The sequence below is a fragment of the Canis lupus genome, chromosome 6 (genome assembly GCF_048164855.1).
Source record: "Canis lupus baileyi chromosome 6, mCanLup2.hap1, whole genome shotgun sequence".
NCBI lineage: Eukaryota > Metazoa > Chordata > Mammalia > Carnivora > Canidae > Canis > Canis lupus.
This window is the reverse complement of record NC_132843.1, coordinates 7,624,862-7,769,040: the sequence shown is the minus strand read 5'-3', so window position 1 is coordinate 7,769,040 and position 144,179 is coordinate 7,624,862. Positions and strand designations below refer to the sequence as shown.

Here is a 144,179-nt window from a genome sequence, read left to right as displayed (position 1 = left end):
GCCTGCCTGCTTTGTGTTTGCTTTGTTCCACTTTCAAAGTGGGAATACTCTTTGAAGAAAGAACAGGTTAAGTCACTAACATCATAGTCTGAATGAGCTTGTCACAGTGGTTCTCAAACAGGGGAGACTTTGCTCCTAGGGACAACTGGCAATGTCCGGAGATGTTTTTGTTTGGCACAGCCTGGGGAGAGGGCTTGCTTTCTATCGGTATATAGTGGGAAGAGAAGAGGGAGGCTGCTGATCGTGAGTCAGTGCACAAGCAAGACCCCTACGACAAAGAATTATCTGCCCCCAAATGTCAATACTGCTGAGGCTTGGAAGCTCTTAATTTCTCTTCCGAATCAAAAGATAGGCTCATCATAAAATGACTGAAGTCCTCAGGGGGGAAGGTAGTGCTGATGGAAAGAAGATATAAATCCAAAAAGAGAGAGAAAATAAATTCTAGCCTACTCAAGATTTTGATGTGCTAGCAGTTTCAGCACAGTAACTTCTTATATCTAACACTGAGGAAACCAAGAGATTCGTGGCTAATTGCATCCTACTCTCAAGAGTACACAAAACAAATGCTCAAAATACCAATGGGCACATGATACAACAGACGCAGGAAGAGCTCATTTCATCCCCACCTGGCACACATAACGAGTGTCTTGTCTCCAGTTGGGCGAGTCAGGCCTAGTTAGGCTTATGGATTAGTGAAGGTCTATCCTTGGAGGTTAGGGAATTTCCTCCAATAGCAAGAGGTAGGTAAACCTCACAGCTCTTTCTCATTTACTTCTACCTCCACTTAGATTCTGAACACTTTTCTTTTCTTTTCTTTTTTTTAAGAATTTATTTATTTATTTGAGAGAGAGAGAGCGCACAAGGCAGAGGGAGAGTGAGAAGCAGACTCCCTACTGAGCAGGGAGTCCAATTCCAGGCTCAATCCCAGAACTCTGGGATCATGACCTGGAGCTGAAGGCAGATGCTTCACAGGCTGAGCCACCCTGAACGCTTTTCTTTTAAAAAGGCTGGTTTCGCGATAGCTCTAGGCAGAAATGACTCGCCCCCACAGACAAGGGAGCTTGCCCCTCAGGCCTGGCAGGCTCTCTCCTCGGGCCACAGGCCTGAGCATGCATAGTCGGCAACTTCCCCTCCACCCCCTCTTCTTCAGCTTCTCACTGCAGATGACACAATGGTCATTAGGTTGCCTGGGTTCAAATCCCAGCTCCCCTCTTACCAGCTGCCTGACTTTGGTCAAGTATTTAATCTCTTCCAACCAGGAGGTCGTGGAGGTGTGTGAGGTTGAAGTGAGCCCTGGAGCTAAAGCACCCTGCTCTGTACCCAACCTGGGATAAGCAACATCCCCACTGTGTTTGTGACCCAGGGAAGTGACCAGCCAGCCAGTCAGGCAAGTGCCAGGTGGCCTCTGTCTTCTCAGACCAACTGTGCCATGTACAGCTGTGCATGGAAAATAGGTATTCATTTACAGAGACTATACAGTTTCCAAATGTTTTCTTTCTGCTTCACATCGTTACAAAGCAGTGACTCATCTCTTTTACTTGAATGTTTGTCTTTAAAGTTACAAACAACTGAGGGTTGGAGATAGGGGTTCTGATGGTCACATGTTTTCTGTGACCCCGGGGGAGTCACCTCGCCTATTGGTGTCATCTGGGCTCCCTCTGAGGGAAAAGGGAGAGGAAGAAGAGGAAACCTTTCAGAGCTTTGCAGTAACTGGATATGGTCGGGGCTGCCGTGCAAAGCCATGAGAACTGAGCCTCAGTTTGCCTATCTGCAGACCGAACTATCACTGCCTCAAGACAATTTACTTTATATAAATATCAATGAGCTGCACAGTCCCCCACTGGGGTGCATTGAGGTGCAGGCACATTTCTTCCAGAAGCTTCTTTTATGCTTGCCATGTGTCATCTTGGTCCACAGGTGAAGATAAGCAGGAGCAGCCACTTGTAAAACCGAGACGCTCCTCAGATTGTTTCCAGCCTTGCTTTTCTCTCAATAAATAACATCATCTTCTAACCAATACCAGGTGACCATTGTTTTTCTATATTTTAAAGTCTCTCCTGTCACAGCTATTAAGACTTGATATCATTTTATACTGTTTGCCTGAAATTTATTCACACTTTCGTGTGGCCTCTCCTGGGGATTTTGCATATTTGAGCTTTCTTGCTATCCCAGCGGAATGACTGGCATAACTTCCCTGAAATGAGTTCTAGGTAACATTCAGGCCTTAGGGAAGATATTTGGGAGGTCATTGAGCCCTCCAGTTATCCCTAAAATTATTCTCTGCCTAAGGCTTGCCCTGAAGGCAAACCCACTCTCCTTACTGGTGTACCCTGGGCTAGGGCTGGGGCCTAAGAACCCTGGAGCCTGGGCTGCCTCTCAGCGCTATTAAAGCTGGGCAGTCATGGATCCTTCCAGTGCAGGGGAAAATGCAGAGCAAAAGCAAATGTTTGCTTTCACTTCCCCTGTTGCTACCCTGAACAGTCGTAGCAGTAATAATAGACTAAGAAGTCCGTTCACCAAGTACCCACTATATGCCAGGCACTGTCCTCAGTCTGTTACATATCTTATCTCTAAAGCCGTAGTGATTGAGTGTTTGTACTTGGATATCAGCCTATCTCAGTTTGTGACTTTAAATATTTGCTGTGAGAGTAAGTGAAAAAATATGTGTAAATACTTAGCACAGGGACTAGCGAATAAGAAGTGTTCTATAAGAATTAGTCTTTAAGGGTAGTTGCTAATATCTCCATGTTACGGGTTTGGAACCCAAAGCTCAGAGAAGTCAAGTAAAGTGTCCAAGATTTATAGAGTCAGAAAGTAGAGAATTTTAACCCAGATCTGTCTGATTTTCTCTACTACTGATATCGTTCGTCCATGGCTATTTGGGTGATGCCGAAAGTATCAGGTATGCTGTATGAGTGGCTCATTGGTTTGGGGAAGTATAACATTCCTGATTTGGTACATTAGACTTGTCCCCATTCATATGACTAAATAGATGTCACATATGATCTCAGGTGAAGAAGTTTCTCTTTTGTTCTGATAAGACAATATGGTAGTTGTTTTGCAATAAGCAACTTCTATTTTCAGAATAGCAATTTTACTTTTCCTTTTTTTTTTTAATTTTACTTTTCAAAACCTTCAGATCATATTTCAGAGACTACTTATGCACAAAAACTGAACCACAAGCTCTCTTCACTCCCAAGTCAAGGCTCTTGTGAGGAGTCATCCCGTGTGGTCTATATGTGCATATACAGTAACCTATGAAAGGCCAAGACAGGCCCAACTTGAATCCCATCGAAGAAACTACAAAAGCTATTATAGTCATGTTAGGACAAAAAAGGCTTTAGGCATATTTGCTAGAAAGTATTCTAATTCCTATGACCCAAGGATAACTGAGTCAGGCTCAGCCAGTTTCCATTGCATTTCAAGTAAGTGGTGGTACTTGCTCTATTTTTATTAGTAAAGTCTTCATAAGGCTAACTATATCTTTTCTAACCTGTTCATCAACTTCCTACTATCCAAGAGGATGACTCTTAGGTGTCTTTTCTGTTGTTGGGTTACTAAAAGTTATGGCAAGATATAGATCCGTAGTTGCTGCCACTTTTGTTATGGGAGTTGGGCCATTAATTCATTGTGGTATACTCTAATGCCCAGCTGTGGCTGGAGATTGTACAATATTACTTTTCACGGTTTAATTCATGACCCTCTCTCAGTAGGCACATGCTCAAAATAAGTGTCAGTGAAGCTATATTATTTACAGCTTACATGGCTTTGATACATCTTTGTTCATCTTGCTCTCTAGATAGCACTGACTCTGCAGAGCACAGGAGTTCCTCCAGAGGCGATTGCAAGGCACTCAAATCCTGTTTTCCAACTCAGTTGCAAAGGGATATTAGAGCTCATGTTATCTCCCTGAGAACATGTTCAGGCCAGACAGTATTTTGCAAGATTTGGGTTTAAGAATTTCTAGAATGATCCAAGGCAGTGCTTCTAGAAATATACGTGGAAAGGACCACAGTTTAGTTTGGTTTTGCTTTTTACAATTCATAATCTATTGCATACTGATATTTATTTCAAATGCAATAAAAACTAACCACTAGAATAATTAAATGAAAAAGGATATAAAAATACAAGCCCCAAATTTAAAATATTAGATTGAACAGACATAAAATTACTCTGGAAAATTCCTATAAATGTTTCTGTATGCTTACTCTCAATTTCTGGACTCGTCTCCTCATGGACTAGAAACAATTCACAGACAAGCACCTTCCTTACACTGTAGTCGACTACATTGGTACATGTTGGGCAAGGGACACGATGCTTCCCAAGAACCATCCCCTACCCTGCCTCAATCTGACATCCAATCATGCTGTGTCTATCTTAAGACTCAGCCCAGGTATAGACTATCACTTCATGTTGAGCACAGTAGTGGAGGCCAAGTGTTCCTTCTGTGGGTTGAACAGCCTTCAGCTCTTAAATTATGACCCTGATCGTATCAGTATCTGGTTCAAGAGCACAGCTGACTGTATCTACTCTGTTCATGAACATACAAATCACGGTTTTCCTATCTGGTCCCTTAAGAAGGAATGCCTTGCTGCTTGATTAATTATGCATCAGTTAATTAATTTGTTGGCTTTAGTGAATTGAATCAATTATTTAAAATGGCTTTTAATTGTTAATATATGCATTTTAACAAAAGACAAAAGCTGTTAATAGAATCCAACATGAAAACCTCCCAGGACAGGGGATGGCCTTGTAAAATAAATTACAATTTCCCAGATGTTTTTGTGACTTCCAAAAAACCAATGGTGTCTGAAGCCAAATGGGATTCTGTTTAAGGGTCCTTTTAGAAGTAATCAACCAGTGTGAGAGTTATTGAAAGATCATTGTCATTCATACAACTACTTCTAAGCTCCTGCACATAGGTGTCTTGGGGAAACCAGAAGGTTCCACGAGAGCAGCATTCCCTCCATATAATGGCTTAAATCTCATATAGAGCTCAGTGTCGAGTAGCTAAGGTGGGCACTGAATGTCTGCTAATGACCAGAGGGGCCTGGAAGAATCTAGATTCTCCCTTACTTCAGGAAAGAAGGACAAGTGAGAGGGTGGAATCTGGGAAAAACTAGGCTGAGGGTGGGGACAAAAGGGACTCTTAACATGATACCATGTCTTCTCATCCAGTTTAGAAGTCTGAAACCAAGAAGCCAATGGTAGATGACATCCATACAGCTCTGTAAATTCCTGGGGAGGGAGATTAACACATGTCTCGCTCCTATTTCTGCTCCCGGGTTTTCTCCAGAGCAATGAGAGGGAGAGGGCATGGGGAAAGTTGGAAAAGGGGCTCAGAGCAGTCAGCAGTCCCCTCCCTGCAGTATCTCCATCTGCAGCCACAGAGAAGATCTTCAGTAATGAGCCAAAGTAGCTCCTTGACTAAAGTTCATAGATGGCAATTTTTTTTTTTACTGGAAATTCAGAGCTGATCCATAAATAAGCCTCATTTGATAGACTGCCTTTGAAAAACTCTGTTCCAGATGTCCAAAGGAGGATGCTTGGTAATCAGGAGAATAAAATTACACAAGTGTATTTTTTAAAACTATTTTATTTGATTAATTCATTTACTGTCCAAATGTTTAGGAGCACCCTCCCATGGGTGAAGGGTTATGCACTAGATGCTGGGTTAAAAAGAGAGAACTGTCTGAAATAGATATTGGTAAATTTATTGTTCTAGCCCATTCAGTTTGATTCCACTCAAGAGATCATGCCTGAGGTCCTGCTACAACCCAGGCATGATACAAGGAGCTTGGGGGAACCAAGATGAATAAGACATAATCTCTCCTTTAAACAAATTTTCAGATTAGTAGAAGAGACTGGCACTTAAATAATAGTGAAACAGTGTGATGAAAGCTCAATTGAGACGGAGGTGTTTACAGAATACAAAATAAAAAGGAATTATTTCTTTCAAAATTCTTTCTGGAGTGCTATCATCTGGCTCTACCGTGCCCATCCAACCTAATTTTCCTGCTCCCTAAGTTAGTGTATTCACTCACTTCTTGTGGGTGGTGACCAACTCCAGTGATCCTTGACTTCAGGATCATTCATGGCCTGTGGTATCTCTTCGCATCCCCCTTCGCCCCCTGCTTTCCCAGCACACACATGTTGGAGAGGGTAACTTTCTCACTAGCAGGATGTTATAGAAATGGTGAAGTATAATTTCTGAAGTAGGGATGGCTGAGTGGTTGAGCATCTGCCTTTGGCCTAGGGCATGATCCTGGGGTCGTAGGATTGAGTCCCACATCCAGCTCCCCATAGGGAGCCTGCTTCTCCCTCTGCCTATGTCTCTGCCTCTCTCTGTGTGTCTCTCATGAATAGATAAATAAAATCTTTAAAAAATAACTTCTGAACTAAGTCACAAGACACCATGCTTTTTTTGTACGAATGAAATATACAATGCACTAGCTTAAATAAAATCTTTAAAAAATAACTTCTGAACTAAGTCACAAGACACCATACTTTTTTTTGTACAAATGAAATATACAATGCACTAGTCACGAAGGATGTGCTTGCTGAGAGATGGGAAGCAAATGATGTGAGCCTTGCAACCATCAGAGTTTACCTCCTTGAGAGAGTTTCCAAGGCAAGCATATGAGGGAGGGAGACCAGGAGAAGCAGATTCACCAAGTTGAGGAGATAAGGAGAAAATTCAGGAGAAGAAGGTGGTTAGATTTTGTAGAACAGAGAGGAGACAGCTGTATGGAGAGAAAATTTCAGAGATCTTCAGAAGGTTCCCTTGAATATTCAACTGGGTATTCATTAGGACATGGATGAGGAAAACAACCCAATGATGAGAAAAGAATCACATTTTCTCATCTTAAAGGATAAGAAGGAATAGTACTTAACACTCACACAGAGCCAGAAATAGTATCTATTCCCACCAGTCAGACTGAAAAGCCTCATAATCCATAGAACACGGGGTGAAGCATTCAGAGGAATATTGCCTCAATAGTGGATGATAATCAACCTTGCTCTTGTCCCACCTAATAGATCTTAAATGCTAGCCTGAAAGTATCAAACTGTTTCCAAGTAACTTAATTACATTCCGGAACAAAGCTCATGAAACTACTTATAGAAATGAAAAACTGGGGTGCCTGGGTGGCTCAGTGGTTGAACATCTGCCTTTGGCTCAGGGTGTGATCCTGGGATTCTGTGATGGAGTCCTCCATCAGGCTCCCCCTAGGGAGCCTGCTTCTCCCTCTACCTATGTCTCTGCCTCTCTCTCTCTCTCTCTGTGTGTCTTTCATGAATAAATAAATAAAATCTTAAAGAAAAAAAGAAATGCAAAAGTATCCAGTACCCAAAGGGGCAAAATTGACAATTTCTGTTATCCAATAAAAAATTTCAGTACAAAAAAGCAGAAGATGATTCATAATGAAGAGAATAATTGTGCAATCAAAACTGACTCAGAAGTGACACAGATATTAGAATTAGCAGACAAGGGCAATCAGTTGCTATAAATGTATTTCATATGTTGAAAACTTAGGTAGAGATTTATAAGACTAAAAAAGTGACCAAATCCAGGGCACCTAGCTGGCTCAGTTGGTGGGCCATGTGATTCTTATCTGGAGGTGGTGAGTTCGAGCCCCACACTGAGGGTAGAGTTTCCTTAAAAAAATGACCAAGTCCAACTTCTGGAGATGAAAACTAAACTGTCTGTGATGAAAGCACATTGGATATAATTAATGGCAGTTTAGCTATTGTAGGAGACAAGATTAATGACCTTGAAGACATAGCAATAAAACCTATCCACACAGAACAATTATTTTTAAAAATGGAAAAGAACATTAGTGAGCTGTGAGACAACTTCAGGCACCTTAATATACACAGCATTAGATGAACCAAAGGAAAGCAAGGGGAAAAGTGCTTAAATAAATAATGGCCAACAATTTCCCAAACTTGATAAACGCAATAAATTTGAGTCCCAAGAAATTCAATGAACTCCAAACATGATAAACATGAATAAAACTACACCAAGGCAAATCAAACTAGAATTGCTCAAAACCAGTAACAAGGAAACTTTTAAAGTCAGTAGGAAAGACAGGAGGTGTGCACAGAGGTGCATATTTAAAGATGACAGCAAACTGCTTGTCAGTGGCAGTGTAAGAAAGGAGGCAGTGGAGAAACGTCTTTAAGAAAAAAAAAGTCAACCTAAATTCTATACCTAGTGAAAATATCTTTCAAAAAAATTAAGGAGAAATAAAGAAATTTTTATTTTTTAAAGAAGATTTTATTTATTTATTCATGAGAGAGAGAGAGAGAGGCAGAGACATAGGCAAAGGGAGAAGCAGGCTCCCTGTGGGGAGCCTGATGCCAGACCTTGGGATCATGACCCGAGCCAAAGGCAGACACTCAACCACTGAGCCACTCAGATGGTCCAAAATATAGAAATTTTTAAACACACAGAAGCTGAAAATATTCATCATCCCAGGAGACCCAAACTATAAGAAATAAGGAAGTCCTTTAGACAGAAGGAAAATAATGCCAGATGGAAATCTGGATCTAGTCAAAGGATTGAGGAGCATTAGAAGTGGTAATTAGTGATTAAATATATGGTCATTTTTTCCTTATTATTTAAATATGTTTAAAAGATGATTGTTTAAACAAACATAGTAACAATGCATTGTGGTTTTGTACACACAATGGAATATACTCTTTATGGCTTATTTAACACATATTTACAGACTGAATACTTGGTTCCCCTGAAATTCATATGTTGAAACCCTAAACCCTAGTGTGATGATATTAGGAGACAGGGCCTTTGGGAAATAATTAGATCCTGTGGGTCTGTCCTCTTTAATAAGATTTGTGGCCTTATAAGAACAGACACGTGAGCTTGTTTTCTCTCTCCTTCCCTTCCATCATGTGGGAGCACAATAAGAAGGCCATTTTCAAATCAGGAAGAGTGTCTTTACTAGACACTGGCTATATCAGCATCTTGATCTTGGGCTTCTCAGACTCCAGAACTGTGAGAAACAAATGTTTGTTGCTTCAGCATACCTGTCTATATGGAATTCTGTTACAGAAGCCCAAACGGTCTAAGACAAAATGTGAAGTAATGTAATGTCACCTGAAGGTCAATTAGGATAGGTTAATGATGTATACCTTCAGCCCTAAAGCAATAAAACAAATGGTTAAGCCTAGCAAGCCAACAAAGGACATAAATAAAGTACCAAAAATATTTTTATTTTTACATATTTTAACACAAAAGAAGAGGAAGAAGAAAAAAAGAAAAGACAAATAGAAGAAAGAAGAGACAAATAGAAAATAAACAGCAAGATGATGGATATAGACCATAATCATTGTAAACATTAATGCTCTAAATGCCTCAATCAAAAGGCCAGAATTGCCAGATTGGATTAAAAAGCAAAGCACAACTATATGCTGCCTACAAAGAACACAATTTAAATACAAAGATATAGATTAAATGAAAGAAAAAATATATTCCATGCTTATATTAATCAAAAGATAGTTGTAATGCCTATATTAATTTCAGACTAACTAGATTTCAGAACAGAGACCACTACCAGGTGTAAAGAAGGTCATTTAATAATGATAAAGGGGTCAATTCATCAATGAGACATGCAATCTTCAATATGCACCTAATAATAGAGCTTCAAAGTATGGAAGCAACAACTGATGGATGTACAGGGAAAGGTAAACAAATCCATAATTACAGTCAAAGATTTTGGTATCTCTCGGTAACTGATAGAACAATTAAATACAAAAATCAGTAAGAAAATAAAAGTCTTGAATACAATCATTAACCAGCTTGACCTAATTGATGTTAATTCAAAATAGACTGTATATCTAAATGTAAAACCTAAAGCTATTGGAATACTAGAAAAGAGGGGGGAAGTCTGTTACTTGAGTAAGGCAAATATTTCCCGGATATGACACCTAAAGCATGAGCCATAAAAGAACAAATTGATTAATTAGACTTTATTACAGTTGAAATCTGCTCTTCAAATGACATGGTTTAGAGAATGAAAAACTAAGCCGCAAACAGAGAGAAAATATTTGCAAAGCATATGTCTGATAAAAGACTTGAATCCAGAATATAGAAGAAACTCTCCAAGCAATAATAAGAAAGCCAATAACCCACAAAAAAAAAATCAGCAAAAGATCTGAAGGGACATTTTATCATTAGTCATTAGAGAAATGCAAATGAGAACTACAATGATATGCCTCTGTATGACTACTGAATGACAAAAATGAGAAGAGATTGGACAAATTGAGGAGGTACAGAGAAACTGGAAATCTCATTCACTGCTGGTAAGAATGTAAAATGATACAAGCACTTTGCACTTTGGAAAACAGTTTCAGTTCCTTAAAAAGGTAGCCATATACCTGGTGTAGGATCTAGCCATTCTATGCCTAGGTGTTTACCCAAGAGAAAAGAAAGCATATGTCCGTTCAAAGAGCTGTACACAAATGTTCATGGTAGCTTTATTTGCAAAAGCCCAAACCAGGGAACGACCCCATGTGTCCATCAACAGGTGAATGGATAAACAAAACTGCAGCATATTCCAACAAAGGATTACTATTCAGCAACAAAAAAGGAAGGAACTATTGGTACACACTAACAACATGGGTGAATCTCATAATAATTATATTGAATTAAAAAAAAACAGATAAAGGGATCCTTGGGTGACTCAGCAGTTTGGCGCCTGCCTTTGGCCCAGGGCGCGTTCCTGGAGTCCTGGGATCGAGTCCTGCGTGGGGCTCCCGGCATGGAGCCTGCTTCTCCCTCTTCCTGTGTCTCTGCCTCTCTCTCTCTCTGTGTCTATCATAAATAATAAATAAATAAATAAATAAATAAATAAATAAATAAATAAATCTTTAAAAAAACAGACAAAAGAGCACATACTATTCAATTCTATTTATAAAAAATTATAGGAAATGCCAACTAATTTATAGACAGAAAACAGATCAGCGGTTTCATGTAGGCAGTGGTGGGAGAGGCAGGCTCACTGAGGCCCAAGGAGACTTTGGGGCATGAGGGATACGTTTACTATCTTTGTCATGGCACATGTTTCACTGATGAATACATGTACTGAAATATCAAATATTATACTTTAAATATGTGTATTTTGTTGTATATGAATTATACCCAAATAAAGTGGTTTGGGAAAATCAAAAAATTATGAAACACATTAATGACATTATAATTTTAAAGAAATCTGACCCAGCTATGTAAGTAGCCTCCCTAAAGAACACCTCAGTGACTACTCTAGTCTTTCTCTGCCAGAGCGTGTGGCAGAGTAGAGGGGCTGGTGTCAGCATCTTTTCCCCATTAGAGTACACAGCCATCTTTCTCTGGATGTTTCAGGTCTGCACCCAGTGACTGCACAATTTCCCTAGAAAGCCCACATCATTGTAACAGCTGGGCTGAGTTTCCATAGATCCATAAGCCTGTCTTTTGCCTGTCCTGCAGACACACAGTTGTTCTCCTTTATTGCTATGTTCAAGCCTACTGGCCTCCTGCCATCACTCTGTCATTCTAATGATGCCAAGTGCCATGTTGGACCATTTCCAGATAACACAAGCTCTTCAAGGAAGGGTTATAAGCTGTGTCCTACCCATCTTGTACTCCTAGCGTCAAACTTTGCCGGCTTAAGTTTATCTTAGTGATAAGTTTATTTTAGGAATGAACAAACAGATGAATGTTTAACATAAAAGAGACAATTTTCAAGGTAATTCTAATATAATGGTATCCACAATATGAACAGGTTGTGATCTTAATCTTAATTCTTCAAAAAGTTATTTAGAATTTGTGACGTTTGCCTACATAATAATGAAAGCTGACATTTATCACATGCCTGCTTTCATATGCACCTTTCTAAGCATTTGACTCATGTTGTTTCACAGAACCTTCTAAAGTACCAGCATTCATTTGCTAGGGCTGCCATAACAAAGTACCACATGCTGGTTGGCTTATACACTAGACATTCATTTTTGCGTCATCCTGGAGGCTACAGTCCAAGATAAGGTATCAGCAGGGTCCATTTCTTCTGAGGCTTCTCTCCTTGGCTTACAGATGCCTGTCTGCTCCCCTGTGTCTTAATAATTATGCTGTATGGACTCACAATTGATCCAAATGTTCTCACTGGTGAGCAGATTCATAGGTTAGCCTCAAGAGCCTAATGCATCGACACCATTGGGATACTACTCTGGGTATTCCAAAGACCTGAGTGCTGGGGGTCTTAAGGCATAAAAAAGGAGAAGTGAAAATTGGAAAACAGCCCTGGGGGCTCCTCAAGCCATAGCTCTGTGGTGTTGGGAGAGTAAGCAATAGCCAGGACCTTGGGTGGCCACAGCCCTATAACAGAGAATTAATGGCTGTTTCTATGCAAAGGTCCTTATTAGGCAAGTGGTTTAATTCTGAGACTGACTATATTTACCAAAGAGACAAAATGAATAGAATAGAAGGCATAATTAATATGCCACTGGGATCTTGAAATAATATGTAGATTGTTTTAGGGTTTTTAATTTATTTTAACTTTCCTAGTGTACTGTATGTAATATACTACATAGATATATGCAATATAATTTTAAATCACTGGAGGCTTTCTTTTCTGATAGGAATTAATTTCACAGAGCAGCAATATTTCTTAGACTAAATCTCTCAGACAGCAGACAGCATGGATTCTTTTTCTCTGCCACTTAAAATGCACTCAGGGGAGAAAAAAAATACACCCAGAAACCTGTCTAATTCTCAAACCCATTTTTTACTGGCTTGTTTGAGCCTTATGCGATATTTAGGTTTGTCAACCCCAACTTTTATTTCGTCTCTATGAGGTAATGCATGTTCTGTAAGAGTTTTCATAAAAGAATACTCATAAAAGAGCCTATGCAAAAGCTGGTATGTCAAAGCATATCCTCCATCCATGTGGTTTCACTTAACAAATATTTCCACATGATTCTAGGCTTCAAACGTAGTCTCAAGCCTTCTTCTTGTAGGGACTGACTTTTAGTGCCATGTGACAGGTAAGGACAGGCCTCTGACCCAACCCTCTAGCACGCTACACTCTTGGCCACTGAGGAATGTGGTCCCCATGGAGGAAACGCCTGGTGCCAGGACTACTGAGGAGAGAAGTCTAGAATATGAGACATTGTGGGACACTGGGAAAGCTCTCTGGTCAGGGTTGGCCCAGCTTCTGGCCCTCCAAGCCCAAGGTCCTAGGATGGTGGACTTTTAGCCTAGATGCATGGGCAGGCTGAAACTGAGAGGCAGGAAGATCAACGGGCTTATTTCTCTGATAGAAGTGTTAAATGTTATGTATAGAATCCGAATAAAGCGAGACTTTCAAGTTCTCAGTATAGTTTTGCATTCCAAAGAAACACTGGTCGTACAGCAAAAAAAAAAAATAATAATAATAATAAAATAAAATAAATAAATAAAAATTAAAAGCAATTTTAACATCTTAATGAATTTTCAAAGAGGATGAAGAAGGGATTTCATTCATAAAATTTGAGTAAACTTGTTAAAAATCCTCGTTCATATGTATTGCCCCAAAGCCCCACTCATAGCACAGCAGTCGCCTCAGTTGGCTTCTCAATTTCCTAACAGAGGTGGGGTGGGGGCACAGAGCTGCACTTGCACTTCTCACCTAGCCTTGAGGGTGCCCTCGATTGCAGGCTGGCTTGATTCCAAACAGGAACCTCTGACCTCAGTGCCATCCTCTTGCTCTGGGAAATTTCTGCAGGACTCCCAGCCTGGGTTCCTTGAAGGTGTGGGTCCCACCTGCACCCCCAGGCTCCCCTTTCTACAGAGCCCTCCTCTTGCTGCCCTTCTCTCCTGGTCAAAGACAGAAAAAGCACCGGGGGCTATCTTTCCTGAACATAATTCGTTGCAATATTTCTTAGGCTAAATCTCTCGGGCCACACACAACATGGATTCCTATATGGTCTGAAACTCTCCATCTCCATGGGTCCTCTGGCCCCCACACCCCACAGACCCCAGGGATGGAGGTACAGGTGACAGAACTCAGCTCCCTCCTCATTTCCAATCACATCTCTTCAAGAGCACCTCATTTATCTGCTTTCTGAGAACTCTAAGGGACAGCAGGATGAACTCCCTCCCTGCCCCCTGTTTTTCTTCTTTCACCCCTTCCTGCCTCCCTTCCTTCCTTACACAGTAATGAAGTCTGCTTAATTGGAAGTTGCTTTTTACTTTCATTTACCACATCTCTGATGTCTAATATCATCCCAGCAGGCCATGTCACATGCTGAGTGTTTTCTGGGATTTTGGCATTGTCAACATGAGAGTTTGGTCTTTGTTGCATTATCTATAGTGACCAATGCTGTGCTGATCTCGCTGCTTCCTTCTAGATTTATTTCTTTTTGAAGATGCACATCCTTTGTCTGTAGCTTAGAAATTATTTAACCTTGTTCTTGAGTGATAATTTAGTTGTGTGTGGAACTCCAGGTTGACCATGTCTTACTTTAGCTTATGGATGACATTACTCCATTGTCTTCTGGTCCCTACTATTTCTGACAGAAAAAGGATGTTCTCAATCTGTTAGCCCTTTGTGGGTTTAGGTTTTCTCCCTCTCTTGGTATCTTTTAATAATTTCTCTTTTTCTTGATGATCTGCAGTTATTTGATTATCTGTTACCTTAGGCAGTACTCTGTGTTATTTTTATCTGAAGACTTATATATTTCTTTATTCAGAAAATCCTCAGGCATCAGCTCTGAGTATTGCCCCCCACCACTCCTCTCTCCCCTGCTTCTGGAATCACTGATCCATATATGGTGAGGCGTTTTTGTTTTTGTTTGTTTGTTTGTTTGTTTTGCTCACATGTTTCAGCATTTTTCATTTTCCTTTCATTTCTTATTGTCTTTGTGTTGTTTTCTAGGTGGATTCCTTAATATTTAATTCATTGTATTACATCTTCTTTTGGGTTGTGTCTTATGTAGATTTGATAACTTGTTGAGTTTTTCCTTTCTTTCCTTTTCTTTTTTTTTCTTTTTTTATTTTGAGAGCGAGAGAGAATGAGAGAGAGAAAGAACAGCAGGGAGGGGGTAGAAGGAGAAGGAGAAGATCTTAAGCAGAATCCCTGCTGAGCATGGAGCCCAAATTGGGGCTCAGTCTCACAACCCTGAGATCATAACCTGGGCTGAAACCAAGAGTCAGCCACTTAACCAACTGAGGCACCAGGTTTTTCTTTTTCATTTCAATTCCTGGCTTCTAATTGGTGTTTTTTCATCTCCACCTACTAATGATTAATATCTGTCAGTTTTTGTATTTTTTTTAAATAAAGCTTCTCCTTTTCTTTTTATATCCTCTTTGAAGATACTGCCACACTTATTTTAAATTCTTTCAGATTTCTCTATTATTTTCATTTCTTCAGAAAAGAATTCTCCAGTTGTTGAGTTTTTGGGTACCTTTTATAACTTTCATTTTCCTTATCTGTTTTGAAATGTTGAGTATGAATCCTTGTCTTCCATCCCCTCTCCTCATGGCCAGTCTTGAGGTTGCTACTTCCCAGCACCCACCCCACTAAGCTAGATCCTGTCCTCCCCTCCAGTAAGACATATTACAATGAATGAATTGGAGTTTAACTCTGCATCATTCTCATAGAGTGTATATTCTTCCATTTATTTGAATATTTAATCCTCATCATTTGGCTTTGCTTGAAACTAAAGGAAAGTTGGCCCATGGGGAGAAGATAGGAACAGGAGCAGTGAAGAGGCAACAGGACCAGGCTTTGGCTTGCCCTGATACCAAGTAACATCTAAGCTCAGACTTCCATATAAACATGTTATAGGCTTTCTAGGGTGGCCTCCAATGCTGAATCAGTATTAATGGGAAGGTATTTCTGTGGGTCCATCTTCTTCCCTTTCTTGGTTTGTCCATTCCCATCTTTCATACCTATCAAAATGCATTGTCTTGGAGGATTCAGCCTCTTTTCTTCCGATGGTCCTTCTCTTCCTCCATGACACCAACCCATATTTAGATATTTCCTCTCACCCCCTAAGTCTACCATCCATAACTTTTTAAGCCAAGATTACTTTTCCATCAAACTCCTCCACACCAAGACACCTGATAATGTTGAATACCTGCTTTCAGGCCTTTGCCAAAAGCTGGGGAACACGTAGGGTTAGGAAGCCTCATAGAAAACCTTTGTTTCTTAAAAAGAATCAATGACATTATGTGTATGAGGGTCAAAGGTCAAATATTCTTTGATTAATTGTATTAAAATGTTAATTTGATACTGATTATAGATACTTGAAACAATAAGGTAAGAAAGGAGAAGATTAAATTTTTGATTCATTTTTTTTTTTATGGACTTCCTACCACTTGTAACTAACTACTGCATAGCACAAAAATAGCCATGTATCTCACTGAATGTGCCAAATTAACTTGATCACAAGTTTCATTTCATTCCTAAGATTTAAGGAGTATTTATTATGGAGAGGGACCTAAAGTTAATAATTTCTACAATGCTGCACTATATGTGCATGTGTATATATTATATATATATATATATAGTTTGTCATAGTTTATTATATATCTGTCTGGTGGTCTGGGATTACAGCTGTATTTTCTGCTCAAAACTATAAACATTTAGAAGAAAAAGGGTTTGTTGGTGGCTCATTAGCAGCTAATCTGATAAATTAATTTTCGCAATGTATCAAATAGTTGATAATGGCTAGGGGCTTGCCACACCCAGATAATATGCTGCATTTTAATAAAACCCTCGAACATCTTTTCTAAAGATTGAGCAGAAGAAGAAATTTAATCGTCTGTGTTAATCTAGTTTGAAGAAATTTTGTAGGGTTTTTCAGTACACTTCAAGTCATTCTGCAAAGACAATTCAGACTTATTTCCCACTCCATATGGAACTTGTGTTTGTCCTAAGGAAAACAATATACTACAGCTTAACACTGAAACTCCTGATAAAAAAATGGCCTTTTCAATTTGTAATCTTTCACAATTTGATGCGTGAAAAATGGAAATGAGGCCTCAATGTTTTTACCTTGTATATCTCTAATGGAATTTAACATTTTAAGATGTCTTTGGTCATCTATGTTTCTTTTTGTAAATTCTCTTCGCATATTACTTGTCTGTTTTTTTTAAATTTCGGTTGTCTGTATCCTTTTGGATTTATAAAAGCTCTTGTATAGTAAAGGTTATTATGATATTTTAATCAATAGATATAAATCATATAGATATGATATAAATATAAATCAAACCATAGATATAAATAAAAGGAGTTTTGTTTTCTTAGGTTATAATAATGCAAGTTTCTACTTTTGTCAGTTTGCAAGGATGGCTACAACTGAATGCAATACTCTCTTCATCCTGAATACTGTCTTCTATTGTTGAATTAGCTATCTCCCCTAAAGGACTGCACATGGCATTGTTCTTCTTCTTCTTTGATATTTAAAATATTTATAATTTGGCCAAGATAAAAAGACTTAGAAAAGAAAACAGATCAAGTTCCCCTAATGAGTCAGCCACAAGGGATCTTTCTGCTGTGTGACTGGCATATTTGCATCAAGTGAGAGGTTAAGACATGTGAAGTATTTGATTCATCAGCGAAAACAATTTCCAAATGGCATATTTACACCGTCTTTAACTCTTAGCCAAATATGTAGTACAGCAGAACCCCACACTTTAGACAGACCATTCTAAGGGAATCTTAGAGTCCTTCCTCAGCCCCACCCATCCCTTGCCCTTTACTCTCCTATGCTAAAATAATCTTTGTTATCCACCTTTGTCTTATTTGTTAGGGAATATTCCAGACATCAAAAACATGCAGAGACAAGTTCAGCAAATATCAATTTGTCCCCTCTTCAGTTAACCAATGAACATAACAAACACAGCGGGAACTCCCTGTATTGTTCATCATCCCAAATATCTGGTCCCTTCCCCACCCAGAGGTAACAGCAATCCTGGATTTGGTATCGATCCCATGTTTGACATGTGCACGTACCTTTAAAAAGCATATAAAACTAACTTGTTTGCTTATTTTTATTTTTTAAGTTTATGTAAACACTATAATACAATGTGTAACCTTTATACTCAACATTATGTTTTTGAGATTCATCCATGTAGCTACTTGCAACTCCAGTTCATTATTTTCACTGTTGTGTAGTACTCCATTGTATATGACTTCCCACTCAACTTGCTGTCCTTGAAACTTATCTACCACATTAATTTTTTTTTATAAATTTATAAAGCCAGTAGGCCTAGTTCAGTGCCCACCCTTCATTTCCACCCCCTTGATTCCAGAGCATTTCAAGAGAGGAAACACCTTCTCCAATGTTAGCTTTCCAAAATATTGTTCTGTGCCTGTGGGTTTTGTTGCTATTATATTACCCTTTTGCTTTATCTGCTATTATCTCCTCCTCATTCTCTATTACAGAGGTAAAAATGAAATGGAAACTGTTTTTTTCTGGAAGCACAGAGCCTTATCACTGTTCCCTCGTTTGTATACAGCTGAGTGTTTACCTACCAGCAGGGCTGCGGCGGAGTTCCCAGGCTGATTCATACTTTACTCCTACTTCAGGGACGCTGGCATCTGGCCCTCGACCTCATGACTTGACACCACCAGACACAAAGTTACGAAATATATGAAGTCTGTCACCAAGAACACAAACCTTTCTGATTTTTGGACTCTTTCTCTCATTCAAAATCTAAAGGAGTTTTGTTTTTTATGACAAATTAAAGGCTTTATTTCATGTTTCAGTTTGTATAACAGAACTGTGTAAACAAGAGTGTGGGTCAGAGTGGGGAAAGGGAGGGTGTCTTTACCCCAACCATCATTGTTCTCTGAAAAGTCCAAGGGTGTTGGAATCAGAGAAAGTCTGCTCCCATCACACTTTGCGGCATGCTAGCTCTCTTAGACTACATCTCCTCATTTTAAAAGTAAACTTCCTTTCGGGATCTTACAGGATTAAACATATTACATATGCAGAAAGCAGAGACCTAGAGCAGGATAAATACCAAAGATCTGTTCATTTTCTCATTTCCTTTCTGCTGGGCTTATTCTCCTTAAGAGTTCTGTTCACATACAGATAAGACCTGACTACTTCTCTGCCCAAGCATCCAGAAGGTCTGGAAGCTGAGTATGCTTGCAATCTTAACACTCACCTTCAGAAAGGACCTCTTTTGTTTCTTAAACTTTAACTAGGAAATTTATAATAAAAACTAAAGGACGGATAATGTGCGGTTTAGACTCAGTTCCATGAGAAATATCCCATATTATGCCTCATGCCAGAGATGACACAGAAAATCATTGTTCCGATTCCAAGTTTCTGAAGTTGTCTATAACTGCTCAGACTTCAGACGTCGGGTGCATCCTGCCAGCCTTCTCTCCCTAAATGGCTTCAGGCTCTCTGGCAAACCATGACATCTAGTCTTCCTACTCCTAACCCTATCCCAGCCCTTAGCCAAAGATCTGGACATGGTGTCCATTCTTACATGTCTCTCTTCATCTGGAGAAGGGCCAAGCTTCTCTCTCATAGTTACAACTGTGCACCTGCTTGCTCCTCCAGCCAGGTTTCAGGGATGCAGTTCTCCAGAAGACTATTTGGAAAAATTTGTATATCTGAAGACATGATGAGGATTTGTTTGTTTGTGTGTGAAGGAAATTCAACTCATACCCAGACCCAGGGAAACCAGTATGGACTGGGGCTTTATTTGGTTTGTAACTCTGAAGGCCAAGGGTAGGTGGCATCAGATGTATTTGGATCCAGGGTCCCAACTATATCAGCAAAGTACACCCTCCACACCCACTGTGCATGCGTCTGTGCATGTGTGTGTGTGAGTCTAATTTAACATTGCTTCCTGTCACCTGTTGTCTTCATGCTTCCTTACCTCAGAGGGGAATTGAGAAAGTGGCTCTTGTCAGCTGAAGCCCTTTCCTTTCAGGTCCTAATCCTATAGAAACTGAACCTATCCTGATTTAAATAAGGCAAAGGCAAGGACTCATGACACACAATCCCACCAGAGCCATCAGGAGTTGAAATAAGAGGGTCTAATATAGAAAGAAGGTACTGGGTGGATAGAAAGCAACAGGGATCTTAGGGTCCAAGACACTCAAGTTTCTACACTTTGAAAAACTAATGAGAGAAATAAGAAGCAGTGGGATACCTTGGTGGTTGAGTGTCTGCTTTTTGGGTCAGGTTGTGATCCCCAGGTCCCAGGATGGAGTCCCACATCAGACTCCCCAGAGGGAGTCTGCTTCTCCCTCAGCCTGTGTCTCTGCCTTTTTCTGTGTCTCTCATGAATAAATAAATAAAATATTTTTTAAAAAGAAATAAGGAGCAGCATAAGTGACCATTTGAAATTGGGCTGAGTGAGCTTTTCTGAGCCTCTTTCTTCAGTACCTACAGGGGTGGATGAGGTTATTAGTGCTCACTGAGGTTTTCTCTTCTCTTCCCTTCCTGGACTTTTGTGAAGATCCCACTTCCTGCCTCCTTGACTGAGGTAGGGCCACGTGGTTTTGCTTGGAGCACTGAAATGGGAGAAGTGGTGTGGGTCACTCATGAGTAGAGGTGCGCAGGACTCAATGTGCGATGTCCCACATTTTCTTCCTGTGCAGCCAGAATCATGACGAAATTCCTATGGTGAGAAGAAGGAAATAAAAGATCAAAACAGCTCAACATGAGAAGCTGCTGTAAAAAGGGTGGTGTCTTGGATCATTTTCCAGATCACCACAGGATCTGGAGGGAGAAATGGACCTTTGAGTCTCAAGCTGCTAAGACATGGAGGTTATTGCTATAACGTTGCCTCTGTATCTCGACTGGTTCAATTGAGTGTTGAAAAACTAGGAAGGTTTACCTTTTAAAAATTAATTATATGAAACTGAATGCTTCACTTAGCTCTTAAAAAAAAAGATTTTATTTATTTATTCAGAGAGGCAGGGACACAGGCAGAGGGAGAAGCAGGCTCCCTGTGGGGACCCCAAGGTGAAACTCAATCCCAGGATCTTTGGATCATGCCCTGAACCAAAGGCAGATGCTCAACCACTGAGCCACCCAGACATCCCTCTCTTCTGAATACAAATTCATAATTTGCAAACTACCCAAGATCTTTGCAGAGCAGAGCATTAGCTAACTCTTTGGGAGAGTGATGGCCTGAAGACATGTCCAGAGTGTCAGAGCCTAGCTGGATGCTCACCCCTGCCGTGTCCTTGTCCTGGCACTCAAGCACTGAGTGCTGGCATTTCCTAGCCTACCTCGCAGTGGGATTGGGAGGATGTGACTGAGTTCTGGCTGATGGAATGTGAGAACGGTATCTTTGCCTTCCAGGGTAGCCAAAAACATCCCATGAATGATCTTCCTTGCTTTCTTCTCCCTTTCCTATGTGTGAGTCCCATAATGATGGAGTGTACAGTGACAGGAACCCAATCCCTGGTCATCATTTAAGGAGAAACTGGGACTATTGCTGTCCTTGAAAACTACCTGCCCCCACAATTTACCTCACCTGCCCTAATAATACATCAAGAACTGGATCCTGAGTGTGGAGAAGGTAGGCTGCAAGGCTCCATGATTAAATGGAGGTATGCAGCTGCCACCACAGGCTGAGCGCCTAACAGAGGACCAATATTCCAGACATCTGGCTTTTAGTCGATGACAAATGACCTCGTCGGAGTGGATACCAACTTTGAGCACACCCCTCCAAAATGGAGCATATTCACAAACTAGTACTTACAAATGTGGTGTTTGCTAGCCCGTTTTGCTTTTGTTTTTGAGGAGCACCTCTGTTTATCTGGTCTGTGCTCAGAGGACCATCCGGAGCATTTACTTTAATGTTGTCCCTATTTTCTATCCCTCAGAGAGTTGATGAAAGCCACCAAGACCAGGGAAGGTTTCTTCCCACAAATGAGCCCAGGCACAACAGGATGGACCACAGGATGGGGGAGTGCCAGTGACGAGGGTAACAAAAGATGTGGCAGGGAGGGAGAGAGTTAGAGGATGAATGAAACATTGAGACAGCCCAAATGTGCTTGGATCTGCGATTATTATACTTTTGCCAGGGCACAAGTCAAGAATAATGAAGCATGCCTCTCATCGGGTTTATTGTAGAATAAGTAATTTAGTAAACACAAAACAAAGCTGCTGAAAAATGACTTTAAAGCATTTTGTTTCATGGAGCATAAAGGGTGATTTGGGGGCAAGCACTAAAACAGTTATCCTGAAGCAATTATAGATGTAAGCGACCTCAGAAAGGCTCCAAGTTAGCAACAGACCTTGCCCAGGAAGCAGGAGGTGTGGAGGGCACAGTCTATTCTTTACAACAATGCTCCTTTTGCCCTTTTACACCCTGGAAGATAAGGAAATACTTCAAGGGCTACTTCTTATGTCTGCATTCCTGTGCTTGCTATGGCAGGGGTTATTATAAGGACAATGGAGTAAATACCCACAGCTGTGCTTGGTTGAGCACTCAGTGTTCAGACTCCCACGACAAGAAAGACACTCAGTTAAAGATCTCATCACACTAATGGCCAACAAGTCCTGGCCTCAGTCTCCCTGTGCGGCCTGTTGCAAAGTGCTTTCCCGCCTGATGTCGTGGGCACCTCATGACCAACTTCTGGGGTGGGCACTTTGACGATCCACATTCCACAGATAGAGAAATGGCATGTTAGCTCCTAAATGGTGAAGCTAGGACCCAGGCCACATCATTTGGCTCCTAAGCCCGAGCAAAGAGCCGCAGCCCTGGGACTGTGTGCCAGGCTGTCAGGTCAGGGCAAGGCACTACTGCCCTCCCTATGCTGTGTCTGAACAGCCTCTCCACAGCCCAGCTTGGCCTCAGTCTTCCATCTGTGGACCCCCTGGGGAGATCAGGGTAGTCCCCAAGCAGGGAATGGTAGCAGCCCAAGACTGGGGCAGGAGTGAACAGGCTGCATGCAGTCTGTTCCACTGGGCCACATGCCACCCTGCTCTTGGCCCCATCTCTTTCAACTACTGCCGTGGGCAACAGTCTTCTTGATGCTGTTGGTGGGGCCATTTCAAGTGCCCACTGCATCTCTCTCTTCCCCCATTCTCAGGTCTTTCTCCGAAAACAAGGCAGCCCAGCAGCAGCGTGGAGGGAGGTGGAAGGGGGAGGCAACCTTTATCTGACAAGGTTGGGAGTCAGTGAGTAGAAAGAAGGAAATAGAAGGAGAATCTTTGTAGCATGCTCTGTATGTTCCTTAGTGGATCTCTGGGAGACCAAGCCCTTACCCGCAGGGTTGGGCAGCTCAACAGCAGCCACCATGTGGCTTTCTTTCATCAGCACTTTACTCTCCCCACCTCCTACTCCTGCTCATTGTATATCACCTGACAAAGCCCCTGCACCCCAACTAAGACCAAAGGTGCTCAGGATGTAACCCTTCCATGTCCATGACCTCAGTGGAGAAATAAGAAAAGGGCCCCACTTGCTTCTTGCCTAGTTGCCTCCAGGACCTCACACGAGCTCTCCAGCTGCACTGTGGTTGGGTCTCTGGGGCCTGCAGACTATGATGGAGTTTGGAGGACAAGATGTGGATTGCGGACAGGCATCTGTGCCAGGAAGGGCAGAGCAGGACTGGGGACGGGGAGAGGTCCAGTGTAACTCAGCACCTGCAAAGCCTCAGCCCAGCCCATGAGCTCTGCAGCAAACAGGGCCCTGAGTCCTCCCGCCTTGGCCTTTATCCCCAGGCCTCGCTGAGTCACTGTAAGGGCACGACCTGCCCAGAGCGGGGAGCTGGTGGCAATCTCCCCTTCTGCTGTGCTGGGGGATGGAGCTGTTTGCTCGTGGCCTGACCTGTACCCAGACATGCAGGGAGAGGGGTGAGGACAGCGGTTTAATATTCTTCAACAACCAGCACATTGCCTAGCTCAGGTGGACAACCAATAACTCTTACATGATTTAATATTAAATATCAAGGACTAAAAAAGCTTCTGGTACATTCTTCATTTCGTAGGAAGAAAGAGCTGGAGCCCAGAATGATGAAGTGACCTGCCCAAGGTCACACAGCAGGGGAGGGGCTGATGGCCTCTGATGCACATATTTGATTCCAAGTCCCTTGATCCCTTCCAGTGCTCCCAGACACCTGGACCAATAATATAATATGTTTTCTCATTTTGATTCTCTGCTGGACACTTACAGCCAGGCAGATTTACAGCCATACTAAAAATAATAATGAAGAAGAAATCCAGAACTATTAACACCTATGAGCCCCAGGGCTGTGAGGCACAATGACCAATGCCCCATACCCAGGGAGGAGAGCAGAGGCTGAGCTGTTGCCATGTGCATCGGATGGAGTCAATTGCTATATTTCTTGAAAGGTCAAGAAATACTACTTGTACTTTTAATAAAGACTATTCTAGACTGAGTCTACACACTTATATACAACTTTGCCTCTTCCCTGATGAAATGATGCACTTTCTATGCCACCCTCCCAACTCTGGGGAGGCACATTAAAAGAAGGACAGGTCCTTTGGGACAAAATCTAGCAGAGCTAGGGATGCCCAGGGGTCAGAAAGGGTGGCCTGTTTATCCACCTGGAGTGCTCTGCTCTGGGGCTCCATGCTGGGGCCCAGGGATGTGCTTCCACAGCATCCTGACCCTTTAGAGATAGAACCTATGCTATGATAGACTCTGTCTCACAGAATCTGCCACAGACCAAACCCCAAACACTGCCTTATCAAGCCACCAGCTGCCATTCCAGGGGAATCTGGTGATTAGTTCCTAAGTTTGGCCATCTGCAGGATGTAAGAAGAATAGAAGGAAGCTGGGGTCTTGGCAGGCACATTTATAATTAGCAATGTGACGATTTTCAGGGTGCTCTCTGAATGGAACTTGAATATTCGTGCTGCACCACTATATTGTGATCAGCACTTGATAATTACAGCCATTTGTATAGAGCCAAGCACCTATTCCTACAAAATAGCTGCTTTGTATGGCTTGCTCATCAAGTGTAGCTGAGTTACCATGACAGGCAGACAGGAAAGCCCGTAAGTCAGCAGCGTGAAAGGGCACTTGGCGTATTTACAGCCCTGACATCTTAGGTCCCTTATATTTATGCACTTGTTCTGCTCTGCCACCAGTCAAACTCCGTTTCCCTGAAATATTTCTGAATCTGGGGGGGAAAAAAGATGAAGAAGTGGACTATAGCTGGGTCCTTTTATCTCTCTGGGAAACAACCCCCAGAGAAGTTTGCAAGCCTCAGACACCCTGCTGAGGGGAGGCCATGGGCTGCCTGTCAGGATTCTTCACACACCAGTCCTACAGAGAAGATGGGATTTGGAAACAAGTCCATGAGCGGCAGGTGAGAAAGGAGGCCTGTGAGGCCATCGTATCACCCTGCGGGCCGGCCTCGTCCCTGGTTGTGCAGGGCTCCTGGCCCTGTTGTGGAGTCTTCGGACAGCCTTTGGGCAAGGCTTCCACTGGGGGGGGGGGGGGGGGGAGTGCAGGACGGCTGCGAGCACAGCTCTGTAGAGAGGTGGTGATCTAGGAGTCTACAGCGAGCCGGTGAAGATGACAGGTTGTGGCACACAGACACCCCAGTGCAGGCACACCTTCTCCTTTTATGCAGAGACACAAGGGAGCACTAGGTGGGAGGAGAACCCTGGGACTGTCTTGGTGTGGAGGGAGGGGAGGAGAGTGGAGGGGCGCAGGGAATCTCACACCCTCAGAGAGCACTCCTCCTCCTTCTCAGGGGTCCTCCAGCCTGCTTCAGACAGAAACTTGAGCGTCAAGTGTGCATCTGCCCAGGGCTGTGCTCCCAGCCCCCGTCCGTGCATCGGGCCTCCCTTTTCTAAGCTTCCCCTTCTAGGGCTTTCCACCTGGCTCCCTCATGTGCCTCATTAGTGACTTGTAAATATCACACCCACCACTTTCTCCCTGTAATTTGCTCCCTGGCCAACTCTGCAAAGGATTCCATTAAAGCTGAACAGATATCTGAGATCAGGAAGGCCTGGAAAGACAGGGCCAAGCCACAGATCCTCGTGACTGGGGGCAGGGGGTGAAGCCGGGTACCCCACACTGTGCCACCCCGGAAATGCCTGCTAGCTACTGGCAGGGCAGCCTTGAGTGGGGCGCAGCAGAGACCCCCAGAATGCCAACCCAGCGCCGCCTCTGGGGGAGAATAGCGTCCTGACAACAAGGAACAGTCATAGACTTTTAGGGAAAAAAACATCATTTTCTCCCAGCAGCGGGGGTGGTGGTGGTGTGGGGTGGGGGTTGGGGGGAGGATTCGTAAAGACAGGCGCAGCCAGATAGGGCCAGCATTTAGAACAAACATCTTATGGGTTGTTTAAATTAGAGACAGTCACAGATAAAGACATATTTCATCCAGCTGTTTGCTCAGGACTTAGCCCTAATTCTATCTCAAACGCTGTTCATTGTTTAAAGTCTTTATATTCAGAAGTTGTTCCCAGCCTATCTGCAGGGGCAGAAGCAGAATGCTGATAGCACCGGGGAGCTGTGCCGGCAGGGCCTGCTCTCGGGGGTGGGGGAGAAGGAGATAAACGCCCGAGTGGGAGGCCTCCCTCTCAGTGACCGGATTCTGTGCAGAGGCAAGACCTCAAGCGACACGGCAGCTCCAGGCTCACCCCTGGGCCTGCCGAGCAAAGGGGCCAGAGCAGCTAGGGCCACCGGGGCCTTTTCCGGAGCCAGGTCCTGGCCCCAAGGCCAGGTGGAGGAAGAGGAAGAGGAGTGGCTTCCCGTCTGTGTGTGTCTCTCCCAAAGTCGGGCCCGCTGGCCCCGGGCAGGAAAAAGATGGCCTTCTCTGATAGGAATGCTGTTTAATTGTTTGGAACAATGGATTCAAGGCTTGGTAAAGGCATTATTTGAACTCAACTATTTTGTCGCGTTATGAGAAAGGTTATTATGTGATCCTGATCTGATTAGTGTGGAACTGAGCTAAGTGATAGATGAAGCAATTGCTTTCCTGAAATAACAAAATTGCAACCAGCTTGGGTTTCATCTTTGCAGACATTCACTGGGATTTCTGAAACAGTTAAGGTCAAAGTGCAACATAATATGTTGAGAAGAGAGGGATAAAATATATTCGTGGCCCAGCCTCATCCTGATACATCGGCAAAACAGCCCGCCTGGCCTAGGAAGGGCTGGAGCAGCCCTCAGGCGTGTGAGAGGAGCGCAGAGCCTGTGGAGCCAGGCCAAGAAAGCAGAATGAGGGAGACAAATGTGGGAGTGAGAATGTGGCATGAGAAGCAGTCCAGGAATGAGAGCAGTCCTTCATTTCTCCAAATGAGAAGGAGGTGAAATGTCTGGGTCCGAGGCCACCCAGCTTATCCTGATCCCAGGCCCAGTCCTGACTCACAGCACTGTGCCCATGGAAAAGTCGATCAACGGGGGCTCTTGGAAGCTGTTTCCAGGGTGGTCCCTGGTCGGTGTGGGCGAGCTGTTGAAGGGAGGGGGAGAGAGATGGAATTGGCAGTCAGATTGGAAAGGAACCATTGGAGGTGAAGACAAGGAGGTCAAATGCAAGAGCACAGAGTAAGGGAAAGGAACAAAGTCAGGAGAGGTGAGAGAGGATGCAGGGCTGTTAGGAGGCTGGCATGTTAGCTCCTAGTGGGGCCCCTGAGGTCATTGCCTGAGTGACAGGCCTAGATTCCATCCCACCATGTATAGCCACAGAGAGGCCGCTGTGGCCCATCATGAAACAGCATCATTTAACCTCTTGAAGCCAATCCAGTTGTTACAGTAAAAAATGGATTAACCACTATTCCCATATCAATTGCATTCCTGTCATTAGGGGCACCTGAAGGGCCCAGGAACCTATCTGTCAGCTGGAGAATGATCAGGAGATTATTCTTCTTCCCCTAGGAAAAACAAAAACAAAAACAGAAACATTTGCTCAACAGAAGCCAGCTGAATATGTGTTTTTGCATCATGAATATTCGTGATAGATGATGCTAGTTGAGACAGGTATGGGAAATCATTGTCCGACCATGACAAAACTCTAAAGTGAAAGGTCTCAAACTCCCTTGCCTATCTAGTCCCAGGCAGAAATGTAATAATAAGCAGAAAATAAGCTTTATTTCATAAGGAGTCTATTTTGGTTATCAATTACCATATAACAAACCACACCCCAGGCTTAAGGGCTTAAGGCAACAGTTTATTATTCTCTCCTCTGTTTCCATGGGTTGACCTGAATCAAAGTCCCAGAATGTGACTTCCACATTTTGTTAGTCAGGCAAATCACCAAGATCAACTCAGATACCTTTGTTTCTTAGTGCCTGCATTCTTGTAACTGAACTTTTTTTTTTTAATTTTTATTTATTTATGATAGAGAGAGAGAGAGAGAGAGAGAGAGGCAGAGACACAGGCAGAGGGAGAAGCAGGCTCCATGCACCGGGAGCCCGACGTGGGATTCGATCCCGGGTCTCCAGGATCACGCCCTGGGCCAAAGGCAGGCGCTAAACCGCTGCGCCACCCAGGGATCCCTGAACTTCTGGTCTTTACGTCCAATGTCTTCCATGAAGACAACTACCTTCCAAGACCCCTTTTCCTCAGCTTGCTTTGACTTTTCTGTGAACATTGTACTGGGATCAGAAAAACCGAGTCTAGGACAAGATTGTGCTGTAGATAATCTGGGTGGCCTCACAGCAAGATTTTTCACCTGGATTTCCTCATCTGTAAACCTCACTTGTTGTTGAGGGGTGACTGGTCACGTTACAGAAAAACATATGGGGAGACAAGGCCATCGCAGCCATCTTTGGAAAAACAATCCACCACAGTGTCTAAACTTGTGTCTTTCCAAACGCATTCACTTTGCTTTGCACATTAACTGCATTGACATATTTTGTACAAATAACAACTATACTCTCTCCAACTTTTCTTGAAATAGAGGTTTATTTTTCATTTTCCTTCTTTTGATGGAGAGGTAGTACAACATATATCCCACTTTCCTTTTTTAACACATCTAGGGAAGAGATGACAGCGCAAACATGCTGACAAATGGCAATGGCAACTATTGCGGGGAGATTCTAGGGGGTGGCAGGGACTGTGGTGAAGTGGAGCCACATATCCCACCTACCAGAGTGGTAGGCACTCAGCCGCAGTGATTGTGATCATGTGAGAAAGGGTGTTGGTTATATTGCTTATAATTTACTCCGAAATACTTCAACACATTCTTTGTGATACGTATGTGTATACAATTCAATTTTAATCTATGCCTAGGTGCAGTTAGTTAACATTTGCAGCATCCTTCAAATTAGAAATCCATACTCCAGGGGTGGTTAGTTACCATTTGAAAGGCCCTAACCAAAGGTCTACATTCCAGACATGCTCTCTGAATCTGCACTACACGGTTCATTAATAGGGTGACTCTACCTCCTGGTGTTGCTGGTTTACATCTGATGTTCTCATAACTGCACACAGTGCATCTAAATAGTGCACGTTCCTTGCCACTTCAGGATCCCATGGGCACCGTGGAAATCGGAGAGCCCATTTGCATGACTGAATCCCCTAGGGTCATATCTGGCCTGTAAAAGAGAATAACCCCAGAGCTTTGGGTAGACGCACTCGCCTCATCCTTCTCAATACCTTTGGGAAGGCATTATCTTCCTGGCCTTCTGATGGTAGTTGTGGGGCTAGGCCCCTGTGCAGGTCACACATGATAAATCCAGCTCCCTAAGTCCTTGGATTCTCTCCTCTATCTTATGCCAGGGAGCGTCTGGCCTCTCAACTTCATGAAATATAGGCCACTATCAAGTCCCAAGTTCAGTTAACCAAGCAAGTTCATTGTTACAGCCACCTCCAAAGGCAGGAGCCGACATGTGAAATCCAAAAACCAGTAAGTGTACCAATAGCAATGAACTTTTCTATTATATGCCTCCCTGTCTAGTCTAACACCCTTGGAATGCAGCCCCACATGTGTTTCCCTGTTAGAAAAGTCTTGCAATCTTCTTGGCATATCAGCTATTTCTCCCCAGGCCACAGAGTGTGCCTATACCCCTGCAGGATGCTGAGATATGGGTCCAGTGGCACCATGCGGTGGTTATGGAGGGTCTTGCAGAGAACAGGCATCACTTTTCAGGACATCTGTCCCATGGGTGAGGTTATTACAGAGTTTTCAAGCAAAAAATCTAGTATCCCTGGAAACTGGAGGGCAAAGCCCCACTTCTACTGGTAAGACTTCGATGCCAGTGTCAGGGGACAAACCTTCCCACCAGGTGTTCCCCTTCTGTCTCGGGAATGTAGCCCTCCCTCATCCAATGCTCTGGCTTTCACATGAGAAACTTGATGAGATTGTGAATAGAACTGTTGTAATTCAGCAACCAATGCAATTAAATTTTGTGTTTAATTTTTAGCAACGTGAGCCCTATTACAACCAGAAATCAGATTCTTTTAGGGCTCTCATAGAAGCTCCCATCTCTCAGACCATGTGACTTGTGCTGAAAGCCAAGGGCCCTGAGCTTGTCATTTTCTTTCTTTCCATGCTCAAGTGCACTCAGAAGGATCCATCCATCTCACACCACAGATCTTACAGTCATCACTCTTACTATAAGGGCCAAGTATAGCAGCCACTTGGGCTCCCAAGGCACATGCTTAATTGGCACTTCATCATAATCTACCACAGGTACTAGCTTGACTAATTGTGATTGCACTGCACCATGGCTTACTAGCATCTCATCTCCCACTGCTAAGGAGCTCGGCAGCACGCTCAAATCAAAGGGTACCACCAAACCAATCCCCACGTCCCATCTGTGCCACTCTATCTCCTGAGACCACTCTAAGTTCCAACTGTTTATCAGTCAGGATCCCATCAAAACAGAAAGCACACAGTAATTTGTACAGTGAAACTTTAATATAAACAACTCGTCACAGGAGACTGGCACAATGGGAAATTGATGAGAGTTAAGGGAAATTCCAGAAAAATACAAAATTGCAGATGTAAGGTACAGCCCTGACCCTAAGGCTGAAATATACCATCCAGGTGAGAGACACAGCCCCTCACCTCCCAGGCTTGGGTTCCAGGCCTCGGTGGAGGAGAGGATGTGCCTGTGGTTTACTGGCTGTCTGAGAAATCAATCACTATAGTACCAGGTCAGTGGAACTTGCTGGAATTCCACCTTCTAAAGTGCTGGGGGAAATTGTCCTTCAGGAGGTGCTGTGCCTCAAAACTTTGCTACAAGCTGGGAAGGGATTCTTTAGGGAAGTCATGTTATAGAGGTTATAACAGTTATAGAGGTAACTCCCTGATGGCACTCAGCTGCAAAGCTGCTCACGGGGCTCCTTGCAGGAAGTTGCTGTCCACTGGGCATCACTGGCCACACCATGTGCCACCAGACTCAGCTTCTAGAGAAACTCTACATGCAAAATCATGGAGAGGAGTGCATCTTCCTCCTCTAGTGTTCCTCCAGTGTTCTATATTGACAAAGCATCACCACATTCCAGTTGACGAAGGAGAAATATTCAGAATATAGGTTCACCTATATTATAGCAGAGCTAGCAGTGAAGGATGGATTTGAAGACAAGTTTCAATAAACTGAGAAACAGACAACCACTTAAACAACTGCAAGAGTCCTAATTTAGACAATAAGTTATACAGTTACCCTGATCTTTAGACATAATTTCTTATAGATGCAACGAGTAAATTTTATGCATGCTCTTCTGTCCTTGCATGAATGGGATTTGAGAATCTTACAAGCCCAGAAGCCCAAAAACTTGAGAGGAATATCTTTGGTCTGGAGCTCCATTTGATTCTTTGGCTCATAATTTATGGAATTCTAATCTTGCCTAATCTCACCAGAAAGAGAGTTGAATCTGTGGTTAGGACACTGTGTCATTTTTGTCTTCCTGGCGTCTGCTGAGAAAAGAGTGGGAACTTTGCAGAATTTGCAAAACAGGTATGAGTTTTTATGCATGCTCACTAATAAATGTTTACATTTTACAGCTTAGTTTTGCTTACCATAGCACCCAGTATTATCAGATCTTCCAGTTTTTAAAGAAACACCATAATCTGGACTTTTGTGTAAATCTCCAAATTTGTAAATATTGGCAAGTGAATTCGGCCCATATCATTAGCTGAATAAAATTCACATTGGCATCACCTTGGGTTGCTTACTTAACCTCTCTAACCTTTCTACAGCCATCAAATGGGGACAATAATAATAATACTTCAAAGGGCTGTTATGGACAAACGTGGGTATATACTTAACATTGACCAGCGACTAGGCAATGTGTGTTGCCAATTAAAAAATAAAAAAGTCTCTGCCAGCCCTATGTCCAGGGGCTGCCTAATTTTGATCTCTCCTTTCTAGGGTTCCATGATGCCCATTTGCATTGTTCTGTTAGCCTCACCTAGGGCAGGAGTAAGACTTGCAATAAATAATATATTGAAGGAAGCAACTTTGCCAATGAGCTGGAAGAGTGTACACACCAGAAGAACTCTTTCAAACTCTGTCTCCACAACATAACTGCCTTCTCTTGCCTTCTGTTGTTCTGCCGTCATAAGGCAAAAGCAAATATATGCAGGGCTGCTGCCAGACGCTCAGAGTTGACTCCGTCCAGTTCTGGGCACAGGGTAGGTGCTCAGTCAAAGTGTTGACTTATCTGGACACAGTAAACACATATGCTCCTATGGGCTCAACTGCCAGATGCCTCATCTGGAAGCCATTTTTTCCTGGTAGAAATGTTGGCCCAACATTTTGGCATTAAAGCATCAGAGATCAGCCTAGTGTTTCTATTTGAGCCTGGCCCACTGGTTAAAATCTTAAAGCTTTAATCAAGGCTTTTAATCCTTCCTCCATTGAGTCAGAGTGGTTACTTACCTTGGGAGCAGATAGAGCTGAACCTTGAAAACAGGCAGAAGACTGTGGCTTCTGTAGAAGCCTTATTGCTTCTCCCTTTTCTTACATCTTTTGTCTCTGAGAACCTAAGAAAGGTAGGAAGAGGGGTAAGAGAGAGAAGCAGATTTGCTCCTAGGAGGCCTGGTATTAGTGAAGGGATTGTCAGAGGAGGCAGGATATCTCTGAGCAAGGCTTCTGGCATTTAGTAAGATGGGCAGGGAACAGGCCTAGTCAACTCCTTGGGGAAAGCCATGCATGGGGATGCCTGGGTGGCTCAGCAGCTGAGCGTCTGCCTTTGGCTCAGGAGTTCTGGGATCAAGTCCCACATCGGGCTCCCTGCATGGAGACTGCTTCTCTCTCTGCCTGTGTCTCTACCTCTCATTCTCTGTGTCTCTCATGAATAAATAAAATCTTAAAAAAAAAAAAAAAGCCACACATGGAATGGCTCCATCCTCTCAAAGCCTTTCTATACTCAAATGGATATAGTTGAGATGTGGACAATGGTAGCCAGAAGACTGGACTCCCTGTAGCATCTTCTCCAGCTTCCCATGGGGATCACTGCACCCACCCTCTGTGCAGCCTGGTCCCTGAGGATTTCAGGCAGTTTTCCTCTGGGCATCATCTCAGGCCCCAACGTATGCACAACTCTTCGAGCCAAGGATTTTCCCTGCCAACACATTTGGTGGTAAACAGAAGTTAAGTTCTCACTTTTAATCTTCACACTCAATAGTCAATGCTTGCAGTGCTCGCATTGCACTCCTGAACTAGTGGTAAAGTCCATCAAAAGGGTTTTTGGCTAGAAACAGGGAGGGACATCCTAAAAAAAGGAAGATGTCTCTCAAAAACCTTTTCACCACAGCCAACCCCCCCTAGTCCTGAAAGGACCCAGAAAGCCTTTATTCAGAACATGTAACTGGCCTCTTCATTCCAGATTCTCAGAGGAAAGTGATCATTTCCCCTGAAAGGAAGGGATCCTTGAAATTCAGTCACTCCTATGCCTTGTTAATAATACAAATTTAGTGGGACTATTTCATCCACACTGGAGAAAATTCTCAGGAGAAAGCATTCATAGTATCATATTTCAATTCTTCAACACTACAAAACATGTTGATTCAAAGGCTGGATTTTAAAGTCAGTCTTCCCGGGGATCCCTGCGTGGTTCAGCAGTTTAGCGCCCGCCTTCGGCCCAGGGTGTGACTCTGGAGTCCTGGATCCAGTCTTGCATCAGGCTCCCTGCAGGGAGACCTGCTTCTCCCTCTGCCAGTGTCTCTGCCTCTCTCTGTGTGTCTCTCATGAATAAATAATCTTTTAAAAAAAATAAAAATGAAGTCAGTCTTCCCTGGGGTTGCATGCTGGCTCTATCACTTTCTAATATTGAAGAAACACCCCTCCTCTGTACCTCGGTTACCTTATTTTTGGAATGTGGACATGAACAGTGCCTCCTCCACAGGACTGTGGTGAGAATTAAATGAAATAGCACATGTAAGCTTAGGACAGTGCCTGGCATACAGCAGGTGCTCCCTAAGTGGTGCCAATCACCATTGTTGCTGCTGCCTAGCTCCTATTTTCTTTTTTTTTTTAGTTGAGTAAGATGAACCAAGATTTGCATAGGGTATAAAGCTGTGAGCCTATGTAGATGAATCGGCTTGAGCAGCAAAGTATAGAGTTGAAAGGCAAGTAGGAAAAATGGAGGAAGGGAAAGCATAGTACAGTTGAAAACCATTGACCTGGGATCCCTGGGTGGCACAGCGGTTTGGCGCCCGCCTTTGACCCAGGGCGCGATCCTGGAGACCCGGGATCGAATCCCACGTCGGGCTCCCTGCATGGAGCCTGCTTCTCTCTCTGCCTGTGTCTCTGCCTCTCTTTCTCTCTCTGTGACTATCATAAATAAATAAAAATTTTAAAAAATATATATATTAAAAAAAAAAAAAAAAGAAAACCATTGACCTGGGTTCAGAACAAATATCGAAATGCTGCTAGGCGATTGAAATTGTACTCTATGCTGGGAATGAAATAAATGAACAAAATGCAGTGTCTGCTTCCCTCAAGAAGCACATCACCCGGGCCGGGACGGGGATTTGCGGGTAAATGGGCCAGGACAGCGCAGCACAATAGGAGTTTGCTTTTCTGTGCTGTAAAATGGGAGGTGCTGACTTACGAACAAGGACTACTCAGGTCCTTTCAGGAAGGGGGAGGGGGCCGGCTGTGGGAAGGCTGGAGGGAAAGTTCCCATGGCAGGACGTCCCTCCGTCTCTCTACAATCCCTGGACTGATTGTACCTCTGGCTCAGGATTGCTGGCTAAGCACTGTACCAGCAGTAGAGTGCAAAGGTATCCTGCGCGATCTCTGTGCAGAAAGAACTTGAAAGAAGGGGCATCTGGGCCACAAGTTGAAGGCTGAATTCGAAGTAGGCGTAGAGCGGGGAAGATTGTTCTGGAAAGGAAAATTAGTATCTGCAGATGCCCCGTAAGGGACAGGGGTGGTTTCAGGAACTGCAAGCGATTCGACAGAGCCAGGTGTCTGGAGCTCCAAGGGTGAGCGAGCGCAATCGGCCCACCAGGGTCTTCCGCCGAGTCAACGTCACACAGCCTGACACTTGTTTGAAAGCAGCAGAGCCCCGGGGAAGGTGGTGCGACGTTACATGTCACTGTGCTCGGTGAGAACGGAGGCGAGGCGCCAGGCGAGGCCTGCAGCAGCGATCCCGATCCCGGTAGCCGAGCACGGCGGCCTGCGGCGCGGCGGCGGCAGTCGGAGCGGAGAACGGCGCGGGTGCACAGACCCAGACGACCCGGCCATTTCCTGGACGGGCCGGAGCCAAGGGAACGGAAGGGCTCCGCTGGCGGCGCTTCTCTGGTCTGGCCGCTGGCACGTGAGCCGCGGGCCTTCTCCAGGCGGAAAAGGGCAGAACCGACCTGCGGGGAAACGGCCCGGCTGGCTTCGAGGACGTCGCACCACGGGGCAAGGACGGACGAACCACCGCATCTGAGGCTCCGGAGGGCCGGCAAGAGAGCGGCCGAAACATCCCCCCGCACGCACGGGCGCCCGCACGCACACGCACGTACACGCACGCACACGCACGCTCTAAAGGGCGGGGTAAGAATTCTGAAAAAGTCCCCCGCACGCACGCATGCGCACGCACGCACGCGCTCTGAAGGGCGGGGAAAGAGTTCTGAAAAAGTCCCCCGCACGCACGCATGCGCACGCACACGCACGCACGCACGCATGCGCACGCACGCGCACACGCACGCACGCACGCATGGGCGTCCTTGGCTGTTCTCGTGGCCGCGTGAACCGTTGTTACCGAGGCCGCTGGGAGCGGCCGGTGGGGCTTCTGAGCGCTGGGTGAGCGCCTCTTCCTGCCACACCACCCAACGGAGGGACCGCCGTGGCCCAGAGGGTGGCTCAGCGGCCTCAGGATCCGGCGCCGCAGCCCCCGCCCGTGTGACCGAGAGCCCCACGGTGAGTGCAGCTGCCGCCCACCGCTAGTCACCATTGGAAGCAGAGACCCGCCGGTCCGGGCCCGCGTGGGCACACAGCTGGTGCTCCGTGGTGGCCCCACGCGCACAGGCCCCCTCTCAGTTTTGTCTCAGCCGCTCTCCCCTTGTTTTTGCGGGCTGAATCAGCTCCAGTAGGGCTCCCCGTACTTTGCCCCGAAACGGCAGCCTGGGATGATGAGCCTCCTGGGCCAGCCTTAACGGGCGTGCAGTGTTTGAGGGAGCGCGGTCCGGCACGCTCCAGGAGTCCAGGGGAAAGGGAAGTCCCTTGCCATCCACCAGATGTCTTTCTTGCAGAGAGAAGAGAAGCCTAAGCAGTTCTCCCCAAGTGGTCAGGATCTTAACAAGGATAGGAATCCCCTTCACATTCAGATACAGCGTTAACCGCATCCGTAAACTAGGTCTTTTTTTTTTTTTTAATTTTTATTTGTTTATGATAGTTACAGAGAGAGACAGAGAGGCAGAGACACAGGCAGAGGGAGAAGCAGGCTCCATGCACCGGGAGCCCGACGTGGGATTCGATCCCGGGTCTCCAGGATCACGCTCTGGGCCAAAGGCAGGCGCCAAACCGCTGCGCCACCCAGGGATCCCTGTAAACTAGGTCTAAAAACAGCGGAAGCAATAATAAGATATTCGGGGAGGCAGTGCATGCGAGGTAATAGTAAAGAGACTATTACTGACTTTCCCTTTGTCAGCCTCCGGGCTCTGTGGTCCCGAATAACTGGCAACCTCCCATCCTCCCAAACTCCAAGCGCTGCTGACACCCCAGCACACGGCGTCCTACCCGTCCGGCCCTGGGTTCCTCACAAAGGTGAAAGGACCAGCAGGCCTACGTTGCTGTTGGGTTGAAACAAAATGCAAGAGGTCTTTTGCATTCATTCTAAAGCGGAAAGTTTCCCAGTGTTTTTGGGAAATCGCTGCTGTGGTGTGTGTTTTAAAGTTTTCATTGAAGTGATGAGCAAAAAATACCACTAATGAGCAAAAAAATAGCACTAATACCATGCCATTCGGACAGCCACCCATTGCACGGCATGGGAAGCCAGAGGCTCGGTGGTGAGGGTGTTATCTGGGGAGCAGCAACAGTTTCTGAACAAAATCCTAGAGAATAGTCTATGGCGAGGAAGAACAGAGTGCCGGCAGCAGTGGGGGAGAAATAGGTACATGCGTTATGTTCAGATTATACCTTTTGTTCTAGAATTCAAAGCTCTGCACGTACCAGTTAAACCTGGATCATCATCTGAGGTCAGCATCCTCGCCCCATTTCGCAGATGGGAACGGAGTTGCTGTGAGTGACAGGGGCAGCCACACCAGCAGTAGAGCTATGAATAGAACCATTTCTCCTCGCCCCCCCCCACCCCCACCTCACTCCACCCCACCCCCACCCCCAAGGCTGCTTCCTTCCCTTCTGAGTGAGTTGGAGCCAAAACCTCAGACTGGAACAGAAGCAAAGTCAACTTGGCCTTTCCTGCCTTCCCTGCTTCAGAGCTCACCCTGCTGCTGCTGCTGGTGCATGGGGACAGGTCTTTGGAACCAGACCTCAGAGAGGCAGGGCTCCCATCTGCTCTTTGAGGACATTTAATATCCCGGGGTGATTTCCACAGAACAAAATTTATTCCAGGCCCTGGGCTGGATGCTCCTTTTACAGAAGTGCAGAGGCTGTGTGCACTTTATGTTCCCGGCCATTACTCTCCCACCCTTGAAGAGACTCAGATGAGAAGCAAATCAGGCCGCCTCTGTGTGTCGGTGGCTTAGAAATGATGAGGGGGTGGCAGAAACACAAGATAGGATCCTCATCTTTAATCCAGCAGCAGCACCAGCACAGCTGATAATTTGCTTCTGTGGAACTTTGGTTTCAGAGAGGACGATTCCATTTCAAAAGGACGCGGTGTTTTCCCATCAGGCTGATGAAATTGACTTCCCTGGATGGTAGGATGCCTGCAAATTTGAAAACAAGAAAGCATTTTACTTTGCTGCAATTCACTTTTTTGGTTAAATAGTATTCAAAGAGGTAGGGAGATAAAACTCATTTTGTCATTTTCCAGCCCTGAGGGAAAAAAGAAAAGAAAGAAAGTGTAGGAAAATATGTAAAATAATGCAATTGTAAGATAGAGCCCAAATGCCAGTCTTGGCTACCTCCCATTTTTTAAGAAAACCTCAAGCAGCCACTTAATAAACCCAGAGTCTAAAACAGACTGATTTTGACACTGTCAGTTTGTGTGGAATGTGATGAGAATCAAAAATCATAGGAAAACTATTAGGGCAGTAATTATTGGAGCAGTTGAAGTTCTGTAAGAACGACTCAGAAGCCCTGTATGGAGTATTGGGCATGCTGTCTACTGTAGCGTTGGAGGCTGTTGGATCATCAATGTTTTTTCCTCTTTTTCTTTTGTTTTCGAAGCACAGACATCAAATGCAGAGCAGTAAAGCCAGCAAAAAACATGTTTGAATTTTTCTTCTTTTGGTCTTACCCCTTGCTTGTCTCTCTCCTTCCCTGCCCCTCTTTGTCAATTTCCCTCTTATTCTGTGTAAACTTTACCTCCACCTGCCACCTTTCAGACATTCCTATCTTCAGATATTTGCCTTCTTTCTTGATTTACTAGCACAGTACATCTCATCTCTTTGCCAGACTGATGATGTTCTGGCTAATATATATATATATATTAGCTATATATATGGCTATATATATATATATATATATCAATGTGTGCTGGAATGTTATGATGTCTCTCTCTAAACCCAGCACAATTTTTCCCCATCATAGAAGATATGGAGACATATAGGAGAAATACATCTGCAGACTGCTGGCATGTCGGAGAAAGTAACTTTAAGGAGAGATTCCTATTGTGATAAAAAAAAATCCTTGCCCCACAAGATGTTTTAACCAGAGGTGCTGAAAGCAAATCTGCTGGGCTCCTTCATGACCCAGCATGAAGGACACACAATGGACTCTCAAAACAATGCATCTGGAATAAAATGAATTAACAAATGGGAAGGCCAAGTAGTGGTGGGAGTAATTGAGAATGAAAGATTCTAAAAGGAATATCTGCACATTTGGGCTTCTTGGTCACTGCTCTAGAAAGGACATGATGCTTTCTGCATGAAGATCTTCTGTAAACAGCTATGTCTGTGATGCACATGTGGATGAGAAGGACCTGATGGGTACAGTACCCAGACTCCTTCAAGCCTCTGTGAGAGCATTCTCAGACTTTGCCTTTCGTTTGAGCACCCCAGAATAATCTTCAGGACAAAGATTCAAGTGCAATAAGCTTTTTTGGGATGGTACCCAGGAAGCACCTATAAGAGCTCTAAGTAAGCAAGCAAGCCAGAAAGCAAAGGTGGCTGACAAAGGACAAAGTAGTTCCCACAGTGGTGCCTTGGACTGTATTTTGCTGTGGAAATGTGGGAACCTGTGTAGAAAATGCACTTATGGATGTCCCCTGTATCCAGTAGGATACAAGCGCTGCTCTCAGGACTGGATCCCGTGGCACTTTGACTTCTTCTCTGAGTGAACAGGGTTCATTCTGGAGGCCAGTGAATGCCTTCAGGAAAAGAACTGTAGGTGCTGGCTGCTGAAAACCCCACCCCACAAGGTTGTGAGGGCAGTGGATATGGGTAGGGTACCATAGCCCGAGATGATCTTTCATAACTTCTAATTTCTATATCACAACAACTTTTTAAATGAAATTTAGAGTCACATGGCTCTTTGCTTAGCTATGCTTGTAAATGGTCATCCCAAGTTATGTGGATGAGGAGTACAGAGTGATTAGAAAATATAATAGCTAAATGGTCTGTACAGGGGAGAGCCACACCTGAGAGGGGCTTTGAGTAAAAGTTTCCTAGGCATTATTCTGTGGGTCCTACAGAAAAAGAAAAAAGTGATACACCAATTGTTTATATATTCCTCTACAGATGGACAGCAAAGGAGGATGAGGAGCCTTTCCTCACAGCATCCCTCCTCCTTAACCCACCCCAGCTGGAGTATTCTCTATGCTCCCCAAACACCCTGCCCGTCCTTAGCACATGGGTACATTCTTGTGCATCCCTTTTCTCTCAACATACTTCGAACCAGCATTTGGTGAATAATAAGTGTACCCCCAGTAAATGAGTAAATCAATGAATGAGTATTGAATCTTATCTTTCTAATGAAAAGCCTAGTCCTTGACAATTTGGCAGCGACTTACCTGGAGGTTTATGATAATTTGGTATGACCAGAGTGATGTAGGACAGCAACAACCATTAGCATTTGGCTATTATATGCATCAGTCATGAGGACAAACCTGTAAGGGCAGGGATAGTGTTTACCTTGCTCACCATTGAGTTTCTAGCACCTTGCAAACAACACGTGTTGGATGAAATGAATGAACCACCAATGTGAAGTCATACGATGGTGTAGTTGCTAAGAGTGCAGACTTGGGAGTTAGGTTAGCCTAAATTCAGAACTAGGTTAGCCTAGGTTCAGATCCCACCTGTGTCCTTTTGTAGCTGGATGATTCTGAGCAAAGTATTTAAACTCTTAGTGCCTTGGATTTTTCTTCTATAAATGAAGATTACAGTAGTATCTATCCCATAGGACTACAGAAACAGTTATAGATTTGTGAGGATCAAATTATGTAATGTATGTAAAGCATTTAGAATGGTGCCTAGAGAATAGTAAGCCTTATATAAAAGTTTACAGTTATTATGGAAGGTTAGAGTCTCCTGGACATCAAGAATTCTTTTCCAAAAAAATGGAAATATGGCCAATATGGGCATTGCCTTTAAATAAGTTCCAAGTCCTACTTTTATCATCTGTAGAACTTTGAGATTTCATAGCATACTACTAAGCAAATGAGTTTTCACAACCTCAAAACATTTGAAAAATGCAATCTCTATCAAAATCCCAATGATTTTTTTTTCAGAAATTTAAAAAAAAAATCTACCCTAAAATTCATAAGAATTTTAAGGGACTCTGAATAGGCAAAACATTTTTGAAAAAGAATAAAGTTGGGGGGCCTCACATTTCCTGATTTTAAAACTTACTACAAAGCTACAGAAATCAACAAAACAGTGTGGTACTAGTCTAGAGACAGTCCAATGGAATAAAACAGCCTAGAAATGAACCCTTTAATAAATGTGCAAATTATTTTTGAGGAAGGTATCATTCAATGGGGAAAGGACAATCCTTTCAAGAACTATTATTGGGAAAGCTGGATAGCCACATGTAAAAGAATGAAGTTGATTCCTTATCTTATGACATATACCAAATTAACTTAAAATTGGTCAAATACCTAAATATGAGAGCTAAAATTATAAGTCTTAGAAGAAAATGTAGAAGAAAAGCTTCACTATATTGGTTTTCACAATGATGGTCAACAAAAGAAAAATGTAATATATTGGATTATATCTAAATTAAAAACTTTTATGCATCAAAGGAAATGATCAACAGTGAAAATGCAACCCATGAAAAGGGAGGAACTATTTGCAAACCATACATCTCTTCTCTGAGAAGAGACTAACATACCAAATATAAAAAGAACTCCTACAACCAACAGCAACAGCCAAACCACAAACAACTTGATTTAAAAATGGACAAGGAACTTGAACAGAATGAATAAGTACATGAAAAGATGCTTGACATTACTAGTAATTAGGGGAAATGCAAACCTGAACCACAATGAGATGCCACCTTACACCTGCTAAGATGACTACTATAAAAAAAAAAAAAAGGCAGAAAATAACAAGTTTTGGGGAGAATGTGGAGAAATTGAAATCCTTACGCACTGCTGGTGAGAATGTAAGATGGTATAGCCCCTATGGAAAACAGTATGGCCATTTCTCCAAAAATTAAACATAGACTTTTCATATGATCCATAAATTCTAGTTATGAGTATATACCCAAAATAATTGAAAACACTTTTGAAGAGATATTTTTGTATATCTACATTCATAGTATCATTCGCAATACTGAAAAAGTGGAGGTGACCCAAGTGTCCATTGACTGGTGAATGGATTAACAAATGTCGTCTATACATACAACGGAATATTATTCAGCTTTAAAAAGGAAGGAAATTCTAACACACACTACAACATGAATGAGCTTGGAGGACATTATACTAAGTGAAATAAGCCAGTCACAAAAAGACAAATACTGTATGATTCCACTTACATGAGGTACCTAGAGAAGTCAAATTCATAGAGACAAAAGGTAAAGTGGTGGGGTCAGGGGCTGAAGGGAAAGGCAAATTGAGAGTTGTTATTTAATGGGTATAGAGTTTCAGTTTGGTAAGATGAAAGTTCTAGATATTAGTTTTACAATGAGGTGAATGTACTTAACACTAATGAATTGTATGGTTAAAAAGTGAAGATGATAAACATTTGTTATGTGTATTTTGTCAATTTAAAAACTTTAAAACACACACAAAAGTGAAAAATACAAGGTGAGTAGTGGAAAGCTAGACCAAGTTTCAGGAGACTTGAATTCCTGTCCTGACTTTGGTTTTAGTGCATAACTTAGTTAAAACACATGTGAGAAGCAGTACTAGAAAAGTATTTTGAACATTTTTTTAAAGGATGGCATTGTTATTAATGATCATCAGCATAATTACATTATTAAAACACTGTACTATGGAAACAAATTTTTTTCCCCTGACAAATTTTAGGCAAAAGCAGATGACAGAGAAGCTATCCTGCTGGTTCAGATTAACACCTGAATAGAAGAAAGAGGGCAAACCTGAAAAATGCAGTAATTTACTTAAAAGCAATTTTAAAAGAAAAAAAAAAGAATAATAATAGCAGTAAATCTGTGACACAGACTTCATTTGCTATTAGGAGTGAATTTGGATGGGTCTTAGAGCCTTATACTATAAATCAAAACTAATTTGAGTTTGGGTGATTTTCTTTTTCATATGGTATATTTAACTCTTATCAGATGGATATATGGCCAAATAAGTAATGACATGTGCACAGTAAATTAAGCTAAAGTCATTTTCTTCCTTTAGGGATTTAATGTGGGTAAAGCATCATACAAGGATGATTTCTTCAGACACTCAACCCCTGTCAGAGACTGCCGGAGACCTGAGTTATTAACATAGTATAAAAGAAGAAATTTGGTCCTCTTACCCACGTGCTCCTCCTGAGCCCTGTTAACTGGACTTCAGTGTGCCCCTGTGTAATGGGCTTGTTGCTAGGTAACAGACACAGGGACCCCAGAAAGCCTTTCCTCAGGGCTGCCTATAATTCCTACTAAAGCCCTGGCTTCTGCAGTCTGGAAACTGTTTCCATTACTCATTGTCTCTGCTGTTCTTCTTCCCATTTGTTTTTGTTTACAGATCCCAATTTAACAAATGAGTTCATACATCTTATGCCATTAAACAGCTGTGTAAAATAGAGACCCCACTTTAATAGTATTGGTTTACTCCAACAGGTAATTTAATAAAGAGCAAATTTGGCTACTGGTATTTGCCTCCACTTTGTACAAAGAAAAGCGTTAGGAAAAGCGTGCAACCATATTAAAATGTTTCATTACAATGGAATGTTGTTTTAAATACAGGTTTAACTGACCAAAGAAATACATAAATAAAAGTGTGATTTCATAGCACAGATGTTTGGGGGCAAGTGGAAATATTTGAAAATGAACCCAGCATTAAATGGTATCCAGGAATACTGTTCATATGTTAGATGTGGAAATTGCACTGTGGTTATGTAGTAGAATGTCATTTTTTGAAGATGCCGCTAAAGGTGCAGAATGCCATAATATCTGAAAATTGCTTTAAAATGGTTCAGCAAAGGGCACCTGGGTGGCTCAGTGGTTGAGCATCTGCTTTCAGCCCAGGTCATGATCCCGGGGTTCTGGGATGGAGTCCAGCATCAGGCTCCCTGTGGGGAGCCCGCTTCTCCCTCTGCCTATGTCTCTCCCTCTCTCTCTGTGTCTCTCATGAATAAATAAAATCTTTTTTAAAAATGACTCAGCAAAAAAATATAAATGAAGCAAGTATGACAAAATATTAGCAATTATTAGACTGGATGGTGTGATATATGGATGTTCATTGACCTAATCTTTATATTTTTATGTTTTGAAATTTCTTATAATAAAGAGTAATTCATAATAAAAACAAACCCACAACTACCATCTTAGGTGGAAGATCGTGTAACAGGATAACAGGGAATATCCAATTTTTTTTTTCTGTTCCTGAAAAGAATGAGAAGAATTTTAAAGGGAAGTAGATTAACAACCTAGAAGGAGGGGATGGAGGAGGCAGGGAAAGAAAAGGTACATGGAGCTGAGGACCATATAGAGTGAAGTGGGCATTAAAAAATCCTGTGTTGAGCAAACAATGACTTTGGTATTCCATTTGAAACCATTTATGTTTCTGAAATATAATTCCCTCCTCTATGCAGCACAATTATTCAGCAAGTTGTGCTATACTCAAAATAATTTGTGAAAGTGAAAAATGAGTCCAGTGTCAACTTCCATGTCGTAGAAAGAGTCAAAGGGGGTATAGGACAGCAAGGCCACCCATAGACTTGCCCGTTTCCATGGAAGCTGGCATCAGATGTGATTGTGAGAATCAAAGTCCCTTGAAGATTCATGGAAATCTTTGAAAGAGATTCCAACTTCTACAGAGAATGGAATTGGACTTGAAGCCATCTCATCAGGGATTCAGCTTACATTGGGACAATAAAATTTAATCTTTCCTCAAGCCTAAGAAAATTGAAATAAAACATTGTATTATCCTCTTTTGTAGCAATGTAGGATGTACATTAATTTATCAATCAGACCATAAAATAAGTAGAATACACTTACTGTGACAGTCATTCAGTAGATATTTATTGAGCATGACTGTGTTCTGGCTATGTTTTCATGAGCTGATGGGGAGCCTGATGTGAGACTCGATCCTGGAACTCTGGGATTACGACCTGAGCTAAAGACAGACGCTCAACAAAACCCAGGTGCCCCTGTAGGGGTTGTGTTTTAGCATGTGTTGTAAAAGAAAGATAGGTTCTGGATATCACTTGAAGGTAGAGCCAAGAAAATTTGCTGTTGGACTTGATATAAGAAACAAGAAAAAGACAGGTGTATGTGATGACATTGCCATTGTTGGCCTGAGCAATAGGAAGGAAGTTATTAGCTGATGTGGGGAAGACTGTGGGAGGAGTGGGTTTGGGAGGTAGAAGGTTGGGCTCTGGGTATGTTAAGTGTGAGGTACTATTTGACGTCTAGGGAAGATGTTCACAAGGCAAATAGACATATGAGGTGTTTACAGAAGTCTGGGGTAGAGACATAAATTATGAACGTGTGTGTGATTATGACTATTTTACAGGTACCCAGGGATTATTTAAATCAGGTATGGTAAGGGATGCCTGCCTGGCTCAGTGGTTAAGCATTTGCTTTCGGCTCAGGTCATGATCCCTGGGTCCTGGGATTGAGTCCTATATCGGACTCCCTGCTCAGTGGCCAGGAGTCTGTTTCTCCTCCCTCTGACCCTGACCCTGCTCAGGCACTCTCTCTTACTGTCTCTCTCAAATAAATAAATAAAATATTTTTTAAAAAAAATAGGTATGGTAAGACATGCAGATACGGAAATTGACTATCATGAAGGAAGAAGTTTGTCATCCTCACAATTCTCTAGTAACAGGAGGCACAGCACACAGTGCCGCATAAGGAAGCATCACATTGAGGTGGAGGTACAGAGAGGGAAATTGCAAGCAAGAGCCTTTATTGTGATATTCATGGAAAGGGATGGATAAGATAAGGTAAGCGGGGTAAGAAAGGACCAGCTATTTGGAATAATTTCAGCAGGGCCCGTAGCTGCATCTCTAGGTCTGGCACCTGGCCCCGGGGGAAGATCAGGGTAGCGGGAGAGTGGCTCTGGATTGGTTGGTTTGCATTGAAAGGCAAGTTCATGGGCATGCAAGTTGTTTACTGTCTCCAGGAATTGGCTAGCTCTGAGAGCAGCAGACCTACCAGGGTCAGCAAGGCCCTAGAGGTCAAAGTATCAGCATGCAGAAAATAAAAGTTCTGATTATTATAACAGTATTTAAAGTCATGAGAGTGGAAAAGATCACAAAGTTTGGAGCCCTGGGCTTTTGAAGCAAGATGTCAGCAAGATGAAAAGGGTCCAACCAAGAACACTGATAAAAGGTCGGGGGGAGTCAGCAGAGAGTTTGAAGAGAAACCAGCAGAATGTGGTATCCAAAAGTCAAGTGAAGAGTTTCTAAGAAGAGGGAGTAAGAAACTGTGCCAAACACTACTGATAGTCCAAGTAAACAACAGGGGGGGTCACTGGTGACATTTGCAAGAGCAGTTGTGGGGTAGCAGTGAGACAAAAGCTCAAATGAATCAGATTTAAGAGAATAGGAGAGGGAGAGAGACAGAATCAGTCATTCTTTTGTGATGTTTTTCTGTAAAGGGAACATGAAAATGAGACAGAACCTGGAATAAGGTCCATAGAGATGATGATGATTCTTCTTCTTCTTCTTCTTCTTCTTCTTCTTCTTCTTCTTCTTCTTCTTCTTCCTTCTTCCTTCTTCCTTCTTCCTTCTTCCTTCTTCCTTCTTCCTTCTTCCTTCTTCCTTCTTCCTCTTCTTTCTTCTTTCTTCTTTCTTCTTTCTTCTTCTTTCGTCTTCTACATGGGAGGGAAAATTGTTTGTGATCAAAGGAACAGGGGAAGAAAGAATGTGGAGAGCTGCCCCTGAGTAGACAAGAGGGGCCCAAGAGGAGAGTCCAGCCTGGGATAGGAGTGAGGACAGTTGAGCTGTAGTGATGGCAGAAGAAGGAACTCATCGGGCCAGCAGGGGGCCTCTGTGAAGATGCGATGTCCCTCCACTGGCTTGTTTTCTCAGTGCAACTGTGATTAGCTTGAAGCTTGTTCTTTTCATTGATGCTGATTTGATGGTCTTAGTTAACCAGATGGATGGGAGACGATCTGATTCATTGGGAGTGAGAGAGACTAGTCTGTCTCCTTTTTTTTTTTTTTTTTTTTTGACACAGCATTGTAAAAGAAGGAAAATGAAAGACAGAAATGCAAACCTAGAAATAGAATTAACAAACTAGATGAGTATGATCCTGATTAAACTGCGCAGACATCTTGCGAACAAATGTATGTGGAAAGAGGAGCTGAAAGCGATAGCCATAAACATTTTAATGCTTCTTGCAATAAACAAAAAGTTAGTTACTTCCCAGAATATTATAAAGGTAAAAGGAGAAAACAAAACAAAACAAAACAAACCGTGGATTCAGCACTTGACTACATCAGGAAAAGCTTAACAGCCTCCCAGGGAGTTCCAAAGAAGTGGTTTAGGAGAAAGACGTGCATGCACACATACCCTCTGTACTAACATGCTTAACCTCTCAAATCCCTGACAGATCACAGCCTTGGGAACTATGTTCCTGGGACGGGGATGCCTTTATTCAGGCAGCTTATTCTTTTGACCTTGCAGTTGTTATGTGCCACTCACAATGACATGTTCCCTGCTTTCTGCTTTAAGTAAAGGCACTTTACTCGACAGCTGTCAAACAGTGCCCAAAGACACCTATTTTTTTTCTTTTTTTTCATGTGCATAACTGAATCCTCTTTAGTGGGTGGGGTAGAGTTCCTGGAGATGATGGGACTCGAGCCTATGAGAAATCATAATGTGCTCACACCGCAGGTAAAGATCACATCTGAGAGTTGCCTGTCCAGTGCTGCAGGTATGGCTGTGTGCCCTGGGCCACAGCGCTGCCCACTGATTCTCTGGAGATCTGGGAGGCTGGGCCTCATCAGCGCTATGGTCCATCCAACCCACCCAACCAAGGGTCTGCCAGGAACAGGTGATGACGGCTTTCCCCATCCAGTGAATTCCACACATTCCCCCTGCCCCCAATTTCCAAGAACCTGCGTGCTTTTCAGAGGCCCTGTGAGCATTTATTTACTTCCCTTGTGCGAATATTTGACATCCAAAGTCTGATTGACTCAACTGGGCCTTACAAGTCATTTAACATTTTCTTAACCCATTTGCTGCCCAGGAGGCAGCCATTTGCAAGCCCACGTTTCTCACCTGGATCATGCCTGTCTCTTGCAGAGACAAATCACACTTAGCTCTATTCCCAGCAAAGATCTGGCAGACAGAGGTTTTATTCGTGCAGAAGGCTTCCCTGTTATCTTTCTGCTGGTCGCAAACTCTGTTTTTCCAGGTGTCCTTCATGAAGATATATCAGAGTTAAGAAAAAGAAAGCTCTCACATCTGGTGTCCTCCGAGGTCCTAACTGATTTAAACCATGGGCAGATTTTACTGTTTGCCTTTTCTTCCTGTGGAAACAGAATCCACACTGTGCAGCAGGGAAGGGAGTTGTTTGTGTTTACTGTGGGGATAACCAACACTGCTTTCCCCATTCTCCTTTTCTGGGTGCAGATTACAGATTAATCTTTATTCAGGCACAGAAACTCTTGATTTATGTCACTAATAAGTATGTGCTTTGTGTTGCAGCCAGTGTGAACTGCTCAGAATACACGATGTGCTGGTTGTAAATTGATGACCATATATTGTAGACCCCGGGATGCTCAGAAGGAGGAGAGGACAATGTGAATCAAATTCGTATTATGAAGCCTGGCCCCAGTATGCAAATCCCAGCCTGAGTGGTCAGGGCCTCTTAGTGTACTCCAAGTTACCTGGCACATCATTTACATCCATTTTTTTTATTTCACTAAGAACACACAGACCCTCTTTCACTTTGCCACAATTCTTGCTTCTGAATCAAACTACACACGAAGAACCCTGATCTCACAAATGAGCAATTGCTCTATTATCTGCCTGCCTTATGGGAAACGGAGGTCCCAATGCATTAAGAAGGAAACTTCAAGCCACATGAATGAACTTTGCCTTTGTATAGAAGGGTACAATGCCTCTTCCCACGTGTCCACAGAAAAGCGTGTCATTTCCACATGAGAAGCAACAAAGGCCCCCGGAAGTCCAGCAAAGCCCAGGCACCCCAGCAGCATCTTCTTTGTCCAGGCTTCTTTTGTCATTTACTTGCTTTCACTAATCAAGATCGCACAGGAATGTGTTGAGTTAATGGTTCAGTTTTGTTAATTGCTTCATTGGACTGCTTTTCAGAAAGCACTTGCCCCAGTCCTTGAAATGGAACACGATTAATCGGAAGTCACAAGAAATAATAATGAGGTTGAGGCGCCTCTGCATCCACCCTGAAATTCTGAGACCCCCTGGAACTGCATTTTAGGCCAGGCAGCAAGGTAATTGAGATTTGCACAAAGAATGGCATGAGATGGGGGCTTGCGGGCTCTGATAAAGTGTAGGAGGGGTGCTCCTTGAAGTGATTACACCCTAATATTTGCATGATTGCTAGAGTCATCTGGGAATGATTTTTAAAGTTTGCATCAATCATAGTTTTCTCCAGAAAACGGGGAGCAACACAAGCCTGGTTGTCCTTTCACATTGTGCGCCAAGTAGAGACAATCCCACCTTTTCTCAAGTTCTGAATCGTGACATTAAATAGCACAAGAAAATAAAAGCATGGCAGTCCACCAGGACTGTCAGCTGAGATAGAAAACCTGATTAGTAGCAAATTTGGCACCTGAGACTTCTGCAAATGGGATGAATTGCCAAAGGCGTGTCTTGCTGCGAGAACATTGCCTTTCCATTCGGTTATAGCAAAAGTATGTGTTGCTAGATATGGTGCATTAATTGTTTTCTTAGGAAGCTGCAGTCTAAATATAATTTTTAGTACGTGCCTTTGTAAGAGGCATTTTTTATAGCTAGATCTATATATCATAGTTGCCTATTTTATTAAATGCTCAAACTTCTAAAGAAATTGTGCCATATTTACAAATTATCTATATTAGCAAAAACCATATAGGGCATGCTTAGGTTAATTACTACCAGAAAGATTGTGGAGGTCTTGACATATTTTCAATTTCAATAAGAAAAACTCTGCATTGCTAGGAGTGTTATGCCAATAACTAATTTCTTTAGATGAAAATATATTGCTGTGTAACACTCAGTTGTCAAGATGGACGGCTTGAGTCTATAGCGACACAGTTTAGGAAAGTAGGAATTTTAAATGCAAAGTTCTGGGAGACACAAACAAGGTCAACTAACTAATTCCCCCAACTCTTTATCACCATAGCGACTGCATCTCAAACATTTATGTTTCTCGTTTCCTTATAAAGTGAAATATGAGGCCAAGGTGACTACCACATCTGGGAAAGGGTAAGGATAAAGTTCACAATTAAAAATGTAGCACTAAGTGTATCTAATACATCATTTTTGTCATTCTTCTTTTAAAATGACACACTTTTTCACCTGCATTCTCAGAGCCTTAAGGTCTGCTAGAGATGTGTCAGGGGCCATTATAGGACACAACTGAAAAGACCATACAGATTATTCCTGGGTCTTCTGTCCACCACTCGGAAAAGAGCAGCTCTACATTTATCTCCCTCTAATCCTGGGGTTTAAGAAGTCTTCTGCTATTTGAAAGAGTTTGAAAAACAACTAGGTTGTTTTCATCTATTTAATACCAATTAGACATTTTAAGATAATACAGGGAAAAAATTTTTATTTTTATTTTTTTTTTTTATTTTTTTTTTTTTAATTTTTTTTAATTTTTATTTATTTATGATAGTCACACAGAAAGAGAGAGAGGCAGAGACATAGGCAGAGGGAGAAGCAGGCTCCATGCACTGGGAGTCCGACGTGGGATTCGATCCCGGGGCTCCAGGATCGCGCCCTGGGCCAAAGGCAGGCGCCAAACCGCTGCGCCACCCAGGGATCCCCGGGAAAAAATTTTTAAACAAGGAAACCTACTCATGACATATTGTTAAATTAAAAAATGGTAAAAAAAAATGTGTGAACATGGTAAACCCTTTTTGCAGATATGTTCATATTTATTTATTTATTTTTGATATGTTCATATTTACACAAAAAAAGATGATAAAAAACCTAAATCATATTGAAGCTGAGTATTAGGGAGGGAGGAAGATAATTTTTATTATGTTTGCTGTTCAGTGTTTCTGTAACTTTGTTTTGAAATAATTCTAGGTTCACAGGAAGTTGCAAAAATAGCACAGAAAGGTCCTTTACCCCAATGTTAACATCAACAGAAACATAGTTCTAAGCACACTATCAAAACCAGGAAATTGACATTGGTATGACCCACAGACCCAATTCAGATTTCTCCACCTTTACGTGCCAATGCATGAGTGTACTCTTTGACCCTTAAAGGTTTCTTTGTTCTAAAGTCTGCTTTATCAGATGTTAATTCTCTCCCCTTCATAGTGTAATTAACTATAACATGTTCTTATAATTGTTGCTTCAATCACCTAATATAGCTTTAAAAATTCAAGAGGATAGTCTGTAATATTTACCCTCAACTTTTATGTTTTCTGCTGTTTTTTCTTCATCCCTCACATTCCACGTTCCTATCTTTTATTTCCTTTCTGTTCAAAGAAACTTTTTTTCTGTGTCTTTAGTTTTGCCAGTGATCTGCTCTCCTCAGCCATGATTTCAGTGCTTGGAACAATTTGTACTCTGCCCTCCTTGGCAATGTTTTGGCTACCATCTTGAAGAGCAGCCTAGGGTTAGCCAAGGTCTGCAGAGGGAATATGAATAGACCTCCAATGCACTCCACTGCTTCCTGACCTACACCAGATTAGGACCAAGAACAAAGGGCTTTCTCTTCAGGGTGGTGTCAGTATTAATGCCAGAGATAACCCTCTGTATAAAAACGACAGCTCAGAAAGCCACCAACTACTCGGTCTAGGAAGCAGTCGATAGTGACACGAGGAAATTAGGTATTTATTAGGTATCAGAAGATCCAAGTTCAAGTCCTGTTCTGACACAGTGAATGATTTTGTGTAAAGCACTTAAGCACTTTGAGTCTATCTTTCCATCTTTAAAATTAAAACAATGAATATCTATTTATATGGTTGTTTTGAGCTTAATTTGCTAATCTCTGGTCTAGAGGAATTCCCCCATTACTGACCAGATCTCTGGAATAGCAAACTTCCAGGAAGTTCATTAAAGATAGGGAACAGCATAAGACGTGAAAATTGGGAATTCCACTGACTTCATTGGAAGAATACTTTTAGAGCTTATCCAAGAGGGCCATTTGGGGCAAGGGGGAATATTGAACAATCGTTGATTACACATTTGAAGGTACTGACCAGATAGCGTCCCTAGATCCAAGCATAAAGAATAAAGGAAGGATGTTCACTGAAATCCCATCTGCCTAAAAATGGGAGAAACAGGATCTCATCAGTTGCTTTTAGGAAAAAAATATCTTTGGGCAGGAATCACAAGTCACTAAGAACATGCTTTTATGCACTATTTAAAATAACACTGCTATTGAATTGTTTGATATCAACCTAGATTATTTTGGCTGAAAACACTAATTGACAAGAATCTTTTCTAAGCCTGCACACTTGAAAATATCTTCTGTTTTTTATTTATTTTTGTTTGGTTGATTGGCTGGTTGTTTTATAGCCACTACTGAATGTATTCTGCTGCAGTTTTCAACAAGACCCTTGGCTATTTTCGGCTTCTTAAAAAAAGATAGCATATTAATACAAAACTAAAATACAAAATAGGAAAACACATGTCTGCAGTTGTATCTTCTCAGATTTCAATCATTCCAATGTATTATTTATCATTTTTGATTTATTTTGTTTTGTTTCAAGAAGTCATTATAAAATAAACCATCCCTGTTAATAAGTTACTTTAAGTTTTTGCATTTCTACTTAGGACCTGCTTTTCTCAGTGGCCCATGGAGCAATGTGTGCTTTTATGCTTTTGGGTAAGCTGAAGGTTACAAAGTTTACCAAAGTCCTCGGTGACCTCCATGTTCATAATTCCACCAGATGTTTTCAGTCCTCACTTTTCATGGCCTGTCACCTGTATTTTCCAGTATGGGCCACTTCCTCCTTCCTCTGGCTTCCATGATGCCACACCTTTTCCTCTGTCGTCTTTGTGCACTCACCACGCATCACCCAGTGATTAATGTAGGACTTCCTCAGGACTGGGCTCCTCTGCCTCACTCTGTAGGCCATCTCTCCTCTTGGGCAATCTGATCAATACCTTTGACTTCAGTAGCAGCTATGCTGTACCAGTGACCCCAAGCTGTAGATCTACAGGCCAGACCTCTTCTCTGCCCCAGAACTAGTGATCCAATCTTCTATTCTATGTCTCTCTTTTTATTCTCAAAAGTATCTCAAATTCATTATGTCCAAAACTGGATGAATGACAAGTTCTACCATCACCAACACCACCACCACCTCTGTGTTCTTACACTTGCCTCTTGCAGTGAATAGCATAAGCAACCATCCATTGGTGCAGGCCAGAAAGGCAGGAGTCCTCTTTAGACAGCTCCTTTTCTTGTTCCTCCATATCTAACCTTTGGCAGAGAACTATAGACTTTGCATTCTGTCAAATCCAGCATTTTCTCTCCATTTCTACTGCTTCTCAGTGTGGGTCAAATCCCTGGAGATCCTACTGTGAACCCCAAGCTGGCCTTTCATAGCATGCTTGCTCTTCCCTAATTCATTCCCCAAACAGCAACAAAATGATCTTCAGGAATGCAAACCTGAGGGGCACCTAGGTGGCTTAGTCAGTTAAGCATCTGACTTCAGCTCAGGTCATGATCTCAGGGTCCCAGGATCAAGCCCCATATATGGCTACCTGCTCAGCACAGTCTGTTTCTCCTTCTGCTCCCCTGCTTTTCTCTCTCTTTCTCTCTCTCTCTCTCTCAAATAAATTCTTAAAAAAAGAGAAAAGAATGCAGACCTGACCCCTTCAGCACCCCAACCCTCACACACACACACCACCAAGAACTTTTCAGTGGTTTCTTGTTGCCCCTTGCTCTGAACTAAAATCCTCACTTTGATCTCATGGCCCAGCACAATCTGGCCCCTGCATACCTCACCAGGCTCTTCTAAGCTAAGGTTACTCTCACCTCTGTCCTTCATACATGCAGGGCCCTCAGGGTAGAAGGGCTGCCCTACTCCCTTCTTTACCTACTTATCTCCTCATTTTCATGATCTTAGTTCAAATGATCTTAGTTCAGCCATTGCAGGGGACTCTCCCCTGATTTCCTAGTGTGGGTCTTACACAACTCTCTCTTTTTTCTCAGTAGTTATTATGTTTGTAATTACATACTGATTTATGTAATCATTTGATTAATTTCTATTCCCTCACTAGGCTGTGAGCTCCAAGATATATGGTGGTTCCATTCACCATTGCATCCACAGAGCCTAGCATAGCATATGAGAGGCACTAGGGAAGTATCCCATGAAGAGAAGAAGGAAGAAGGGACAGCAGGGGTAAAGGAAGTGATGCAGGGAAGGAGAGAAAGAGGGAGTAGAATAAAATGAAGAACAAATTATCCCTAGATATGGTGCCCAGGAAATCACACCATCTTGTAAACATATAGAATCCCTTTTTATATTACAAAGAGGAGGTTCACCCACCTGCATGCCCACTGTGGAAATATTCTCCACTTGAGCCCATAAGCTTAGAGAGGTTTGTATCTTTCACTGTGAAAAACTCCGAGATCCAACTACTAGAATTGTGCTCATGGCATTTCTGAGCCCTTTTTCATTGTGTCACTGTGGTTGAGACAGAAAGTACAAGACTTGTACCTCTTTACAACAAACCAGGTGTCCCTGAGACTCTGGAAAGACAGAAGATGAATAGACATGTCATGACTTCTCACCAGGAGAGTCATCTTGAGGCCTAGGGGAAGTTCTTATTAGAAAATGTCAGGCAGCATAGAGACAGAATGATTCACTGTACGTGAAAAATGCTGAGGAAATCCTCCCAACAAGAGCCTTCGCAAGAATTATTCAGAATTGGAAGATAAAAAATACATATTCTGGAGGGAAAATAATTTTTTTAGGATCTGGGAAACAAAATTTGCTAGTAGGATAGGTAGGCCTCTTTGCAGGAAGATTTGCTATAAACTGTGGGCCTGCATGTATGCATGAGGTTAGAGACCTCGAGATGGCAGATGCAACATCTCCTCTTTGTCTTGATCAGGGTTTAGGACTCAGGGTTGAAAAATTGAATTCATTTTCTGGCCTTATAAATATTAAAATGCAGTTTTTAATAGAACCTGAGATCTCCTTCATCTTCATCCCTGTCCAATTGGTCTGTGGGTTTCTACATCGTGTCTATTGTCCCTGGTTTCCTTCTCTGAAAACCAGAGAGGCAGTCCCAAAGGCAAGACATAAATTCACATAAAATAAGGCCTTCCAGAAAGAGGTTTAAAGGTAGAGAATCTTACAAAAGCAGGCTAGAGACCCAAGTGTATAGATTTGAGATGCTTGGGGAGAAATTGTGGCCAAAAGAAGCTAAAACCAAGACTGAGGAGGCCAAAATAGGACTCCCCACCAGCCCTGCTTGTTTCAGTTTGTTTTATTAAGACATTAAAAAAATAGTTTTAATGACAGGGATGCCCACTTTCACCACTGTTGATCAGCATAGTACTAAGACCTAACCGCAGCAATCAGACAAAAAAAGAAGTAAAAGTCATTCAGATTGGCAGAGAAAAAATTAAACTCTCACTCTTCACAGATGACATGATTGTATATGGGGAATTCAAAAGACTTCACCCCAAAACTGCTAGAACTCAAACAGCAATTCAGCAATGTGTCAGGATACAAAGTCAATGCACAGGAATCAGTTGCATTTCTATATACAAACGATGAGACTGAAGAAAGAGAAACTAAGGAATCAATCCCATTTACAGTTGCACCCCAAACCATAAGATACCTAGGAATAAAACTAACCAAAGAGGTAAAGGATCTGTACTCTATAGAACACTTCTGAAAGAAATTGAGGAAGACACAAAGAGATAGGAAAACATTCCATGCTCATGGATTGGAAGAATAAATACTGTGAAAATGTCTATGCTACCCAGGGCAATTTACATGTTCAGTGCAATTCCTATCAAAATACCATGGACTTTCTTCACAGAGTTGGAACAAATAATCCTAAGATTTGTGTGGACCTCGAATAGCCAGAGGAATGTTGAAAAAGAAAACCAAACCTGGGGGTATCACAATGCCTGACTTCAAGCTGTATTACAAAGCTGTGATCATCAAGACAGTATGGTACTGGCACAAAAACACATAGATCAATGGAACAGAATAGAGAACCCAGGAATGTACTCTCAACTCTATAGTCAACTCATCTTCAACAAAGCAGGAAAGAATATCCACTGGAAAAAAAGTGTCTTCAATAAATGGCATTGGGAAAATTGGAGAGCAACTATGTAGAAGAATGAACCTGGACCATTCTCTTACACTACATACAAAGATAAACTCAAAATGGATGAAAGGCTTAAATGTGAGACAGGAATCCATCAAAATCCTAGAGGAGAACTCAGGCAGCAACCTTTTTGACCTCGGCCACAGCAACTTCTTGCAAGACATGTCTATAAAAACAAGGGAAACAAAACCAATAATGAACTATTGGGACTTCATCAAGATAAAAAGCTTCTGCACAGCAAGGGAAGCAGTCAACAAAATTAAATGGGAAACTACAGAATGGGGAGAAGATATTGCCAATGGCATATCAGATAAAGGGCTAGTATCCAAGATTTATAAAGAATTTATCAAGTTCAACAATCCAATCAAGAAATGGACAGAAGACGTGAGCAGACATTTCTCCAAAGAAGAACTACACATGGCCAAAAAGCACATGAGAAAATGCTTTATATCACTTGCCATCAGGGAAATACAAATCAAAACCACAATGAGATACCACCTCACACCTTACACCAGTGAGACTGGCTAAAATTAACAAGACAGGAAACAACAAATGTTGATGAGGAAGTGGAGAAAAGGGAACCCTCTGGCACTGTTGGTGGGAATGCAAACTGGTGCAGCCACTCTGGAAAACAGTATGGAGGGTCCTCACAAAGTTAAAAATAGAGCTACCCTATGGCCACACAGTTGCACTACTGCGTACTTACCCCAAAGATACAGAAGTAGTGAAATGCTGGGACATCTGCACCCCGATGTTCAAAGCAGCAATGTCTACAATATCCATATTGTGGTAGGAGCCAAGATGTCCTGTGACAGATGAATGGATAAAGAAAATGTGGTTTATATATACAATGGAGTATTACTCAACCATCAGAAAGGATAAATACCTACCATTTACATCAACATGGATGGAACTGGAAGATATTATGCTGAGTGAAATAATAAATCAATCGGAGAAAGACAATTATTATATAGTATCACTCAGGTGGAATATAAGAAATAGTAAAAGGGACCATAAGGGAAAGAAGGGAAACTGAATGGGGAAAAATTAGAGAGGAAGACAAACCATGAGAGTCTCTAGCTCTGAGAAACAAAGGGTTGCAGAAGAAGTGGGTGGGCAGATGGGGTAACTGGGTGATGGGCATTAAAAAGGGCACATGATGAGATGAGCACTGGGTGTTACACTATATGTTGACAAATAGAATTTAAATAAAATAAAACAGTTTTAGGACTGCAGCAAAACTGGGCCAAATGTATAGGAATTTCTCATATACTTTCTACCTCCCAACATGCACAGCCTCCGCTACTATTACCATCCCCCACCGAAGGGGTGCAGGTTTTACATGGACCCATCATCACCAGAAGTCCCTGCATGGCATTAGGGCTCAGTCTTCATGTTGCTCACATCCACTCTATAGGTTTGGACAAAAATGTACAACACTATAGTACACATATTCACCATCCAGAGTGTTTATGCTGACCTAAAAATCTCCGTGCCCCACTATACATCCCTTTTCCCAGACCTTGTCTTTTTTTTCTTTAATCAAAACTAGATCCTTGACATTGATCTAATTATCATACATGAGGGAAAGTAAATGTGATTTGGCCCCTACAAATATATGTCCCCTAGAGGTTTTCTTTCTTCTTTTGAGGTTGAAAGATAAAGCAACTAATGCCAAGTAACGTACCATTTGATATGTTGAATTTTCCACTTAAACATATCTATTTGGGAAAGGAAGGCATGCCAAGTAGCTCCTGGTTGCTGGCCTTTTTCAATGGGAGTTAAGGATGTGACATGCTTTTGCTTTAATCATTCTAACAGAAACTTTGTAATTATTCCCTACTATTTCTTTTTTTTAAAATTTTTATTTATTTATGATAGTCACACAGGGAGAGAGAGAGAGAGGCAGAGACATAGGCAGAGGGAGAAGCAGGCTCCATGCACCGGGAGCCTGACGTGGGATTCGATCCTGGGTCTCCAGGAGCACGCCCTGGGCCAAAGGCGGGTGCCAAACCACTGCGCCACCCAGGGATCCCTATTCCCTACTATTTCTAAAGCCTCAAGTGGATTTCATCTCATTTTTTAGTTCATGCCAAAAAGTTGAAGTGTTAAGATTTTGCTGCCAATCATGTTTTCAAAATTATCCAAAATGTAAGAGTAAACTTTGTCCATGATATTATGAACTTCCTTACATAGTGTTTTATTTGTAGATAGTTTTCATTATTAATTTAACAAATGGGAGCCACTGGAAGCAAAGCCAAAATCATATGTTGTTGCCCTGATTTGCTAAGTGACTATTCTTTATAGCATTAACTGAAAGATATTAATTATATTTTAAAAGTAATAATCAAATGGGATTCATCCCTAAGTGCCAAAATGCAAAGATGTTCAACCATGGTAGTTAGACAAAAGAGAAAAATGACCATTTTAATTGATGTCAAGAAACCATTTTCTAAATTCTTTATTTTTTCTGAAACATTGTTGTTAAATGTATTTATATATAAATTAGAAACACCAAGCATAATGGTAAAAACAAAAAACAGTATCCTTTGAATTACAATGAGAATCAGTTTAGGATTCACGAATTTCTTTTATCATTAATTTAAACATGCTGACAAGTGCAATTAGACAAAAAGAATGAAATAAGAGCTATTAACAATGGAAAAAAGGAAGCAAAAGTATGGTTATTTTTTATGGACACACTTTTACATATTGAAAACCTAGGGTTAACATATGAACAAAAATTAGGAAGAATAAGGAAGCTTATGAGGTGATCATTTACAAAACAAATACTGAAAAATAAATTATTAAAAGGAAAGATGTCAAATCTCCGTAATTATCTATAAATTAAATATGTATAATTTCTGTATAATTCCCAACAGGATGACATCACTGAACAAAACAATTCCATATTTTATCTGAAAAAAATAAACACATGGAAATAATCATAAAATGGCTGAAAATAATAGGTAGTGGTCAGCCCAGGATATGTGGGAATATAGTATATTGCCTAGTTAACATTTGTATCAATGGGAAAACATCTGAGTATACAATAAAGAAAAACAACAAATATCCAATAAATACATGAAAAAAGATCAAACTCAGTACTGATTAAACAAATCCAAATTAAAACAGTTGGTGGGAAGGTCAATTGGTAAAATTTTCTAAAGGGCACTTTAACAAAATAACCTAAAGATGTTTCAGTAACTCTGCATCATAGTTCCCAAGAAGCTGCCTGTAGGAAACATAACTGGCATATCAGCTGGGAGTGGCCCCTGCCTACTGCCCATCCAACATGCCACATCGCATCTGAAGGGAAGTCCTGTTAGTTCTACCTTCCAATTATATCCAGAATCGTACCACTGCTCACTACTTCCTCCTCCACCACACTAGGCCAGATACTATGATATATTGCCTGGATTGTTAGAATACCCTTCTGGCTGGTCTCTGTGTTTCTAAAATTACACACTACCATATTTATTTTCAGCACTATGACCAGGAGGATTCTTTCAAAGGACAAATCAGATCATAATGTTCCTTTCCTCTATACTCTGAAGTATCCCAGCTCACTAAGAGGAAAAATAAAAAAGTGAGTCCTCTTGGCCTAGAAGGCCCTCAAGATCTGGTAACTACTCCTAGTTAATCCACCTCAGTCTTTGTGATTTATATCTCCCTGTACTCACCTCTTACTCATTTTGTTCCAGCCAAATCGGCCTTGTCACTGCTCCTCAAGCAAGCTGTGCAGGCTCTCCCCTCAGGCCCTTTGCACTGGTTATTCCTTTGCCTGGAAACTGCTCGGTTCTCCTTCAACTCCTTCTGGTGGTTGCTTAAATGTCACCAGCTCAGTGAAGCTTGTCTTGGTCACTCCCCACTCTCCCAGACCTCCTCAACCTGTTCTGTGTTTTCTATTTTTTAGACCTATGTATCATTTTCTAACTGACTCATCCACCTGGTTTCAATCTATGTTGATTATAGTCTGTCCCCTGTAGTTTACAAATTTCATAATGGCAGAGATTTTTGTTTTGTTCACATAGATCTGGCCCTAGCACACAAGCAGCTACCCAGAGATGTTTGGTGAATGAATTGCTGAATAATATTGCAAGGAGCCTTCCTACCTGGTGAGATTTAAAGAAAGCAGTACAATAATCAAATGGAACTCACAGAAGCGGAATACTATCTGACAGTCTTCAGGAATGCGAGGGAAGGCACGAAGGAAACGGTTGGTGTTTTCCTGTGCAATTCTAGATAGTCATCTGTTACTTCTTCCAAAAGATTCTCTGGCTGGTTACAGGCCCACACCAAACTCCTAGCCACAGTAAGAATAATAATAAAAAAATCAGAACCATAACATGAAATTAGTCCCTTATGTTTATATACCATTTCACAATGTACTAGTATTTATCTCGGTAAATTAGGTAGGCAAGGTAGATGTCAACTATTTGATGGATTAAAAATACTACTTTTACCTTGAGGCTACTTCTCCTTCTTTGATTACTATTATAATCTTTGTTTTGGATTCACTATTAAGAGAGGTTAAATTATACTGAAAGGATATTACATAAGGGAAAAATGGTTGATGATGCTTCAGAAATTATCCAGAACAATTGGATAAGGATGGAATGTTTTATATTTGTCATTTTTGTCACAGATAATTCGTTCAGAGCTGAGAATTTATATTTTATTTCAAAGCTACTTAAAGGCTCCAAAGAAGCCTTTTTTGGCTTCTTTTAAAAGTCCATTTTCTGGGATGCCTGGGTGGCTCAGCGGTTGAGTGTCTACCTTCGGCTCAGGGTGTGATCCCAAGGTCCTGGGATCAAGTCCCGCATCAGGATCCCTGCAGGGAGCCTATTTCTCCCTCTGCCTGTGTGTCTACCTCTCTCTCTGTGTCTCTCCTGAATAAAATCTTAAATAAATAAATGTCCATTTTCTGAAACCTGCCACAAGCTGATGGAAGTTTTATAGGAACCTTAAAGCCAATTAGAAGTCTGGGAACACTTGGTTTGTAAATGGCCCATAAGTTGGAGAGGCTACATTAGGGGCCAGGCTGAGAGCAGAAGCAGAGAGGGAGAGTGGGGAGCTTTTTGTTCTGCTGCTGTGAGACAACCACTGCCAGATGCCAACTCCCCCTCCTTGCCCCTAGTTCTGAGGTTGTCCCTATGGGTTTCAAAATAGGCATAGGCTTTGCCATTTTGTTTTATTCTATAGATGTCCTCCTACAACAAGGGAGAAGATAACCTTTGCTAAAATTTATGAGGCTACTTCTTAAAAAGAGCTTTCATTTAGGCTTTCTGAATTTTCCTCAACATGGAAGATTAAAGTTAAAGGACCAATTTACTCATTTTTCTCTCTGTATCTAATGCATTAGCAAAATAATCTCAGGATTGTGAGTTTACAGTTGTGAGTTTATGGAATGGCAAAAACAATTGGCTTAAAATGGATCCTATTATTTTAAATTCAACCATTTGAATCCAGTTGATGCATTTAATCCCCTAGATCACCACCCAGCCTGCCTTCAGACTGGACAAGAGCACTGTGTGTCCTAGCCAAATATTTCTACATCAAGGTCTGGTATATTGACATATATTGATATATATTACACTTACATCTTGTAAATGAAAGCTACTTCTGATGCAAAAATGTGTTTTCAGGTCATTTTGTATTTGATATTTGATAAGAGGAGAGATGGGGAATTTGGTCATGGGGCATGGAAAAAGAATGAATTATGATTTCAAGAAACATTTGCAGTGGCAAACTTGGGAGGAAATAATTTTGGTTAGGGCCAAATATGTGAAATGCCAGTGTGTGCACATGAGTATGTGTGTATATGTATGTATTGAGAGTGTTGTCAATGAAAAAGTGGTTATTTTATTTGATTAACCTTCAGAGGCAACTGATTAATCACAAATGATCTGTTGAGAGTCTCTGAGCAAAATATTTGCCATTAATTACACATACTTAAAAGTTTTATTTACTAAAACTCTCAACCTAACTATATTTAATCATAGAAAAATAAATGTAGTCAATTTCTTACTTAATAAATTAAATAATGGCCAAGTGTCTTCCTGTGGCTTCCTGGACACAGGACATGGCATGGTTTAACTGAACCTACCCTCACACTGATCCATCACAGATGGAGATGTGCCTACACCCATGCCCTGGTCATTTTCAATTTAGATTCTAGTTCAGCATAAATGGAGTTCCAGAGGTTCCCCAAGCCTCCAGAATGTTGATCTAGTTGAGACCATCCTTCCTAAAACAAGGACACAAAGGGACCTGCTGGAGAGGGCCAGGCAGAGAATGAAGGATATAGATAGGGGTAACAAGGAAACAATCAACATTTTGCAGTGCATATTCAGGCCAGACCTTCAAGTATATTCATTGGAATGACAAGGAACGCATAGACATACATGAATAATGAGGGCTTTAAGACAAGAAGAGGCCATTCCCAAGATAGTCTGTTAATGGAACCTGAGGTACTGGTGGCACATAGAAGGATGGAAAAACGTAGATGGGATCATGGAAATGACACTGTAGTCACAAACACCATGTGACCTCTGGGTTATGGCCACAGAACCAGGGTTCCAAGGAACCCAGTTTGAAATCCCCTTCTCAGACCCTCTCTGATGTTCCTCTGCCTATCTCAGCACTGTGAGACTTTATTTTTAAGAGATTTTATTTATTTATCTGAGAGACAGAGAGACAGAGAGAGAGAGCAAGTGGTAGGAGGAGCAGAAGGGGAGGGATATGAAGAGGTAAAGAATGTCCAGCAGGTTCTATGCTGAGTGCAGAGCGTGGTGTAGGGCTCAGTCTCACGACCCTGAGATCATGACCTGAGCCAAAACCAAAAGTTGAACACTCAACTGACTGAGCCACCCAGGTGCCCCACTTGTGAGACTTTAAATAGTACTTTCTGGGTATGAAATACAGTTCTTAAATTTATGTTACAATTTATAAAGGAACAGCATCTAAGTGAATGACTGGCCCTGTCCACCTCTAATGTTTTCCCATAAAACATAGAACCTAGGCTTCATTGATATACCAACTTATTTGTTTAATGGCTATCAAAATTCAGGCCATATGATATAAACCAAATACTTATTAGGGTCTGTAGTAAAACAAAAGAGTTGAGGGGCTCGTGGCTTTTGAGAAAACATATTTCCACAGCCTTTGTAATATTACTTCCATACATAATAAATACCACCATGATAAACAACAACTACATGGGTAGCCTCCCGTAATCCCCAGACAGAGAGATAGGTAGGTGATATGTTTCCACTGTTATAGATGCTGAGTATGAGGCACCAGGGAGTGGAGTTGCTTGCCTGAGGCCCACAGCTGGAAAGGATATGAGCTGGACAATGGGCCAAGACTGTGTGATGGCATGTCAAGTGGTCTTCTTCCTGCACCATTCACCCCCTTGACTTCTAGTCTGATTTTCCAAACTCAGGCATGTTTCCTGAGTCTTGAAATTGTTAATACAGACAAGTGAACATTCATTAAAACAAATGTCACATCTAAGCCAACTTCTACCCGAGATGTATGTTCTTCCTGTGCTTGTGTGTTTCAACAACTGAGAGAGTAACTTTCTAGCATCCTCAGACCATTTGGGTAAATAAATTACGAATATCCAAGAACAGTTGCCCTGTGCCTTCTTATATACCACATGCTAGCCCAGAGGCTGGACCTGCGAGGGTAATTTGGCCCCTGACTTTGAAGAATGGAGTTGGAGAGGCCATTCAGGTGGCTGAATGGGCAAAATAATCTCAGGATTGTGAGTTTACAGTTGTGAGTTTATGGAATGGCAAAAACAATTGGCTTAAAATGGATCCTGTTATTTTAAATTCAACCATTTGAATGCAATTGATGCATTTAATCCCCTAGATCACCACCCAGCCTGCCTTCAGACTGGACAAGAGCACTGTGTGTCCTAGCCAAACATTTCTATATCAAGGTCTGGTATATTGACATATGTATATATATAATACACTTACATCTTGTAAATGAAAGCTACTTCTGATGCAAAAATGTGTTTTCAGGTCATTTTGTATTTGATATTTGATAAGAGGAGAGATGGGGAATTTGGTCATGGGGCATGGAAAAAGAATGAATTATCTTGAAGGGGACGCCATAAACAGAAGGTCCCAAACTGGAAACGCCAAGATTTTTGCTGAAAATGATGAACATGTGGATATCACAGAGGCTTAAAATATTTTTGGGTGTCATCCTGAGTGTTAACCTGCTCAGAGGCACCTTCCATGCCATTTACCATCACTGCCCCTCCTCTTCCATGTCAGAACAATCCGTTTCAGTTATTTGTGATGTAGGATTTCTGTATGTGCATCTGCTCTATTTCCCTTCCACTGGACTGTGAAACCCCGACGCCAGAGACCAGGATGTTTTGGGGCTCTGCTGGAAGCCAATGCCTTACCCACCTCGGCACCTGTAAACAGCAGTCATCTGCTAACTACCGGGCAGTTCTGCAGCTGGAGAGGCATTTGGAGAGGTTGGCAGGTAGAGATGCTACCAGCCTGAGACATCAGCAAGAACACAGAGAATAGATGCTACAACATACCTAAGCATACCTAAGTTATACCTTCAGTATAACTGCTGAAGAACATGCCTGGAAGGTCTCTCTCAGTCCATTTGTGAGATCCTCAGCAGCCAGCTTAGCAGAGGGTGGTTTCCCCTGAGATGATGGGACATCCAAAAGTTCAGTCATCTGTAAAGTCGCACAAAGCTAAGCTCCAAGTAAGGTATGGCCCTGAGGTTAAGACCCAGCTGCACAGAATGAAGAGCACACTTACAGTCTCTGCCCGTGGTGAGCTAATGACCACTGATAATAAACCAAAGTCATGTACCAATGTGATGCTGGTGCACTGAGGGTCAAATTCCCCAATGTAACAATCTCTTTACCTTGAGCTGAATATTAGTAAAATGGCTGTCTTTATGGGAAGCAAACCATGAACACATGTAACTTTATTCAAAAATGCCAACACTTCATCTGAAGAGAGAATTTATAAAACTGCAAAGTGAGTGATGGAGTGGCATGGGGGATAGCCCTGTTGTCCCAGAAGAGAAGCCCTGAAGACTTGGTTCCCCACACTGTCTGTGACTCCAGACAAGTTATGTCACCTGCTGGCCTCATTGTCTCGTCTATACATCAAGTGATGGGTTCAGCTGAACTCTCTGGCCTTTGGAGATGTAATAAGCCTTACATGGACTCAAGCTTTTCTAGCATTGCACTTCTGAGCTCTCGATATTTTTGTTAAACATTATAATCTGCAATTACATCATTCGGTAATATCGTATGAAATTTATTTTTCACAATTCTGCTGAAGTGCAGGGTGATCACATAAGCAGCATTCTTGTATTGGAGTTTGTCCTTTATTAAACACTAAATTCTACATCCTTATGTTTTCAGCTGTCTCTTAAAATCACTGGTAAAATGCAGTTAACACTCAGAAACATGAGTCTGGGCTTATAAAAGAACTCATGAAAAACACCCTGATATAATTTCAAAATGAAACACAAAATTGCTCTTAAATATTGAGAAAAGAGAGGCCCAAGGCCCAAGCTTTCTAGACATCCCTTCTCTCCCCTGCCTACACATGTCTGCATGCCCCACCGTACATTTCCTGAGGATGGAGACTTTCCTCTGTGTCCTTGAGCCGCCTCCCCCTGCTTCTGTGGGGACCTTGCTTGATTATTTATCCCACTTTCCCTCCTGATGTATCTTCATCTTCTGTCTGTCGAACAGTTCCCTCCACTCAATCTATAAACATCCCAGGTCTCACTTTCTGAATATGCTGTATTTCATCAATTCTAAGATATACATTTTTCACACTTAACATCTCTGAAATCAGGATGTTTCTTACAACTTGCTATTCTTAAGGAAGATTTTTTTTTCTTTCTTGGAACATAAAATGGGGGTGTGCCTTACAAATGATGGTATTTTAGATTGGATGTAACACAATGCAAATCCCTCCTCTGTCCCCCCATAACACCTGCCATGGGTTAGGCTCTTCAAGATGGTCAGAAATGGAACCTATCCTTTGGATATCTTAGTTAATGAGGATTTAGTATAAGGCACCACAGACCAAGGGAGGAAACAGTCCTAGCAGTGCCCCACCAGGAGCAGTGGAAAGTTGTGGCTCATTGGTGAACAGCAGGTGCTCTAATGATTCAAGACAGTGCAGATGGTCTAGAAGCAACTCTGGTGCCAACTCATGACTCAGCTGTCCCATCTCTGCTCTACAAAGTCAGACTCACATTCAAGATCCCCAAAAGTAAAGGTAAGATTAGTTTGGTCAGTCACCATTTATGCCATCAGCAAGACTCGTTTGCCAGACTAATGGCAACCTATATAGATTAGACACCCAACCATCCCAGATTGAATTAGATGTGGCCAGAGCAGGAACAAGACATGGCAACCTGCAGGTATGTAACCGCTCAGAAGAAGCTATGGCCTAGGACGTATTCAGAACTTAATGTTTATCTCCACATGTTCCTCTAGCTGGTACTTTATTTTCAGATTTCCTTTGCAATCCAAGTTTTTTAAAATGTGGTCTAAACTTCTTGTCCCCACCTCCAGTCTTCCACCTGATTCAATCAGATTTCCTTCCCAATGCCTCTACACACACTGCTCTAGCTGTACTTGTCCTCAGCATGACCTTGTGTTTGATTTCTCCAAGGAACATGTTTAGTCTCTATCTTACCAGCCACTGGGGCTGCAGCAGATGCCAAGGGAATGCCATGGATGGCCCACCTAGGGGCCCTTCCTCAGGCTATACACTCTTCCTCTGGGTGCTCCCCACATTGCTGAGGGCTCACAGCAAAGTGCCTCTCCAGAGAATAGCTCTGAGCTGATGGGAATGCACATATGACTCCTGACTGAAAAGGCTGCCTTGGTGCTGTGGGGGCTGGTCATGCTCCAGAGGGTCCCATGGGGTTGGTTTGAGGCCAGATGGTAACTAACTCCCATCTTCACTTCGCTTCTTTCCCTGTTGATCCTTTGCCCCTCACCTCCTTATAGATTTTCTCTACAAGCACTCCTTTAACAAATCACCTGCCCCAGAATCTCCACTTCAGGCTGTTTCTAAGAAACCAAGACACCTCATACCTTGCACATCTCTCCTGCACTGACTTCCTTGTTACCATGTTCCCCTCCTGCCCCCATGGCCCTTAATCCTATGTCTCCTACAGTGGCAAGCTCAACCCTTCCCTTCCTCCCCTCCATGGCAGTGGTTCCCAAAGCAGCAGACCTTACATCCATTTTAAATAACAACCATTTCACAGCACTCCCTTTACTGTCCTGAGTCAGAGATGACATCACTGCCTGGTACAAGTCTCATTTGCTGAAAGATGCAGCTATACATATGTGTGTATGTGCGTGTGTGTGAGTATATGTCAAGTAAAATTCAAATGAAACCATATGACTAACTGAATGGTAATTTTATTAGTTCATTATTAAGATTCAGAAAATCGTTTCTTCAGAAAATGCTATGAAATATGAGAAATCAAAATATAAATTAGGAATAAAGAGGAGGATAACAGCAAAGAACAAGGGTTCTGGAACCAGACTGCCACTAAATTTTAAAAGCTATGTGGTCTTGTGCAAGTTGCTTAACTTCTCTGTACCTCAATTTCCAGTTTACCTACTTGAAAGAGCTTTACAAGAAGTAAATTGCAAAAAAAAATTTATGTATGCCTGGCATACCACGGGTTTTCATTTATATTTTAAGACAATAAGTCATGTTTTCTTTTAGTTTTAGCACGGTGTTGACAACCTCCTCTTTTCCCCCAGAAGGCCAGATGGTAAATATTTGAGGCTTTGTGGGCCGTACACAGTCTCTGTCATACACTTTTCTTCTTCTTGATTACAATCCTTTAGAAATGGAAAAGTAAGGCTTGTGGGCTTTCGCTGGCCAGCTCTGTGTCAGTTAGAGACCACACACAGGTAACATGCAAAGAAAAGATTCCATTTGCACCCTTTTTGTTCTTCTCAAAACTGTGAAACATTTAAACATAAAGAGAAGGATGAAGAATAATACGATACTCAGGTACCCTTCACCCAGTAATTACAATGTTAAATTTTGGATATTTGCTTTACCTTTCTTCTTTTCCTGACTCCACATAGCAACTATTCACAAGTTACTGTGTACCCTTCCCATCTGTGGCAAATCACCAAAATCAGCTACATTTTCTTCTTGGGCCAGATGTTAACCTGCAGTTCCCAGACTCCCATACAGTTAGATGTGAGCCTGTGACTGAGTGGTGGCCCCTGGACAGTGGGCATCAGTGATCGTGTCACTTCTCTGCCCAGATAAGGACCTGAAGATTTGCCTTGCACCTGGTCCTTCTCTCCATCTGCCACCTGAAGATGGACCACAAGGTGGAAATAGCCAGGATTCTTGAATGGCCATGAGGAATGAGGAGCACCAACATTAGATTGTGATATAAATGAAAATAAATAAGCATTTATTGAATTAAAGCCATTAAAATTTCAGGGCTTATCTGTTAGAGCAGTAGCTGGTATTATATGAATTTAATTCAACATGATCCATGGTTTCATAATTTTACTAAATGTGTATTTATCCACATATAATATATGGTACCACTTTGGGTTTTTTTATTTTTATTTATTTATGAGTCACAGAGACAGAGAGAGAGAGAGAGAGAGAGAGAGAGGCAGAGACACAGGCAGAGGGAGAAGCAGGCCCCATGCACCAGGAGCCTGATGTGGGACTCGATCCCGGGTCTCCAGGATCACACCCTGGGCCCAAGGCAGGCACTAAACCGCTGCGCCACCCAGGGATCCCCCACTTTGTATTTTAAAAAAAAAATGGTACATAGCATTCCACAACTTACTTTCTTTTTTTTCTCTTTGCTCAACAGTATGTCCTTGAGATGCATCCACATTGGTAAAGACTCACACTTTCTCAATGGTAGTTATTTGCTTGATTTAAATAAGCTCTCTTAGGTCTATAAAAATGAATTAAAATATCTTAATATTGAAAATTATAATGCGTTCAAATCTCTAAAATGTTCTAAATTGTTTTCAGCTGGCATGTGATCGGTATCCAGTCAGCTTGGGAAGTGTACTGGCAAGCTAGCTTGTTTTCATTGCATTCCCACATATGTCCTTCTACATGCTTCCCCCCAAATCCTGTCAGAGAAGACAAGACAAATCCAGACAATGAGGAACTGGACAGGTAGATATTAAGAACCAGCCCTGGGTATGTGGAGGCACGGGTTCATACCCCAAACACCTGCTAGTTCTGTGACCTGGGATACACAGCTGGACCACTTAGTCATTCAATTATATTCCTCCCGGAAGTGGGAAACAAACTTGTAACCATATCTTGGGTTCTCATGAGGATTAGATAAGCTTTTACAAAGAAAACACTTAGCCCAATGCAGGCCACATAGTAAGCATTCAATAAATGCCACCACCATGGTCCCCTTAGCAGAAAAATGTGCTTCTATTATATGTAGTTAATATAAAACTACCACCCTCAGCACACAAGCTTACTGAAGGCAAGCATGCTGGTTGGCATGACTGGCTATTTTCTGAGACTTTCTACCATCTCTCCATTATTCATTTGTTTTGTGTTCACTGGGATCTATTCGCAGCTACTAAATATTGTTGAGTTTGGTCTTTCAATTATGAAGCAAAAATTTAAAATTTCAATATTCTGCCAATTTACTTTCTCTCTAGTGAATATTTTAAAAATGTCTGACATCAGTGAATTTTCGGGGTAGTGCATTGGACCCCACTCTCCAGACCTCACCCCTGTCCTGCATCAGGGACACAACTTAATCTTTCCTCTGGAGAATCCCTGTTCACTTAAACCTAAACTCTTATTACAAATGCCTCACATGTAGCTTCTTTTCTTTGTCAATGATGAGCATTTTTTTCTACTTCTTTCCTTCTCCTCCAAGTTAAATCTCTAAGTTCCTCCTATAACATTTCATCCCTCTTTACACTTCCATATTGTGAGCTTTTGATCCTAATTTGCTGTCAACTGAGATGTTGCTGAATTGTTAACAGCTGTTCTTGTTTAGTTCGATATTAGTGGTTCCTTAAAACCAAATCTGTACATCAAAATTCTGGGTTTTGTTTGTTTTGTTTTGTTTTTTGTTGGTTTTTTTTTGTTTTTGTTTTTGTTTTTTTTTTACAGAGAGCCTTAGGGACACGTAATCTTATTATTGAAAACAAAATAAGACAAAACATCTTTACATAGTCATACTGCTAATATGGCACTGATCTGGGCCATGACCAGGTCTTTTGACTGTAAGTCCAAACTGTTTTCCTCCAAGCTCCACTGCCTCCCTGAACAATGCTCTACAATTCCCAAAGGGGCATTTGTTCATGTCCACAGTGTGATATGTCTATTCTCATAATAAAAGAATAAGCCTTATTTCAAGCAAGCAGGATAGTGGAACTTAAAAGTGTCTCTAGAAGTTAAGGACTGAGATGTCAACCCAGCAAGTTTCCAATTAATGAGACTTTTATACCATAGTTTATTGACTATGGGCTTTACATATATTATATTGTCTTAATAACTTTGCAGGAGGTAATAATTCTGTACAGATGAGGAAACAGCTTGCGTAAGGTAGCACGCGTGTCCAAGGTCACCTAACAGGTAGGTAGTTTGATTCATACTCATGTGAGTCTGACTTCAGAGTCCTCAGCCCCATTCTGCCTCTCTTAAATACCAGCACACATGCGACAATGCTGCATTGTGACATTTGTCATAATTTGTACATTTGTCCCCTTTCTGATCTCCATTGCACCCTCAGGCACAGCCCTACTTATTTGTATTCTTCATGTACATAGATGAAATATATGTATGGGGAGATAACATAAAATATTACAGTAGTTTATGGAAATAGACAAGATGAAAGGGAAAAGTAAAGCACCACACAAAGAATCCGTGATAATCCCCGAGGAAGGGCTTCAGCAAGAGAAAAATCTAGCTTGTTTTCCTAATTTCTGGTCATTAAATTACTTATCGTCCTGGATTCTCATGAGTCATACTTATAAATAGGACAGCTGCTACAGGAAAGGAGAAGAGGTGAGCAAGTACAGGAAAGAAGACGTCCCGGGCTGGCAGAGAGCAGAGGAAGCCAGCGCAGGAGGGATGGGTGCTCTGCTCAGCGCAGGAGGGATGGGTGCTCTGTTAGCGTGCTGCTGAGGGACACACTCCTCCTTGCCCAATCCAGCCCTGTTTCTGTGTGGAGGCAGCATCTTCCCCAGAGGGAGCTCTGCTGTTATTTAAGGACCCAACAGAATCAGCAGAAGGCCTACTTGGTCTTACCATTGGCAATGTGCAATTCCACCCATTCCATTTAATGTCTTAGACCTATAATTCTTTCATTTCAGATCGCAGAAGCAGAGATAGCACCATACACTTTCCACAGCATTTCAAGAGAAATATTTAAGCTTCTTGAGCTCCTTTGACTCTGTGCCTTGCACACCAAGCCCAATCCAAGATTCAAGAGATAGTATCAGGTTCAGGAGCATTAAGTTGCATGAAAATAGGGCACTGCATTTAGACGTTCTCCCTGGAGACTCTGGAGAGGTGATGTGAAATGGCATGCCTAAAGATAGAAGTTAATTGACGAACTTAAGATAGTTGACCAGAGCTGTAGATTAATTATCTGCTGTGATGGAGAAAGGGGGGCTACTGGATAGCTGTATTATTTTTAGATGTAAGGTCAAATGGAAAAGAAGTATAGGAAAGTAGTAGGCTTTTAAAAGGTGTTTTTTTTTGTTTTGTTTTTTTGTTTTTTTGTTTTTTTGTTTTTTCCTTTGGACTGAGGTGGACACTCTGGCCAGCCAAGAGGTAAAAAGATAGGGTTTCTTCCTTCTCACATCAATGACGATCAGTTTCCAGTTCTTTCCAGGGTAGGAAAGGGAAGAATCTTGAATTAAATTCTTCACCTTTCTTACAGTCTTACACTTTTAAATTGTACCAATACTCAGAAATCTTTCATTTCCCATGTCATAGAGATAGGTGGTTTTGCTTTCCTAAGATTACTTCATGATAATCTTATAAATCTAGATAAAACAATGATAGAATCTATTTTATTCATCACATAAGAAGAGAAATAATGATTTAGAAGCTTTCATAATAGGATTCCTAGTATAGTTTCTCAAACTTTTCTTTATGGATAAAGTATGTATGTGCAAAAACTGAGTCTGTTTGAAGTGTGCATTTCCATGAGCCTTGACAGTTCTACACAGCCAAGAAACCACCACCACAAGATACAGAATATTCCCATCACTCTCAAAAGATTTCATCCTGTCCCTTTACAGTTTCCCCCTCCCTCCACCCACAGTCACAGGCAACCACTTTACTTGTTTTCCCCACAATTATTTTTAAGGCAGGCATTTGTTTGTATCCACTTCTAGCAAGGAGTAAGAAGTGGCTACAGGATTCTAAAGAAGTATTGGGATTATTTTGAAAGCCTTCCAGTGGCCATGTCATTCACAAGTTCACTAAAGTACTTTGTCTTTTTCATTTTTCTAATGCCAGGGTGCACAGAGAGGGCTGAAGTAAAGCAGATAGCTCTCGAGCATCTGAAGAAGGGGTGCAGTGAGGAGATCAGATAGGCCCTCTCTTTTCTCTGGTACATCCGACAACGCAGGTTTGATAGCTACAAGTGTTAGCCTAAGTGTGTGTTCCTGGGGGTGGCGGAGAGAATGCGGGGCTACATCAGGTAGTTTCTACCTGTGTGGTTTCAGGTGAGTGATTCCACTTGCCCAGTAGTCTCTTTCGCTCCAGCAGTAAGGTGAGAAGGGAGAACTGAATGATCTCTTGTGTAACTCTTTCCCTAGAAAGCCATATCCCAGCAATGAAACTTGTGCTACGGTGTGTACCACCTATACATACATTGTATAGGCCATCTGTAAATATCCCAGAGGACAGATACTGTGTCCTTTTTATTTTCCTAATGCTAAATTGGACAGATAGGTCTGATTTGCAGACCCAGAGAACAGTCGCTATTCTTAAGCACTCTGAAAATATTTCTACATAAATTGTTGTAAACCTTTTCAACAGTTTGGAACAATGGCAAAAGGGTAAATAAAGCAGGTAATTAAGATGACACTACCAAAAAATGTGTGAACTAATTTTGATATACGAATCTCTGTTTAACTGTAAACAAGGCCTTTAAAACATCAGTGATTGGGTTGTTATAAGTCAACGTAAGCAACTGGAATAAGAAGAGAGAATAGAAATTTTGTAAAAGAAATATTTTATAGCTTTCCATATCTCTTGCAGAGATTGTCCTTTCACTGAGGTTGCCTGAGACAAACAGTTCAATTGTCTTTCTTGGCTCTTTTTAACCTTTCTTTTTTTGATTCTGTCACTGTGACCTTACTTTGAAAATTAAGAGGAAAATTCATAAAAATGTAAACAACATTAATGTCTCTGTATCTTGTTGAAAAATACTATTTTCCCTGAAGGAAGTATTATGTTTACTTTTTCCTTAAGGCTGCAATATTTTAACTCAGCCTCCGGGTCACTTTTATCTCAAGAGGCTTTGAAACCAATTAATACCAAAAAATAGAATTCTCTAAGACTTACTTTTGCAACTAGAAGAAAAACAGAAAAAGACTTGAACCCTCTCAAGTCTATCCTATTGCAAACTGATGACCCATTGAGGCAATTGTAACATTGTTCCAAGACAGTATATAACTATTATATCATCTACTTTCTTTTAATAAGGAAAAATATTCAGAGAAGAGGCAAGTCAAACTTGCAAAGTACTTTTCTGCTTTTTCAGTGATAATTCTACATTTTCTTCTAAGTCTTAACAGTTTTTAACTTTGGAGACATAAATCTTACAAATGTACAACTCAACTGTTGGAGGGTTTCTGATCCAGTGTGTGGGTTATATAACTTTTTTTCTTCTCTTGATGATCATCCGCTATCTCACAGGAAAAGTCAAGGAGGTCCACTTTGCAACTCATTATTATGAAATTTTTAATGGAATAAGACTTGAATGATGAAATTTGTGGATTTTTTTGGCAGCAGCTTCTTTAATGGAACCTAAAGAAGTCACAGGAGTTTTTTAAGAGCTTCAGTCTAAATCAAATCTGACTTTTTTTTTTTTTAACTTAACCCATTCAGCAAACTAAAGACAATGAGAAATATATATTTTAATGGCAAAGTTGAACATTTTCTAACATTGTTTTGGAACATGAAAATAATGTCTGAACCTCAACCAAACTGATAGTTATTTGATTTACGTATCAGTTCTATGAATCTCTAGCTTTTATTTGTTATCTCATTTAAAAGATAGTATGGACATATCATCCTCTAAAACTAACCACGTAGATTTTATTTTTCAATAGTCATATTAGTATAAATGGTGCTCATGCAGCAAAGTTGTATATTATTTCAGAAACTTAAACCATGTGTAATGTATGTATGTATATAGATATATGTAATATTGCTATATATACCTCACAGATAGCTTATAAACTTTTATACAAAGACATTTTAACCATGTATCTACGTTTCCTGTGCTTTTTAAAATCAGTCTTTCCCTGGTGTTAGGCAAAACCATTTTTCCAGGGCTGTGGAGTATATTCTAACTTTTTGGTTAAATTTTAAGCTTGTCCATCAACCCATTTTAGATGAGCTCCATTTCTTTCAAATCTTGAGCTTATAAACCTCTGCTAATTTGCATAGATGTTCATGCAATCTTAAATGTGAAAAAGATTAACAGTAGTGAATTGGAACTTGCTGGAAGAGGGGTCAGCTACTTTGGTTGGTTTGTTACCCATGGGAGGTGGGGAGGCAATGTCTCAGGTGTCGGGTCTCTTTAACTAACACCTCTTACCTCTGGGATTTGTCGGAGACAGACAATGGGCTCAGCCCGTATCAGCCAGCATGCTCCAAGTCAGACAAGCAGAAACACCAACAATGCCTTTATTCATGCTTCCACACACTAAGTAGGGGCAAAGGCACACTAAAGGTCAAGAGGGACTATAGCTATCAAGAAAGACAAGCTCGAGTGTCACACTGAAGCCAAAACTTGTACCTCCTGCAACTGCAGCCACCAGGGCAGATCACCACGCCAACAGGGCCTCTGTGACCTCTGGAGACAGCTCTGTGCTGAGAGGCCTCAGGAGAGGCCTTGAAGATTTGAAGCCTCGATCCTCCAGTTCCTCAGCCGTGGGTGAGGCCATATTTTAAGCAATATTAAAAATGTCAAGAAAGAGAAGAGGTTCATTAGAAAATCAGGAAGCTTAGCCCACGGTGGTCATATCCCTGAGCAATGTGCCTTGGATAAACAGAGTTTTGGCTTCCTGGAAGTCATGTTGCATCCACGATGAAACAAATCAATTAGATTCTTCATAGCACCATTATTGACTATATTTGCTATAAAATGTGAATATTTATGGAATACTCACTACAAAAAATATGACCTCCATGAGCTTTTGAGGTGTGTGTGTATATGTATGTGATTTGGAGTTTGTTTTGGGTTTTTTTTTTTTTTTTTGGTACATTGTTATTTCCCAAATGCCAAGCACAACATCTATCATTGGCACTAATAAATATGTGTTGAGTGAGTGATTGTTTGAAGGCCTGCCTATAGGCTCTAATATTTTACATATAGTATTTCACTTAAATTTAAGTGACTCAAATAACACAGGTACTATGCACGCCCCAGTTTACAGATGTGAAAACTAGTCACAGAGAAGTTAATTTGCCTAAGATCTCACAACTAGAGATGAAAGCCTTAGAATTCAAGCTAGTAGTCTGTTTGTGGAGTTTGTGCTTTCCATCATATGTACACGGACTCTCATTTTCTTAGCAAGTCATACATAACACTTATTTTATACAAAAACATAACCAACCTTATTTTGCTCCAAATATCTCATGACCAGACAGGTTTCCCTGCTTCTAGAATGCTTACTATAAATGCTCTGACACTTTGGAAATATTACCTTTCAGATACACCTTTCTTCTCTATCAGCCCCTTTGACTGTTTGTGTCTGGGACTCCAGTGAATTTTGAATTGTCCAATCTGAAGAAGTTAGCTTATAAAGGCAACTGACAGACTTCGGAGATGGCCACATTTTCCATCCTGTGGGGAATCCTGACTCTTACCTAGATCACCAACTTCTACTCATAATGGAAGATGAGTTGCTTTTCTTTTGGAATTTTGAATGAATTTGGCTCCAGAGGTGGATGCTATATTGGAACCTCTGGAGAATAAATTCCTTCAGTTTCTGCTTACTTGGGGACTGTGTGCTGAGGGCCATAGACTGTTACAACTAATGAGCCAAAACCCTACCCTCAAGTGCTCACTGAGAGAAAGGGCAAATGGCTGAGCTTCCATGACTGCTCCCTTCTGAGCCAGTGGCAGTGGACAATAGATTTTATAACACCAGGAGCTTGAATGAGGAGCTGGACTGAGACCATAGAGACAGCAGAGTGGCTATAAAGCAATGTGATTACTTTTGGCTGTGATAGGACTGGGCCATGTGAGCTGCAAGTGATAAACTCTATAATCCATTAGTGTTTCTCAATTTTATCCATTTTCCATAGGAGGATATGATTAGCTTTTTTTATTTTTTCTTAAAGAATTGCTTTCCCATTAAGATTGTCTTTTAAAAAGGTTTTATAATGGTCTCATTTGCAGTAAACTTCATTTATATCCTGAGAATGAAGCTTGGAATTGCAGCAAAATAATCCAGAATACCATGGAAGGAAAAGATTATAATCTACCTCCAGGACTTTTTTTAGGTAATAGTCAAGATATGCAGAAAGAGGAACAGGTTATTTTCACCCACAGAATTCATGCCCCATTGGAAACAATATGAACTGGGCAATAACATCAGCAATAACTATTTGTATTTTGGACATGTTCAATGCATAGATATTAGAGAAGAAAAATGTATTACAATTTACCAGTCCATAACCATTAAAATAAAGCACTCTGTCTGAAAGTCAGACTAAACTATTCTCCTCTATCTTATTTCACCCAACTGTCAAAAAATCCAGCAGGGTAATTTAGAAAGTTAAGCTAGAGAAGGGCTAAAGTTTATTCATGACTTCATGAAATAAATATTACAGGATACAGAGACAAAGAAGCATGTGTGTGCTTTAATCAAGATGCAATTGTTAGTGTATCAGAGAGAATATGCATTCTTGCCATCTGGAAAAGACAATATGAGGTGTGTAGGGAGCACCTGAGTGGTTTTCTGAGGAGCAAGTCCATAACTTCATCAGGCTTACATGGATGGTCATAATTTATTAGGTTATGAATCATTGCTCTAGCAAAGTGTTGAATCTGTCCCACTATGACAACATTTACCTGCGAGTCATTTAGCTGGGATGTCTGAATGTGAGGACTAGATTCCAGCATCGTCCCCAGGGAGAGAGTCAGATCGGGATCCAGGGTGAAGGAGCTACACTTTGGAAGTAAACTAATCCCAAATGAGCCAACATAAGTAAACTTTTCAGGGCATTATTAAGCACACAGAAGAAAATGTTGTGGCCTATAAAATAAAGTTCATTTCCCTCACTTGATGAGCAGGTCGTTCTCAGAGATATCTCCAGGTGTCCTTTTGACGAACCCCTCCTCCCCCCAAGACAAAGAACAAAGAAGTTGAGAGTGGAAATTAATTTTTTTCTCTCTAAGTACTATCCGCATGCTGCTTGGTCCCAGGGATTGTGACCCTCGTCTATAGATGAACAGATGCACCAAATGTTTGTCTAAACTATCGACTTTAAAAGGTAAGATATTCTGATATATGCTACAACATAGATGAACATGGAGGATATGATGCCGAGTGTAAGAAGTCAGATGTTATATGGCTCTGCTTGTATGAGGTATATCTAAAATAGTCAAAATCATAGGGACAGAGAGTAGAATGGTGTTTGCCAGGGGCTGAAAGAAGGGTGGAATGGAGAATTACTACTTAATAGGTAGAGTTTCAGTTGAACAAGATGAAAAGAGTTGGAAATTGATGGTGGTATTGGCTGCACAACCATGTGAATGGACTTCACGCCACTGAACTGTACACTTAAAACAGTTAAGATGGCAAATGTTATGTCTTGTGTATTTTAATACACATATATACACAAAAATAGAAAAAAAAACACAAAACCATGGGGCCCACCTTAAAGCCATCACATCAGAATCCCAGAGAACAGGGCTTGCACATTTTGTTAAAATTCCCCCATGTGATTATGACCTATAACTAAGGCTACAAATTACTGATTGAGAGTAGGATTTTTCATCTTGACACTATTAGAATTTTGGATCCAATAATTATTTATTGTGGAAGAAGGAGGCTGTCCTGTGCATAGTAGGATATCAAGCCGCATCCCTGGCTTCTACTCATGTGATATTAGAAGCACCTCCCCTTTCCTCAAGTTGTGATAATCAAAATTGTCAGACAATGCCAAAGGCCCACTTGGAGGGGACATGGGCTGAGGAGCAAAATCTCCTGGCTGAGAAAAAGAAAAGCTAGTATTGATAAAGAAGCAAGTAATATTCTCACAGCTACTGCCCAGCCTCTGTACTTCAAGAGGGGAAATTCTGTCCCCTGAGGCTTGGTGCCTAGTGGACCAGTGGATCTTCTTTGGATCCACATGTCCCTGTCGGCTCTACCCTGTACTAGTGTACTGGGAAGGTTCAGGTCAGGGCTGAGAGCAGACCTGACCAAACAAGTACTCGCAAATTTTCTCCCTTAGTGAGGGTTATTTGTTTTTGTTTCATTCAATTTTGCTTTGTTTGCATTAAAAGGCAAGAATTTGACCTCTTCTTTTTCCTGGTTCAACTTTCATTTGGGGCTAAGAGGCTTCAGTATTATCTGATCATTAAAACATAAACAAGGTATAAGACAGTGTGTACATGTGTGTGTGTGTGTGTGAGATTGAGAGAGAGAGAGAGAATTTTGGGGTACACATCAATTAATTCTCAAAATAATCTTGTCATATATCATGCCACTTAATCCTCACTAAAACTTCATAAGGAAAATACTATTACTCTAATTTGACAGAAGAGAAAACTGAGGCTCAAAGATGTAAATATATAGCATCTAAATGGATCATGAAGGTGCTAGATGTTGTATCCAGAGCCCAATTCAAATCTGTCAGATTCCAAAGCCTATGCTTTCTTCAACCATAGCACATTGCAATGGTTCCGTTTAACCCGGAACTTTACTTGCATGGTCTGGACAGCGTATTGGTACCTCATCTGCTTCCGCCTATTACCATTTGCTTCACCAGCATGTAGATCTAACATCCATTAAAAGATTCACTTCTGATCCTGTCAGAATGGCCAACAGATGGTATTTTCTGCTGAGAACCTATAGCCAGTCTGACTGACAGATTCGTCTTGCCAAGGCACAGGCATCAGTGACCACAACCATGCATCCATTTTGTAGCCCCCAAATGTCCCAGCATTTGATGGCACACACAGGGGTGTAACCAAACCCAGTAGTCATCCATCATTTAATCCATCCATTTGGCAGTACTTTCTCTTGCAAGAGCAAAAAGACCATCTTAGGTGTGTGAGTTGCTGACACTGAGAGTCAACCATCCCCGTGAAAGCGCTGGGGCACCCTGAGACTCCACCCGTCTGGAGCAAAAGCACCACATTTGCAGACACCTGTGGTTTGCCTAATTACATTTTCGCAAACCCTTGGAAACCAGTGAGCGCTTCAGCTGCACCACGCGTGTAGTCTAATGAGGTTTCAGAACCCTATGTTATGAAATTGTCACAGGTTATTTGTCAGGAAGTGGCTGCCTTGTGAATCCAGCAGACTGAAAATATGGGGGACCCACATTCTAATAGTAATTCTTAGTAAGTATAAAAAATAAACATGACTTCAATCACATGCAACAAGTAGTTGCTGAGCATTCATTTCATACGCCTGTGAGTTTCCCAGGTCTTTTTATTCCCCTGAGCACCCTGGAGGGATTGAAAAGCAAGAGCCTCTGCTACCCACGTCCTTAAATTTGAGAAAGATTTGATTCCCAATGAAAATGGAGATCTTACCTTGAAATGAATTGATCAGTATTGATTTCCTTTCCTTGTAGATGGATTAACTACCCTATGTTCTTATGCTGACCCTTTTTTTTTACAAATTATTGTGTTCTTTGCATTCATTCCTTTTAAAGTGTATTTAACATAAGTATTATCACCCCTTGGTTATTAAGAGATGGATGATCTGGTGGGGGGATTATTCTTGCCTTTGGCTGGCAGGTTATGTTTCCTCCCTTTTTTTCTTTTTTTTTGGGGGGGGGGCTCCTTGCTTCTTAATCCCGCTGTTGCTAATTATGAGTTCTCTACACCGACTGGAGCATTGCCACAGCATCCCAGTCTCTGCCTGGGCTCAGTAACACCTCCGTGGCCCAGGGAGTCTCCTGTCACAAGTGCCACCGGGCCTCATCTCAGAGCCAGGAAGCCCTCCCTGTATAGGCACTTCTTAGCTGCTAGCAGGTGGGGTTTGGAAATAAACTTGTACCATGTTTTGTCCTAAGACCACACTGCCTGAGGTTTATTGAACTCCCACTATTTACAAAGCCATCAATATAGAACTTCTCCAATCTTTGGGGGAAGGGTATCTCATTGTCTGCATTCCTTCTGTGGGCATCTCCTAGGTACTTGGGGTTTTCCTATTCTGCTCTAGGAATAACCCAGCCTGTATGCCAGAGAATAATTGCGTCAAATTATGATTACACGTTCACTATACAGAATTTGGAAAATGCAGGAAAATTAGCACACATACAAAATAAGTGTAATGACATGACCCAGCAGTAACCCCAGTTTTCAATCTCTGTGTATATTTCTATGTTTATTTTATGAAAAGGGATTGTAACTTAATACTGTTTTATTAACTGATTTTTAATTAACATATCTTATTATTTTCAATGACATGAAACCCTGCTAAGTAATGCATCATATGACTGTATCATTACATACTTAACAAATCAATCGCAGCCCATCTAGGCTAGTTCCTTCTTTTTATTACAAATAATGTGCAATATGAAAAGATTTTCAAGGGTATTTGTGCATGTCTTGTTATTCCCTTGTGATAAATTTCCAGACTTGGAATTGCTGCATAAAAAGGAGGCATATTTTAAGTGAGGACTCTCTTCTTGACCTGACTCTACCAATTCTGCTTCCCATGGCTAGATTTTCCTCATCCTGCATTTGTCAGCTCTGATACTTAGACCTTCCTCAGCAGAATTACATGAAAATTCCTGGGTGCCACCCCCCATCCCCATTACTGGAACTGCAGCTCAAGGGTCTGCACACCTGATCTTCCACAACTGCATTACGTAGCAACAGGACAGACAGGAGCCACCACTGGGCCTCACGTGATCAGTCACCCTGTGGAGTTAAAATGTACTGATTTGTTTCAATCAAGTATAATAGGACAGAAGACACAGAAATGATTTGTCATGAAGGAAGAAATTTACACTCACGGATCCCTATAACAAGAACGCACACTGAGTCATGCAGAGCCACGTGAGAAGCACCAGGTCCATCAGGAGACAAAAATGAAGGGAGCAGAGTGTGGTCTAGGGCCCATCTGGGGTTTTCCAGAGAAGGAATGGGGAAGGCAGGGTAGGTGCACTAAGTGAACTTAGGGTTGGATAGTTTGAATAATTTCAGTGGTCGCTGGGCTATACAGGGTTCTGGTTTCTAGTAATCTGGTAGCTGGTTCTGGGAGGCAAAAATGTCAGGGCAGGGGGAATATGATCATGACCTCCTTTGGAAATGAGGAAATAGATATTTACTGGAAGTGAATTAGAATCTTGCCAACCTCTCCAGCCTTGATTCTACCCCCATACCCCCAAATTTCCTAACCACTGGCACTAGGACTAGGCTTCTAGCAATGCCCACCAAAGTGGCACCTAACGGGGCCAAGACTCTGATAGATTCACTTCTGTGTCAGTTGACCCAACATCAGGCACAAAGAAGCTAAAATATCCAAGCCCGAAGCAGGTTTGCTGAGTTTTGTGCTCTATATAAAGAGGTCTCCTGGGGGAGAGACTGAAATTCTTGGCAAGATGATATTTATGAATTAGCTATGAATTTCAAATATCCCTGCATCCGTATCACTTCATTAGTATGGAATCAAAAATTCTAATTATGGAGTAAATGTTTTTGAAAGGGAGAGAGAAAAAGAGTTTTCACCACAATCCTTGTTATTTCTCTTGTATAGGAAAATCTAAAATTGGACCAAAAGGAAACGGGACTATGAGCTTCCAGCATTCTCCCTGTGACTGGATTACTCCATATTATTATTTCTATTCATAGTTTACATTGCTTTTGTAGAGCTGTTATTACTGGAAACAAAAACACGACAATAACCCTTTGAAATCTTTTCCAGCAAGTTCTCTAAAGAGGTAGGCCTCTTCCCATCTCATCGCAATTCTTTTCTAAGAGGTCAGCTAATTTTTCCTTTTAAAATCATTGATATTTAAATCTGCTCTTTCTTTAATAGTCACTTGCCAAGAATTGTCAAATCTCGTTTTGAGCACGGAGGTAAAAATGTCCTTATCCGTTGTTGAGGAGGCAAGTGTTCTCTGTCATCCCGCGGGGAGGTGGCGGCCCCTAAACCCGCGTGGGCCGCCCCCTGGGCTACTTCTCGCTCACCTGCCTGCGCTCAGGTGTGAGCAGCAGCGGAGAGTTGCCTGTGTGACAAGGCGACAGCCCCAGGCCCGGCAGAGACACCAGTAGCACAGCAGCAGGGACGTTTGCTCCTCGTTAGCCTTTCCAGAGCTGCGGGGCTCAACCACCAGGTCTTTTTGTGGACAGGCAACAGGTACGCGGACCTCACAGCCTGCAGCACCCGTGGTGCTTCCAGAGAACTCCATGCGCCCCGTTCGCCGTTGTCGCTTGCGTGCCAGGCAACCCTGGCCGTTTCAAAGGCACAGACCGCACAGGCCCGCATTTCCTTCCTGAGGCCCCAGACATCTAGTGCCTGCTCCGTTCCAGCCACGTGGGCAGGGTGCTGGGCTGGAGCCCTCCCCCCCCCACTTATCCCCTGCATGTAAATCAGCCTCCCCCCTCTCCCAGGAGCAGCAGAGACCCATATAAAGCAGTCTCCTGAAGCTGGGTTTGCTGTAGCAATGTCCTTGTCAGAGCTCAGTTTCTCTTGTCTCTTTGTACGCCCAGTGAAAAATTCTGGAACAGTAGCCCCAAGAAAGCTTTTCTTCCCCCCTCCCCCGCCAGCGCTCCTGCGGATGGGGGCGCCTTCTGAGGCCTGCGCCGGCCCCTCTGCTCCTTTGATGGCCCGGGAATGTACATTCCTGTCTATTTCAGCTGCGCTCCCTCTAAAGGCGTTTTCAAAAATGTTAACTGCTGAACTCTAGCCAGCGTGAAGCCGTTTCATTTTGCTTCAGCCAGACTCTCAATACTAAAGCTCCCACAAAGACATTCACACTGTGTTTTAGAAACGAGAGAGAAACACAAGTTTGAGAACACTTTGCAGGAGTGAAATTGCGATCTTTGCAGCAGCCGTTTTGACTTGTGTTTGGAATGAGTCAGTCGCAAGATAATGCGAACTGGATTCAATGGCAGAAAATGGTACGAAAAGGCCCAGATACACCATTATTCAGTGTTTCTGAAACGGCATGGAGAGAGCTTTTAGCAGGATCTACCCCTGCTTACAAAATGTGTACACCTTTGCCAAGAGGAAAAATGTGAGAGCAGATTACATCTTCTGTCTGAAGTGACAGTCCCTTTCTTTACTGTCTTCGTGATATTTGGCTCAGCAAGCACCAGCAGCGGCATGTCAGCTGCTTGTTCTACAATGAAGAATGCTCCGCACACATTGCGGTTGTAAGTAGGTAATCAATCTCCCATGTGGGCAAAAAGGGAGTGATCTCCCAAATCTGTATAGACCTTGTTTCTCTGTCTCCTTTGAAAGATTCTATGTGCTCAGAGAAATTTCTGGTGCTCATCTGTAGCATATGTGGAAAAGCACGCACATGGAAACGGAACGCATATTATCCAAAAACGTTGTGACTACACCAAGCGAGACTCAGGGGACTGAGCCCCGGAGGGAAGAAGGGAGAAAGCTCTTCTTCGGGGAGCTGGTTTGCTGAAATATTTTGTTTCCCATCTTATGGTTTGGGAGCAAAACCTGATTGCAGGAAGGAAGCCTCCTTTTCTGGAGCTTGCTTGTCTGTAGTCTTGCAAGTGCAGAATAATTTCTGTAATTTGTTTTTTGGGGAACTGAGCATCAAAGCCTGGGACACGTAGCTTTTGCAGGCATCTCTGGAAAGAAGGCGGGGCTGTCCAGGGCTCTTTGCCTCTCTGTCATCTTGGCCACCCAACCAGGGTGGCCCACAAATCCTTTCTGATCTGACATCCTTATTATTTTATATTTGTTTGGACTCCGGCTAGTTTCTGTGCTCCCAGGGAAGCAGCTCTAAGGAAGTACGTATCCGTGCCTCCAGGAAGTAAAGCAGGAACTTGCGCGTTGGACAAAGGGTCTGAATATGAGAACAAAAACAAAAACCCCAAACACATGTTTTCTAAAACTGTGTGGTTGTGATGCTCTCCATTATGGTTGCTCAGGCCGCTTTTTTTTTTTCTTTTTCCATATATGTTACTCATCACCAACGTGTTAGACAATCGTGTCATTTTTTGAGGAGTGCCTTAAAATTTTTTCAATTTAACAAATGATCAATATTTAAGTAATTAGATGAAACCAGTCATGCATTTTCTGTCAGTTGAAAGACACATGGTTAAATAAAGGAGGTTTTCTCTAGGCCGTTTAGCAAAGGGCATCATTTCTAGTTCAGGAAGTCACAGCCATTCACATTCCGTGATAATATCGTTGGGTGCAGCTCACTCTCCGGCTGGTGCACATTGCAGGGTGCCCCGTTAGTGACTTGGGCTCTGCTCTGAGCTGGGAGAAGAACACTCACGGTGCAGAACAGCAGCTTTGCTCGGCTGAGCCCGGCCGGAGCCGCCATCAGGGGCTCAGATGGGATCAATGCACGACTTGCAGCTAGTGATAGAGTTTCAATTCTGTATCCATCATACTTCAGTAAGAACAATTATAACAGGATTTACTGGTAGAAGTATGCAAAGGTCAAATGATGTTTGACTTACAAGCACGAACACCTGGGAGCTAGGGATAATTTTAAGTTCTTAAGCTCACAGAAATCAAAGTGAAATCATCCAGTTGCTTATTTGAAGGTGTGATCATATCAACATAGCTTGTTATAATTTTTTAAGTTCAGGAAGTCTTGTGTGTTGTCATAACAACCCAAACAACAAACACTACTACATAGTTAAGTGTCATATGTCTTCTATTTGTATTATTTTGTTTTGTTCTTACGCATGTGGGCAGAGCATGTATACCTGGAATAAAAGTGACTGATTCGCTTTAATTTTTTTTTTTAAAGTTTCAAAGTGTTCGGCAATGGCTAGGAGAGACTCTTTTCATTTACCAACTTGCTCATGTCACCCCTAAACCCCCTTTCATGTTGCCTGACTTGGTTTAAATTTGGAATGGTATAAAGACAAAGGAGGGAAACAAAAGCAGTATGTCTAATAATTGGATTGTATTTTGACAAGTTAATTCTCCACAGATATCTGGGCTGCCAGTCTAGCTGCTACCTGGCTTCATTTCACAATACAGTCTTACGGGCTCCTTACCAGGAAGATCCTTTTTAAAGACAAAACAGAGTGTCATCTTATATCAGAAGAAGGAACTACCTGTCTCTCAAAGTTGCTTTCTGTGTGGACAAAGTTGCTACATCCAGTGTCTGAAATACCAGACAGGATTAGGAAATTAATAACTTAATAAATTAATAACTTTTTATCTTACCAAGAGAGGATGTGATTGTGAACGGCTTCCCAATGCTTAATTTTCAGCGCTCTAAATGGAATTTAAGCTGCAGGCAATAAATCAGTGACACCTTTGATTCATTATAGATAATCAAGAGGAAGCTCTTCTGATTATCAGTGCTAGCAGATTCATAGCTCCTCATTTTCTTCAAACATACACGATCAGTCAAAAGGAGGGACTGGCCAGTGGCAGAGGTGGGGTAGTGGTAGGTGGTAGGTAACAGCCGAGTGTCCTACCAGAAGCCAGATGCTTTAGGTCTATTCCACTGCAGCTCTACATAGTAGATGTCATACCTGCCAGGGCGTGGACTGACTACATTTGAGGCAGGGTGATGTGGGCAGGTTTTCACCTTCTCTGGGAAATGAGGGTATGATGCTACCTACCTTCAAGGCTTTTTTTTTTTTTTTTTTTTTTAAGATTTATTTATTTGAGAGTGCATGTGCAAGAGCAGGAGTGGAGGAGGTGGTGGGAGGAGAAGCAGACTCCCTGCTGAGAAGAAAGCCCGATGTAGGGGCTCGATCCCAGGCCCCTGGGATCATGACCTGAGCCGAAGGTAGATGCTTAACCTACTGAGCCTTCCAGGTACCCACTCCTGAGCTTGATGAAACCTATCGCACTGAGCGTAGGGCCTGGCACAGTCTGCTCTCAGGATGAGAGGTCTGGCAGTATCACTGTGGAGGAGAAACGGCAGCTCAGAGGGATAAGGGCACCTGCCAGGAGCTGCTCAGTCAGCAGATAGTAAACTTCAGGTCCCAAGCCAAGCCCTTCTGACCTCAAGGCTGGCCTCTGCACCCAGGGGCCCTTGCTCCCTGAGGTCCACAGGCCCTTTCCCATCTATTTCAGGGATTTACACTGCTCCTTCTAGACTCTGCACCTTCTCCTTGAGAAAGGACATGATGGAAACTCATGCAGATAAAGGCCAGGGATTTTCGTTTTAGGGACATGGGCTTATTGTTTTGGGGTCAGGTTTTGTTTTTTTGGGGGGATTTTTTTACCCCAAAAGATGCTCTAAATTATTATAGTTGGACTGTCCTTTCCACATAGAAACGTGGGTTTTGTTTTTGTCTGATTCTGCTTGTCCTGACCAAAGCAAGGCCTTAACTAAGCAGTGCGCCATCGGCTTGCTCAGGCCTTGGCCCTAAATTAGAACACATAGCCCCTGTGTCAAAAAGACCATGGGGAAGGTCACCTGCCAACAGGCTTTCCGAACATGAGACTTTCTGCTGGAGAGAGTCAGCAGAGTTTGTTGCTGGAGCACAAACATAGGCTCTGTAAGCTGGCAAGTCCCTGGGCATGAGATTTGAACCCTAGAGCAGCCCCACCTTTCCTATGAGTCCCTTCCTTTTCCTGGCCTTGACTGGAAGCACCAGTGGTTCCCACCATGGAGAAGGAAGATGTCCCTGACAATGAGAGAGCTTTCTCGTTTTCTCCCTTTGCAGATCAGTCTCATTGGCTTCTTTACTCATTGGACTCACCGATGGCCAGCCTGATAGCAAGTCCCGCAAAGAAGGATGCAAGAAGGAAGCAAAGGAAATATTAGTTCAATGCAATAGACTCGTATTGAGTCCCTGCCCTATGTGGACCAGACACTAAGGACAGAGGTGCATGAGTGAGCCAGCTCATCAGAGACTTACAGTAATATATCCGAGAAGAGGAGGGATCCAATCCTGGGAGAAGCAAGTGAGGACACCTGTGAGCAATAATTTTTCAAAATGTTTTTAAAAAATATACGAACTTATAAGAAAGCTGGTTTCTGATTGGAGCGATGATGGGGAGGAAGAGCTAGGATCAGGTTCCTGGAGAGAGTTATGGGTGATGAGAGGGCCCGCGAAAGCCCACCTTAAGCCCAGTCTGGAGCTTGCCTTCTGCCCCTACCTTGCCTTCAGAAGCACCTGCTGCTGTCTGACCACAAGGTAGGGGCCAACGGCCACCCTCTCCTCATGGCAGCCCCTCCTCCACATCACAGAGAGACTCCAGTAGGCGCTGACACTCAGGCCTTCCTTAGGTCATGTCCCCAGAAACCCCTTCATCCTATCCGCTGAGTTTTTTTTCTCCAGGCTCCTATGGACTTGTACCGAACTGTAACTTCTCCTGCAACTCTTTGAAAGTTCAGGCTCTGCTAAGGTTCTTGCTCCTTTACCTCCAGGACACTCCACAGAATAGCAGAAATACTATTTTCCATTGGTTCTCAGATCCATTTCTACTTCTTCCCATTTTCACATAGTCACATCCCTGAAAGCAGGGTGTGCTTGAGTGTTGATAGCATTTTACAATTAGAACTGGCAGCAACTTTTTAAATTAGTGGCACATAGAATAATGGCACATTCTACAATTAGCAGCATCCTAGATTTAATCAAATACAGCAGATTTGTAGATGCAAAGCAGTGCTTGGGCAAAGGGGTGGCACCCCCATCACTGGTACAGAGGATCCAGATCCCAGCATAACTGCAGGTCAGGGTCATGTGCTACCTCCCCACCCCCCGAACATATGAGAACCTCTGCATGGCAACCGATATTTCCTCTTATTTCCAGAGGAATTGGGAGCGTGAGAGTCAAAAGACTTTCACAGTTCTCATTACACAAAGGGGGAAGGCTGCTGTCTAGACATAGACTATAATTACTATTATTATTTAAAGTCACTGAAATGCCTGAATTGAAGAAAAGAGCAAAAGGGCTCATATATGCCAAAAGCCCTATTATGGTCCCCAGTAAACACCTCCCTGTTTCATGTGACATCTCTTCCACCCTTCGTCGGGGAAGCTGATAAAAGAAGCTACCAGAATCTCAGAGAAGTTTGTGGTTGATATAACCCATAGACAGTATTTCTACAGTAAGCTATTTTTTAAAGTGCTCTCAATTTAGTTAACTCTAAGGTCAATTAAAGTCTTGAAATGCCTATGCAAGGCAGCCCAGCATGCTGAGATGAGCAAAGAACTTGTCAGTATTGCACTACATTTTTGTAATTGTCACCAGATCCTACAGAATGCCCCTGCTTTTATATTTTAAGAAATACAACATATGATTCATACTTAGATCTATGTTGGTCAAGGCACAACATTTGAAAAGCAACCATAAGGCTGTGGCAGTGTATATAAACACTGCAAACTGCTTCTGAAAACAATTTGACTTCCAACATTTTCTATTTAGCTGACTTTAATCGTATTTATCAACATATTTGCTCTTCTTACTAACATCTGTCTCCTCCTGCTTCTCTCAACTGCAAAAACACCTTCCTTTGTGGGAGGATTGGGGATCTGTGTGTAGGTCTGTTGAACCCCAGAGTGGAGTTGGTCCCCTGAGTCATTGAAATGAGTCACCATTTGACTCGTTTCAGCCATGGCATCTCTTCCAGCCACAGCTGTGACCTACTGATCCCCACCTGCAGGTAGGGCCACCCTCATCTCCCCAGGACCATCCAAATCGAAAATGACACATACGTCAGTCTTCGAGGACCACACTGTAGTCAGACTCCTACCAGGGTGCTCTGGGTCACTACTAAGGCCCAGCGTGGCCCGGGCCCCGGGCTCACCCTGTGCCTCCCACTCTTCTACGTGAAACGTGGGTTCCTGGTGAGTTGCCTCATTGCCTGTGACTCCTGAAAGGACCTTTACTTTCCCGCCTCTACTCCGAGGGCCTGAGCCTCTCTCTCCTAATCCCCAGCTGGATGGTGGGGATGGCTCCCTCACACAGATCTGCCCAAAGCCATTTGTGGCCTCACTTTCTTGAGGATTCCCTGCCCTGCATCCTGCTGCTACTGTTCCTCTCCACCACTTAGGACCCTGTGCTATGCCATCTATGTCATCCAAACCACACTCTTCTTAATTGGGTACTGTTTACCTTAATTGCCACCAACATTCCAGCCATTCCAGAGATGCATACTAGCCTGCTAGATCGATGCTTTTTTTGATAGCACCTGGCACCTGGTCTGTCCTTCAGTCGCTGTCCTCAGCCTTCTCATTCGGCTTCACGTAGCTTACCATGCCTCGTCGATTCCAGAACTATGACCCTTTTGCTAAAGGCTAGGCTCTCACCTAGAATGCCTGGCCATCTCTCCTATCCCCCTCCATCCTTCATGTCTGAGTGCACAATTCACTTCTGTGTTTCTTGTTCATTTCATTCTTCATAACTTTCAGTAGGAACCCATCACACGATTTATTAAATGGGTTGGACAGCAGCATGGGTCAGACCTAAGGTAGCCAGGATACACTGAAGGCAAAAGAGGAAACTGAGGCTGCATGTGGGAGCTGTCAGAAGACCACACCAGGTGGGCAGGACTCTAGCCCGTGAAACAAAGGGAAGATCAAGAGGGCTGGAGTAACTGATAGAAAACCAAGGGACCCAAGTATGGAAAAGAAGGCTACAGGGTACTATTCAATGGGAACCTTAGCAAGAAACCAGCAAATCCGGAAAGGATCATCTCCATTCAGTGATCTCTGAACCTCCTGAGTTCTTGACCAAGTATGACATGGTCAGTCTTGATCAGTACAACATGATGTGTGTCCCAGGGGCTGAGAATATGGGTATCTGAGACTCTGGGCTGGTGTCTGCTTTTGCAGTGCTCTGGTCTAGAATTTCCCAGCCTGCACTGCACAGAGCAGTCTTCATGAGACAGTCTAGGTGTGCCAGGTCAACTGAGTGCCATGATAGGATGATGTCTGGGCAATGCTGCATATTCAACATTCATGTGGTGTTTGGATGCTCTCTCTATCTGATTATGAAATTGCCTGCATATCACTTGAAGTATTTCCCAGAGATGTGGTTCTGTACACTCTATTATTTCACCGTTTCTAGAATCTGGAATCCCATTCATATTCATGTCTTAGGAGTTTCCAATTTCAGGTATCAATTTGCCCCAAAATTTAAAATTTTTATTTCTTTCATGTCCCATTTAAAAGGGTAAGTATTTACTCTGTTTATGAGAGTGTAAATTAGCACAAACATTCTGGAGGGCAATTTGGTAATATCTAGGGAAGTTAAAAATGCCCAATCATGTCTCTAGCCACCCTAAAATTTTGATGTTGAAGCTTTAACCCCTAATGAGGACCTAATGAAGTCATAAGAGTAGGGCTGTAATCCTGTAGGATTGTGGCTTGTAAGAAAAAGAGAGAGAGAGAGAGAGAGAGAGAGAGAGAATGAGAGAGATCTGTCATGTGAAAACACAACAGAAATGTGGCTGTCTGCAAGTCAGGAAGAGAGCTCTCACCAGAAAAGTGACCATGCTGGCCTCATCGCCAGCTTCTGGCCTCTAGAACTGTGAGAAAATTAATTTCCATTGTTTGAGCCTCCCCAACAGTATGCAGTATTTTATTGTATCAGCCTGAGCAGACCAAGACACCTACAATATAGAAATTTAGAAATTCAAGTTCTAGGTATGTGAACAAGAGAAACTTTGAATGTGAGTCCAAGGAGTCCTGTACAACAAAAATGGAAACCCAACTAACTCTTCATAAATAGAGGAATAAAGGAATACATTATCTTATATTGATAAATAGAACACTATAAAGCAGTTACAAATAGCCAATCTACAAATCTGCAGGTGCCATGTAACTATATCTCAATCTTTTTGCACAAAGTAAAAAAAGTCAAGTTGCACATGGACATGTCAAATATGGTAGCAGCTGTACAAACCTTAGAAACACAAATCATCTTAACTGCATAAATATGCATACAAATGCATATGAAATGCATATGAAAATAAAAAAACATGGTGGAAAAACCACCAGTTTCAAAACAATGATTCACTCTGAGATGAAAGGGAAGTGATAGAGGTAGGGGTATCACAAAAGACCTCAGTTGTATATGTATGCTGTTTATTTTTTATAGGTGGGTTGATCCATCCTTGTTTCCTCCCATTTACTCTTAAGATCAGTCCAGTCCCTATTTTGCCCTGATCACAACAATGAAACAGCTCTTGTGAAGGTATCCAACCACTTCTATTGACACTTCTTTGTCCACATTTTACTTGACTTTAGTGAGATTAACCCCTTCCTTCTTGATAATCATTCTGTCACTTAACTTCTGATGTCATTTACCTCTTTTTTAAGTTTCTGTCTTAGCTCCTCCTCAGCCAATAGTACAATGTCCATCCATCATTCCTGGGTTTCCTCTACTTTACCTAGCATGTGTCTCCAGATATTCTCATGCCATCTACATGTTAATGACTCCCAAAGGCATACATCTGTCCTTGAGCTCTACTCATATCTACTGTCAACTTGGCATTCTGACTTGGATGTCTACTAAATATTTCAAATTTAATGTATTCTAAACTGAGCTTCATGCTCTGCATGCAACCCTAAACCTCTTTATCTCTTGAGCTCCTACACCATTCCCTTCCTCCAATATTCTAGGGATTGTGCTTGATTTCTCTCTTCAACTCACTCCACTAATGCATTACCAAGTCTGGTAGGTACTACCTTGATTTTTCCCCATCTCCACCATTTCTTGCATGGATTAATGAGCTAGTCAATCCTCCACTGGTCATCTCTGCTTTCACTCTTGCTTGTCACTTTCCACAAGTGGATTAAGGAATCTTTTCCATTTATGCCTGTTTCTGGATCTTAAATATTTCATGATAATAATTCATTTTGTCTTTTAAGTTTAAATGCAATTTGCCAACATATAGTATATCATTAGTTTCAGATGTAGTTTTCAAGAATTCATCAGTTGCGTACAACACCCAGTGCTCATCACATCACGTGACCTCCTTAATGCTTGTCATCTAGTTACACCATCCCCCCACCGACCTCCCCTCCAGCAATCCCGTTTGTTTGTTTCCAAACTATGAGAGTTTCTCATGGTTTATCTTCTCTGTTTTTTCCCCATTCAGTTTCCCCTTTTTCCCTTATGGTAACATTTTGTAATGTAAAGCCAACAGAGCCTAAACCCCCCAAGTCTACCATATACCCATAGAGCAGCTTAAGAAATAGAATATTTCAAGTTAGTGAAAGCCTTTGGGTAGTAGCCCCCTCATTATTCTTCCTTTCTTCACCATCAAAAGTAAGCATTAAATTTAATTTTGTGTTTGTCATTCATATATATTTCTGCATATTTTATCCTTGTGTTTGATTTTCTAAACATCACATAATTTTTGTATATTTTAAACTTTATTTATGAGTAGCATACTAAGTGTATTCTTCTGCAGTTTTCTTGCACTCCAAAGTATTTTTATGAGATTAAGCCATTTTGATACCTATGACTCATTCATTCATTTTTCACTGCTGTATAGCATTCCAAACATATAAATTAATTTATCCATCTTCCTGTGGATATTTAGTTTCTTTTTCTTTTTCATTATTTCAAACAATTCTTTCTATTGCTATTGCCTGAGTGTTTGTGTTCCCCTAAAATCTGTATGTTGAAACCTAATCCCCAAGGTGATGTTATTTGGAGGTGGGACCTTTGGGAGACGATTAGGTCATAAGGATGGAGCCATCCTGAATGTGATTCATGTTCTTATAAAAAAGGTTCCAGAGAGCTCACCTGTCCTTTCTGCCATGTGAAGGTACAGCAAAAAGTCAGCATCTGCTACCAGAACATTTCTCACCAAAACTTGACCATGCTGGCACCCTGATCTCTAACTTCCAGCCTCTAGAACTATGAGAAATAAATGTCTGTCATTTATAAGGCACGAAGTCTACGGTGCTTTAACAGCCCAAACAGCCTGAGGCACCTGCTATGAACATATTTAAGATCTTTCCCTGTCTCATGCTCAAGAATTTATCTAAGACCTATGTTCCATGGTAAAATTCCTGGACTAAAGAGAATGAGCATCTTCAGCTCTTCTTAAGATTACTGAACAATTCTCCAAAATATGTCTTACCAATTTATCATCCCCCAGCAGCATGTGGGCTCCTATTGCCCTAAATCCTTTCCAACACTTTATATTGTTAGCCTAATACTTTTTAACAATCAGTTGGGTGTGAAATAGCCTCTTGTGCCTTTTGAAATCTAAATACCAATCACGGACAGCCCAGGCGGCTCAGTGGTTTAGTGCTGCCTTCAGCCCAGGGCGGGATCCTAGAGACCCAGGATCAAGTCCCACATCATCCCTGCATGGAGCCTGCTTTTCCCTCTGCCTGTCTCTCTCTCTCTCTCTCTCTCTCTCTGTGTGTGTCTCTCATGAATAAATAAATAAAATCTTTAAAAATAAATAAATAAATAAATACCAATCACAGTGAGCATCTTTTACATGCTTATTAACTTCCAGTTTCACATCTTCAACCCATTTTTTCCATTGATTTTTTTCCTTCCTACTGATTTTTGGGGAAAAAATGTATATATTATACACTAATCACTGGTTAGTTTTCTGGTTGTTGCTTCACTTTTCATTTATTTATTTATTTATTTTTATTTAAATTCAATTAGTCAACACATTAGTTTCAGATGTAGTGTTCAATAATTCATCAGTTGCATACATCACCCAGTGCTCATCACATCACATGCCCGCCTTAATACCTGTCCCCAGTTACCCCATCCCCCCACCCACCTCCCCTCCAGCAATCCTCAGTTTGTTTCCCAGAGTTGAGAGTCTCTCATGATTTTTCTCCCTCTCTGATTTTTTTCCCATTCAGTTCCACCCCCTTCCCTATGATCCTCTGTGCTGTTTCCTGTATTCCACATATGAGTGAAACCATATGATGATTGTCTTTCTCTGACTGACTTATTGGACTCAGCGTAGTACCCCTAAGTTCCATCCACATCGATTAAATGGTGGGTATTCATCCTTTCTGATGGCTGGGTAATATTCCATTGTATATATACACCACATCTTCTTAATGCATTCGTCTGTCAATGGTCATCTCAGCTGTTACAGACATTGCTGCTATGGCTTCACTTTTTAAATCGTGTTTTTGATAATAGAATTTTTAAATTTTAATGCAGTGAGATTTATACATCTTCTTTATGATTTGCTTTTTATGTCTTTTTTTTTTTTTTGTCTTTTTATGTCTTTCTTGTTTAAAAAAGCCTGCCCTACCCTGGCCTGTGGAAAGTGATGTAAATCATACCACATCCATGTCCTGCTTAAAATCCTCCAATGACTACCTTCACTGTGAATCTGAAAGCCAATTTCCCTCCTTGCCTGCATCTCTGAACTTGCTGCCCCACTGCTCCCTTGCTCACTCCTTGCTGTCTTCTCTTCAGTCCTCAAACATGCCAAGTCTGCTCCTGTGTCTCACCTCTTTAAACTTGCTGCTGCCTCGAAGCATCTTTGCCTGCCTAGGAATATGGCTGGTTTCTTCTTATCACATGGGTCTCAGTTTGGAGATCACCTCGGGGAGACCTCCTTTGACCCAAGTATCTAATGCTCCTCCCCCATTCCTTTCTAGAACATTCCTCCCATTTTATATTCTTTATAGCACTGTCGTGTTGTGAAATCATCATGTGTGTTTGTCTATTTGGTGTATTGTCTGTCGCCACCATTAGAAGATAAGTGTCTACAGAGCAGGGGCTTTGCCATCTGCTCTCCTCGATACTTCAGTCTTGTGCAGTGATTAACACACTCAAAGGCATGAATAACTATCTGTCAAACAAGTAAATAAACAAATGAATTTGAGGGAAACTTACCAAGATAATGGGAAAGCAGTGATCTGTAAAAGTGGTAGATGAGTGATGTGAGATACTGACCAAGAAACCCAAAATATGTGTAACTCATATTTCTGAAGAAACTACAGGATACATTGAACAAACACAATGAAAGATCTAATGAACTTTTTTAAGTGTTTCTGAAGAAAAGGAGGAGCTGAATCTTCCCATACCCTAGTCTATTCCATACACAACTGTCAAAATATTCCTTTCGTGGCACACGTCAGGTTTTTCTTGCACTCAAAACCCTGCAATGGCTCTCATGTCACTCAGGGAGAAATCCATATAGCCCTGCTGGCCACAGAGTCCTGTGGGGTCAAGGCCTGGGGACTCATCAGTCTCCCCTCCTTTACCTCCCACCCCCTCTGCTACCACACAGGCTGTCTTGAGACTTCCCCTCTGCTCTCCCTCTCCCCCTGCCTGACCCTCCATCATCCAGAATAACCACCTGCCTCTCACCTTCCTCTTCTTCACCTCCTTGCTCAAATGTTATTTTTCACTCAGGCCTTTCTGAATCAGCCTATTTAAAATTGCAATCCACCTCCATCCTGTAGGCTCTTTACCCTCTTTCAGAGCACAGATCGCCCTTCCAAACAGTGTTTCACTCTTTATATTATGCTTACTGATTGTCTTTTCCCATGAGAATGTCACCTCTGCAACGACAAGGCTTTTGTCTGTGTTGTTCACTGCCATATTCACAGCACACGGTAGGTGCTTAATATATACTTGCTGGATGAATGAATTCATTCAACAAACCTGTGTCTTGGGGGAAAAAATGAGACAGAATGACCAACGCTGAGACACACTTTCATAAATTTACAGAACCTCAGTTTCAAGAAGAGTCTTATGGAGATCCAGGCAGAAGAACACACATATGGGGAAGAAGGAGGGAGGAGGAGCCTCGGGCTTTCCCTCCACCATCAGTGCCAGCACAGTGGTCCATGCCTGCCACATTCTGAAGCAGAGAGAGCACTACACCAGCACAGTAGAAGGAGCCACTCTGTTCTTTGTGTATAGAGGGAGGACACTCTCAAGCAGCCAAGAACTCAAAGGAACTGGAACTGCCCACTTTCTTTTCTTTCTTTTTAAAAAGCATAGCTAATTGGCTTTATTCAATGATTCTTAAATCAGACAGCGACCCATCTAGCAAGTAGAGTGGTGCTCCAAGGAGTTAGTTGTACAAAATGGAAGGTTTTTATAGAAGGAGGGTGGGCCGAGGAAGTTATTAGCAAAAGTAAAGGATGGTTCCAGACAAGGCTGCTTTCCCTTAAGGGAAAAGGAAGGAGGTCTTATCCTGCAGATGACCTCATCCTTCTTTGGGGGAGGGGAGGAGTGGACAGGGCCCAAGTAGCAGACTCACTGGTATTGATGGAAATATTCCTAACTGATCAGTTAAGACCACATTTCTGGGGGAGATCCAACTGCAATGAGGTTCTGTAGTAAGCCCTGGCTTGAGAACTCGGTTTAAGTGCCACCATTTCAAGCCTGTCAGCCACCACTGTCTAAACTAGTTTGTGAGAACTGCATGGAGGAAGGAGAGACAACATTGTTTGCTGTGTGCTGTCTGTTCCCCTAGCGTTGTTGTGTCACTCCAGCCGGGGACCTCAGGGCTGTCATTTACTGAGTGAGTGATTGCTATGGGTCTAGGCTTTTCACCTCCTACTCAATGAAAACCTCACACTCTAGTTGACGAGAAAGCCCCATTTTATACATGAGAAGCCTGAAACAGAGCAAGGTGAACCTACTCCCCAAGGAATGCAGTAGCCGAAGGAGGATTCAGTGTTACACAGCATTGCAAATATCAGCCTTGCACCCATCAAACTCCAGGGAAATCCTACCTACTGGCCTCCTAATAAAGCCGAGACCACCACTGTGCAAAAGTGATTTCTAAATCTCCATTTCCTCAATTTCTGACAGCTCAAGAAAATATCAGAAAGCAGAATTCCCTCCCAGAAATAACACAGAAAGGATTGGGACTCTCCATCTAGAAAAGAAAAGATGAATGCAGGACTTCATGAATATAATTTTTAATGTTGTGAGTAATGTGGATAAAGCCGATGCACTTTATTTTATTTATTTATTTATTTATTTATTTATGATTTAATTTATTTATTCATGAGAGACAGACTGAGAGAGAGAGAGAGGCAGAGACACAGGCAGAGGGATAAGCAGGGTCCATGCAGGCAGCCTGACATGGGACTCGATCCTGAGTCTCCAGGATCACACCCTGCACTGAAGGCAAATGCTTAAGCACTGAGCCACCCGGGCATCCCCGATGCACTTTAAAATTGAGAACAAGTAAGAAATAATGATTATGGTCAGTTATAGTCAAGTTATATTTTAAACTTCAAAGTACCTAAAAGACTAGATCTTAAGTATTCCTACTACCAAAGAACCCCCAAACAAACCAAAAACAACTAACAAATAATTCTGTGACCCGATAGAGGTGTTACTGATGCTATGGTGGTAATCCTACTGCAATATGTAAATATATCAACTCAACACGTCCGGCACTGTTGATCCTTCCACAACGTTATATGTCAATTTGATTTCAATATAAAAAAGAGGGACAGCTTTTAACAGTCTATGATAAAGCTGTGTAACCCCTACCCATAAAAGTGAGAGTAGCAGGAAATAAAAATAGGTCCAAGCTGTTTAGACACATTAAAGAAACTAGTGCCCTGACTATTTCCCAGGTGGGCATGAAATCCTCAGCAGGAGGACTATCAGAAAGACCTGGATTTGAGCCATTCTTATTTAATACTTCTTTTTCCTCACCCCACATGCTTGCTGTTAGAAGAGAGTAATAATTGGTTTCACTCTACTCTTATGACTGACTTCATTTAATTTGTAAGGAATTATTTATTTACCTCGTTTCTGTTGCTACTTGATAAAGAAATATTGCATCTTTTAAGAAACGGTTGGAAGCCCAGACAGCAAAACAATAAAGAAAACAGAAATATAGCTGAAATGAAATAGAAGTAATTAGACTTGAATCTGGCATCCCTTTCTTTAGCTAACACAATATATTAGTACAAAAGGGAGAGTAATGGTTTTTCATTTACCTTCATATTCACGATCATTATGAAAAAATCACATAATCATACTTAAAGAAATCTCCGGTTTAAGCCAGTGTTTAAAAAGGGTTTTACTTGAACTGTATTACACTAGTGATTTCTGAGCAAGTCGTTTTTCTGTACAGCAAAAAAATATTTTTGAAAAAAAAAACGTTATAAGCATTAGTCTTTTTTATTTTAAATTTATATATTTTCAAATTATGAGTGCAATATCTGCCACTGTTGTAAAATCTTCTTCTGCGTCACCAAAGAATATCCTTTGGGGAATTAACATTTCAGAAATTACTGGAATATGCTGGAGCTACTTGTCACGTTGTTGCTCTATAAACCCATTTTGTGTTGAGTAAGACACTATAGAGGTTGGTTTATTTTTACTTTCCTTAACTGGACCTGTATTATGAGATGAGATTTATTTCTTATGACCTCTTACCATTATTTTTTTTTAATTTTAAAATTTGGAAATTATTATTTAAAATATATATTTTTTAATTTTGAAAAAAATTAAGCTTAGAAATTGTAGTATAAGCAGCACAATTACAATGAATTAAAACATTATCACTCATCAGCACTGTGGTTCCTCAGCTGAGGAACTCCACATCTCATGCCTGAAAAGGAAATAAAAATGAAGCTGAGCCTGGAGCTCAGAGCTCCATTATGGACTCAGCCTGGCTCTCATCAGGCCCCTCGATCCCAGATTGATCTCCTCATCTCCTCTCTGGGCAGAGCCATCAGGATGGGTGTGGCAGAAGCAGCCCTTCTTGCGAGCTTGTAGGGCTCTGCAGGCATTTGAGCCAATTAAGACATCTCACCCATGTGCTGCAACATTTCTCGTTCCCCATCGTCTCTGACTGAAGCCATTGCCAACTCATGCTCAGAACCACTGCTCACACAAATGCAATTTTTGATCTTCCTCCCTGTCAGAACTGCAACACAAGAAGCCCAGAGTTAGAGCAAGGATAAGCTGAGTTTGGTGGCCATCTCATGGTTCTCCAGGGCTGCACTGTCCAAGAAAGCAGCCACTAACCACTGTGGTCTTTCAAATTTAAAAGTAATTAAATATAAATAGAACTTAAAACTCAGTTCCTCAGTCTTACTATTTCACATACTCCATGGTCACATGTGGCCAGTGGCTGCCATATTGAACAGTACCAAGTATCTACACGTAGAAGATCATAGAAGATCTCAGTTATCACGGAAAGCCTTCTTGGACACAACTGCCCTGGAAGGTATTATATGTCCTATAGGTGATAATTTTGGGTGAGAAAGTGCTGCTAGGTCGATCTCAATGGAGAAAACCCTATCTTGTTCTCTGGCTCTGTCACCAACCTACTGGAAATTGGGGTAAGTTATCTCCTTACTCATGAAGGCTTTCTGGAACTAGATTTGGGTCCATGATGGAAGAAGGGCAGGCTTATATGGCATGTGGGTCCTAGAGCAGTTATTTCTGTATGGCTTTTTATAGAATTGGTTTTACCAAACTGTGGTTTTGTATCATGTCTCCCACTTATGTAAGGACAATCACATAAAATTCAGTACTGCATTCATTTCAGGGATATTTTTGAATATTCTAAAAATTATATTGCATAATTTTCTTTTTATGAGACCCAGAGGGGAAATTTCTCTCAGGTCTCAGGACCAAGACAAAATGTGCTTCTTGTAAGCAACTTGTGGGCATTTAGTTTTCAAAACAATGTGAATATTGTAACTAATCTTGTTTTCCTTTTGGTTCACTGCAAGGAAGTTCAGAGCAATAATGTTAGAAGCAGTTAGACAGCATTTATGGTATTCATTCCTCTTTCCTAATTGTATCTCTAATAAGAACTTTTTGCAAGCCATCAAAATATTTGGGGGAATGAATAGTAATTGAAGAAATTATTTTATTAATTGAGAGAAATAAATGTTTAGACCCTCAAAGCCCTCAAATACATCATGAAATGCATAACATCAAGTCCATGCTAAGAGAATCCATCTGCTGGGAAGATATCCTTACAAAGATGGGCTGTAAGCAGACTTGACCTTAGATTTGGAAGTTTGGTAGATACATATTTCTAGAGTCTAGTATGAGACTAACAGAAGTTAGTGTGCCTGACTTTATAAACTCAAATGTTCTGGAGATTCAACAATAAAAATACATCACTTTTTTTTTAATGGAGGGTTTTGCTGTTCTGGTTAAAAAATATGTTCTTTGAATGTTTCTAAAACTGTTGAATTCACAGATTTCTCACCATTCCTACATCAAGCATAATCTAAGAATATGCTACTTATTCCTAAATGAAGGCATAAAAAACAATACTGAGTTTTCTTTTTATTACACATCTGAAAGTCTATTCCTTACATATTAGTAACAGAAATGATCATTGATATATCCATGTCCTCTCAACAATCGTGCCAAATAAAGACACAACAAGGAGTATTATTTAAATAATAATAAATTATTTTTACAGGGAATTTAGTACGTTCCAGGCATTCTAGATGGATTGTCTTGTTAACGAACTATGAGGTAGGTACTGCTTCTGTTCTCATTATAGACTAGATGAAACATGGGAGCTAACTTCTCTGGCTCCATAACCACTCAGTAAGGGACAGGACTCCAGCCTGAGACTGACTCCTTAGCTATGCTATTTGTCCTCAGCAGTGTGAATGACCTCACTGCAAGTTAATGTGGAAGTTGAGAAAATCCCAGAAAGGTTCCCATTCTCACCAACCGTATACCCCAAGTAGCCCTTCTGAGCTCCTTCTCCACTGCCCAGAATAAATGAGCATGAACCAAAGGCACACACACAAAGACCTGGGACAGAAGACTACCCAAATAACTAGGAGAAACTTTTCTGGCCTGGCTTCTTATCATCTACTGGCAAACTTTTTCATTTGCTTTTCCCTAAAGAGAGAATAAATGCAGTTGCACTTACACACAATTAATTTGCTTATCATGTATATAATAATAATCATTCTGATTATCTAAGTATTCTGAGGCCAGATAGTTGCAACTCTGAGTAGGCTCAGTTCTCCTATCTCTGCTTCTAATTCTATTAAACAAGGATGGATAAAAGGCTTCCTTATCAAAGTACCTTAGTGTTTGATGATGAGTGCAACAAACATATGCTGAACTGCCTTTGTATGCAGCTTAAAAGGCCAAGAGTTTTCCAGTGGAGCCTCTAACCACATGTAAAGGCCTAATCTAAATACAGCTTCTATAACATAATTAAGAAATCATACTTGGGGCCCGCATTTTACCATTCAAAAATAATTAAATGCTCACAACTGGCTAGGCATCTCTCCACAGATCGTGGTCCATTTCGTCTTAGAAGATGCCTTACTTATCTGTAGAATGAACATGTGACGACCCATCCTCCCTTTCAGATTGAGTAGAAGCGGTTGGGGAAGAGAAAAGATGGGTCAGACCCTTCTTCCTTCAGTGTTTGGGAGCTAGAGCATCTCAGCTTGCAGAAGGCTCTGTGAGCTGCCCCCACAGTGCAGCCCCAGAGGACAAGACCACCTGTCTGGGAAGGAAGGATGCCATGCTGGGCTTGCCCAAGCCCTGTGTGCTGGCAGCTGCCTCTTACCATATAAAGGTTTTTGCCGGCCTGTCGGACCACTGGGTAAGCAGCCCCCAAGGAGCTATCATTCAAAAATGTTTATGATACTATCCAGCTCTCCTGGGAACTTCCCCCACCATATTTAGACTTGGGCTCCTATAACTCATTCTGTGTGAAAGCGAACAATTGCCTGCATTTTGGTCTGAGATTGCACTTGCTGTTATAAATCTTGGTGATCCATTATTGTCTGTAAATATATAGATAACTAGTGTAGGTACATTTATTTGATTAACATCTGCTGGGCTCCCTTTATGTCTGTTAACTTTAGCACTGTCTCCTGACCAAGAAAGAAAATAGTGTTCCCTGGGCTCCCCCTCTTTCTCTTGCTCTCCAAAGCAGAAAAGAACTTGTCTCTTGTTGACCAGCTACCAGTCACCTGGGATTCTTGAGAGAACTTCCCACCCCTCCTCAGTCTCCTACCTCCCACCTCACCCTACACCTGACAGCTCAAAGCCAAGGGCATTGACAAACACACCCTGGACTTCCCGTGCACTCTGGCTTTGTGAAGTCGGTGCCATAGAGCAAGGCAAGACTGAGTGATGAGCCAATGTAAACAAGAACTACTTCCGGGGGGAACTGGTATGGGTCCTAAGAGGACCCTCTCAGAGAGTTTGCTGTAGGAGGGCCCTCAGCAGACTTGGATGGTTCTTTCCAAGCAAACAGGCAGATCAAAAGCAAAATGATCAAACAGAGTCTTAACAAAGACATTGCGCCCGAGTGTGGTGAAGTGTGAATTTTAGAGCTCTGCTTATGTTCCAGCTCCTTGGGGAGTCAGGTACAAAGGCAAATTTTATTGCAGTAATGAAAAAAGCCATTGATTTACATGGTACTGGAAATGCATCTAGCCAGATGAAAGAACTCAAACAAAACAAGAACTAACATGCTCTCCTCCTGTCTCCTCCCTCCTCCTCCTTTCAGGAATGTGAGTTTGGGAGAAAACCCAAGAAACTATTTGTGCATGAGGCAGATAGCCGGGGCAAACGTCACTTGCTGCCTGGTCCCAGCCCTCGGCATCCTGCTGGTCATCAGTACAAGCGGAGTTGCAAGAGAAAGGCCCCTTGCCAACTCTGGCTGTCCTCACTCACCCTGGTCCTATGCTCCACTTTTGACAATTACTTGGATAAAAAAAAAAAAGTAGGCATAGAGCATATAAAGTCCTTGTTTTGCCTGCCTGGCATCTGAACCTCCTTTTTTTTTTTTTTTTTCAAGATTTTATTTATTCATTCATGAGAGACACAGAGAGGCAGAGACACAGGCAGAGGGAGAAGCAGGACCCTGCTAAGCAGGGAGTCAGATATAGGTGCTGGATTCAGGACCCTTGGATCATGACCTGAGCCCAGGGCAGATGTTTAGCTAGCTGCCTGAGTCACACAGGATCCCCCGAACCTCCTTCCTATATTAGGGGAATAGCTTGTATAACAAGCCCTGATGGGAGGCAGAGCTCACCTCCAATAGTAGATCCAGAAAATACCAGATACTTGCATTCCCAGCTCGCTTCCAGCTAGGGTGCAGGTAGGTGACCCAGGACTTGCCACTCAGGCTAACGCACCCTCAGTTTTAAGCCAGAGGATGGGAACTCAGAGAATGATAGAGGCAAATCCTTTCCATGGCAGAGATAGGTTGTGGCAGTGGCTCTGGGTTTCCATGCAGCACTGGCACGTCACAGGGCCTGCGTCCACGGTCCAGGGCCACAGGCTGGGCAGGCGGGGGCCATCCAGGCACAAGCAGTGACGTCCTCCACAGTCGGGTCTCGTACCCTGGTCTGTGGTGGCGTCTTTCCTGCTCCTTCCCTGCCATGGCACAGGGTTCTATGGCCTCCCCAGTGATTCCGGGAGCCGCCCCACATCTTTGCAATCAATTGTTTCTCTATTTACATCAGCCAGAGTTGATTTTGTTGCTTGCAACTGAGAACATTGACTGGTAGCATACTTTTTAAATCTGCCAAAGGCATGAAGCTGGAAGGAAAGCAAGCTCTGGGATGGGAGAATTAAGAGTAAAAAAGATCACCAGGACTGGAACCTAACAAGACGATATCAAACAGGAATAAATGTGTTTGCCTTAAAGTTGGACCCCAGAGCCAACTCTGTGAAATCAGACTTGAGCAACACTTCCCTGGCCTGCATTGCAAAATCCGCACTTTCATGAAACAAAGGGATCCCTTCGGGGTTGATTTTAATTTTTTTTTTTTTTATCGCATTGCTACTCAAATATAAAGTAACATAAAATTAGGTATAAAGTCCTTATGATCATGGCTCGTTTACAGTTATAAAACCAAAACAAATTTACAAATTAATTACAAGCAGAACTACAAAAGCAATAACATTCAAATTAACATCATTAATTTAATGTGAGAGATGATGATGTTTTGCTGAAACTGGATCATTGCTCACCACATGGCTCTGGCACCAACTGCTGAGGCACAGGGGGTCTTGACGTGGGGGAGGCCTGTCTGCAGGCTTCTAAGCTAGGAATCCACTGAGCCAAGGCACCCCCCCCCCCCATTCACCACATATCAGCTTCCCCCTTATTTCCCATGACAGTGTTCTGTCCCTAGAGTCGGGCTTTTGTCTTACTGCCCTGACTTACACTGAAATTCCTTCTTCCCTCAAAGTTATCCTTCCTTAACTGAGCTCCAGTGCCCTGGGACTCATTGGCCCTGCATGAGGCCAATATTGATCCCTGATTAAACCAACTGAGGTGAAGAGACAAGATCAAATGGTGCTAATGCTATGGCTGCTTTAGATTCATGAGGATAGGGAGGAGGAGTCACAGTACAGTGCTGCACACCTATCTCAGCGACATGCCATGGCTAAGTCCTACATTTCTACTCTAGCACCATGGGAATTCTGATGCATGGCCTTCGGGAGACCTGCATGAGGATGTTCACTGAAGCATTGTTTGTGGTGGCCAGGTGTTGGGGGTGACCTGGTTCCCATTACTGGGAAAGCAATCCACGGCAGATATACACCATGATCTACCAGTAACTATTAGAACCAATGGAAGTTCATACGTCAAAGGATGTGGACTTAAGAAACATGGTAATAACGAGAATGAGATTGAAAATACTATTTACATAAACTAGTGATACATACAAAAAGCAATATGCACTTGGCAAGAAGGTATGCAAATACAAAGATGCAGATTACATTTAAATATTTGCTTGTAATGGTGAGACGGGAAAGGTAGTGGAGTCTGCTGATAAGAGACATCAAACAAAAATAAACTCACTTGCTTATCAACAAATGAGACAAAGGCCATATAAGGGCCAGTGATAATAACGTCCACGAACATTAATGCTTAATGAATGCTTACGTCAACCCTCTGTACCCAAGGTGGAAAAAAAAAAAAAAAAAAAGAAGAGAGAAGGAAGAAGGAGGTAATAAGGAAGAAAGGGAGTGCTGGATATAGCAGGGATCCGCCACACATGCAGATTACAGAGATTCTTTCTAAAGTCTTACTTCACCTGATGAGAAAAAGTTTTTGGAAAGTTGCAATTAGAAATTTTCCCTTTGAAAGGCAACAGCCATATTGCTTGATACGTAGTCAGGAACAGCTATTTGGACTTTAGCGGTGCCTACTAAAAGCCTGCCTAATATCCCACAGATCTACATCTTAAAAAGTAACCCAGTCATTACTCTAACTTTGATGTATCCAAATGCTAGTCTACCAAGCGTGATTTGAAGGTAATGAACGTGAAGGTATTCTTTATTGCATAATAAGTTCGCACACAGCTTTATCTTTTCAAGCCAGAATAGGCTGTGCTATTTCAGTTACATCTGAGTGAGATACCCTAGTCATGAATCATGAAAACATTTCATTAACTGATTATAGATCTTGTCGCTTCAGCAGGGGAACTGAGAAGTGCACTTCTGACCTGAAAATCCTTCGGTACAGATTGAGTGACAGTGACACACCAAGTGTCACAATTCCCTGTTTGGTTGCTAGTAAGAGATGCTAAGAAAGTGACATTTCTTTCTAGCCAGGCATCAACCACATCTTAAATAAAGAGATGATTTCCATAGTCATCCTGGGATCTATGAAAATCTTTTAAGACTTTGCAAGTAAGTTTTAAAAATAATGGCTTTGTGTACAAAAGAATCACCACCGGTTGATACTTAACTCCAAGGCATGAACAATAAGCTTGTTATGGTTTGACCCCGAATTGAGCTTTTACCTTAAATTAAACCACACGTAATGAAGTCCCTATCCTCAATATGCAAATAAATTGAATAACATTTTTCAGCTGCATGAAACAGCTACTGTCTTAAAACTTATCTTCTATGTGGTCCATTCTAAGTAAGGTCACAATTTATGTAGCTATCTATTGCATTATTCATGATATAAATAGTTTGCTTCAATATCTATGTGCTGTCTCAATTTCCCACTCCCCTTGCAGTTAGGTGGAGCCAGCCATGTGCATTTCTCTGGTCAAAAGGCAGTGAGCGGGAGTGATGAGTGTCACATCTGATGGAAGGAAATTAAGACCTGGAGAATGGAACTCACCTGTGGAGGGTTGTAGTGTCTGTTAGCCCGGGTCTCTGAGAGCCCATGAAGGGCAAGCTCCCACAGCTTAAGGAGGGCAGATGAGAAAGAAACTTCAGCTCTTTTAAGCCACTGAGATCCACGGGTCACTGGGTTACTGCAGCATAACCTAGTCTATACTGACTAATATTCAAATTAATGACTCAATTAACAAAGAACCTAATATATCACATCCTAGGAGGAACAAAACAAAATTTAAAAGATAACTGAGATGGGAAAGTTAGGCAACGATGTTTTAAAAATACAGTAGAAGAATTTCTTGAGCCCTTATCATGTGACCAAGTGAACTGTAAGTGAATGAGGGCTCCAGATTCAAAGAGGTGTCACTGGGCTGCAGGGCTGGAGGAAGAATTCATAAAATAAAGTGAGATTCAAAATAACCCTTGTAATTGAGGCCAGATTTGGAGAGTCTGGAGCAAGAATGGGAGTAAAGGTCTGTAATTAAGTATGCACTGGGGTGGTCCAAAGATAGTAGAAAGAGAGATTCTGTTAGGAGAATAACTGGAAATCAAGTTTGGAAAATATTTTGATATCATAACATGAAGTCCATCGAAAACTGAGCTAAGGATTTTATACTTATATTTAAGGCATCAGAGAGTTGGCTTGGCTTTTCAAATATGATGAAGAAAGAGAGAGAGAGAGAGAGAGAGAGGTCACATACTTTCCTATTTAATCTGTAAGTGAAAGTGATTTCAGGGCGCTGGGCAGGTCTGAGGACTGGACTGAGTGGAGGTAAAGGTCTGGAGAACGTCCCCTGGGGTTGTGGTCATGAAAAGAGAAGGAAAGGATAGGCATGAAAGGCATCATGAAGAATCTACAGATATGAGTGACTTCGCAGATGCAGAGAGCGAAGGAGAAGGATGACTATCAAGCCATTCATTCATTCACTCACTCACTGATACATTCATTCATTCATTCATTCATTCATTCATTATCAAATACATAGTAAGTACACACCACAAGCCAGACACTATTCCTTGGAGGGAATGTGGGGGTTTTGGACATTTTAATGAGAGAAATGATAGCATTCTTTCATACCAACGGGAATGGGGTAGTACAGGAAGAGCTTTGAAAACACAAAAGCAGGAAGAAATACTTACAGGAGAAAACTTCCTGAAAACAGGAGGCAATAGGATCCAGAGAATCACTGGAGACTGTGTTAAAGAGGACAATTTTATCTTATAATTTGAGGGATTATTTAGGTTTTACTTGTTTCCTGTTTCAAGTTAATAACGGAGTCTCTGTTCTCTATACTTTCTATTTTTAATTAAATTGAATTTGTATCTAATGCTTCTTGTTGGCTATGTTATGATGAAAAGATTTAATATTTTAAATACTTTAGAATGCCTGTTTTAGAGTACTGGAGAGGTGGTGTGGGAGAGAGGGAGGAGCACTTTTCAGGGGTCTAAACATGCTTTGATTGGTGATGTAAGGAAATTTAACGATTGATCAAGAGATTTAATGGTGTGCTTCCAAGGCGGTGAAAACATTGCTTTACACGTATCACACCACCTTAAAAACCCTTCAGTCACTCTCAGTGTGTAACAAGTTTAATTGTGAACTCTAAATCTGGACTCCTAGTGCTTCCTCCACTCTTAATTGTACAATTTTGGACATATTCTAATTTCCTTATTTGTAAATTGGGGGGAGTAATACTTCCCTGACCAAAGGTAGGTGATCACTAAGTGTGATATTAGGCCAGTTATTATTGACTTGTAGGATATTGTCACAACCTCTCAGCATTTGTTCCAACTCTTCCCCATTGGGTAGAAACCATGTGGTTTTGTAGTACTAATTCTGCTTCTAACTCTCTCTCTTCTAGCAAGGAAGCAACGGAGAACATCTGGAAGTTATCTTAAATTCATGAGGGGAGTTAATCTTAAGATAAAGCAGACACCATGAGAGACAGAGGAGAAATGGAAAGGAAGGAGATCCATGATGACATGTTTGAGCTACTAGAATCAAGCCAACACTTAAAGTAAGTTATATGAATTTTCATTGTTTTACCAATGTGAGTTGGATTTTCCATTACCTACACTTTGAGGGAAATTTTTTAAAAAGCACAGACTCCAAGTGTAGAGTAAGATTTTGCCATTTACTAAGAGCTGAATCCTGGAGGGCAGGAGAAAGCCTTCTCCTGGCAGAATCGAGATAGTTATACTCTACCTTCTTGACTGGCTGCCAGGTTGGAAGTCTATATCTACAAGTATGGGGGGGTATGGAGGGAGGTGAGCAGTGATGAAAGGCAATGGATTTTTTTAGTCACGATAACTTCTAAGGGGGCACCTGGGTGGCTAAGTGGTTGAGCATCTGCCTTCAGCTCAGGTTGTGATGCTGGGGTCCTGGGATCGAGTCCCACATCAAGCTCCCAGCAGGAATCCTGCTGTGCTTCTCCCTCTGCCTATGTCTCTGCCTCTCTCTCTGTCTCTCATAAATAATAAATAAAATCTTAAAAAAACTCCTAAGAATAACTCATTGTAGCAAAGGGCTATACCATTGCAAAGTGTGTGACATTGAATAGAAGTCAGTAAATGTGGAGAGCTAGCTACGCAGTGCTGATGAACACCCTGGTCAAAGGGATCAAGTACATCCAAGAAGAATAAAACCCAATGGTCTTAGTGTATCAGGCTTTCACCATTTCTCTAGCTATGTGAAATGTAACTCTGTTATGGGGATGATAACAACAACAAAAGGCTTTTACTGACACATTTATTGACACATAATTGAACTTTAATTGAATAAAGTTCAAACTCTTTCCTCCCTGTGACAGCACTGTGAGGGATGCTGGGGGGAAAGGATGAGCAAGATGAGAATGTCTCTGCCCTCATGGAGCTTATGTGGCAGCAGAAGACACAGATGTTTAGACTCAAAGACTTACAAATCCAGGAATCATACACGTACAAAACGTTAGTGGGGGTGCTGTAGAGGAGAGACAGATGTGTGACAGCATGTAAGCAGTGAGTGACAGTCCCAGCATTCCCTGCCATACTCTCCTATGAATGGTGTTAGTGGCCTGTTGCCCACTCTTTGTCTCTTATCTTCCATCGACTTAAGTAACTTGTCACTGATGATTTCATTAACTATTAACATCATTATTGGATTGTCAGTGGGAATCTTCAGATAAATCATGAGTAAGTCAATTTGCCTGTGAACAACTATTTTTTTTTTTTCTGGTTGAGAAGGCTAATGTCTAATAGCACTTGGTTAATTTTTATTTATTCAATGGTTAAAATAAGAAAGCATTGGAAAGAGATGAGGAAATGGACATACTTACACAAAATCAGAGAAGAAGTAAACTGATACAACCAGTTTCGAAGATGATTTGGCAATAGCAAAATCATGTATGTGTATAAGCAGAATTTCCACTTATAGGACACTTCCCTACACAAGTATTGATGAGTATATGCAAAGACTTTTATATAGAGTTGAGCATTGCATCATTGCCTCTATTAGCTACGTATTAAACACAACCAAAATGCCCATCTATATAGAAACAATTTATAGACACTTATATTGTAAAATACAGTGTAGTTGTTAAAAAATGATGATTTTTATAGAATGAGATAGATCTCCATGAAATATTAAGTAAGAAAAGCAAATCATGGAACTATATATTGTGAGTTTTAATTTTTGTAAAAAATAACTAGAATCATGTTTGTGTGTGTGTGTGTATATGTAATAAACGTAAATAAGAATATCTGGAAGGATAATAGCTACCTAGGGAGGGAGGTTAAGAGAATTAAGAGAACCTTAGTTTTTCACTCCAGACTTTGAATTTTTTACATTACCACAAAAGATTTTTTTAAGATTGGAAAGCAATAATTGTTGTTTAACCATATTCTAGGGCTTCTGGAAGCTCTAGCCAGCATAATAAAAAGATTTTTAAAGCAATTGAATATATAAATATTGAAAAGGAAGGCATAGAACTACAAATCTGTGATGAAATGATCATCAAATTGACTATTTTAAATTGAATCAGTGGGGAAATGGTTCAGTGTTAGCCACTTATCACACAAACACACACATACACACACACACATGCCTGTGTGTGTGTGTGTGCATAAATGCATGCATAATCACACATTAATGCAAAACTTTCTAACTCTATTGGCCAGAAGAGGAAGGTAGAGATGTGGAACCAGGCTTCTAATCCTGTCCAATATACCAGAAACCACACTGAAAGTCAATATATTCCTGAAAAGTCTCACAAATGTCTCCACATCTGGAGAGAAGCAAACAGTATCACAAATCTTTTTCTTCTTTTCTGACTGAAGAATTACAGAAACACCTGCTGGGAAGAAATTGGGAGATGGGGAGCAGACATGGGAGGAGATGGGACAGTGCTGATCCTCACCCTGCTAAGTAGTAGGGGACAATCCACTGATACTTTCTAAATCTGAAACATGTTGATTTTTAATAGCACAATAATGCTGAATGGTTGTCATAATTACTTTTACTTAATTCCAGAAAAAAATTTTATAAAACAATATATGTTGAGAGAATGGCATATTTATAGAAAAGCCAACAATTCTTTTTTATTTCCCTTCAGTTCCTTTTTTCTATGAAATTCAGGTAAAATTAAGACTACTATTTTTATTAAAAACAAAAATATTCCATCTATTCTCCATTTTTCTGTCTGCCCACCATTTTGAGCACATGCATGGGCAGATGTCTACAAAAAAGGCCCACTGAATGGCACTTCGCAGTATTTTTCAGACTTAAAATAGTGTTTTACATTTCACCTTCATACTTTTTCCACATTATTTGAGTTGTCTGTAATGATTGCGTGTCACTTGTACACAGTTGGCATAAGAGTAAGGGAAAATCTTCATCTCTCTTTGAGCTAATAAGTACACTGTGGGGTTTCTCTCCTATTTAAAAAAAATATATATATACATATATGTATGTATATATATATATATTTGGCCTATTTTATAAGTCACAATCATTTTGTAAAGTCAAAGTCATATTACTCCTTTTTTTCCTTCTTATATAATTTTTAATTATCCATTGCTGCAGTCCATTGCTGTGAGGCAATAGAGTATGGGGCAGTAGAGTATAGTGGGAAAGAGCCCACTCTCAGGTTCACTGCCTACATCCCCTGGACTTGCTATGACTTGCAGGTACTTGGTTTCTCTGATTTCCTAGTTGCCATAGACAGATGCTCAAACAATATCTAGCTCATAAAATTATATAAGTCTCCCTAATGCAGAGGAAGTGTTCACAACAGTCTACTGTAATACTTTGCTCTACTTCCTCTTCTAATAACACAAACAAAATAGGTTCACTTTAGAAAACAGGTCAATTTCAACTAAGCAAAAAGGGAAACAGGGAAAATAATTTGAATCTCTTTACCTACAAATAATTACATCTCAGCATGGTACTGTTATGTATTTTCTTTCTTTTTTTGTTATGTATTTTCTTATGCTCTTAATGTTAGTCCTCTTATGTTGTTATTCAGGAAAAAATAAAAAGCATTTTTTTTCTCTCACTCTTTCTTCAGGAAAATACCTTTTGACTAGATATTATAGATACATGGTTGAAAGGTCAAAATGTACAGAAGCATCTGTCTACACTGGAAGGTAAATCTTCCTCCATCTCCAGCCACTACCCTGCTATCCTCCCTGGAGGCAACCACTACGAATTAATGAATAAGTGAATGCACACATACACTTTTTTGCTTACAGTGCTTTCTTAATGGATTTTTTTTAATTGAAGCATAATTGACATACAATGTCCTACTAGTGTCAGGTGTACATCATAATGATTAGATTTTTTTTTATTTTGTATACATTACAAAATGGTCTGCCCTGTAAGTCTAGTTACCACCTGTCATCATCTGTCACAAAGTTACTATGATATTACTAACTACATACCTTGTGTTGTGAAAAAAAAAAAGTCTTATGACTTATTTACTTTATAACCCAAAATTTGTACCTCTTAAGCCCCTTCACCAATTTTGCTCACCCCCACAACCCTTTCCCTCTCTGGTAACCATTAGTTTGTTTTCTGTATCTATGAGTCTCTTTCTGTTTTGGTTTGTTTGTTTTGTTTTTTAAATTCCATATGTGGGGGATCCCTGGGTGGCGCAGCGGTTTGGCGCCTGCCTTTGGCCCAGGGCGTGATCCTGGAGATCCGGGATCGAATCCCACGTCGGGCTCCCGGTGCATGGAGCCTGCTTCTCCCTCTGCCTATGTCTCTGCCTCTCTCTTTCTCTCTCTGTGTGACTATCATAAATAAATAAAAATTTGGGATCCCTGGGTGGCGCAGCGGTTTGGCGCCTGCCTTTGGCCCAGGGCGCAATCCTGGAGACCTGGGATCAAATCCCACGTCGGGCTCCCGATGCATGGAGCCTGCTTCTCCCTCTGCCTGTGTCTCTGCCTGTGTCTCTGCCTCTCTCTCTCTCTCTGTATGACTATCATAAAAAAATAAATAAATAAAAATAAATAAATAAATAAATAAATAAATTTTAAAAAATTCCATATGTGAGTAAAATCGTATTGTATTTGTCTTTCTCTGTCTGACTTTTTTCACTTAGCATAATACCCTCTAGATCCATCCATGTTGTTGCAAATGGCAGGATTTCATTCTTATTCCTTTTTTCTGGCTGAGTAATGTTCCATGTGGTATGTATGCTACATCTTCTTTATCCATTCATCAGGTGATGAGCACTTGGTTGCTTCCATGTCTCTGGGCTATTGTAAATAATGCTGCAATAAACATAGAGGTACACATATTTCTTTAAAGTGGTGTTTTTGTTTTCTTCAGGTAAATGCCCAGAAATAGAATTGATAAATCATATGGCATTTCTATTTTTAGCTTTTTGAGGAAACACCATACTATTTTTCACAGGGGCTGTATCAGTTTTCACTCCCACCAACAGTGCACGAGTTTTCTTTTCTTTTTTTTTTTTTTTTTACGAGTTTTCTTTTTCTCCACATTCTTGCCATCAGTTGTTTTTCTTTTTTTTTTTTTTTTTTTTTAGTTTTTATTTAAATTCTAGTTAGCTAATATATAGTATAATCTTGGTTTCAGGAATAGAATTTAGTGATTTCATCATTTACATATAAAACCAGCACTCATCACCACAAGTGCCCTCCTTAATGCCCATCACCCATCTAGCCCATCCCATGCTCACCTCCCATCCAGCAACCCTCTGTTTGTTCTCCATAGTTAAGAGTATTATTTCTTATCTCTTTGTTTCTAGCCATTCTGACAGTTGGAGGGTGATGTCTCATTGCGGTTTTCATTTGCATTTACTTGATGATGAGTGATGTTGAGGATCTTTTCATTGGTCTGTTGGCCATCTGGATGTCTTCTTTGGAAAAATATCTGTTCAAGTCCTCTGCACATTTTTAATCAGGTCGTTTGAGTTTTTTGATAGTAAAATATGTAAATTTTTTATGTATTTTGGATATTATTTTTTATTGGATGTATGATTTACAAGTATTTTTTCCCATTTAGTACGGAGAAATGCTTTGTTTTGTTGATGGTTTCCTTTGCTGTGCCTCATGAAAAATTTTTAAATTAAACTCATTTCTTCATGGAGGAGCGGGAGGAGGACATTTCAGTTAGCCACAGTCAACCACAATCCAGAAGCAGATGATCATCCTTCTGACATATAGTCTGGTCAACAGCAGCCTAACACTGCATCACATGCCCACATCATTGCCCTCACTTCCTCCCATCACGTAGGCAATTTCTTTGCATCTCACTGCATTATAGTACAAGCTGTTTTGAGAAAGGGACCACATTCATATAACTTTTACTACAGTATATTGCTCTAAGTATTCTATTTTATTATTGTTGCTGTTAACCTCTCACTGTGCCTAATTTATAAATTAAACTTCATCATAGATATGTACAGTTAAACCTCAAACAGTGCCGATTTGAACTGTGCAGGTCCTCTTATACACAGATTTTTTTTTCAATAAATGCAGTACAGTACTGTAAATGTGTTTTCTCGTCTTTGTGATTTTCTTAATAACATTTTTCTCTAGCTTACTTTGTTGTAAGAATATAGTGGATAATACATATAACATACACAGTAGGAGTTAGCAAACTGTTTATGTTATCATTAAGGCTCCCAGTCAACAGCAGGCTTTTCCTAGTTAAGTTTTTGGGAAGCCAAAAGTTACACACAGATTTTTCGACTGTGCAGAGTGTGGTGCCCCTGACTTCCATGGTTTTCAAAGGTCAACTGTATGTGGTTCAATACTCCCTGCAGTTTCAGGAATCCACTGGGGGTCTTGGAAAGGAACCCCTGTGGCTAAGGGGAAAGACTTTCCTTTTCTTTTTCCTTCTCGTGAATCTTTAAGAAATTCAGGAGAGATCTCTGCCTCCCCAGGCATAGTCTAGAAAAGGAGTGGACACTCACTCTAGCCTGGGGCCTTTTCAGATCATCTGCTTGCCTCGTGATTTGGAGGAGATTGCTGGACACAAATCTCCTCCACATCTCTCCTCAGATAGGATTTCAGGGTGGCACAGCCAGTGAACTCCCCTCCCACAAAAGATACAAAGTTCTGAATCAATTGTTCCTTTATTATCTCTTAATGTAGAGTTTCTTTCTTACTGTAAAAGTAATAGATACTCATTAGTTTAAAACTTGGAAGAAAACATTTCAAAGTATGCAAGATAAAAATAAGCATTTGAATAGTTATAAATTCACCATTCGTAAAATTGTTTTATCCTTAAATATTAGCTCTTGAGCTAATAATTAAAAATACACTAAAGCAAACAAAACAAGAAGCAAACAAAATTTCATATTTAAAAATCACAATACAAAGAAAAGGGGGAGTGAAAATGTCTCAAATGAAAAATAGCCATTATTTTAAGTAATTTTAATATTTCTTAATAAGTAAGATTCCAATATGATATTTGGACTAACTTAAGATTCCCTTACCCTGTGTCATTTCTTGACCAGGATATCAGTATTTGGGAGTGATAAATATACTCCTTGAGGAATGAATTTTAAAGCAAATCAGCTATGCCAAATAATTATCATGTGTGAAAACTGGTCTCATTTAATTGTTGACATTTGGTTTGCTAAGCTCCTTTGTAGAAGTTAGGCATGACGTTTGCCCCTCCTTCCTTTCTTTGACTCAGCCTCTTTCCCTTACACAATCAAAAACTGAGATTGTCACTTCACAGAGAGAAGAAAGACAGGAAGTAAAACCACCAGGGAAAAAACAGGTTCTATTTGAAAACTGTGATTACGTGTGGATAGAGGCTGATTTTTCAAACAAGTCATCTTTTACTGCTAGAATAAATTAATAGCTTAATCAAGATAAAATGTTTAAACCATTTATAATAAACAAGCTTGGCTTCCACATATTTTGGAGTCAGATAACTCTTATTTGTTCATTATAAACAACTATTTTTTTTATCCTGGCTTATGTTATGCATAATAATTATGTTAAGGCATTAAAATATTTTAAAATGAAATATTCTGTTTTTTTCCAATCAGTCCAAAATAGTGAGATTTTACTCTATCAGGTATTCCAGAAATTTGCCTTTTCTCCTTTGTAGGTTTTTTTTTTTTTTTTTTAATTTTTTTATTTATTTATGTTAGGCACACAGTGAGAGAGAGAGAGGCAGAGACACAGGCAGAGGGAGAAGCAGGCTCCATGCACCGGGAGCCCGACGTGGGATTCGATCCTGGATCTCCAGGATCACGCCCTGGGCCAAAGGCAGGCACTAAACCACTGCGCCACCCAGGGATCCCGGTTTTATATTTTTTTAACTATACACAATATGTGTCCACTATAGAAAAATAGGAAATATAGCTAAATTTTAGAACATTTAAAAAATTTAGAGGTCTGGATTTCAGCCATTGGTGAGAAATAAAGTGAAGACATCTACCAGAGATATTAAAATGAAATTTATTTCTCAGGACTTAGTTAAGTACTTAGAACACACAGATTTATCACACACCTTTATTTTATTTTAAAATGATTTCATATCATGGTGCCTAGGTGGCACAGTTAAGTTTCGAACGCTTGGTTTTGACTCAGGTTGTGATCTCAGGTTCTTGAGATCGAGCCCTGCATCTTGCTCCACACTGAGCATGGAATTTGCTTAAGACTCCTCTTCACTCTCTATTCCCCCCTGCTCTCTCTCTCTCTCTAATATAAATAAATCTTTTTAAAAATGTAAAATGATTTCATGTTGACTGTGACCATCAAAGTTGCTACTAGTTTTTCCTCTATTATTAACCAAATAGAGAAGATGTTGACTAATTCAACCCATAGGCTGAACTATATCCAATTAGTCAGAAACAAGTGATTTTTAATTCCATTTATAAAATATCCAAGGGAAAACATCCTACCTTGCCCAAATAATCTGTTACTAAATTTCCTTCCTGCTCTGAATAGCTCTACTATAAAGAAGCTTTTCATTACAATTCATTTGAATCTCTTAAGCCATAACTTCACCTCATTTCTTCTCATGGAATCAGTTGTATTTGAATCTATTACCTGTGATTTTCACTTCCATCAGGGCATTTGTCTCAGTTTCTAGACTGTTTTTGGCTTTTCCTTACCTATAATCCACTTGTGTTATTTGTTTGACAGAAACAATTGTTGAGTTATGTGCATGTAACACATAACCACAAATTCTACTTCCAAGCCCAATTTCTAAAATTTTTTTGGTAAAAATTTGTAAGACTTTATAAAAATTACACAAGAAATGCACAAATACATTCTTACCATAAAAGATTTAAAGATATCAAAGTATATAGAATGAAACACTAACACCTTTCCTCATGTCTCTCCACACTAATTTCATAAGCCGTTACCATCTACACTATCCATTCAGTTCCTATACATTGTCAACCTATTCTAATAAGTCTTCTAAGACTTTTATGTCTTCCCATAGAGGCTCAATACTCACATTGAGTAGCTGCTATTTGACCCAGCCATCCGGAGTCATACCAATGGTTCATTGTCTTCAGTGTCCAGTCTCTGCTAATGAGCCAGGACTCACTCAGGTAGAAGAGCTCCACAGATATCCTCAGCAAAACCCCACTCTAGCCTCCCACCTCTCCAAAAGCACTATTTCACTTTACTTATCCTCCACATACCTATGGCATTTAAATAGTATTCCTCAGGCACCTGGGGGGCTCAGTGGTTGAGCATCTGCCTTTGTCTCAGGGTGTGATCCCAGAGTCCTGGGATCGAGTCCCGCATCAGGCTCACCACAGGGAGCCTGCTTCTACTTCTGCCTATGTCTCTGCTTCTTTCTCTGTGTCTGTCATGAATAAATAACAAAATCTAAATAAATAAATGGTATTTCTCACTATTAATGAACTTAGTAACTAGTTGAGTGATGTTGGGAACATCACCTAACCTCGGGGGCCTCATTTTATCGTGTATAAATAAATCTAGTAGTCAGATTATGCCATTTCTAAATTTCCTCCCTGCCTCTAAAATTCTTTAATATCAGGCTTAAAATAAGGTAATGATATTAGTAAGAATAATTTATAAAAACATAGCAAGTATTTTTTTCTAAGGAATTCTTCACCTTGTTTTCCTACTGAAAATATTGATTGACAGACCTTGACATCAATGATCTAGAAATGGTTCCCATACCGCAGCCCAAATGAACCAAGGAGTCTGCACTGAACTGTAAAGTCATTGAGAGGGCAATAATTAAGGAGACACACTGGATCCCAGTTTGAGGAAAGGAATAAAAGTTCAAGGTCAAGAAAAATTTGTCAAAAGTCAAGTTCCACAGATGAGGTAAAGCCACGAAGGTGAATAAAAATCACATTTCCAAAATGACCAGAAATAGAGTGGGTATCAGAGTAAGAAAAGATATAGTGGCATGGTGGACAATGTAAGGTTTTTCATACTCTGTATTGGTTATCTACTACTACATAACAAATTACCCTAAAAGTAGCTACTTGAAACAACATACATTTATTTTCTCATATGCTTTCTGAGGGTCAGGGAGCTAGAAATGACTTAGCTGGATGGCCTGGCTCAGGGTCTCTCATAAGGCTGTGATCAAGTGTTGGCTAGGGCCATAGTCTCGGAATTTTTGACTAGGGCCAGAGGATCCACTTCCAAGCTCACTCACATGACATTGGCAGGAGGCTTCCTCTCCACATGGGCTTCTCCATAGGGTTTCTTGCAATATGATTTCCCCAAGCCAAGTGATCTGAGAGTGAGAGGGTAAATATATAATTGACAATATTGAACTAAATAGAACCAAAACCAGACATGGAGCAGACCAAGGTTTAATTCAAAACTCATCTCATCTGTTTTGTTCTTTTGTTTTGTTTCTTAAATTCTACACAAAACAAAGAAAAAAAAGACTCTTAAATACAGAGAACCAACTGGTGGTTTCCAGAGGGTAAGTGGTGAGGGGAATGGGTGAAATAGGTGAAGGGGATTAAAAGTACACTTATTCTGATGAGCACTGAGTAGTGTTTAGAATTGTTGAATCACCTATATTGTATACCTAAAACTAATATGACACTGTATATTCATTATACTTTAAGAAAAAAACCTCACATCATCTTTTAAAAATGAAAATACAGAGGTTAGTTTACTGCTTTGTAAACATTTCATTTGATCACATTTACTTGTTGAAAATCTTTCCTCCATCTTTTTAATAAAATAATTAAAAATCATTTAGTATATAATTCAGAGGATGTAAGCAAGTTAAGCCAAATTTATTTCACTAGGAAAAAAAAAAGAGTAAAAGTAATTTGAAATAAGAACTTATCTTTAAAGAACTGAACTTTTGGAACTAATGTGACTTCCAAACAATAGACACTTCAAATTCATGAGCCAGCCTTAGTAAAACTATAACAGAATGGCAGGACCATACACCAAACATCTCCAAGTGTGTGATGATAGCTTGGGAGAACGTTAGTGCTGATACCTGAACTCTTGCTCTTTTGAATTTTATTTTCTCTTTTATAAATATGAGAAATACAATAGAAAAAATTATTATACATATTATTTGAGTTTTCCAATTGGAAAAAGAAATTGGGCTGTTTCCTTTGATGATTACTTATATTTCATTTCAAAAGCGTGCTGAATACGTGTCTCTTTGATACAATAATAGACAATAAGCCATCTGCTGGTTAGTATCTTCCTACCGCTGATGGTGTCAGAACACAGAGACCTCTCCACCATTCCTAGGGTAACTCAGCTGAGAAGAAAGTCCATCCCCAAACTAGCTAAATCACCATAGAACTGTGCCACCCCATTTCTCAGTCTCATGCATTCATTCTCCTCCATCAATCCATCCATTCAAACATCTACTGTTGAGTTTCTGTTATTTCCCAGTCCTGGACTCCACATAAGAGACCCTCTCTCCGGTGCAAATTTGACCTAATCTCAACAAGGTTACAGAGCCCTCATCTCTAACAGGCTTTCCTCAGTTGTGCAGTCAGAGAAATTCAATTCATCAGCTTGCCTTGACACCACCTATAATAAAGAACAGTGCCTTGGAGCACCTGAGTGGCCCAGTCAAGCGTCTGCCTTTGGCTCAGGTCATGATCTCAGGGTCTTGGGATCAAGCCCCACATAAGCTCCATGCTCAGTGGGGAGTCTACTTCTCCCTCTCCCTCTGCCCATCCCCCACTCCTGCTCTCTCTCTCTCTCTCTCTCTCAAATAAATAAATAAAATCTTTTTAAAAACCCCAAATCAAACAAAAACCAGTGCATTTTTTCATTGACTTAATCTTTGTAATTTTTTAAAAAGATTTTATTTATTTATTCATGCAAGAGGCAGAGACACAGGCAGAGGGAGAAGCAGGCTCCATGCAGGGAGCCTGATGTGGGACTCGATCCAGGGTCTCCAACATCACATCCTGGGTCAAAGGCAGGTGCTAAACTGCTGAGCCACCCAGGGATCCCCAATCTTTGTTATTTTTAAATGCAAGTAGCAGCCAATGCTCAGAAAAGCCCAAAAGCACATTCTTACACTGATTAATAAACAAACCTAATATTTATTTTACATATATGCCTGCTAAGTAATAAATCTGTATCATTAAATAGGAAAAAAACCCACAGAAACAGTATTTTTTTAAAAGACTTTATTTTTAAGTAATCCCTACACCCAGCATGGAGCTTTAACTTACAACCCCAAGATCTAGAGTCACATGTTCTTGTTGACTGACCCAGCTGGGTGCCCCCAGAAACAGTACTTTTATTTTATATTATTTTGCTTTTCATTTTAAAAAATATTGTATTTATTCTGTTATTCTAGAGAGAAAGGGAGGAAAGAAAAGAGTGTGAGGAGAGGGAGGGGCAAAGGGAGAGGGACAAGCCAACTCAGTGCTGAGCATGGAGCCCAAGGCAGGGCTTGATCTCATGACCCTGAGATCAGGACCTGAGCTGAAATCAAGAGTTGGATGCCCAACCAACTGAGCCACCCAGGTAACCCAGAAATAGTACTTTTAACAGTTGTCTTTGACCCTAAACAGGGTGTCACTTAATAAAAAAAAAATACTTCTCTGTTGTTAGATTCTTAGTTCAGAGAATCTTCTGAACATTCTTAGTTCAGAGAATTAGTGCTTATAAGCAGACAAAAGGACTGTCTGGATATGCTGCCTGGTGCTGTTCTCCCTTCTCACATCCAGAAACCCAGCGTGACATGTCAAAGACATGAGAAAAAGGAAGACATGAGCTAGATAGGATTCTGCTCATAGATTGTACAAGCATTGTCAGTTATCAGAAGAAGCTGTTTTATTTGGATGGGCTATTGGATTGCCCTAGGGAAATCTTCTGATTCTTTATTGATTTAATTTGGTCAGGGCATACACTGCTCTATGAACCACTGACTTCATTCTTATGAGGTAGGGCAATTAGTTAGAAAGAAAAGAAATGTACTATTTGAAAGAAAGACCATGAGAAGGGACACTCCTGTGCTTGAACTACTAACAATCCATTAGAAATCTCATAAAAAACAAAAAAGAGATCTCATAAAAGTTGGCGTTTTTTATATCTGAGCTGGGATGAAGTGTGGGAAGACAGGCACCTCTGTGTCATTGCTGCATACAAGGCCCTCCATTTTCTCACTCAAGCCTGTGAGGCCATTAACCCAATGTCCTCCAGCTCATTCCTCTTTCCGCCACATCCTGACCTCTGGAAAATTAGGTCAGTTAATACTTTAGGACATTTATCAAAATGATAGTTCTGAACTGATTTAGATGAGAAAGAATGCATATAATTTTAAAAGGTTTCTTTATCATGCATGATATATTTATCCATAGTCATAACTGAATGAGAAGAAGAAAGAGCATTCATCATCACGTGAGGAAAGAAATATTTTCTCCATTAGCAAAAAAGATATACATTCGGTTAGGTAAGCACCTAACTGCATATCAAAGAGACTTACACATCTTATTTCTTATCTTTCAGGAACTGCCCATTCTGAGTGGAAATCATGTAAATGAAACAGGAACTATGGCATAAAAGCAATAAACCAATTCATGAATATGCAGTGCCTTATTTACATCAAATTCAAGTCAAAAATGATTTAAGGCTAGGGATTAGGAATAACAGTCTATCTGGGGGTGAAACTAGTGAGGCTAGGGGTACAATTTCAATTCTACTCAAGAGGGAGAAGTTTTCAACTCTTTCTAATCAATACAGAATTTTCCTTAACTGTGTCCTAAAATAGCAAACTGTGATTTGAAATGATGACCTGAGAAAAGGGTCATTGTTTCTTCTTAGAACAAGGAAAAGTGTGCTCTTTTGCCCACAGAGGGCCTACACTTGCCCCTGGGGAACTCACCTGGCCTGTGCTCATAGACCAGAGGCTGAAGGCCTCAGGGCCTAATGTCTTAGGCTGGATTTGGGCACACTCGAGGTGAGCCCCAGAAGAAAAGTGAAGGAAGTAAAGTGGGAAAGACAGGAGGAGTTCAAACCACTACAGTGTGTACTATTGACTCAGCACTTGCTTAGGCTTATTGTAAGCAAGTCCCTGAAGCCCCATGCAGAGAGTAGCTCTAAATTGTCCTACAAAAGATGGGAGACTGGTTTATTCATTTATGACAAAGATTCCAAGACTACACAATGGGGAAAGGACATCCTCTTCAATAAGTGGTGCTTGGAAAACTGAGTAGCCACATGCAAAAGTAAATAAATAAATAAATAAATAAATAAATAAATAAATAAATCTGGATCATCTCACTACCAAATACAAAAATAAACCCAAAATGAATTACACACTTGAACATAAGACCTGAAACCATAAAACTTCCAGAAGAAAACAGAGGGTAAGTTCCTTGACATTGATCTTGGGGATAATTTTATGAATTTGACACCAAAAGCCAAAACAACAAAAGAAAAAAAAAAAAAAAACTACGTCAAACTAAAGAGCTTCTACACAGCAAAGGAAATTATCAACTAAATGAAAGGCAACCTACAGAATGAGAGAAAATACTTGCAAATCTTGGATCTGATAAGAGGTTACTATTCAAAATACATGAAGAACTCCTACAACTCGATAGCCAAAAAAGGAAATTTGAGGAAGTGAATAGACATTTTCCAAAGAAGACATACAGACGGCAAACAAACACAAGATGTTTAACATCATTTTTTTTTTTTTTTTTTTTTTAGAGGATTGGCACCTCTAATGTAGTTAATGGGCCGATCATCACTTTCACCTCAACAGTCACTGTGACTTAGAGCTCTTTTATGGTGATAAACATCAGGCTTTTTTTTTTTTTCCTTTTCCTTTTTAAAAATTTTTATTTATTTATGATAGTCACAGAGAGAGAGAGAGAGAGAGAGAGAGAGAGAGGCAGAGACACAGGCAGAGGGAGAAGCAGGCTCCATGCACCGGGAGCCTGACGTGGGATTCGATCCTGGGTCTCCAGGATCGCGCCCTGGGCCACAGGCAGGCACTAAACCGCTGCACCACCCAGGGATCCCCAAGATGTTTAACATCATTAAGCATCAGGGAGATGCAAATCAAAATCGTAAGATCACCTCAAACCTGTCAGAAGGACTATATCACACACAAAACACAAGAAATAACAAGAGTTGGTAAGGATGTGGAGAAAAGGGAGCCCTGATGCCCTGTTGGTAGGAGCATAAATTTTTGCAGCCACTATGGAAAATAGTATGAAGGTTCCTCAAAAAACTTAAAAATAAAACTATCAGGAGTTCACTTCTGGGTATATACCCGAAGGAAATGAAAACAGAACCTCAAAGAGGTATCTGCACTCCCATTTTTATTGCAGCATTATTTATGACAGTCAAGACATGGAAATAACCTAAGTATCTATCAGAAGATGAATGGATAATGAAGATGTCACACACACACACACACACACACACACACACACACAGACGAATATTATGCAGCCATAGAAAAGTAGGAAACTCTGCCACTTGCAACAACATGGAGCATTATGCTAATGGTATGTTAGACAGAGAAAGACAAACTGCATGACCTCACAAATATATGGAGCCTTAAAAAAACAAAGTCATAGAAACAGATTGGTAGTTGTCAGAAATGAGTGGGGTTGGGGGGGATGTGAAAGAAATGGATGAAAATGGTCGAAAGATACAAACTTCCAGTTATAAATAAATAAGTCCTAGGGATGTAACGTACAGCCTGCTGACTATAGTTAACAATACTGTGTTGTGTATTTGAAAGTTGTTAAGAAAGTAGATATTAAAAATTCCTATCACAAGAAAAAAATGTGTATGCCTGGGATGCATGTTAACCTTATCATAGTAACCATTACACTATATGTATAGATCGCAAATCATGATGTTATAAATCTAAAACTAATATAATGTTAAATGTCAATTATATCTCAGTAAAAGTTGGAGAAAAGAAAAGATAGGAGGCTGGGCATTATCAGTTTGGTCCCATCTTCTGTTTCTCCAGGGTTCTTCCTGAAGGCACTAAATCCCTTAAGCCTTGCAGCTACAGTGTCTCCACCTGAATGAGCTAGTGCAGCTTCAGTGGAAGTTCTAAGGTAAGAATCAGAGACAAAAAAAGTTGCTTGAGACAGGACACTGCAGCATGCATGGGAACTGTCCACTGCTCCTGCAGCCAAAACCGGAGGCAGGAGGTAGGATGTGCTATGGACACCATGCATGTCTGCTGGCTAATCTCCTGCAGCTGTCAGACCTACTCATGTCCAGACTGATCCACTCAGTTGGACTCACCCATCCCGGAGCAGTTACATGATGCCCCAGTGAATTCTCTGAATTCCAGATATGTGTCTCCCTGTCACATTATAGCAGCAACAGTGGCTCTTCGTGATCATCAGAACTGATTTCTCCTGCCAGTATAGGAATTCCTTCCTTGCCTGACAGTCTCCAGTTTTGACACCAAATTGCCCAGGCTGTAGACTCACTATAGTTTAGCTTCCATGGAACCCGTAATGTTCCCAAGTCAGAGCCATCTTCTGCAACCAGAATTTTCAATCCATTAGAACTTAGAGTCACAGGATGGATGGGTGCTGAAAGTGATGGTGAGAAGGTCAATCCTACTTTTGTTTCTTAGTTCCTGGACCCATGAAGTCTAGCTATCAGAGAAGCAGTGCTCCGTACCAGTGAGTAGTCCATTGCAGGTGCCCCATCCTGAAGGACATCCCCAGGTTCATGCCTCTTTGAGACCTTGAAGAAGCCATTCCAATGTTCTTACTCTTTCTAGGTAATGAGATATGTGGGAGAACCACTGTGATCCTGGTCATGTGCCCATTGTCATACTTACTTTGCCATAAAATGGACCCTTTCATGCAAGGCAATGTTATCTGGGATCCCATGCCTATAAATGAAGCACCCTATATGTACCCAGACCACTGTGCTTACAGATGTGCTTCAGGCATGGAATACAACCCCAAATCTAGGACAGTCATCAGGTTCAATAAGGACAGATCTCTTCTCCTTCCAGAGTTGACTGCGTCCAGTGTAATTTACCTCCCATCAAGTGGTTGGCAGTTCAAACACATCAAAAATAGAGCCCCTGATATTCTCCCTCAAACCTGCTTTCCCTCCAGCTTCCCCGTCATGATTTATAGCAACTCTATCCTTCTAAAGCTAAAAAATAAAGCTAACGACTTTGGGAGAAGCCCGGACTCCTCTCTTTTCCTCATGTTCTATAGCTGATGAACCAGCAAATCGTGTTGGGTCTGCCTTCAAAATATATCCAGAATATGTTTCTTCCCCATTGCTACCCCAAATTTACCTCTGTCAACTTTTTTTAAAAGCTTTTATTTATTTATTCATGAAAGACACAGAGATAGAGATAGAGATAGAGATAGATAGAGATAGAGATAGAGAGAGAGAGAGAGAGAGAGAGAGAGAGAGAAAGGCAGAGACACAGGCAGAGGGAGAAGCAGGCTCCATGCTGGGAGCCTGATGTCGGACTTGATCCCGGGTCTCTAGGATCACACCCTGGGCTGAAGGCAGCGCTAAACTGCTGAGCCACCTGGGCTGCCCACCTCTGTCAACTTTTATCTGGATTACTGGATTAGCTTTTGACTGGTCTCCCTAACTCTGTCTCTGGCCTCATGAAGTCTATCTTCAATCCATCATCTGGACCAATCCTGTTAAAACACAAATCACATCTTGTCATTCCTCAGTTCAAAACTTCCTGATGACTACCAGTGCCAATCAGAGAAAAAGTCAAAGTCCTTATAGGGCCCTTATCTCTTAATGTGATCTGAGGTCCCATGATCCTCTCTCCTAGTGTCCATGCCTTTGTGTGATCCCTTCCTTTTGAGTGTTGGTGGGAGCTGTGACTGGCTTCCAACCAAAGCATATAACAAGGATGTCAGATGACACTCTTGCAATTACATTTATGTAACTTCATGTTATACTCCCTCTGCTTGCAGACTCTCTCACTCTCCCGCTGACCTTGAATAATAAGCAAGCTGCCATATTGTGAACTTCCTATGGAGTAGGCCATCTGGTAGGCTTAAAGCTGAGGGTGGGCTCCACTGAGGCCCAAGAAGAAACCCTTACAGCTCTCATTCTTACAGTAGCAAGGGAATGAATTCCAACAACCTGAGTGAACTTGAATGTGGATCCCTCCCTAGCTGAACCTCCAGATGAGAACACCGCCCATCTGATACCTTCACTGCAGCCTGGTGAGACTTGGAAAGAACCTAGCAGACCTAGCAGAGAACCCAGTTAGGCTGAGCATGGACTCCTGACACAAGGAAACTGTGAGCTAATGAAAGGGTATTGTTTCAAGCCTCAAAGTTTGTGGCAATTTGTTATTAGCAGCAATACATGACAAATGTAGTCCTGTTTCTTTTCTGAACACATCTCCTCCTACTGTCCTCATCATCTGCTCTGCTTGAGCTACACAGGCCTCTTCATTGTGTCTCAGATGAGCCAGGCACATTCCCATCACAAGGCCTTTGCATTTGCTATGTTCCTCAGCTTGAGATGTTCTTTCCTAGGATACACACATGGCTTTGTGCCCTCATTCAGTTCTTGTTTTCACATAAAAGGAATCTTCTTAGTAGGCCTTCCCTAGCCAGCTTATCTAAAATTTCATCACTCTCCCTCATTTTATAACTTCCTTCCCTGCTTTTTTTTTCTCCTTGGATTTCACCATCTTATAACTTACTATATACTTTAATCATCTACCCTACTTATTGTCTTTTCTCTCTCACTAGAGTGATGGCTCCATGAGGACTGGGAGTTTTGTGGCTTTGCTATATTTATTCCACAGTGAATCCAGTCTGTGTGATTGTGATTCCTTCCTGCCACACTGAATCACTCTGCAGCAGGCACAGAATGAGAATATATTTGGGTTTAGCCAGAGTTGGAGTATGATGAGGAGACAGAGCAAGCAGCAGGAGGGCTGTGTGTGTTCTGGGGAAAGGCTACACCGTGAGATCAAGTCTAGGAGAGAAGTGGGGACATTCAGGAAGTGGTGGGTGATTTGAGGTCTCATTAAAATCTGAGAGCTCCTGGGCTGGGCTTACTAGATATTCAGGAGACTGGGAAGTTATATCTGGAGAGATGTTTGAAATTGAGAAGCTGGGAATGTGCTTGGTAATAACAAGGTCTGGGGTGTGGCTTTGTGAGTGGGTGCCTGAAATGAGGTGGAATAAGAGATTAGTGGCTGCAAATGATTTAGGAACTGAGAGATTAGTGTGTTAGATGGACAATTTATTAAATTACGAAGTCTCCAAGAATGGTGGTAAGGTTGTCAGCAAAGTGACTCAAGTGTTCAAGTCATTAAGGAGTAAAGGAACACAGCAGAGAGATCAGCAATTCACAGCTGTGATCTTGGATGTTTGTAAGAGGGAAAAATCACCTTTGCCTAAAAGCTGAGGAAAACAGGAGGCTTGTAGGGGTGGCCAGGTTTTTGTTAGATCAGAGACTGGAGAGCTACTACCCTTGGGCCACATCTAGCCTGTCCCTGATTTTGTAAAGAAAGTTTTATTGGAACACTTTGTTTATGTATCTTTGATGGCTGCTTTTGCACCAGAATGGCTAAGTTTAGTAGTTGCAACAAAGGCTATGTGGCCTGCAAAGCCTAAAATAGGTATTACCTGGTCTGACAGAGGAAATGTTTGAGGACCTGGGTTAGAGCAAGAAGAATGTTCAGGCAAGAGGTTGAAGAATCACTGGGACTTTGTTGGGATGGACTCTGAATTTCAAAGGGACCTTTAGGAATGATCTGGGAGGAGGAAGAAGGGTGGAAGGTGAGGGCACATTAGGGCAATGTGGCCACGGATGGCCATCTTGAGGCTTGGGCTTCTGATGGTGATGGAGGCAGCCAGGATGGTGAGAGGCGTGATGAGTCAGAACCTTAGGACACCCCAGACTGGGGGAGCTCCCCATGCATAGAGATGCTGCCCCAGCTACGGGAGCCAACAGCAACTGAAGACCTTGGAAGGTTGATTTGCCCTCGGCTGATGCAGAGGAACATGCAGTAGTGCATGTCTTTGGGGTCTGGGCTTGCAGGCATCTGGTCTGGGGTCAGCTCCCAGAGGACAGGCACTGCCTAATTCCTGAATGTGTTCCTGGAGTACAGAGGAAGGGGGTAAGGGGAGAGAGGGAGCAAGGCAGGCACTCAAACCAACAAGCCATGTAAATAAAAGTTAAAATGACAACTCTGGGTTACATATATTAGTTCTAGGTGCTCATAAGCTAGATAAAATATTAGCAAGCTTTTCGTATTAAAAAGTCTCTTTATGACCTTAGACAATCAAAGTAAGAAATCTTATAATCATCAGGCCTGTTCTGAGACCTAAAAATCCATGGCTCAATGACAGTGAGACAGATACTCTGTGTGTCTTATTCTCCTTTAATGCATTATCCTTCTAATCAACTACCTGTAGTCCTAAACAGTGATTGGGGCGCTCCTTTAAAATTTACCCACACTCTTAACTGTGTCAGAATGCTTGTAGGATAAATGAGTAACACATGGCCGCTGGCTAGCCCTGGTATTCCTGCTCTCCTGCTGTTAACTACAACTTTACCTGTCTCAGCCACAGGCAACCTTTCCCACCTTCCATCAGAATAATGAAGGGGAAGGCAGCGCTGCTCCTGTCTCAGCCCCACTGTGCTAAGATCCACACTCTACTGCTTCCCATGAGGGTACACAGTTTTGTTACACCCCCAGAGAAACTTAACCCAAATTCCCAGTAGGAAACCGCCAATTCTAGAACACTCCACCAGTTAATGACTGCAGTTTAATACATTTCCTTTTCATAAGAGTAGAACAGCCCCCTCCCTTCCCTTGTAGTCTGGAAGCTGCCTGCTGGATTCACATACTGTTAAATATTTCTTAACTCTGCTGCCTTTAGCAAAGGTCTCTCCCCTATAAACTTGATCAGAGTAAATGGCCGAGACTCCAACAGGAAAAATAAAAACAAGATTCTGAAAAGATTTGATACCAATTTGCAGCAGAGTTAATCTGGTTTGGTCATAGATATTGGGGGATGGTTTGTTTGTTTTGTTTTGTCTTTAATTTGAAAAAGAGAGAGAGAGCAAGAGAGCACAAGCAAGGGGAGAGGAGAGGGAGCCTGATGTGGGGTTTGATCCCAGGACCCTGGGATCACCACCTGAGCCGAAGGCAGATGCCTAACCAACAGAGCCACCCAGGCTCCCCTATCATAAATATTCTGCAGGGGGAGGAAAAAAACTAATTCAAAGGTGGGGAGTGAAGTAACTCTGATAGCCAAAAGTTCTGAGAATCTAAAATGACATCGAAAAATCATATTTGTAAATGTACCCAGAGGCTATTGAATGATGGGCACCCATAGGAGCAGGGCCCCAGGCATTTGCCTGTGCCTCGGGCTGCTTGTGTTGATTGGCCAAAAATAGCAACAGCAAGTTTTCACCTAGGCTTCTACCATCATTCCCCCCAGCTACAAATGTAACTCCCAACCTAAGGATCAAAGTGATTCCCTTCGAGAATGTCTTCCATCCCATTTGTGGGCAAGTCTGCATTTTGCAGCAGTGCAGTCTGTTCTCTTAGGAGCCAATGAATTTCTGTTAGCATCCTTATAGCTGCTGTGTCTTGGGTTTTCATATTTACCTTTCTTTACTTCCTCTTGTCTCTGTGCTTTATCTTTCCTGCCCATTTCTACCTGTTCCTCTGGGCTTTGGAAAGCCAAGGGAGGAGCAATTAATTCTGATATGAAAGCTCTTGGGCAGACTTGACAGTATGTATAATATTTGAGGGAAAGACTGAGGGAAAGACTTTGTAGCTAAAGCAAAGCACATGTCCAACCTTGGGTCCAACTGTGAACCTTTATCCTAGAGGCAGTGGTCAGCCATAAAAGATTCAATGCCAGTGACATAACTAGGTTGATGCTATAGAAATATCTTTGTATTACAGAAGTCTTCAATAGTTTATCTATGGTTGCATAACAACTCATTCCAAAATTTAGACCTCACATAACAAAGTTTAGGGGTTTCTGTGGGTGAGGAATCCAGCATGGATAGCTGAATGCCTCCTTCAAAGTCTCTCTCAAGGCTGCAATTAAGGTGTCAGCTAGGATGGCAGTCTTCTCAAGACTCAACTAGGGAAGGATCCAGTTCCAAGGTAACTCAAATGGTTGTTGGCAGGACTCCTTTCTTCCCTGGCTATTGCTACCTCAGTCCCTTGACACTTCTCTCTGGGCTTTTTTGTGGGATGCCCATTTTCTGTAGGCTTCTCCACAGAGCAGCTCACTATATGCCAACTGGTTCCATCAGCATGAGCAAATGAGGGTGCAAGTAAGAGTGAAATTGGAGTCTTTTTGTAACCTAATCTCACAAAGGACATCTTATTATTTTTTGTGTGTTCTGTTCATTAGTAGGAAGTCACTTGGTCCAGCCCCTCTTCAAAGGGAAGATATTACAAAGGACATGAATACCAAGAGGTAGAAATCACTGGAACTCATCAAAAAATAGGAGGGGAATCAGGAGGCAACATTATCTATAATCCAAGAAGAAGAGGATTTCAAAAAATGAGAAGTCATATATGGCACAGCAGTATCAATACCCTCCAAAGTTTGCCAGAAACCCACCTATAGTTGAACAAGTTGGGTGTATTATTTCCTGCAGGAGGGAAGGCACACACCATAAGAACCATGAAGTCTCTCGGTAAAATGGTGTTGGAAGCTACTATGAGATCGGGGCTTTGGATGAGTGATTGGGGTGGGGGGAGTCTAAGGAAGCTTCTAAGGAAGCAGGGGCTCACTGGTAACTGGGTATTGCAGCGACAGTTCTGTGATTGGGTATCTCAGTAAATCTTATTGAAAGGGAAGGAAAACCAGAAAGAAAATAAAGCTGTAATTGGTTAACAATAAGCAGTCACTTGTTTTGGCTGAGAAGAGAGGGTGTTTCATATTTTATGATGGCACAGTGATCTTGCTATTGTCTGTTATCAAACAAAATTATGAAGTGGCCTTGTTTTGGCTCATTTTACCATGGTCTAAGGGTAGCCTTCTCTGAGGTTACTGGTCTGTGAGGATGTTTATGTTTAATAGAATAACATAACCTAGCCCTGAGGGACCAATCAGCTTCAGAATGCCAAGGGAAGACAAGAGTGGTTAAGAACATGACTCTGGAACCAGACTACCTGAATTCAAGTCTGACTTCACTGCTCACTAGCTCTGTGTCCTGGGCCCATTGGTAAACCTCCCTATACCTTACTTTTCCCACTTTAGAGTAGAAACTATAATAGTATCTATCTCATTGGCTTGTTATGAGGACTCATGAGTTAATATACTTGTGTGTAGAATCAAACTAGCATGTGAGAACTATGTGCATGTTGATTATCATTATCATCTGTGACCCCTGAAGGAGCAATCTTGTTAGAGTGGTAGAAGGCAGAAGCCAGACTGCAATGACCAAAGATAAATAGGAGTTGATGAAGTAAGGTCTGTATGTGCTAAACAGCCCCTCAAGAGGGATCATGACAGGAAGATCTGGAAATCCTGCAGAGAGAGGAAGGGAACTGGTTTATTCAAGGTCAGTATAGAGCAGTGCCTTTCAAAGATAGTTAGAAATGCAAAATCTCATGCCCTCCAGGTGACTCTTTTTTTCCAATTGCTGAAGTATAATTGACATACATCAAATTGCACCTATTTAAAACATACAATTTGGTAAGTTTTGACATAAGCACGCACTATGAAACCATCATCACAGTCAAGAATGAATATTTTCATTACCCCTTGGTAATCCCTCCCTCCTGCCCCCCCCACCACCCTCACAGTCCCCAGGTGGTTCTGATGCTGACATGTGAGATCCGCAGGGGTTGTGAAACAAATTCTGTCATTAAAAGGACCTAGAGGGGGACGCCTGGGTGGCTCTGTGGTTGAGTGTCTGCCTTTGGCTCAGGATGTGATCCCAGGGTCCTGGGATCGAGTCCCACATTGGGCTCCCTGCATGGAACCTGCTTCTCCCTGCCTCTCTGTGTCTCTCCTAAATAAATAAAATATTAAAAACAGAAGATCTAGAGTCATGGCTCAAAAAGCAGTAAGAAAGATGAAATCCTAACAACTAATAAAGGGAGGAAATGGGAGCTAAGTGACAAGATCAGTGTCTGGGAAAGGCTGAGGAGGCCTGCCAGCCCCAAGGCTGAGAACAGGGCCCTTGCTGAGCTCTTTCACGTAGAGGGAGCAGTGAGGACATACAAGGGCTGCTCTGTGGCCCAGGGCCTCGCTGAGGGGGCGAATCCCCCAAGGCCCAGGCTGTGCGCCCCGACTCGCACCCGGCCCCGAGCGTCCTCCCTGAGCGCGTGCCGGCGAGCCAGTGGACCAAACAACCAGTTCGCCTACTTGTCCACCAGGCTTTTTCAACCCGGGCACCTTTGACGGTTGCGGGGGGTGATTCCCCGCGGGGGGCTGTCCTCCACGCTGTTGGAGGCTGAGCAGCATCTCTGGCCTCCGCCGCTAGATGCCCGGAGCACCGCCTTCCCAGCGGGAGGACCGCAAAGCCTTCCCGTGGCTTCCCGCGGCTGGAGGGGGAAGGAGAGCATCACCCTGGTGGAGACTCTTGAATATTGACTTCCCGGGAATTCCATAAAATTTGTATCATAAAAAGTATCGTGACAAGGATCTAATTCAGGTCAAGAAAAGAAGAAAAATGTTTAACCCTGGGAACACTTCCTAAATCCCAGGAAACCCCCTTACAGTGTTTTTTTCCTTTTTTTTTTTTTGGTTTTATTTATTTATTCAAGAGACACACAGAGAGAGACAGAGACACAGGCAGAGGGAGAAGCAGGTTCCCTGCGGGGAGCCTGATGAGGGACTCGATCAGGACCTGAGCCAAACGCAGATGCTCAACCTCTGAGCCACCCAGGCATCTCCCCATAGTTTTCTAAGCGGCTTTCTTTCTTTCCCCTCCCAACTTGGTCCTTCCCTAGTACCTGGTGCTGTATCCCCACATTCCGACCATCAATTCCTGCTAACAGCAAAGGAAAACAGAACCAGAGTCGTGAAGCTTTAGGAATGGGAAGGCCTCAAGAAGTTGGTATTTTGAAATAGGGTGCCCATTAGGTTCCTCAAACTGAGCTCCGCAGGTACCGCTCACTTTATCTCCTCCTAATGCCTGCCGTGTATGATCTATAACCATCTGTTCTCAGGAACTGAAGACGGTAAATCACTTCTGCACATTTGTTATGAGATAAAATGTTTCCCATCTTGACTTCATGTGGACAAGTTCTGAAAGTGACAAAGTCAGGAAACACTGATTCATGCTCCGTCTCTCCGAGCTAATCTAGATCTTTACAATCCTAAGTGTTTCTCCCTCCTTCTCCTAGATCCAGTCTTGGTTTAAATAGAGTCATTTTCTTCCTTATTATAATATGATATATGGTGTTCATTTCGCAAGACTAATTCAATGAACTATTTGCTCAATGGCCTATTCAAATGGAGGAACGGCCTGTTACCCTAAGCCTCCTTCTGATTGCTCCGAGTCCGAGCATCCCTCCTACCAGCACCACCCGCTGCTCCCACTGCTTGGCCCTCCCCAGCTGCAGGCAGGTTGCTGTCTTTCTCCTTTGCAGCCCTTCTTCCCACTTCTTCCTTTTCTTCTTTATTCTCAATCTACTTCACGCTGACATTCTCCTTTGATCCTTTTATGCTTTATAGACCCTTTGTCTCTGTTCTTATACTCAGCTTCTGTCTGTGTTATGTGCTTCAATTTCAAATCACCGGGAACATAAGCTACATATCACTGTTTTCCTCCTTTAGTCACAAAAGCAAAGAAAAAATAAAAAGGAACTCATCTTTCTGCCTGAGTGAAGCCTTATTCATGCAGTTAGTCTGCAGGTCTGTTGCTCAACACCAGCTGGAGTGAACACTGGACACGATCGTCTTAATGAGGGAACTTCTGATGCAAATGAAAAGCATATGCTTGCGGGGAAAATAGCCTGGAAAAATATGGTAAGATACCCATCAGGAGGAAAATCAAACTTAATAACGATACCCTCATTGAGTTGATATCATAACAATACTCAGCTTTCCATAGAATGTTAGAATTTGTCCTTGATATGATGACTCTGGAGTTCTTTTTAATTTTGAATGTGTCTAACACAAATGGGAAATATCTTTGATTTTGGTCATTAATAAGCAACAAGAGATTCAGCTAGCTGAAGTCGAAGAGCTCATCGGCAAGATTGCCCCTAGAAGTCAGCCCCATGGTGAAGGATCCTGCCATTCTGTGCAGGTCGCTGTGTATATACCCATCTGTTTCTTTCTCTCATTGCTATGAGGAGCATCCTTAGCTGTGGAAGGTATAAACTATCTAAAACAGAGAAATGAACACATAACCAGAAATGTGAGTATACATATAATAGCAGCTTAACAAATGTTATGGACCAGTTTGGAGAACAATGATCCACTATTCATTCCTAAAGCATCACAATCTCTCCCACTGGCCCTGTTCTCTTTTGAACTCTTTTATCGACTTGTCACTGTCCCTGATTACATATGCAGCCTGCAGAACCCAGAAGGAAAAATACTCCAGGTTCTGACTCCTGACTACCAAAAAATCTTTTCAAAACAAAACCAAACCACAAAAAACCCACTTATTTATCTCTTCTGACCCCAGGGAAAGCTGAGAGTTTGACAGACAAGCAAGCTTAGAGAGAGGCAAATGTGCTTTGCCTAAGAGGGAAAGGTGATGGCAACATTTGCAAATAGGGAAATGTGGGCTGCGGTCTATCAGAGAGCCATAAGTAAAATGTGGAGACTTTATTAATTCCTCCTGAGTAGATATTTCACAATGTGGCCTCAGTATTTCATTTGATATGAATTCCCTGAATAACAAATATATTCGGGGGGAGGAGCAAGATGGCGGAAGAGCAGGGTCCCCAAATCACCTGTCTCCACCAAATTACCTAGAAAACCTTCCAATCATCCTGAAAATCTATGAATTCGGCCTGAGAATTAAAGAGAGACCACCTGGAATGCAACAGTGAGAAGAGTTCGCGCTTCTATCCAGGTAGGAAGACGGGGAAAAAGAAATAAAGGAACAAAGGCCTCCAAGGGGGAGGGGCCCCGCGAGGAGCCGGGCTGAGGCCGGGGCGAGTGTCCCCAGGACAGGAGAGCCCCGTCCCGGAGGAGCAGGAGCTGCACCGACCTTCCCGGGGGAAAGGGGCTCGCGGGGAGGTGGAGCAGGACCCAGGAGGGCGGGGATGCCCTCGGGCTCCCGGGGACACTAACGGACACCTGCGCCCCGGGAGAGTGCGCCGAGCTCCCTAAGGGCTGCAGCGCGCACGGCGGGACCCGGAGCAGCTCGGAGGGGCTCGGGGGCGGCTCCGCGGAGGGGGCTGCGCGGCCCCGGGAGCAGCTCGGGGGGCTCGGGCGGCAGCTCCGCGGAGGGGGCTGCGGGGCGGGAGCGCGAATCCACCAGCGCAGGCCCCGGAGCACAGGGCGCCGGGACACAGCCCAGGATCCGGCCTACCCCCAGGACAGGCAGAGGCCGGGAGGGCCCAGGACAGCGAGGACGCTCCTGCCCCAGCTGAGCAGATCAGTGGCCCCGCCCCGGAGCCTCCAGGCCCTGCAGACGGAGTTCCTGCCGGAGCTGAATCCAGGTTTCCAGAGCTGCCCCGCCACTGGGGCTGTTCCTCCTGCGGCCTCAGGGGGTAAACAACCCCCACTGAGCCCTGCACCAGGCAGGGGCACAGCAGCTCCCCCAACTGCTAACACCTGAAAATCAGCACAACAGGCCCCTCCCCCAGAAGACCAGCTAGACTGACAACTTCCAGGAGAAGCCAAGGGACTTAAAGTACACAGAATCAGAAGATACTCCCCGGTGGTTCTTTTTTTTTTTGTTTTGTTTTGTTTTGTTTTGTTTTGCTTTTTGATTTGTTTCCTTCCCCCACCCCCTTTTTTTCTCCTTTCTTTTTCTTTCTCTTTTTCTTCCTTTTTTTTTCTTTTTTTCTTCCCTTTTTTTTCTCTTTCTCTTTTCTTTCCTTCTTTCTCTCCTCTCTTTTTCTCTTTTTCCCAATACAACTTGCTTTTGGCCACTCTGCACTGAGCAAAATGACTAGAAGGAAAACCTCACCTCAAAATAAAGAATCAGAAACAGTCCTCTCTCCCACAGAGTTACAAAATCTGGATTACAATTCAATGTCAGAAAGCCAATTCAGAAGCACTATTATACAGCTACTGGTGGCTCTAGAAAAAAGTATAAAGGACTCAAGAGACTTCATGACTGCAGAATTTAGAGCTAATCAGGCAGAAATTAAAAATCAATTGAATGAGATGCAATCCAAACTAGAAGTCCTAACGACGAGGGTTAACGAGGTGGAAGAACGAGTGAGTGACCTAGAAGACAAGTTGATAGCAAAGAGGGAAACTGAGGAAAAAAGAGACAAACAATTAAAAGACCATGAGGATAGATTAAGGGAAATAAACGACAGCCTGAGAAAGAAAAACCTACGTTTAATTGGGGTTCCCGAGGGCGCCGAAAGGGACAGAGGGCCAGAATATGTATTTGAACAAATTCTAGCTGAAAACTTTCCTAATCTGGGAAGGGAAACAGGCATTCAGATCCAGGAAATAGAGAGATCCCCCCTAAAATCAATAAAAACCGTTCAACACCTCGACATTTAATAGTGAAGCTTGCAAATTCCAAAGATAAAGAGAAGATCCTTAAAGCAGCAAGAGACAAGAAATCCCTGACTTTTATGGGGAGGAGTATTAGGGTAACAGCAGACCTCTCCACAGAGACCTGGCAGGCCAGAAAGGGCTGGCAGGATATATTCAGGGTCCTAAATGAGAAGAACATGCAACCAAGAATACTTTATCCAGCAAGGCTCTCATTCAAAATAGAAGGAGAGATAAAGAGCTTCCAAGACAGGCAGCAACTAAAAGAATATGTGACCTCCAAACCAGCTCTGCAAGAAATTTTAAGGGGGACTATTAAAATTCCCCTTTAAGAAGAAGTTCAGTGGAACAGTCCACAAAAACAAGGACTGAATAGATATCATGATGACACTAAACTCATATCTCTCAATAGTAACTCTGAATGTGAACGGGCTTAATGACCCCATCAAAAGGCGCAGGGTTTCAGACTGGATAAAAAAAGCAGGACCCATCTATTTGCTGTCTACAAGAGACTCATTTTAGACAGAAGGACACCTACAGCCTGAAAATAAAAGGTTGGAGAACCATTTACCATTCGAATGGTCCTCAAAAGAAAGCAGGGGTAGCCATCCTTATATCAGATAAACTAAAATTTACCCCAAAGACTGTAGTGAGAGATGAAGAGGGACACTATCTCATACTTAAAGGATCTATTCAACAAGAGGACTTAACAATCCTCAATATATATGCCCCGAATGTGGGAGCTGCCAAATATATCAATCATTAACCAAAGTGAAGAAATACTTAGATAATAATACACTTATACTTGGTGACTTCAATCTAGCTCTTTCTATACTCGATAGGTCTTCTAAGCACAACATCTCCAAAGAAACGAGAGCTTTAAATGATACACTGGACCAGATGGATTTCACAGATATCTACAGAACTTTACATCCAAACTCAACTGAATACACATTCTTCTCAAGCGCACATGGAACTTTCTCCAGAATAGACCACATATTGGGTCACAAATCGGGTCTGAACCGATACCAAAAGATTGGGATTGTCCCCTGCATATTCTCAGACCATAATGCCTTGAAATTAGAACTAAATCACAACAAGAAGTTTGGAAGGACCTCAAACACGTGGAGGTTAAGGACCATCCTGCTAAAAGATAAAAGGGTCAACCAGGAAATTAAGGAAGAATTAAAAAGATTCATGGAAACTAATGAGAATGAAGATACAACCATTCAAAATCTTTGGGATGCAGCCAAAGCAGTCCTAAGGGGGAAATACATCGCAATACAAGCATCCATTCAAAAACTGGAAAGAGCTCAAATACAAAAGCTAACCTTACACATAAAGGAGCTAGAGAAAAAACAGCAAATAGATCCTACACCCAAGAGAAGAAGGGAGTTAATAAAGATTCGAGCAGAACTCAATGAAATCGAGACCAGAAGAACTGTGGAACAGATCAACAGAACCAGGAGTTGGTTCTTTGAAAGAATTAATAAGATAGATAAACCATTAGCCAGCCTTATTAAAAAGAAGAGAGAGAAGACTCAAATTAATAAAATCATGAATGAGAAAGGAGAGATCACTACCAACACCAAGGAAATACAAACGATTTTAAAAACATATTATGAACAGCTATACGCCAATAAATTAGGCAATCTAGAAGAAATGGACGCATTCCTGGAAAGCCACAAACTACCAAAACTGGAACAGGAAGAAATAGAAAACCTGAACAGGCCAATAACCAGGGAGGAAATTGAAGCAGTCATCAAATACCTCCCAAGACACAAGAGTCCAGGGCCAGATGGCTTCCCAGGGGAATTTTATCAAACGTTTAAAGAAGAAACCATACCTATTCTCCTAAAGCTGTTTGGAAAGATAGAAAGAGATGGAGTACTTCCAAATTCGTTCTATGAGGCCAGCATCACCTTAATTCCAAAACCAGACAAAGACCCCACCAAAAAGGAGAACTACAGACCAATATCCCTGATGAACATGGATGCAAAAATTCTCAACAAGATACTGGCCAATAGGATCCAACAATACATTAAAAAAATTATTCACCATGACCAAGTAGGATTTATCCCTGGGACACAAGGCTGGTTCAACACCCGTAAAACAATCAATGTGATTCATCACATCAGCAAGAGAAAAACCAAGAACCATATGATCCTCTCATTGGATGCAGAGAAAGCATTTGACAAAATACAGCATCCATTCCTGATCAAAACTCTTCAGAGTGTAGGGATAGAGGGAACATTCCTCGACATGTTAAAAGCCATCTACGAAAAGCCCACAGCAAATATCATTCTCAATGGGGAAGCACTGGGAGCCTTTCCCCTAAGATCAGGAACAAGACAGGGATGTCCACTCTCACCACTGCTGTTCAACATAGTACTGGAAGTCCTAGCCTCAGCAATCAGACAACAAAAAGACATTAAAGGCATTCAAATTGGCAAAGAAGGAGTCAAACTCTCCCTCTTCGCTGATGACATGATACTCTACATAGAAAACCCAAAAGTCTCCACCCCAAGATTGCTAGAACTCATACAGCAATTCGGTAGCGTGGCAGGATACAAAATCAATGCCCAGAAGTCAGTGGCATTTCTATACACTAACAATGAGACTGAAGAAAGAGAAATTAAGGAGTCAATCCCATTTACAATTGCACCCAAAAGCATAAGATACCTAGGAATAAACCTAACCAAAGAGGTAAAGGATCTATACCCTCAAAACTATAGAACACTTCTGAAAGAAATTGAGGAAGACACAAAGAGATGGAAAAATATTCCATGCTCATGGATTGGAAGAATTAATATTGTGAAAATGTCAATGTTACCCAGGGCAATATACACGTTTAATGCAATCCCTATCAAAATACCATGGACTTTCTTCAGAGAGTTAGAACAAATAATTTTAAGATTTGTGTGGAATCAGAAAAGACCCCGAATAGCCAGGGGAATTTTAAAAAAGAAAACCATATCTGGGGGCATCACAATGCCAGATTTCAGGTTGTACTACAAAGCTGTGGTCATCAAGACAGTGTTGTACTGGCACAAAAACAGACACATAGATCAGTGGAACAGAATAGAGAATCCAGAAGTGGACCCTGAACTTTATGGGCAACTAATATTCGATAAAGGAGGAAAGACTATCCATTGGAAGAAAGACAGTCTCTTCAATAAATGGTGCTGGGAAAATTGGACATCCACATGCAGAAGAATGAAACTAGACCACTTTCTTTCACCATACACAAAGATAAACTCAAAATGGATGAAAGATCTAAATGTGAGACAAGAATCCATCAAAATCCTAGAGAAGAACACAGGCAACACCCTTTTTGAACTCGGCCATAGTAACTTCTTGCAAGATACATCCACGAAGGCAAAAGAAACAAAAGCAAAAATGAACTATTGGGACTTCATCAAGATAAGAAGCTTTTGCACAGCAAAGGATACAGTCAACAAAACTCAAAGACAACCTACAGAATGGGAGAAGATATTTGCAAATGACATATCAGATAAAGGGCTAGTTTCCAAGATCTATAAAGAACTTATCAAACTCAACACCAAAGAAAGAAACAATCCAATCATGAAATGGGCAAAAGACATGAACAGAAATCTCACAGAGGAAGACATAGACATGGCCAACATGCACATGAGAAAATGCTCTGCATCACTTGCCATCAGGGAAATACAAATCAAAACCACAATGAGATACCACCTCACACCAGTGAGAATGGGGAAAATTAACAAGGCAGGAAACAACAAATGTTGGAGAGGATGTGGAGAAAAGGGAACCCTCATACACTGTTGGTGGGAATGTGAACTGGTGCAGCCACTCTGGAAAACTGTGTGGAGGTTCCTCAAACAGTTAAAAATAGACCTGCCCTATGACCCAGCAATTGCACTGTTGGGGATTTACCCCAAAGAGACAAATGCAATGAAACGCCGGGACACCTGCACCCCGATGTTTATAGCAGCAATGGCCACGATAGCCAAACTGTGGAAGGAGCCTCGGTGTCCAACGAAAGATGATGGATAAAGAAGATGTGGTTTATGTATACAATGGAATATTACTCAGCTATTAGAAATGACAAATACCCACCATTTGCTTCAACGTGGATGGAACTGGAGGGTATTATGCTGAGTGAAGTAAGCCAGTCGGAGAAGGACAAACATTATATGTTCTCATTCATTTGGGGAATATAAATAATAGTGAAAGGGAATATAAGGGAAGGGGGAAGAAATGTGTGGGAAATATCAGAAAGGGAGACAGAACGTAAAGACTGCTAACTCTGGGAAACGAACTAGGGGTGGTAGAAGGGGAGGAGGGCGGGGGGTGGGAGTGAATGGGTGACGGGCACTGGGGGTTATTCTGTATGTTAGTAAATTGAACACCAATAAAAAATAAATTTAAAAAAAAATAAAAAAAAATAAAAAAAACAAATATATTCACATTCGTATTGCAGTCCAAAATTTATTTTCCAAAACCAAATAGAAATAATCTTTAATATTCATGCTATTGCCTTTCAATAAAAATGAAGATATTTTTCCTTATGCATTATTAATCAGAAAATTTTAAAACTTGGCTGATTTTTTTAAGATTGTAATTTTATTACATAATATAAAAGGAGTATCAGTAAAAAATATCTCCTTTTTATTATGACATTGACATTTCTCTTCATGAAGAGAAGCAAGATAATGCCAATACTATTTTAGCCTTTCTCCATTATGAACTCGATAAGTTCATAAGATAATGTCATAAACAGAGGTTAGCGATCATGCAATATATATTATGAGGGATTGCATTTTGAGCTGGCAAGATTTTTGCTTTTGCAATATTGTAAAAATTATTGTAAAATTTCAGAGGATTTTTTGTTTTTAATTTTAGTTTTTCAGCTGATGTATTTTCTTTCTCTTTCTCTCATGAGTTTTCTTCTTATCTTCTTTTTTATTTTCTGAATCACATTTGCTTTCTGAGGTTGTAGCTCTACCAACCATATATAAATCTATTTTCTATGTTTTTCCTCATTCTCAATTATAATGGACACTTGAATTGTAACCCTTTGGGAAATAAGATTCAACAGTCCATAATCTCAAGTAGTCTTCATGATATTCTGAAGTGAAAACATGGCAAATTGTCAAATCTGGAAGTGAGAAAAGGAATACTCACCATAGTCCTATTTGAGCTCTTGTAGACTTCAAAGTATTTGATAGGAGTCCAAAAAACCCTTAACACAGAATATCACTAATGTGATTTACACATGCTGTATAGCTGCTCAGAGCTATGGCTTGATCATGTAATAATGAAACCCTGCATTTATACAGAAAGTAGATACAAGAACTAGAACATGACCAGCATGACCAGGACTTGAAACCACTAAGCTGGAGGGCAGGAAAATTGTATTGGCAGTTTGAATACACCCAGGTATAAACTTTAGATGTTTGTATAATGTCAGAAGAAACCTGAATGGTAAGAAAGAAGTGCTAATTGTACTGTGGAAAAAAATCTGATAGTAGTGGAGTAAGCAAAAGGTGCTGAAGGAATGTTATGGTTCACTAAGATTCTTGAGAATTTGCCATTATGAATAAATAATCAACCGGCTTGCTTTTGAGATAACCCAGGAGCAGTGCTGAGTCATTATTTATTTAGAAATACCCCCCAGGAACTGGGTAAAATATAAAGGCTTAGAGGATAGTGAAGGTTCTGGACCACAGGAAAAAATATAGTATTAAATTATCTCTCCTTATCATCTGTTACAATGTTCTTGATTCTACCTACTATAAAGAAGGAAGCTGATCCCCAATTACATCACAAGAAAATAGGAGATGATCAAAGTATTCTTTCTAAGGCAGTTAATAATTAGGAAATACTAAAATAAAAGTTGGCTAGAAGAGTTTGCCAAGATTCTTTCCATCTTTTGTAAATAGGGGTAAAAGGAATTTTTGTATTTTTACAAATAGGGGTAAAGGAAGGCTATCATATATTAAATACTTACCATGAAAAGACAACTATTTAAAGCCTCTGCAAATGGTTTTAAAGGCAAAGACCAGATAAAGAAAACATAAATTTAAGAAAATCTATGAAATTTTGCTAAGAAAGTTGAGAGTCTGTGGTGTTTGAACCAAGATTGTTTCTCCCATCCCTCTCCCTGCTGCAGCCAAGAGCACAGGCCAGTCTCTCCCCACAGCTTCCAGTAGGAAGGATTCTTCCCAAGAGGACAGAAACTCAGTATTTCTCACCCACCCCCATCGCCCTGCTGCCACTTCCTAAGTACTAGGCAAGTGTGATTGAGAGGTGGGGACTCCCTTCCTCTGAACAGCTCTGACTCATGGGATGGGGGCTTTACCTTGGGCACAGCTCACTACACACTCTGGAGCCCTGAGAGTTTTCCTTCACCTTGTGGTTCCATGATAGGAGAAACAAGTCCACCTAGCATTCAGCCCCTGGAGAAGCAGAATCAAAGAGAAGGTTGTCATCACCTCCACTTCAAGCTCCCAACTCTTGTTGAGC

At 41.6% G+C, this 144,179-nt stretch overlaps 1 protein-coding gene and 3 long non-coding RNA genes across 4 annotated transcripts; 1 reads left to right on the top strand and 3 right to left on the bottom strand.

Annotated features, from left to right (window-relative positions):
• Positions 1-30,787: 30,787 nt before the first annotated feature.
• LOC140634853 (uncharacterized) lies at positions 30,788-35,986 on the bottom strand. Its single transcript, XM_072828509.1, has 4 exons — positions 35,934-35,986; positions 35,070-35,871; positions 34,518-34,668; positions 30,788-32,876 (listed from the first exon to the last, which is right to left on the bottom strand). The coding sequence occupies exons 1-4, from the start codon at positions 35,984-35,986 to the stop codon at positions 32,854-32,856; spliced, it is 1,029 nt and encodes a 342-aa protein (XP_072684610.1). The 3' UTR covers positions 30,788-32,853.
• Positions 35,987-45,773: 9,787 nt separating this feature from the next.
• Positions 45,774-122,701, top strand: LOC140634969 (uncharacterized). Its single transcript, XR_012032297.1, has 14 exons — positions 45,774-46,016; positions 48,729-50,468; positions 60,554-60,738; positions 63,804-68,333; positions 69,414-69,463; positions 69,581-69,730; positions 71,093-71,164; positions 76,493-78,280; positions 87,813-88,065; positions 97,873-97,990; positions 101,477-101,532; positions 108,993-109,148; positions 118,723-118,908; positions 122,548-122,701. It is a non-coding gene; the product is annotated as an uncharacterized lncRNA (long non-coding RNA).
• On the bottom strand, positions 74,067-77,111 carry LOC140634971 (uncharacterized). Its single transcript, XR_012032299.1, has 2 exons — positions 75,375-77,111; positions 74,067-74,578 (listed from the first exon to the last, which is right to left on the bottom strand). It is a non-coding gene; the product is annotated as an uncharacterized lncRNA (long non-coding RNA).
• LOC140634970 (uncharacterized) lies at positions 81,504-85,897 on the bottom strand. Its single transcript, XR_012032298.1, has 2 exons — positions 83,163-85,897; positions 81,504-81,890 (listed from the first exon to the last, which is right to left on the bottom strand). It is a non-coding gene; the product is annotated as an uncharacterized lncRNA (long non-coding RNA).
• Positions 122,702-144,179: the final 21,478 nt, after the last annotated feature.

Bases quoted from the DNA above. Each gene is read 5' to 3' on its own strand.
- LOC140634853 (XM_072828509.1), bottom strand. From the start codon at position 35,986: ATGCGTGCGTGCGGGGGACTTTTTCAGAACTCTTTCCCCGCCCTTCAG. The intron at 35,872-35,933 runs GTGCGTGCGTGC...CCCGCCCTTTAG, and splicing joins TTCCCCGCCCTTCAGAGCGC to AGCGTGCGTGTGCGTGCGTG. The intron at 34,669-35,069 runs GTACAATCAGTC...TATTTATGATAG, and splicing joins CCAGCAATCCTGAGCCAGAG to TCACAGAGAGAGAAAGAGAG.